At 42.0% G+C, this 120,710-nt stretch overlaps 1 protein-coding gene across 2 annotated transcripts; it reads left to right on the top strand.

Moving 5' to 3' along the window:
- The first annotated feature begins 9,697 nt into the window (after positions 1-9,697).
- Positions 9,698-87,396, top strand: LOC130858663 (aldehyde oxidase 1). 2 transcript variants are annotated; one of them, XM_057745505.1, is made up of 35 exons: positions 9,699-9,851; positions 16,392-16,449; positions 18,482-18,578; positions 20,591-20,699; positions 22,187-22,313; positions 31,379-31,440; positions 32,459-32,548; positions 33,198-33,278; positions 33,876-34,020; positions 34,731-34,823; positions 35,732-35,883; positions 36,059-36,152; positions 37,488-37,597; positions 39,010-39,194; positions 40,161-40,323; positions 42,025-42,117; positions 46,397-46,566; positions 46,918-47,044; positions 49,295-49,417; positions 52,793-52,889; positions 58,408-58,532; positions 60,219-60,352; positions 61,416-61,503; positions 65,471-65,557; positions 66,392-66,583; positions 68,663-68,890; positions 73,919-74,014; positions 75,969-76,097; positions 76,814-76,888; positions 78,700-78,752; positions 79,967-80,081; positions 83,079-83,144; positions 84,895-85,083; positions 85,731-85,898; positions 86,823-87,396. In XM_057745505.1, the coding sequence occupies exons 1-35, from the start codon at positions 9,807-9,809 to the stop codon at positions 86,871-86,873; spliced, it is 4,017 nt and encodes a 1,338-aa protein (XP_057601488.1). In that variant the 5' UTR covers positions 9,699-9,806; the 3' UTR covers positions 86,874-87,396. The 2 variants fall into 2 exon arrangements, with proteins under 2 accessions (XP_057601489.1, XP_057601488.1); XM_057745506.1 differs by lacking the exon at positions 73,919-74,014 and having other exon boundaries at positions 9,698-9,851.
- The last annotated feature ends 33,314 nt before the right edge of the window (positions 87,397-120,710 follow it).

Genomic DNA, 120,710 nt, shown 5'->3' with positions numbered 1-120,710 from the left:
GACTATAGAAGGAGATGGAAAGTCAGAAAGAGGGACTTGCTCCTTCCTGTTTGCCCACTTTTCCTATCAGCATCACCTCAGCAATGGTGCGTCACGCGGTGGGGGTGGGGGGGGACAACACGTGGTCCCAGTCACCAGTTGGTTTACGACTCCTAGAACCCACACTACTTAGGCTGTACCCCCTCACAGGCCTCAGGCCTATCTTGTCAGAGAGCCTCCTACAGGCTCCTGAGATAGCAGCACCATCCTTGCCACATGCCATCATTTGAGATCTGAGTTCCAAATCCTGGAAGCCCTTTTCCTAGCTCCTGAGGTATTCACAGCAGCTGAGCAGTGCCCTCCCCTCAGAGGTCTCCTCTAAGTTTCCAGCTTCTAATAATCCCAGCCTCTGCTTTTACCCTGGGAGGTTCCTGTTCATTGCCAGAGGGAATGCAAAATGATATAGCCTTTATAGAAAATATTTTGACAATATCTAGCAAAATTACATATGCATATAAAATCACTTGACCCAGCAATCCCAGTTTTAGGAAACTACCAAAATTTCCCTTAAAAAAATACAAAAATTTCATTACAGTATGGTTTGTAATAGCAGAAAAAAAAAAAAAAAAAAGGAACAACATAAGTAACAATAGGGAGCAGCTAACTTGACAGCCAAGTGAAGATGAAAACTATCAAGTTGGTGACAAACGCAGAGATAACCAACCTTAGAAAAAGAATTTTAGGCGTGTATCTTTATTAGGGTATACTCTAAGAATAAAAGAATTGTAAAGAAATCGTAATTACTCACTAGTCTTATTGCTGCCACAATATTGATGTGATTGTTTTAAAATAGATCTAAGGACAAGATAAAGCAATTACGTTAAGGTTTTAGAATCAAGATTTTTGGCATAAGCAAAGAGATATAATTATAAAGCCCAAGAAGGTTAAAAAAAAATTGAACCTGAATTAAATCAAGGCTTTAGATCTATAAGTGGGGTATAGGAAATCAGTAGGATGGAAGAATAAAGAACACCAGGGAGAAGCAACCAGCCATATTCAAAATGTGGTTCGTCCTATAGGACAACTGACCTAGGTTTCTTCTTCAACATTTTAATAGTATTAAAAAGGAGGAGTGGAGGGAGAAAGATGGCGGTGAAGTAGAGGGATGTGGAATGCATCCCTCTCCACAGATGCATTGGGAATGCACCAAAAGACACAATAATTCCCACAGAGAACCAACTGAACACCAGCAGATGACCTGGGGCACCAGAAAGGACTGCAAGGATCCTGACATAACCGGTAGGGAAGCATTTACAACAGCTCAAAGAGGGTGAAGCAGCTGAGCTGTGGCAGACGGGAGAGAGTGAGAAACACACGGAGGGTCCGCACCACGGCTCAGCGTTCCCGGACTGAGACATTGATTCACAGCTGAACAGGGGGTCTGAGAGCGGGAGTGTGGGAATCGGAGGACTGGTTCAGGGTGAGAAACTGTTGGCTGTAGGGAGATGGGCCGAGAGGACAGAAGGGAAGAGGTCAGCAGCAAAGGGTGCCTGTCCCAGAGAGCCACGGGGCCATGGTGGCAGCTGGATGCTCCTGGCTCACGGGCGGTGGGGAGGAGCGGTGGGCATAGCTTCTCTCTCTCTCGTTGCCTGCAACAGGCAGAGGAAGAACCCCTGTGGGCCAAGCTAAGGCACTCAGGGACAACAAACGCCTCCGGGTGGGGCTGGCTTAGAGAGCCAGCAGCCGAGAGCAAAAAGCCTGAAGAGAGGCCCAACTGAGATATTCTGTTTACACCTGAGCTACCAGAGTCCCTCTGCAACAGGCACCTCCACCCCAACTGAACCTCCGTGACCCAAACAGTGCACCACTGCTCACTCACTCCCAGGGGAAGGAGCCACTATTGTACCCTCTCCCCACCCCCACACACCAGCACTTACAGAAGAACAATAAAGGAACCTCTGCTGGTCGCAGAATAATACAAAAACCCAAGGCAGGTAGAAGGACACTTACAGCTAAGACCCCAAGTAAAGAGAAATATTAGTATTAATTCTAATTAATTGTTGAACTGGTCCATTCTGGGGTCATGTTTACTTTTGTTTTTTTGTTTTGTTTTTTATTAATTACGATCTTAGTCCTAAGGGATCCTCAAATTTTATAACATTTTTTATTCTATTTTTTATTCTATTTTTATTTTTAGTCTTTTTATATATTTCTATTTCTAGCTGTCTTTTGTAGTGGTGACTATATATCTTTCCTACCTTCTTTTCATCTCTATCTTTTATACATTTCTATTTCTTTCTTTTTATTTGCATATTTCCAGTCACACTATGCTCTTCTGTTGCCCTGTCTTCTACCCTTTTACACTTTATTTTATCTTAATATACTTACAAGCAACATTATCGATCTGCTCAGTCTCCTTGCTTTATTCTCCAGATGACACACTGCCTTGGTATTTATTATTAGGTTTTTGTCTTTATCTTAGTTCTTAGTATAATTGTCTAATTTCATTCTGAGACTCTCCAGTCTGTCTGGTGGTACTCTAGCTCTTTATTATATTTGATCCTAGCTTTCAATATCTCCCTGGATTTGTGTTTGTGTGTGTGTGGTGTTATTTGTTTGTTTGTATGTTTTTGCTTTTCTTTCTGTTTTGTTCTGTTCTGGTTTTGAATTTCTGTTGGTTTCCTCTTTGAATGTTGTGGGAAGACATTCTGGAACCTTTTTGAAACATTGAAAATGTTGAAGTATGTGGGCCGAGCGATGGGATTCAGAATGTCCTGCTTGAGCAGTGGAGGAGCTGAGGGTGTGGGGCATGGAGACTAATATCACCCTGTTTGGTCCTGAGGGATGGCTGGTTAGCCAGAGACAGGTAAGATTCCTCAAGGGAGGAACAACCTAAGACAGGCACAGTCGCAGAGGGGCCAACACGGGTGGGGCACAGACCCTTAATCCTTTTGAGAGAGGTCTCCTGCCCCCAGGGCTGCTTTGCTCTCCACGCCCAGCTCAAATCAGGACCCAGGAGGCAAACAAAGATCATTGCCCCCAGTCATGTGAGGCCTTTGATTGTTTATGGGATTAACCTGGGAGTGTTAGACCCTTAGGCTATGCCGAGAACTCAATAAAAGCAACGTGGGATCAATCAGCAGGGCTCTTGATCCTAGAGGTCTTGAGTCCCCCGGTCCCATCTTTCTCTTCAGTCTGTGTCTGTGTCTTCTTCAAGCTTGCAGCACCCGTCACTCACCTCGAGTCGCCGAGCTGGTCTTGGCAGAATGTCTGATAGCATACTAGGATTCTTCTGTCAGATCTTTCTAGTGCCTTATGTTCTATCGGATTCAGTATTTGTGTGTCTTATACATGTATGTGTTTCCTTGACTTAGTATTTGTTTGACTCAACAGTCTGCCATTAGTCTGGGGCTTGGACAGCATTCTTTAAACCCCTCTATTGCAGGGACAAGCAACCTTTGAAGTTTGGACTACCATGGGAAAACAAAGAAACCTCATGCAGGCAAAGAAGAAGGAAAAAAACCCACAAGACCAAATAAATGAAGAGGAAATAGGAAAATTGCCTGAAAAAGAATTCAGAGTAATGATAGTAAGGATGGTCCAAAATCTCGATAACAAAATACAGAAAATACAAGAAACAGTTAATAAGGACTCAGAAGAACTAAAGAACAAACAAACAGCAATGGACAACAAAATAACCAAAATTAAAATACTCTAGATGCTATAAACAGCAGAATGACTGAGGCAGAAGAATGAATAAGTGAGTTGGAAGATAGAATGGGGGAAATAACTGCCACAGAGCAGGAAAAAGAAAAAAGAATAAAAAGAATAGAAGACAGTCTCAGAGACCTTGGTGATAACATTAAGCACACCAACATTCGAATCATAGGCATCCCAGAGGAAGAAGAAAAAAGAAAGGGTCTGAGAAAATATTTGAAGAGGTTCTAGTGGAAAACTTCCCCAACATGGGAAAGGAAATAATTAACCAATCCAAGAAGCACAGAGAGTGCCATACAGAATAAACCCAAGGAGAAATACACAAAGGCACATATTAATCAAACTAATGACAAACACAAAGAAAAAATATTAAAAGCAGCAAGAGAAAAGCAACAAACAACATATAAGGGAAAACCCATAAGGATAACAGCTGACCTTTCTACAGAAACTCTGCAGGCCAGAAGGGAATGGCAGGATATACTGAAAGTCCTGAAAGAGAAAAACCTACAGCCAAGAATACTCTACCCAGTAAGAATCTCATTCAGATTTGAGGGAGAAATCAAAGCTTTCCAGACAAGCAAAAGTTAAGAGAATTCAGCACCACCAAACCAGCCTTACAACAATTGCTAAAGGAACTTTTTAAAGTAGGAAACACTAGAGAAGGAAAAGACCTACAAAAACAAACCCAAAACAATTGAGAAAAATGGTAATTGGAACACACATGTCAATAATCACCGTAAATGTAAATGCATTAAATGCTCCAACCAAAAGACACAGACTGGCTGAATGGATAGAAAAACAAGACCCTTCTATATGCTGCCTACAAGAAACCCACTTCAGACCAAGGGACACATACAGACTGAAAGTAAAGGAATGGAAAAAGATATTCCATGCAAATGGAAGTCAAAAGAAAGCTGGAGTAGCAATACTCATATCAGACACATTAGACTTTAAAGTAAAGACTATTACAAGAGACAAGGAAGGACACTCCATAATGATCAAGGGATCCATCCAAGAAGAACATATCACAATGGTAAATATCTATGGCCCCAACATAGGAGCACCTCAATACATAAGGCAAATGCTAACAGCCATAAAAGGGGAAATCAAAGGTAACACAATAATAGTGGGCGACGAACACCCCCCTTAAATCAATGGACAGATCATCCAAACAGAAAATAAATAAGGACCCACAAGCTTTAAATGACACATTAGACCATCTCCACTTAATTGATATTTATAGGACATTCCATCCAAAAATGACAGGATACACTTTCTTCTCAAGTGCACACAGAACATTTTGCAGGATAGATCACATCTTGGGTCACAAATCAAGCCTTGGTAAATTCAAGAAAATTGAAATCATATCAAGCATCTTCTCTGATCTCAACACCATGAGACTAGATATCAATTACAGGAAAAACACTGCAAAAAATACAAACATATGGAGGCTAAACAATACGCTATTAAACAACCAAGAAATCATTAAAGAACTCAAAGAGGAAATCAAAAAATATCTAGAAACAAATGACAATGAAAACACAACAACCCAAAATCTATGGGAGGCAGTAAAAGCAGTTCTAAGAGGAATACAGTCCTACCTTAAGAAACAAGAAAAATATCAAATAAACAACCTAACCTTACACCTAAAACAATTAGAGAAAGAACAAAACAACCCCAAAGTGAGCAGAAGGAAAGAAATCATAAAGATCAGATCAGAAATAAATGAAAAAAAAAAAAAAAAAGGAAGGAAACAATAGCAAAAATTGGTGAAACTAAGAGCTGGTTCTTTGAGAAGATAAACAAAATTGATAAACCATTAGCCAGACTCATCAGGAAAAAAAGGGAGAAGATGCAAATCAAGAGAATTAGAAATGAAAAAGGAGAAGTAACAACGGACACCTCAGAAATACAAAAGATCATGAGAGACTAGTACAAGCAACTAGATGCCAATAAATTGGATAACCTAGAAGAAACAGATAAATTCTGAGAAAAATACAATCTTCCAAGGCTGAACCAGGAAGAAATAGAAACTATGAACAGACCAATCACAAGTACGGAAATTGAGACAGTGATTAAAAATCTCCCAACAAACAAAAGCCCAGGGCCAGATGGATTCACAGGCAAATTCTATCAAACATTTCGAGAAGAGCTAACACCCGTCCTTCTCAAACTCTTCCAAAATATAGCAGAAGGAGGAACACTCCCAAACTCATTCTACGAGGCCACCATCACCCTGATACCAAAACCAGGCAAAGATGTCACAAAAAAAGAAAATTACAGACCAATATCAATGATGAATATAGATGCAAAAATCCTCAACAAAATACTAGCTAACAGAATCCAACAGCACATTAAAAAAATCAAACACCATGATCAAGTGGGGTTTATCCCTGGGATGCAAGGATTCTTCAATATATGCAAATCAATCAAGGTGATACATCATATCAACAAATTGAAGCATAAAAACCATATGATCATCTCAACAGATGCAGAAAAAGCTTTTGACAAAATTCAACATCCATTTATGATAAAAAACACTCCAGAAAATGGCCGTAGAAGGAAATTACCTCAACATAATAAAAGCCATATATGAGAAACCAAAAGCCAACATCATTCTAAATGGGGAAAAACTGAAAGCATTCCCTCTAAGAACAGGAACAAGACAAGGGTGTCCACTCTCACCATTATTATTCCACATAGTTTTGGAAGTTTTAGCCACAGCAAGCAGAGAAGAAAATGAAATAAAAGGAATCAAAATTGGACAAGAAGAAGTAAAATTGTCACTCTTTGCAGATGACATGATATTATACATAGAAAACCCTAAAGATGCTACCAGAAAACTGCTAGCACTAATCAATGAGTTTAGTAAATTAGCAGGATACAAAATTAATGCCCAGAAATCTCTTGCATTCCTATACACTAACAACAAAAAGCAGAAAGAGAAATTAGGGAAACTCTCCTATTTACCATTGCAACCAAAAGAATAAAATACCTAGGAATAAACCTGCCTAAGGAGTCAAAAGACCTGTATGCAGAAAACTATAGGACACTGATGAAAGAAATCAAAGACAACACAAACAGATGGAGAGACATAACCGTGTTCTTGGATTGGAAGAATCAACATTGTGAAAATGACTGTACTACCCAAAGCAATTTACATATTCAACACAATCCCTATCAAATTACCAATGGCATTTTTCACAGAACTAGAACAAGAAATCTTACGATTTGTATGGAAATGCAAATGACCCCAAATAGTCAAAGCAATCTCAAGAAGGAAAGACAGAGTTGGTGGAATTAGGCTTCCTGACTTCAAACTATACTACAAGGCCACAGTGATCAAGACAGTATGGTACTGGCACAAAAACAGAAAGGAAGATCAATGGAACAGAATAGAGAACTCAGAGGTAAACCCAAACACATATGGGCACCTTATCTTTGACAAAGGAGGCACGCATATACAATGGAAAAAAGACAGCCTCTTCAATAAGTGGTGCTGGGAACATTGGAAAAGAATGAAATTAGAACACTTCCTAACGCCATACACAAAAATAAACTCAAAATGGATGAAAGACCTAAATGGAAGGCCAGACATTATAAAACTCATAGAGGAAAACATAGGCAGAACACTCTAGGACATCCATCAAAGCAAGATCCTTTTTGACCTACCTCCTAGAATAATGGAAATAAAATCAAGAATAAACAAATGGGACCTAATGAAACTGAAAAGCTTTTGCACAGCGAAAGAAACCATAAATAAGACAAGAAGGCAACCCTCAGAATGGGAGAAAATAGTTGCCAACGAAGCAACGGACAAAGGCTTAATCTCCAAAATATACAAGCAGCTCATGCAGCTTAATACCAAAAAGCAAATAACCCAATCCACAAATGGGCAGAAGACCTAAATAGACATTTCTCCAAAGAAGACACACAGATGGCCAACAAACACATGAAAAGATGCTCAACATCACTAATCATCAGAGAAATGCAAGTCATAGCCACAATGAGGTATCACCTCACACCAGTCAGAATGGCCATCATCAAAAAATAGAGAAACAACAAATATTGGAGAGGGTGTGGAGGAAAGGGAACTCTCCTGCACTGCTGGTGGGAACGTAGGGTGGTACAGCCACTATGGAAAACAGCTTGGAGTCTCCTTAAAAAACTAAAAATGGAACTACCATATGATCCAGTAATCCCACTACTGGGCATATACCCAGAGAAAACCATAATCAAAAAAGAAACATGTACCATAATGTTCATTGCAGCACTATTTACAATAACCAGGACATGGAAGCAACCTAAATGCCCTTCAACAAATGAATGGATAAAGATGCGGCATATATACACAACGGAATATTACTGAGGTATAAAAAGGAATGAAATAGAACTATATGTAATGAGGTGGATAGACCGAGAGTCTGTCATACAGAGTGAAGTAAGCCAGAAAGAGAAAAACAAATATTGTATGCCAACTCATATACACGGAATCTAAAAAAAAAGGTACTGATGAATCCAGTGACAAGGCAAGGATAAGGATGCAGATGCAGAGAATGGACTGGAGGACACGAGGTTGGCGGGGGCGGGGGGTGAAGGCGAAGCTGGAACGAGGTGAGAGAGTAGCATAGACATATATATACTACCAACTGTAAAATAGATAGCCAGTGGGAAGTTGCTGTATAACAAAGGGAGATCAACTCGATGATGGATGATGCCCTAGAGGCCGCGACGGGGAGGGTGGGGGGAATCGAGGGAGGGAGTGAATATGGGGATATATGTATAAATACAGCTGATTGACTTTGGTGTACCTCAAAAACTGGTACAAGAGTGTAAAGCAATTATATTCCAATAAAAAAAAAGGAGTGGATGAGGAGACTATTCTAGATTAAAAAAAACTGAAGATACAACAAGGATGTACATCAAGGATAAATCAAATGTAAAAAGACATGTTTTTAAGACACTGGGAAATTTGAAGATATTAAAATACTCACTGTTACATTTGATAATGGTATTTTGCTTTATAAGAAAAAAATTCTAATGTATATTGAAGTATTTAGGGGCAAAATAACGTGTTTGACATTGGCTTTAAAATACTTCAGAAAAAATATGGGAGTGTGGCAAAATGTTGAACATTTTTAAAGCTCACTGAATCATGTTAATGGGGATACTAGTTGTACTCTTTTACGTACAAATTTTAGAAAATTTCACAATAAAATGTATATGTTTACATAAATGAGATGGCAAAATGTTCTAGGTATGTTAAGAGAAGCCTGGAAAACAGTTTGAGTCCAGCTGAGTTTTTACAAGGTGTTATAGTGCAGATTTCAAAAATGTAAAAATGGACCCAGAAAGTTAACAATGGTAAATTCTAAGTTGTGGACACAGGTGATTATTTTCATGCTTTGCACTATTTTCCAAGTTGTATTTTTAAAAAGTTTTTCGAGATGTTTTACATCACTACTGACATCGGATAAACTTTATTTACTGGATAATTTGTGAATAATGATAAAACTTAAAAACTAGTTTATATCAAGGTAGCTCGATATAAAAAACTGGAATAATTATTTCTAAAACTGTGAGATAGAGTTGTAAAACCAGCCGTGGTCCTTAAGCTCCTTTCCTGCAAAGCTGGAATGAATGTGATTATTTATCAACTGTTAAGAGTACAGGACAGCGGCAGGCGTGGTGGGAGCAGAGGTACAAAAAAAAAAAAAAAAAAAAAACACCTACTGTTCCCGGACTTCAAATCTAGCTGGAAAGCCATTAAAATATGTGCTAATATAAGACGACCAAAAAGATGTCACAGGAGCAGCAGTAACCTGCTAAGAGGCGGGGGAGTGTGGCACAGACGCCCAGCGCCGAAAGGAGGGGCTCAGCCAATGGTCTCAGCCCGAGGGAGCGCGGCGGTGACGTCCTGATGTCCGAGGGAGAGTTTTCCGGGCCGGGCGCTCGCGGAACTTTGCTTCTGAACTGGGACTTTATCCCTCGGGGGCGGTTGGACTTCAGGCTCCTGCAGCCCGGTCTGCGTCGCTGGTCCCAGGTGCCGGCGACTCCTCCTCGAGACCCTCGGACCCCGAGCCCGCCTGGTGGGACTGCGGGCCGCCACCATGGACGGGGCGGCCGAGCTGCTCTTCTACGTGAACGGCCGCAAGGTGAGCGCGCCCCGGGGCTGCCCGGCCGGCCCCCGCCCCGGGCCTCCCCTGTGCTGGAAGCGCCGCGCACGCGCCCGGCCCGGGGCTGCTCGCGGGTCTACCTGCGCGCCCCACCTGCACCGTCGAGGCCGGAAAAGGATGCCTGGATCTTTGGGTCCCGCCTTCCCCTCTCCTTCCAGGACGCACGGGCTGATTACTAACCCCACCCCACCCCATAAAGAGGATGAGAAGTGACTCTTCTTATTCAGCAGAGTCAGCACTCCCAAATCTTCCCTCCGTCAAACCCACCCGCAAACGGGAACGTCTTTCATTAGGCCTCAGCTCTTGGGTGCGTTTGGTTGGGCAGAGAGCCGTTTGCAGTCTGGACAGCACCATAGAGATGAATTCATTGAGACCTCGCACCCCCATCATTTCCAAACCACAGTTAGTTCCTGGCAGTGCTGAGCCGACGCCCGGCTCTGGGGACTCAAAGGTCCTTAACTGGGTTCACTGCTGGCGCGGCGGCTGGCCTCTCAGGAGCCGGGCTCTCTCTGCACATCCTCTGGATAGTTCCAGCTATTGTCCGATGTTTGGAGGCAGCAAACCACCCCCCGCTCCCGCGGGGAATCCTTTAAAACACCCGTACGGATGTGGCCAGAGACTGCTCACTCTTCATGTTGTCCCAGAATTTTGGTGCCACTTTGCGAGGGGGAAACTGAGGCAGGAAATTTAAAAGGCTTAGGAGCAAACAACGGAGCAAGGGCTATGATAGCAGCCTTTACATGTGCTGGTGCCTTCAGAGCCCTCTGTGATCCCTGCTTCTGAGTCAGGGATAGCCTGACTTTCCCTGACTGGCACAGGGACTCACCAAGAATCTAGGGAAGGTCAAGCATCAGGGTCTGTCACTTGCGAGGCCTTTTCTGAAGCCCTGAGCCTACTTTCAAATTTGGTTTTTGTATTCTTTCTTTCTTTCTCTTTCCTTCTTTCTTTCTTTCTTTTTCTTTTTCTTTCTTTCTTTCTTTCTTTCTTTCTTTCTTTCTTTCTTTCTTTCTTTCTTTCTTTCTTTCTTTCTTTCTTTTTCTTTCTTTCCTTCCTTCCTTCCTTCCTTCCTTCCTTCCTTCCTTCCTTCCTTCCTTCCTTCCTTCCTTCCTTCCTTTCTTTCTTTTTCTTTCTTTCTTTCTTTTTCTTATAAATTTATTTATTTATTGGCTGCATTCGGTTTTCTTGCAGGCTTTTTCTAGTTGCCACAAGTGGCAGCTACTCTTTGATGCAGTGCATGGGCATTTCATTGCAGTGGCTTCTCTTGTTGCAAGTACGGGCTCTAGGCACATGGGCTTCAGTAGTTATGGCACTCGGGCTCAGTATTTGTGGCGCAGGGGCTTAGTTGCTCCGAGGCATGTGGATCTTCCCGGACTAAGGATTGAACTCGTGTTCCCTGCATTGGCAGGCGGATTCTTAACGACTGCACCACCAGGGAAGTCCCTGTATTATTTTTCTTAAAGAGGATTCCCTCCCCCAAACTGTGCAAGTTCTAGGCCCTATAAAACCTTCCTTTGTTCCTGCTGCCTTGGTTCCACACTGGATAAGATGAGCTTGTTTTTCCTGAACTGTGTTGGGGGTTGTTAGGACTCCCTTGCAGGACTGCTATGAGAGTGAACCATGATAAGGGTGGGGGTAGAGAATGGGAGGGTGGGTCTGAAGTGATGGCATGATGTCATTTTTTTCTTCTTTTACATAACTGAATAGTACATTAGACACAACTCTTACTTTTTTATTTGGACAAACAAGCATTCAGTTCCAGCTCTAACTCTTATGGAGACAACCTAACCTAGCCTCAGTTCCTCTGTTAAAAGGAGGTAATACTACTTACTTGACAAAGAGTGATAGTGAGTTTTTAATCCATTTATTTAAGGGCCTGCTATATACCAGTGTTCCAGCGCCCTCAGGGGACACAACAGAGCACAGAAATGACCACGTCCTTGCCTACACAGAGTTTACATTGTGCTGGGGAGACAGACAACAAGCATATGAGTAAATGGAAATATATCATGTCAGGCAGTGATAAATGCCAGGATAAAAATAAAGCCGGGCGAGGGGATGGAGAGTGGGCAGGAGCTGATGCTTCAGGCAGGATGGATGTTTAAGACTTTCTGAGAGGCTGACATTTGCGTGATGACCAGTGTGAAGTGAGGAGCAGCTAGCTGTCTGAGGGAAGAGCATTCCAGACCAAGGGAATGGAGGCGCAAACAATCTCAGACACGAGGATTTCCGTGTGCTCGGAGAATAGCAAGGAGGCAGATGGGGCTGGAGATGTGGCCAGGGGCCAGATGACAAGGGCTTTGGAAGAGATGGTAAGGGTTTTAGTTAAAGGAGGAAACAGGTGTTTGAGTCTAGCTTCTTCTCCCCTCTCCCTTCTCGCCTGCTCCCAAATAAACTAGTGGCATTTTTAACATAATGACTAATAATAGTTTGTGCTCTATTGGTTTTTAAAAATAGATAAGCTGGTTCTTATCTTTGGGCTTATTTTATCTATGGGCCAAACGTCCTGTGACCATTCGGAAAGAGCATGCTAGAAATATTGATGTATTTTTTGCAGTTACCCTGTTACAAGAAGTTACATCATCCTTTCCCTTTCCTGCCCCTCCCTTCCAAATTCTGTTAGGTTTGTGCTTCAATCCCAGCAAGCAAGCCTGATTGCCACATGAACAGAATTAGAATAAAACCTCTGGTTCAGAAGGTGAGGGGCTGTTGAGAATAGTGAGAGAAAAAAGCCAGGAAGAGGGGTCTTGAAGTCGAACATAACCCTGGGATTAAAATCTTGCCCTTGAAAGGAAGCTTTGAAGCCATTTAGGAGCGATGTGATTGGCCTATGGTCTGTACTTTTTGCAGAATCCCTCCAAGTCACCAAAAGGTGTCACTGGGCAGGGGCTAAGGCCATGCGCATTGGTCATAAATCTAGTTGCACAGAGATTTCTGAAATCTTACTTGCTTCACTAGAGCAGGTGACCCAGTTGACGTGGAGTTTGAGGGAGGAAGGGCCCATGAATAAATTATACCCTAGATGCTGCTCTCAACACATCTCAGGAACTGAAGCAAGTCATTCTACGAGGCAGTAAGACATAGAGATGAGATCAAAGGTGTGGGCTTTGGAACTAGTTAGGTGTGGATTCGAGTCCAATGCTGTCTGTTCTGCCACTCAGCAGCTCTGGGGCCTCGAGCAAGTGTCCTCACTGATTGTCCCCTCAAGCACTCTTTCCTGGTTCCAAGGCTGCTGGGGTATTGTTCTTCTCTCCTCACCATGTCCCACAATACACACCTCTTTCTCCTATCTTCTTCCTCTCAGCTTTCCTTATTTTCTATTCTTTTGCCTCTTTCTCTCTCCTCCTGATCTCCTTTCTCTTTCTTCTTTCTGACTCTGTCATGCATCTGGCAAGGCCACCTAATCACAAGCCCTGCACAAAGGAAAGCGATTTCTCAACCTTGTGCAATGTTAACTTGACATCTCCCAAAGGGCCAGTGGAGATACAGAGAGGCACATGCTACCCTTGTAACACGCAAGGCTTTGCTGAGATGGGAACATGCAATGACCCTGACCCAAGAGCTGACGTCATCTTTCCCAACCAGAGTCAGTGAGAATAACTCTGTTCCTCATTCCCTCCCGGCCACCACCCCCCACCCCGACCCGCCCAGCCCCCCCAGCCACCATCTGAGTCCTGACTTCCCTATTTCGCTCCAAGACCTGCCAGGACAGGGTGCCTGCCAGATCCCTGCCCACTTCCCTCCTCCAAATGCACCATCCACCAAAACAAGCAAAGTAAACATATTTTAAGCCAGTGGCACTTTGAGCCAGACTCTGATCTCTTGAGACATCTCTGAGAACAAATACCCAAACAAGCAAGGCCTGCTCTTCCATTAATTCTTTATGAAAATACAAACATCTCTCAAGCCTAAAATGCTCTTTATTACCCAGATCCTGTCTCTCCATTAACATTGGGCTTCTGTGGGATCACCATCATATGTATGGATTAGAATGTTTCAGCTGCAAATGGCACAAACTCAAAACTAAGTAGTTCAAAAAAGAGATAATTCATTTTTACTTTTACATAAAAAATACTGTATCAGGGGATAGGCATTACAGGGCTGATCTAGAAGCTTCATGGTGTCATCTGAGATCCAGGTTTCTTCTCTCTTTTCCCTGTGTTGCCATTGATGTGTTGCCTTATGGTCTAGAATGGCTGCTGGCATTCTAGCCATTTCATCTTTATTACAGGCAGCAGGAAGGACGAAAGGGAGAAAGCATGCTGAGATAGACAATCAATAGTTTCTGCCACCATTATTGGCTCTTCTCTGTTTTTCCTTCTTTTCTCCTGTTCATAAGCACCAGCCTGTGAGAAATCATCCCTCCTTCCTTAGTGTTCTCATAGCAGATTGTACATATCAAGTTATTCATTTTAATTCATTGACATTTATTATGTCCTTATCATATATCCCCAGCACCTAGTTCAGTGTTTGACATAAAGAATAATGGAAGGTGGTTTCTCTCAGGATCAAGAGAGGCTTATACATACACAACTAATTATGCTGCAGAGCAACGCGTTCTGTGAAAGATGTGTGGACGTTGACCATGGGAGCACAGAGGAGGATGGTTGTTGCTTGGAGCAGAGAGTGGGAAGCAGATATTAGGTGGCAGCACATCCCATAGGAGAGAACATTTGAGTAGGGCTTTGAGTGGCATACAAACTTCTGCCCAGTAGAGAAGAGAGGAAGGACTTTCAGGACAGAGGGGATCCTATAAGCAAGTGTAGTTAAGGGTGAAAGTCCCTGCACTGCTGGGACCAGCCAGTTCTCCCACGTGACCAGAGTTCAAGATAATGGGTTGAGTGGCAGATGATGGAAAGTTTATTAAAGAGGCTTTGTAGCTATGACAAGGAGTTTGAATTTCTTCTTGTGTTCCAGGAGCTCTTGAGTAGAAATTCACCTAAGACCCACTCAGTGTACTCTTTAAAGATGCACATTTTCTGGTTCGCTCTCTTGCAAATCCTGATTCGATAGGGCTTTCATTTTAACAAGCGCCCCAGTGATTCAGCAGTCCCAACACAGCAGTTTGGAAGCCATGAGCCAGTGTTGGATTTAGGCAGATACAGGAGATGATGACACTTGGAGTTTAGAGAGGTCACTTCGGTGGTAGTATAGAGGGTGGCATGGTGGGTGCCAAGAATGGGGTCAGGTGACCTGGTAGGCAGCTGTTATCATCGTTCAGGCCAGAGGTAATAAGGGTGGATTTCAGGGAGTGACAGTAGAATTGAAGGGTGTTTAGAGAATTGTTTTGGAAGTGTAAATGGCAGGACTTGGTGACACTGATTGTGGTGGATCGAAGGAAAGAAAATGTTGAAAATATCATAGGTTTTTAAACTTAGGTGACTTAGGAGATAGTCTATTAAACAAGTTAAGGAAAAGAAGGGAAGAAATAAGTATGGGAAATAAAATAAAGAGTTCCATTTGAGGGCCAGTTAAGTTGGGGATACCTGGGATGCTCCACAGTTTTCTTGTATTGTGCTATGTGTACACACACACACACACACACACACACAATCTTTTCTCTCATATTATATTGCAGACTTCTCTAGGGCAAAGATCTGACCTTGGTAATTGGCACATGCCTCACTTTGCCTGGTCTATGGCCACTTAGAATTGAGGGTGAGGAGGCATCTATAGAATAAGCATAAGTCCCCTCCTCACCCACTTCCCATAAGGGAAAATTAGTATAACATGGTGAAAGACGAACTCTAGTTCTGAAGATGTGAAGCGAATCATGCTTCTATTTGTGAATCTAAAAGAAATCCAAATTCGTAATCAAAAAAGAGAAAACATAATCACTTTGGAAAACATAACCAATCGCGACATTTCAATCATGCCGCCCCTTGGGTGCTGCTGTTCTAACCGCCATGCTGCTAGGCTGCCCCCACACACTTGCTTCTTAAGTATGTCTTTGCTTGCACATCTTTGTATCACTTGGCATACACATTTTATCTTCTCCTTTGTCTCTTAGATTTGGGAGCCATGGTTGGTTGTGATCTCTTTCTGGAAACTGTAATTCTTTGAACATGATAAGCAAACATTAAAACAAACAAACAAACACACACACAAAACCCACACTGTATCTATTTCTCAGAGGCTATTCTAGTCCAGAAGATCTCCCCTACCTCCCCACCCCCATATTCAGTTTTACTGTTATCTTTTCCCCCTGCTTGCTTCAGGCTTTCTAGGAGAAGTTGGACTGGAGCCACCAGGGTTTTGTTAGTGGAAACTACCACTGCCTTAGAGAACAGTGATAATTCAGGACCAAGGACAGTGGCAAAATAGTGATGGGGCTCAAGATTTAGACTTCACACTTTAGAGAGGTGATTTGTATATCACAGCTGTTCCATAAACATTAAATCAAGCTTAAAATATGAGTAGAAGAGTTAATTACTGTGCATTTTCATGAAATTACCATGAGCCCACCATGTATTCTAGCTCTCTCAACTTTGTGTGTTAAACTCTTACTTTCTTTTGGTACAGGTGATAGAAAAAAATGTCAATCCTGAAACAATGCTGTTACCATATCTGAGGAAGAAGCGTATCCTTTGCTTTGAGTGTGTATGTGTGTGTATGTATATGTGTGTATAGCCCTAATATCCTCGTCAAGTGATATTTCAAATATCTTCTTAGAGCTACACTGAATCATATTCCCTACTATGGTTTTATGTTCATCTTTGAGAAAGTCCTACATGTGAGTTTTGTAGGCAGTGCACAATTGTGCTTATCAGAGAACCAAGTTCTTTATAATCTCTGTTTTGGCATTAAATATATTGAATAAAATGGAGAAGCCAGCAATGGGAATTAAAGCAATGGATGCTAAAATGGCTTAATTAAGTATCCTTTAGAATTGAGTCACAATATTGATATTCTATCTTCAAGGACTAATCATGTCCATTATCAAAAGGGAGTACAGAAATCCCCTGAAATGAAAGAACAATAGAGAAATTAAACCTGAAAATATTACCTTGGGAAAACTTTCTAAATAAAAGTCATCTAAGGAATAAATTCTTATCCTGCTGTGCATGAACTCCGGTGGGCTTCCAGAGGTCTGTGGACCCCACCACATTATATGCAAACTTGTGTGACTATGGGAATTTGTACATTTTTCCCCTCGAGAGAATGAAATTCCCCAAAGAGCACACAGCTCAAAAAAATATCAATAACTATCTTCTGGAAGTCATTCAACATTTTTGGACATAAAAGTAATGAATACTAATTTCCTGGTTATCCATGGTACAATGTAATATTTAAGATTTGGTTCACTTGTGAGTGACAGAAAATCCCAATAGCAGTAAACAAGATAGAAGTTTACTTCTTTCTCATTGCATTATTTCAGGTTCTCTGGGAAGCAGACACCAAAAAATGAGATTAAATATGCAAGGGTTTTATTAGGAAAAATGCCTGAGTGAAATAGGGAGGCAGCCAGAGAAGACTTAGAACTGTAAGGAAGAGAAGGAGAGAAGGCTGAATGGAAGGGTCTCAGGCCACTGTGCAGTCTAAGGCATCTTCATCAAAGCCATCGAGGATGGTTGACAAGGACTCCCATACATCTCCATAGCACTGAGCCATTGGTGGGAAGCAGCCCATGGGAGGCATGGCCTTGATGAAAAATGGGGTGATATCAAAGTGCATCAGCTGGGTCTCTTGGTCAGTTACCCTCTATGCTGAAGGAAGTCTCGGAGGCATATTCTCAAGGCTGTCATGCTCACATAAAGGAATGCCAAAGATAGGCAGACCTGCACTAGCAAAGCATTGTCACGACATTATCCAGGACCAAGCTCTTTCTGTCTTGCGGCTTCACCCTCCTCAGCATGAAGCTTTCTCCTCATGGTCAAAGATGACTAACTGAGGTCCAGCCATCATATCTGAATTCCAGCAAATAGGAAGAAGTAAAGGATGAAAGAGGGGCACCCCTCTCCCTTTGAGGACATTTCCCTCCTGGTAGTCACACAGTATTTATATTTACATCCCATTGACCAATGTTGGTAATGACCCCACCAAGCATCGGAGGAGGCTGGGAAAATGTTTTTTTTTTAATTTTTTATTTTGGGCAACGATGTGTGTAGCTCAAAAATTAGGATTTCTAATACCAAGAAAGAATGAGAGAAAAGATATTGGTAAACAACTAGCAGTTTCTGCCTCTGAGAGGCAGATAAATATGGCAAACATGGATAATATGACACAACTATTCTAAGAATTATTTACAATTTGACGTTTTACTTTACATGTCATCAAAGACACACATAAGGATAAGAACAGATACGCAACGTACTCATACCTTCAAATCCTCAAGGCCTTGTATGTATAGACTCTTCCTTTTTAAAGTTTGGCCCTATTTTTGGCAACCTGAGGTCCAGTTGACTATAACACACAAATGGAAATCCAGAATTTACAAGATTATAAATGATAGCAGATAAGACATACATCATTTGATAAATAAGTACATTAATTTAAGGGTCTTAACTCCTAACTTTACATTTAAGAGTCTTTGATGGTGTTGTCTCTTAAGGTCAGAGCTATTTTACTAAGAGAATTATGGAAAACATTATCTTTAACTATGCTTTTTCCAGTCCGACTCACAGGAACTAAATATGGCTGTGGAGGCGGAGGCTGTGGTGCCTGCACAGTGATGATATCACGATATAACCCCATTACCAAGAAGATAAGGTATCTTGCTGCGAAGTCCAGATATGGTTGAATTTTTGTAATTTTGAATTTTGTTCTACTCCTTCTTTTGGTAAATATTCATTGAGCACCTGCTGTGTAACAGGAACTATGGTAGACATTGGGGATACAATGATGGACATCAAATCATTCAGGTTCCAGCAAAAATGTTCCATTGGCAGCCCTTCATGATCACCTCCTCCATAGTAATGCCCCATCTCACCTCTGCAACTCCCCTCTCCCTTAGCCTATATTAATGTACTCATAGCACTTCTCACCACATGTGTGTGTACATATTGTCTATGTACACATGTACTGTCTGTCTTCTCTCAACTAGAATATACACTCGACAGGGCTAGGATTTTATCTATCTTGTTCACCAATGAATCCTAGTGCCTGGAACTCTGCCTGGCACATAGTAGGCACTCAATAAATATTTACATTCATTTGTAAATAAATAATATCCTTCCAGTCTTTCTTTTGTGTGTGTATTTATGAAAGCATACTGCATATACAGTTTAGAAACCTCTATTTTTTTTTTTTTGCTGAACTTTTCGTGAATGTCTTTTCAAAATAATAAATATAATTTAATGGCTGTATATGTTCCATTGTTTGGGTGTACCAAAAGCAATCCTCAAGTAGTGATCACTTAGATTATTTTCTGGTTTTCATTATTATAAGCAAAGCCTCAGTGAGCATTCATATATATATTTATGTTTATTTATTCATATATAGGTTTATGTTTATGTTTGTGACTATTTCTTTATGGTAGATCCATAGAGGTGGAATTGCAGGGTAAAAGAGTGAGTGCATCTTTAAGTTTTTTTTTTTTTTTATAAATTTATTTATTTATTTTATTTATTTATTGGCTGTGCTGGGTCTTCATTGCTGCACACAGGCCCTCTCTAGTTGCTGAGAGTGGGGGCCACTTTTTTTTTTTTTTTCTTAATTTGAGAATATGAACCATAATTTTTTTTTTTAATTATTATTATTTTTGGAAGCAGGGGCCACTCTTCATTGTGGTGCACAGGCTCCTCATTGTAGTGGCCTCTCCTGCTGTGGAGCATGGGCCCTAGGCATGTGGGCTTCAACAGTTGCGGCACATGGGCTCAGCAGTTGTGGCTCATGGGCTCTAGAGCACAGGCTCAATAGTTGTGGCGCATGGGCTTAGTTGCTCCGTGGCATGTGGAATCTTCCCAGGGCAGGGCTCGAACCCGTGTCCCCTGCATTGGCAGGCAGACTCTTCACCACTGCGCCACCCAGGAAGTCCAATCTTTAAGTTTTTATACATTCCAGCAAAATGTCTCTCAGAAGAGCTCTATCAATTAAGATTCTAATCAGAAGTGTATGAATTCCATTTCCCCAACCTTTGCCAATAATGCATATAACAATTTTTTTAATTTGTCACTTTCTTTGATTAAAAATGGTTTCTATTCTCAAAAAAATGGTTTCTCATTGCTTAATTTGAATCTCTTTTGATTGTTTTTGAGGTTGAACATTCATTTCATGTATTTTTTCACCATCTATAATTTTATTTGGTAAATGAGAATATTTTAGGAATCATTTTGAGTTATACATATCCTAGCAGTAGGTTTGTGGGATTGAGTTCTGTATTCCACACCCTAATTCTTCTTCTGAGGCACAATATCAAATTAACTTTATTGCCCAACTAACCCTTTGCCCAGCATCTGCTTGGAAGATGAAATATGCTCTAGGTGATTGTCACATGTGACTGGAGAGGAGAATGTCAGCCCCTCATTCAAGAGGAAAAAACAAAGTTAGTGGAAACTGTTCTGGAGTTAGAATTAGGAGGGCTGGTTTGAATCCTGTCTGACGCTCCAGCTGTGATTGTGAGCAACTCACTCTGACCCTGAGTTTTCTTCTGTAAAATAGCCATGAGCTAAGGACAAAATGTATATGCAAAGCCTGGGACATTATACAAAACCTGCCATGTTGGAGGTGCTCCTTTCCCATTGGATACAATGTAGTTTGTGCTTCTTTTTTTCATGATGAAGACATTATCCAGCCAATGCCTGTATGATTCCCATCTGTTCTCTGTATGGTGCTGCCGTCACCACAGTAGAAGGCATAGGAAACACAAAGATCAGGCTTCATCCTGTTCAGGTGAGGGTGTGCCTCTTCTTCACAGGGTTCCTGTGCTTCAAAAACCGTTAGTGATGTGATGAGTTCCTGAAATTAACACAGTAGAGCAGTGGGCCCTGCTGCTTGGTCACAGCCCACAGATGACACCATGCTGGGGGCCCAGAGTGAAACCTGGGACATGTGACTAACTTCTTAGAAAAGTACTTTGAAAGATGAGAGAACTTTCTCTTAAAAAAAAAAAAAACCTGACCTCAATAGCTTTGTTTTCTATATTCTAATTAGATGGGACCTGTCCATTTTACATCTTCCAAACTTATAAAGAAACAAGAGCCATGTGCATTGGGGGATATAATCTTAATTTTCTTTTTCTATAAAGAGGAAAATAACATGATTTTAAAGCTGAATGAAAATCTCAGCTACCGAAAAGATGTGTTGAATTTAGGGCTTGTTTGGAAGATATATAATAGGAGTTGTCAATGAATTTTGAGGCTTTTCTCCTAAGGAGGCACCTTGTTAGAACTTTGCCTCAAGTGAAAGGGCACCTCAGACGCCTGACTCTTTTAATTATTTATACATTGCCCAGAAAAATGCTGTTGCTACTTGTTTTTATCTAAGTTAATGAGTACCACTTAAGAGGAGAGGGTGGAAAAGGAAAAAGATAGGGACAACGTAGAAAATGGCCAAACTTCAAATTCTCTGGGCTTGAAGGAATCTTGGATTCTGTTTATTTTCTATGAAACCTCTTTACCTAGAGGGAGCAGATTCTGCCTGGATATGCTTGTGAGACTCGGCTGTTTGGAGGCATGAAACACCCTTTCATTTAGTACCTGCTGCTCAGCTCCTGGATGCAATGTAATCAGATGATGGCTTCCAACATGCGGCTGCATCTTTGAAATTAGACTCCAAAGAGAACAGGCTGGGGCTTGGGGGGGAGATTTGGAAGAGAAACCAAGGCAATGTTTCCTTCTCGATGGTTTTTTGGCTTAATGATGGCACTCTGTAAATGAATTCCTGTGTGCTAACACGTTAGGGCAATAGTGGGCAGATAAAGGCACTCAGGAAATGCTTGAAGTTTTTTTTCCCTCAACTTGAATATAATTCAGCTCATTTCTTTGAAGGACTTCCTTTATCTCAGTTATTCCCATTCTGGAATTCAAATTGAAACACCTGGGAATCTTTAAAAAAAAATATGTCTGTGCCCCACTTCCAGAGATTCTCAGTCAAATGGTCTGGGGTATTGCCTAGACCTTGGAAATTTTAAAGCTCCCCTGGTGATTCTGAAGGCTGAGGACCTTCAGTGAAGCTCAAAAGCTGGTGAGGACCCATCATCATGGCCACCCCAGCCCAAGAAAGGGAGACACCAAGGCTGAGAAGGACTTTCCAGGGCCTCTTCTCCAACTTTAATGTGTATATGAACTACGCAGGGATCTTGTTAGAATGCAGGTTCTGATTCAGTAGGTCTGGGGTTGGGCCCAAGATTCTGCATTTTAACCTTTCTGTGCTTCCAGGAGAGGATTGCCAAGTGTCACGGCACACAGTGTGGCTTCTGCACCCCTGGGATGGTGATGTCCATCTACACGCTGCTCAGGAACCACCCGGAGCCCACCCTGAGTCAGTTAACTGATGCTCTTGGTGGTAAGTTATATGTGTGTGTGCTTTAGTTTGTAAATGATGATGATGATGGTGGCTAATATTGGACATTTACCAGGTGCCACACACTGCATTAAATGCTGTGTAAACATTACCTCATTTACTTTTTATAATAACTTTATACGGTAGGCAGTATTATTATCCGCATTTCATAGATGGAGAAACTGAGGTTTGGAGAGAGTAATTTACTAAAAAGTATACCACCAATAAGTAGAGGAGTTAGTTTGTTCAAATCAGGATTCAAACAAGATCCACACATTGCACTGGCTGATATATTTCTCAAGTCTCTCTTAATCTATAAGTCTCCCCCCTTTTTTATTGTTTGCTTATTTTAATAATAATTACAAAGTCAGTTTATTCATTTACCCTTGGAAAGAGTCTGGGGTGAGTGCTCTTAGGACCATATTAAGTATCAGAGGGCTCCTGATGAATACAACATGAAATCAAAGAGACTGACATCTTCTGGTGATACTTATTTCAAAAACTGCCTTTATCTGGAGCTGTTTATCAAGTTCAGGAGCTTGGTGTGTGTTGGGGGGCGGGGCGCAGCGGTGGGGGGGGTGGTATGGGGTCTTCATTAAGAAGACTCTGAATAAGAGCTTCCCAAATGCTATTTATGAAATAGCATTTGAAATTCTCCATGGTTCTACTTGTCTCCTGTCTCCCAGGGACCTTATTTCTCTGCTGCATTACATGGGCCTAAAGCTCACATGTTCAGTTCCTCTGCTAAAGCGTTCCGGGGAAGACAGGACTAAACAGAAGTAGAAAGGGGAGATGTATAAGATACAAATTGTCTTCTGCCTTATTTCCCTTGTCTTATTATGTATTTGATCTCATAGCTGTTTATGATGTGAACAAGTGACAAAGGGATCTCAAATTTTAGGGTGCTTAAGACTGACATGGGAGTTTGTAAAGAATGAAGATTCCTGGGACCCAACCCCAGAGGGCTTGCTTCAGTAGTTTTGCTTGGTTTTTTTTGTTGTTTTTTTTTTGAGATTGAACTATATTTTTATTCTTTTTTTTCTTTAAGCTCTTTGTTGGAATATAATTGCTTTACACTCTTGGAAAAGCTTTTGAGGTACACCAAAGTGAATCAGCTGTGTTTATACATATATCCCCATATCCCCTCCCTCCAGTGACTCCCTGCTGCTCTCCCTGTCCTGGCCCTCTAAGACATCAACCATCACCGAGTTGATCTCCCTTTGTTTTACACCTACTTCCCACTAGCTCTCTATTTTACAGTTGGTAGTGTACATATGTCTATGCTACTCTCTCACTTCATCCCAGCTTCCCCTTCACCCCCCACCCCAGCCCTGTGTCCTCAAGTCCATTCTCTACATCTGCATCTCCACTCTTCCCCTGTCACTGGGTTCATCACTACCATTTCTTCAGATTCCACATATATGAGTTAGCATGTGGTATTTGTTTTTCTTTTTATGGCTTCCTTCACTCTGCATGACAGTTTCTAGGTCTATCCACATCATTACATATTGTTCAATTTCATTCCTTTTTATGGCTGAGTAATATTCCATTGTATATATGTGCCACATCTTTTTTTATCTTTTTTTAATTTTCATTTTTTAAATTTATTTATTATTTTTTGGGGGTACACCAAGTTCAATCATCTGTTTTTATACACATATCCCCAAATTCCCTCCCTCCCTCGACTCCCCCTCCCCCTCCCCATCCCAGTCCTCTAAGGCATCACCCATCCTCGAGTTGAACTCCCTTTGTTATACAGCAACTTCCCACTGGCTATCTATTTTACAGTTGGCGGTATATATATGTCTATGCTACTCTCTCACTTCATCTCAGCTTCCCCTTCACCCCCTGCCCCCCCAAACCTCGAGTTCTCCAGTCCATTCTCTGCATCGGCGTCCTTGTTCTTGTCTTGTCACTGAGTTCATCAGTACCATTTTTAGATTCCGTATATATGAGTTAGCATACAATATTTGTCTTTCTCGTTCTGACTGACTTCACTCTGTATGACAGACTCTAGGTCTATCCACCTCATTACATATAGCTCCATCTCATTCCTTTTTACAGCTGAGTAATATTCCATTGTATATATGTGCCACATCTTCTTTATCCATTCATCTGTTGATGGGCATTTAGGTTGCTTCCATGTCCTGGCTATTGTAAATAGTGCTGCAATAAACATTACGGTACATGTTTCTTTTGGGATTATGGTTTTCTCAGGGTATATGCCCAGTAGTGGGATTACTGGATCATATGGTAGTTCCATTTTTAGTTTTTTAAGGAGACTCCAAGCTGTTTTCCATAGTGGCTATACCAGCCTACATTCCCACCAACAGTGCAGGAGAGTTCCCTTTACTCCACACCCTCTCCAACATTTATTGTTTCTAGATTTTTTGATGATGGCCATTCTGACTGGTGTGAAGTGATACCTCATTGTGACTTTGACTTGCATTTCTCTGATGATTAGTGATGTTGAGCATCTTTTCATGTGTTTGTTGGCCATCTGTATGTCTTCTTTGGAGAAATGTCTTCTGCCCATTTGTGGATTGGGTTCTTTGCTTTTTTGGTATGAAGCTGCATGAGCTGCTTGTATATTTTGGAGATTAATCCTTTGTCCGTTGCTTCATTGACAACTATTTTCTCCCATTTTGAGGGTTGTCTTCTTGTCTTGTTTATGGTTTCTTTTGCTGTGCAAAAGCTTTTCAGTTTCATTAAGTCCCATTTGTTTTTTCTTGATTTTATTTCCATTATTCTAGGAGGTAGGTCAAAAAAGATCTTGCTTTGATGGATGTCCTAGAGTGTTCTGCATATATTTTCCTCTAGGAGTTTTATAGTGTCTGGCCTTACATGTAGGTCTGTAATCCATTTGGAGTTTATTTTTGTGTATGGTGTTAGGAAGTGTTCTAATTTCATTCTTTTCCAATGTTCCCAGCACCACTTATTGAAGAGGCTGTCTTTTTTCCATTGTATATTCATGCCTCCTTTGTCAAAGATAAGGTACCCATATGTGCTTGGGCTTACCTCTGAGTTCTCTATTCTGTTCCTTTGATCTTCCTTTCGGTTTCTGTGCCAGTACCATACTGTCTTGATCACTGTGGCCTTGTAGTATAGTTTGAAGTCAGGAAGCCTAATTCCACCAACTCTGTCTTTCCTTCTTGAGATTGCTTTGGCTATTTGGGGTCATTTGCATTTCCATACAAATCATAAGATTTCTTGTTCTAGTTCTGTGAAAAATGCCATTGGTAATTTGATAGGGATTGTGTTGAATATGTAAATTGCTTTGGGTAGTACAGTCATTTTCACAATGTTGATTCTTCCAACCCAAGAACACAGTATGTCCCTCCATCTGTTTGTGTCATCTTTGATGTCTTTTATCAGTGTCTTATAGTTTTCTGCATGCAGGTCTTTTGACTCCTTAGGTAGGTTTATTCCTAGGTATTTTATTCTTTTGGTTGCAATGGTAAATAGGAGAGTTTCCCTAATTTCTCTTTCTGCTTTTTCGTTGTTAGTGTATAGAAATGCAAGAGATTTCTGTGCATTAATTTTGTATCCTGCTACTTTACTAAACTCATTGATTAGTGCTAGCAGTTTTCTGGTAGAGTCTTTTGGGTTTTCTATATATAATATCATGTCATCTGCAAAGAGTGACAATTTTACTTCTTCTTGTCCAATTTTGATTCCTTTTATTTCATTTTCTTCTCTGCTTGCTGTGGCTAAAACTTCCAAAACTATGTGGAATAATAATGGTGAGAGTGGACACCCTTGTCTTGTTCCTGTTCTTAGAGGGAATGCTTCAGTTTTTCCCCATTTAGAACGATGTTGTCTTTTGGTTTCTCATATATGGCTTTTATTATGTTGAGGTAATTTCCTTCTACGGCCATTTTCTGGAGTGTTTTTTATCATAAATGGATGTTGAATTTTGTCAAAAGCTTTTTCTGCATCTGTTGAGATGATCATATGGTTTTTATGCTTCAATTTGTTGATATGATGTATCACGTTGATTGATTTGTGTATGTTGAAGAATCTTTGCATCTCAGGGATAAACCCCACTTGATCATGGTGTATGATTTTTTTCATGTGCTATTGGATTCTGTTAGCTAGTATTTTGTTGAGGATTTTTGCATCTATATTCATCATTGATATTGGTCTGTAATTTTCTTTTTTTGTGACATTTTTGCCTGGTTTTGGTATCGCGGTGATGGTGGCCTCGTAGAATGAGTTTGGGAGTGTTCCTCCTTCTGCTGTATTTTGGAAGAGTTTGAGAAGGACGGGTGTTAGCTCTTCTCGAAATGTTTGATAGAATTTGCCTGTGAATCCATCTGGCCTTGGGCTTTTGTTTGTTGGGAGATTTTTAATCACTGCCTCAATTTCTGTACTTGTGATTCGTCTGTTCATAGTTTCTATTTCTTCCTGGTTCAGCCTTGGAAGATTGTATTTTTCTCAGAATTTATCCATTTCTTTCAGGTTATCCAATTTATTGGCATCTAGTTGCTTGTACTAGTCTCTCATGATCTTTTGTATTTCTGAGGTGTCTGTTGTTACTTCTCCTTTTTCATTTCTAATTCTCTTGATTTGCATCTTCTCCCTTTTTTTCCTGATGAGTCTGGCTAATGGTTTATCAATTTTGTTTATCTTCTCAAAGAACCAGCTTTTAGTTTCACTAATTTTTGCTATTGTTTCCTTCCTTTTTTTTTTCATTTACTTCTGATCTGATCTTTATGATTTCTTTCCTTCTGCTCACTTTGGGTTTGTTTTGTTCTTTTAGGTGTAAGGTTAGGTTGTTTATTCGATATTTTTCTTATTTCTTAAAGTAGGACTGTATTGATATAAACTTCCCTCTTAGGACTGCTTTTGCTGCATCCCATAATTTTGGGTTGTTGTGTTTTCATTGTCATTTGTTTCTAGATATTTTTTGATTTCCTCTTTGAGTTCTTTAGTGATTTCTTGGTTGCGTAATAACATATTGTTTAGCTTCCATGTGTTTGTATTTTTTGCAGTTTTTTTTCTGTAATTGATATCTAGTCTCATGGCGTTGAGATCAGAGAAGATGCTTGATATGATTTCAATTTTCTTGAATTTACCGAGGCTTGATTTGTGACCCAAGATGTGATCTATCCTGCAAAATGTTCTGTGTGCACTTGTGAAGAAAGTGTATCCTGTCATTTTTGGATGGAATGTCCTATAAATATCAATTAAGTGGAGATGGTCTAATGTGTCATTTAAAGCTTGTGGGTCCTTATTTATTTTCTGTTTGGATGATCTGTCCATTGATGTAAGTGGGGTGTTCAAGTCTCCTACTATTATTGTGTTACTGTCGATTTCCCCTTTTATGGCTGTTAGCATTTGCCTTATGTATTGAGGTGCTCCTATGTTGGGTGCATAGATATTTCCAATTGTTATATGTTCTTTTGGATGGATCCCTTGATCATTATGGAGTGTCCTTCCTTGTCTCTTGTAATAGTCTTTACTTTAAAGTCTAATGTGTCTGATATGAGTATTGCTACTCGAGCTTCCTTTTGACTTCCATTTGCATGGAATATCTTTTTCCATCCCTTTACTTTCAGTCTATATGTGTCCCTTGGTCTGAAGTGGATTTCTTGTAGGCAGCATATAGAAGGGTCTTGTTTCTGCATCCATTCAGCCAGTCTGTGTCTTTTGGTTGGAGCATTTAATCCATTTACATTTATGGTGATTATTGACATGTGTGTTTCTATTACCATTTTCTTAATTGTTTTGGGTTTGTTTTTGTAGGTCTTTTCCTTCTCTTGTGTTTCCTACTTAAAAAAGTTCCTTGTTTTAAGGCTGGTTGGGTGGTGTTGAGATCTCTTAACTTTTGCTTGTCTATAAAGCTTTTGATTTCTCCATCGGATCTAAATGAGATTCTTGCTGGGTAGAGTATTGCTTTTTTTTTTTTTTAACTTTAAAAAAAAATTTATTTATGTGTTTATTTTATTTATTTATTGGCTGTGTTGGGTCTTCGTTGCTGCACACGGGCTTTCTCTAGTTGCTGAGAGTGGGGGCTACTCTTCATTGTGGTGCACACATTGTAGTGGCCTCTCTTGTTGTGGAGCACGGGCCCTAGGCAGGTGGGCTTCAATAGTTGTGGCACATGGACTCAGTAGTTGTGGCTCATGGACTATAGAGCACAGGCTCAACAGTTGTGGCACATGGGCCTAGTTGCTCCATGGCACGTGGAATCCTTCCAGGGCAGTTCTCGAACCCATGTCCCCTGCATTGGCAGATGGATTCTTTACCACTGCACCACATAGGAAGTCCTGGGTAGAGTATTCTTGGCTGTAGGTTTTTCTCTTTCAGGACTTTCAGTATATCCTGCCATTCCCTTCTGGTCTGCAGAGTTTCTGCAGCAAGATCAGCTGTTATCCTTATGGGTTTTCCCTTATATGTTATTTGTTGCTTTTCTCTTGCTGCTTTTAATATTTTTATTTTGTGTTTAGTTTTCATTAGTTTGATTAATATGTGCCTTTGTGTATTTCTCCTTGGGTTTTTTCTGTATGGGACTCTCTGTGCTTCTTGGACTTGATTAATTATTTCCTTTTCCATGTCAGGGAAGTTTTCCACTATAACCTCTTCAAATATTTTCTCAGACCCTTTCTTTTTTTCTTCTTCTTCTGGAATGCCTGTGATTCAAATGTTGGTGCACTTAATGTTGTCACCAAGGTCTCTGAGACTGTCTTCTATTCTTTTTATTCTTTTTTCTCTTTTGTGCTCTGTGGCAGTTATTTCCCCCATTCTATCTTCCAACTCACTTATTCGTTCTTCTGCCTCAGTTATTCTGCTGTTTATAGCATCTAGAGTATTTTTAATTTCGGTTATTTTGTTGTCCATTACTGTTTGTTTGTTCTTTAGTTCTTCTGAGTCCTTATTAACTGTTTCTTGTATTTTCTGTATTTTGTTATCGAGATTTTGGACCATCCTTACTATCATTACTCTGAATTCTTTTTCAGGCAATTTTCCTATTTCCTCTTCATTTATTTGGTCTTGTGGGTTTTTTTCCTTCTCCTTTGCCAGCATGGTGTTTCTTTGTTTTCTCATTTTGCCTCATTTATAGGAATTGCTGTCTCCTTTCCCTATGCTGCTTAGTAGTAATTCCTCTTGTTTCTGCCCTCTGCCCCCTGTGGTGGGGTTTGTCCAGTGTCGAGTAGGCTTCCTGGTGGGGGGGGTCTGGTGTCTGCTTTCCAGTGTGTGGCTCTGTGTCTTTTCTCTCTGATGAGCAGGGCCACATCAGGTGGTGTGTTTTAGGGTATCTGTGAGGTTAATATGGCATTAGATAGTCTGTGTGCTGATGGGTGGGTTTGTGTTCCTGTCTTGTTTGTAGTTTGGTGTGAGGTGTCCAGCACTGGCAGTTGCAGACCGCCGGACAAAGCCGAGTCTTAGACTCTGATACAGGGCTCTGTGAGAGTTCTCTGCAGTTAACCTTTCCTGTGTCTGAGGACTCCCTAGTACTCTAGTATCCTGGATTCAGGGCTCCCCTCCCCAGAGCCTCCTACTTGACTTCTGATGGAGAAGTCCAGACTTCAGTGGTTGCTTGTCCCAGCAATAAAGAGGTTTAAAGAAGACTCTCCAAGCCCCACACTAATAGCAGAGTGTTGAGTCAAACAAACCAGGATCTTTGCAGTCCCTTCTGGTGTCCGATGTCATCTGCTGGTGTTCAGCTGGTTCTCTGTGGGAATTATTGTGTCTTTTGGTGTATTTGTGACGCATCTGTGGAGAGGGATACATTCCAGATCCTTCTACTTTGCTGCCATCTTTTTTCTCCAAACTTACTTCCTTGAGGTAGCAATGCTTGTCGGTTGATGTAGTTGGTGGCAGAGTTGTCACAATGTCCGGGGGACTTCAAAGCTGCACTACTTCTTGAAAGAAAAATCCATGCTGGGACAGTCCAGAAAATGCACCTTTCACCAGCACTGTGAGGATTAAATTTGTGACAGAAGCCCCAGTATCCCTGAGGAGCTCCGCGGCTGTTCCTCTCTACAGACCAGCGGCTTTGTTTTTTAAATAGATGCCAGATTTGGGGGTCAGAGGAGAACGTGGGATATGGACCACTGTAGAGAAACATTGGCCTAATGATTTATTGTAAATAAATTGTGTGCCCAATTGCTTCCAAAGTTTAAAAATTACCTTTGCTGCGATAAAATACCTTTGATCTTTCTAACAACTGAAGCTTAGCTCTTTTTTCTTAAATATCAAAATTTAGCTTTATTTACATTGTCTTTTACTGCATGTGGAAAATAGAATTTTTTTATTGATGTATAGTTGATTTACAATATTATGTTAGTTTCAGGTGTATAGCATAGTAATTCAGTATTTTTGCAGATTATATCCCATTATAGGTTATTACAAGATAATGGATAAAATTCTCTGTGTTATATAATAAATCCTTGTTGCTTATCTATTTTATGTATAATAGTTTGTATTTGTTAATCCCATACTTCTAATGTGCCCCTCCCGTTTTCTTCTCCCCTGTGGTAGCCACAAGTTTGTTTTCTGTCTGTGAGTCTGTCTCTGTTTTGTGTATTTGTATTATTTTAAAAATTCCACGTATAAGTGATATCATGCAGTATTTGTCTTTCTCTGTCCAACATTTCACTAAGCATAATATTCTCTAGATCCATTCACATTGCTGCAAATGGCAGTATTTTATTCTTTTTATGACTGAGTAATGTTCCATTTTATGTATATATACCACGTCTTCTTAACCCAATTGTCTGCATTTGGGTTGTGAAGCTTAGCTCTTAAATGTGCCTATAGACCAAGAGTTTTTGGCTTGAAATCATTGTGTTCTTTGAGCACCAATCACAAGCAGAGGATATAAAAGCTGTTTACAGAGAGAAAGTACAAATAGCTGAGTTGTTAGACTCCACCTCAAGACTATCAACCAAATATCCCAAGGTGATGACAAAAAAAAAAAATCCGACTTTGTGGGTTTGGCAGACTGAAATGTCAAACAGGGCTTCCTTCTTGGATGAGGGTCCTTATTTCCATCATGCATTTGGCAGACTGTACCTCTCTCTAGGTTCCTTGATTAACAGAGCTGGGTTTTTCCCCTTCAGGTAACTTGTGCCGTTGCACTGGATACAGGCCCATAATCGATGCATGCAAGACTTTCTGTAAAGTGAGTAGAAAGGAATACATTATTGAGTATATCTTTTTCCAAATGAAACAAAATGGTAGGAGATGGCAGGTGTGATTAGGAGAATAGCCCATTGTTACTAATGCAGGGCTACTTCTTATCTCAAGTTTTGTAATTGCCGTTTGTTACTTGATCTTGGGCAAGGTGCCTGCCCTGGTTCGTTGAGCCGGCTCTGGTAGCTGCACAATGAGGACCTGAGCACTTTGACATTGGCTGTGGGTCATTGTTACAAGGGGTCTTTTCTGATCTGTTTTTTTGGGCTGGGTACCCCGCCCTGGTGCTCCTGTAGCCCTCTGAGCACGTGCCTGTCAGCTCATTGGTCACATGTAGTGTAATTGCCCATTTGCTCTTCCGTCTCTTCACCAGAAGGTGGTCTGTTTGACACAGAGGCTATGCACTACCAGGGCTGGTCACTGTGCATCAGTTGAATAGGCACTCAATCAACATTTGTTGAATGAATAGATGAACAAACAGCCTTGAAATGAGGCACATAATATGGCCCTTTGGAATTTAAATGATGAAATTGGCGCATCATATGTAAAAGAGCGATAATAATAGTACTTAGTATTTATTGTTAATTAAATATTTTTAATATTAACAATCAACCATTGTTAACATTTACTGTCATGTGCCAGTGTTTGGGTATACGACATTTACAATATGGTGACTGTAGTAATAATACTGTGTCGCGTACTTGAAATTTGCAAAGAGAGTAGACCTTAAGTATTCTTACCACGTGCGCGCACGCGCACACACACACAGACACACACACACACACACACACACACACACGCACGCAAATGGTAACTGTGTGAGGTGATGCATGTGTTAATTAACTTGGTTGTGGTAATCATTTAACAAAGTATACATATATCAAATAGTCACATTGTATACTTTAAATGTATACAATTTTATTTGTTAACTATACCTCAATAAAGCTGAAAAAATACTTAGTAGAATCAGCAATAAATTCTTGGTTATTTGTTTTTTCACCCACTAGACTTCTGGCTGCTGTCAAAATAAAGAAAATGGGGTTTGCTGTTTGGATCAAGGGATAAATGGATTACCAGAGGTTGAGGAAGGAAATGAGGTCAGTGAAATGTAAATTTTTTGTAAGATTTTCTCAGGATGTGAGTAGAGACCAGCTTACTCTTAAGAAGAACAAATGGATGCAAGTTGACTAATTTGAGGTGTGTCAGCATGTCCCCTCCCCCATTCTCACTCCATCTCTATCAAAAAAAAAAAAAAAACTTTCCTAGCAACTTCATCCCTCACTCCAGGCTTTACTCTCGGTCACATACAACTATCTATAGGAGGGAAAACACATCAATCTCTTAGTGTCTCTTAGTTTAAAAAAAAAAAGGCTTCTTCAAGTCTTTTTTTCTAGTGGAGATGTTAGGGAAATTGAAGGGCAGGGAGTGATATGAGAGGTGGCACTTCGGGGGAACGTTCTGGTTCTCAGTTTTGTCTCGCACTGCTGCCTCCCCCTGCTCCCCCCAGACTCCGAGGAGCATGTGCAGGGGCTGAGGGCTCTGGGGACCCACCGGCATCTGCACTGAGTTGCTGGCAACCTCGTCTGTGTTAGAGCCCTTGACTTAGAGCCCAGGTACCGTGGCTGACCAGCAGGCTTTTTTGTCTGTCTGTTCTGTGTCTATCTTCACGTGACTTCATTCCACAAAGGGTTTAAAGTAGGGAGAATTGCCCGATGACAATAACTTCTGGTATTTTCTCTTTTTAAGACAAGTCTAAAACTCTTCTCAGAAGAGGAGTTTCTGCCATTGGATCCAACTCAGGAATTGATATTTCCTCCTGAGCTAATAGTAAGTAAGGTAAAATTGAGCTCATCCTAGAGGAATTCATGGTGAAATGTCAGGAAGGATATTTGCTTTTGGAATCTCTTGAACGAAAGCTGATTGGCAAATAAGTAATATCCATCCGCCATTCTCAGTCCAAGGTCTAAAGAGTATGGGACTGAGGCAGAGATGGAGGAATGAGGGTGGGGTCACCACCAGGGGACAGTTGAATGTAAGAAGCAGCAGACAGTGTCTAGAAAAATGTCCTGAAATGACATCACAGCATTTACAGATTTAGATATGTTTTCTACTTCCGGTTTTGCTGAGTTTTATTCTTCCGTTAACTGTTTTGATGAAATTAAGCAGGTATTTTTAAACACTGAAATGGATTCTTTTGAGATATAAAATCACCAAAGTGAGGTATATTGGAATAGTCTCCAGAAGGAGTAAAATATTGTTCCCTTTTTATCCTGTACTCTGAGTCCCACTAAAGCTCTATTTTTAGGTTATTTTTATTTTTTAAAAAGATCTCTAGTTCCTGTCTCTGTTCCTGTAAAGACAGAACAGAAACAGGTGGGAATGTTATCACGAGGTGATCTTGAATCTTTACTGCTTTTTCAATAGACAATGGCTGAGAAACAACCACAAAGGACCAGGAGTTTTGCTGGTGATAGAATGACATGGATTTCCCCAGTGACCCTGAAGGAACTTCTAGAAGCCAAAGTCAAGTATCCCCAGGCCCCTGTTGTCATGGGGAACACCTCTGTGGGTATGTAGAACCCCAGGGACTTCTTATGAGGAAAAGGAGGGAAAGGACTTTGGGGAGAAAAAACCTAATATATGCATGTTCTCAGGAAAAACAATCTGAAATAACATTTTAAATCATTTATACTTGACTTCCCTTGAGCATTGCTCAATAGACTTTTGCAACTTCCATTACGTAAGTGAATTCCTGTCGCTCTAACTGGAGCAGTACACAGAGTTGTACCCAAGAGGCCTGCCCTGTAACAAATCAGCAGCAACAGCTCCAGTGACAGCTCCCGTATTTCCATGTGGAGACTGATCTGTGGCTTGTGTTTGAAGTTGTTTTGTTTCCTCTCTTAGTGGTGTCTCAATGGACATAATAGGTTTTCTTAAACTGTAGTAATAGGATCTTTTTATGTCCATTGGAAACTCAGTTTGACTACCTACTTCTTTGGGAAGTCTCCTGGTGTCTTCCCAAGGAGAATTTTGAGTATGCCACAGGTGGTCTTGGATGTGTCGGCCAAGTTTTAAGGCTCACAAGTCCAAAACGTTCCCCAGGTTTAGTGAAAATCTGCCCATCTGTCCTCTGTGTGTGTGATTTGGCAATGAACAGACCAATAGAAAGATACGTAATTTTTACATATTTAAAGACATCAGTTTTAATCACAATTTCAAAATTTAAAAGGCATCCCCCCTTCATCCTAGTCTGCTTATTTTTTTTTTCTAATCTTTCAGGGCCTGACATGAAATTTAAAGGCATCTTTCACCCAGTTATAATTTCTCCTGATACAATTGAAAAGCTGAGTGTTGTAAACTGTACAGATAATGGTGAGTTCTTTTTTTTAAAATTAATCTATTTATTGGCTGCGTTGGGTCTTCGTTGCTGCACATGGACTTTCTCTAGTTGCGGCGAGCAGGGGTTACTCCTCATTGCAGTGGCTTCTCTTGCTGCGGAGCACAGGCCCTAGGTGCTCAGGCTTCAGTAGTTGTGGCACACAGTCTCAATAGTTGTGGCACATGGGCTTAGTTGCTCCACGGCATGTAGGCTCTTCCTGGAGCAGGGATCGAACAGATTTTCACTGAAGAACCTTTATGTCTGCTATATCAGGGAAATGCATCCACTATGCAATGAAGGGTACTGTGCTAAGTGCTGGACAGAAGATAAAGATGAGAGTCTTTGCTCTCCAGAAGCACAATAGTAACCAAAGCAAGTTTGTGTATTAAGCAGCTTACAAACTGGCTTTTCCATTTCAATAAAGGAAATTGATTTAATGACAGTGATGAGAAGCAATGAAATGCAGGTTTGGAGTGTGGCTCTGGCATCCAGTTCCTGACTATGTCATATATTAGCTGAAAGAACTTAATCAAGTTACATAACTGACTCTCAGTTTGTAAGGGGCTATTAATATTTCAAAACTTCGTTAGAATTCAATAAGATTCTGTGAAGCATTCAGCACAGTGCTTGACACAGTGAGTGTTCAGAAAATTTAACCCCCATCACCTCCATCACTGTCACCCCCACCTCTGCCACCAACACCATCACTTCCTTAACATCATCATCGCAACCACTGTTAACACCTCCGTTACCAGTATTCTCACCACCACCCCCAGCACCACCATGACCACCGGCAGCATGTATCCAGTATAAAGATCCCATATCTGCAGTCTGAAATCTAATGGACATTTCCAGCTCAGCAGTGATCACATTGCATTATTTAAAGATGATTTCATTTCAGGGCTGACCTTAGGTGCCGCCCTCAGCCTGGCTCAGGTGAAGGACATCCTGGCTGATGTGATCCTGAAGCTCCCAGAGGAGAAGACACAGACGTACCATGCTCTCTTGAAGCATTTGGAAACTCTGGCTGGATCCCAGATCAGGAACATGGCTGTATGTATTTGACAACAGTAAAATCTAGTGTGTGTCCCTGACAAATCATGACATTTTCGTTCTTTTGGAACAGACAGAAAGAATAGTTTTCCAAAGCCTTGCTTGATTCTTATTTTACCACTTGTGTCTTTATAATTACACAACTAGAATGAAAATAATCCATTATTTTAAAAAGTCTTTAGGGGGCCACATAGTGAGCAGGCATCCAGATTCAGATCTGAACCCCCTCCTGGCTGTGGGCAACTGTACCCTCAACTTGCTATCAAAAGGTAAGTGACAACTCCTTCATAGGGATTATTAAATCCTATTCTTCCTACCCCCTTTCTTCTCTAGGGATGCAGGAAGTCCAGTTTTGAAACTTGTTATTCTTTATAATATTAATAATTCCTTCTGCCTTTCTGGATGCTTGGAAAGTTGGTCAGTCTGGTCCTAATTACACACAAACCCAATGTTTTCATCTCTTTCTTTTTGAGGACTTGTGCTATTTTCCCATACTGGTAGCTTGACATCGACCAGTGTTGGTTAGTGTCCCAGTGTGATCTGAATAGTGGAGAGAACTCTAGGCTGTTGACAATGATTGGGCCCCTTTGTCAAAGACTTTCTCCAGGTGGTACCGGAGTGTATGACACCCACATCATGCTATGTGCTCATACTTGAGCTGTCATTGATGGAAGCCTGCAGACCTTTTGCTATTGAACAGTGGTTGGGCTTCATTCTATATTTATTTACTTGAGTTTTGCTTTTGAAACTAAGTCCAGGACTTTTCACTTATTTCTTTTGTTTCAACTTGGTTGACAATTATTAGGAACTTTTCATTGGTCCTCTATAAATGTTTTTTTTTTTTCATTTGAAAATATGTACTAACTTTCTGTTACCTGCATTGTTAAATGCCTACTTTTCATATCATCTAAACCACAAAATTATCTTAAGGAATAAGACGTACATCCAGTTATCAATTTAAGTAACATCCTTTAAAAAATCATCTATTGAGAAATAGGTTTTGTGATGTAACTATGAACATCAAATGCTTCTTAGCTTTTATCCCAAAGTCCTATTTCATTATAGCTTAAAACCGTTCCTCCCCCTGATATATTGATTAAAGAGTAGAAATTCTTTAGGTGCTGAGAAAAGATATAAACAAATAAGACTCCATCTCACTAGTATAAAAATTCGTTAAAGGCAATTTATTTATTCACTACTGTGCTGAGTAGGGTTCTTGGTTATAAACAATAAATATTTGTTGAATGACTTGATTAGAATATCAAAAGGGATATTAATATACTCTCCCTTCTTACAAAAAAAGTGAATCTTGCTGTTCAGGAAGTGACTGCTAAGACTCTGTTCTACTTGACCTCTGGACTACTCTGCTAGATATTTTTATTTATTATCAAGCAAAAAAGGCAAAAAAAAAAAAGAAAAAAGGTGGGCCCTAGATAGGAAGAAGCATTGCAAGATGGCATTACATGGTGAAAGATTTTTTAAACATAGGAAAAGCACTTCTTTTCCTGATCACTTTCCTGTGGTATTTGGTAGAATTATTTCCCAAGTTTTGGGAATTTGTTTAATATAACAGATTCCAGGGAAAGTGTCATTTCTTTCAACAGAAGGAAAACGACAGATTCCTTTGAATGAGCAGTTTCTCAGAAAGTGCCCCAGTGCCGATCTTAAGCCTGAAGAAATCTTGATCTCAGTGAACATTCCCTATTCGAGGAAGGTGAGAATGTCCTTTCAATTTCTTGGTTTTACCTGCGAGGCTACAGCTTGTTAATTCCAACATACAGTGGGTTAAGAAAAGGTGTTGAAAGAGAAAGACAAATATTGTATGCTAACTCACATATACGGAATCTAAAAATGGTACTGATGAACTCAGTGACAAGAATAAGGACGCAGATGCAGCGAATGGACTGGAGAACTTGAGGTTTGGGAGGGGGCGGGGGTGAAGGGGAAGATGAGATGAAGCGAGAGAGTAGCACAGACATATATATACTACCAACTGTAAAACACATAGCCAGTGGGAAGTTGTTGTATAACAAAGGGAGTTCAACTCGAGGATGGAAGATGCCTTAGAGGACTGGGAGGGGGAGGATGGGGGGGACTCGAGGGAGAGTGGGGGGGGAGTCGAGGGAGGGAGGGAATACAGGGATATGTGTATAAAAACAGATGATTGAACTTGGTGTACCCCCAAAAAAAATAAATAAATAAATAAAATTAAAAAAAAAAGAAAAGGTGTTGAGTGTTTGCAGGAGGATATGAGGATTTGTGAATATTTTTCACTTGCAAATACCGCCCCCTTATCATTCCTAGAATCAGAATATGAATCAGAACCTTTGACTCTGCATTTCTCTCTCCTCTCTCTCCCTCTCCAGCTCTCCCCACCCAAACTAAACTCTAAAGTTACTTTCTTACAGATTTTTAAAAATTCTTTGTTCTGTGAGGCTTTTTCCAAATAAGACTTAAAGCCATACTTCTACTTGTATCTTGAGGTTTTGAAGAGGCTATAAATTTGCAATAGAATTTAGTGGTAAGAAGAAGGGCTTTGGAGTCAGACTCCAGAGTTTCAGACCTGCTTTGACCCTGGGCTAATTACTGAATCACTCTAAGCCTTAGATTCCTCATCTGTAAAGGAGAGTAATCAAGCCTACCTGGGAGGGTGTGTGAATTTGCTAGGGCTGCCATAATAAAGAACAACAGCCTGGGTGGCTTAGCCGCACTCTCACTTCCGGAGGCTAGATGTGTGATATCAAGGTGTTGGCAGGGTTGGTTTTCTCTGAGGCTTCTCTCCTTGGCTTGTAGATAATGATCTCACCGGGTCTCCACACGGGTTTCCCTCTGTTCGTGTCTGTGGCCAAATTTCCTCTTCTTGTGAGGACACCACCATGTTGGATTATCGCCCACCCGCTTAGCTCATTGTAACTTAATCACCTCTTTAAAGACCCTCTCTCCTAATACAGTCACTTCCTGAGGAACTGGGAATTAGGACTTCAACAGATCGATTTTGAGGGGACAGAATTTGGCCCATAACAGAGAGCATAACGAGGATCAAATGAGGCAACGTAAGCAAACTTGCCTCGTGCACAGCTGTCCCTCAGTGTGTTTCTACAGGTGCCACTTCACTTTTGCTTTCAGTGGGAGTTAGTGTCAGCCTTCCGACAAGCCCAGCGGCAACAGAATGCGCTCGCGATAGTCAATTCTGGAATGAGAGTGTTTTTTGGAGGAGGAGATGGCGTCATTAGAGAGTTATCCATCGCGTATGGAGGCGTTGGTCCGACCACCATCTGTGCAAAGAATTCCTGCCAGAAACTCATCGGAAGGTATGGAATCGTGCCCTTAGACTCCAAGTAACGGAGCAGCTCTTTTTGTGGTGACATGCAGTTACAAGAAGAAACATGCTTACTACCTTTCTGTTTAATGATGTGGAATTCCAGTCAGCTTTCATGATTATTTCCATGTGTCTTAGTGAGTTCTGAAGTGGGCGCCATATAGTGTGTGTGTGTGTGTGTGTGTGTGTGTGTGTGTGTGTGAACCCATCTCCCAATAGTATGTAGACACAGTAAGCAAAATGAGTAAATCTGCATTCTTTATCGTGAGAGAATCATGTACCATTTTGAAAGACGGACTATGGGAGTTTGTTTTATAACAAGTTGCTAAGTGCACGTGCATACCTGACTTTTTATTTCTATAGATAATGCTAGTAGCCAGTATTCCTTGAGGATCTATAGGTATCGGTTAACATTTCAGAAGTAATAGACTAACAGTTAAAAGTACGATCTTGATTGAACCACACTGCCTGGGTCCAAATCTCAGTTCAACTCCTATAAATTATGTGACCTCAGTCAGCTTACTTAATCTTACAGTAGCTCAGTCTCCTTATCAGTTGGCATAATCGTACCTCATACTTCATAGGACAGTTGAGAGGATTAAATGAATGGATACATATAAGGTACATAAAATAGAACCTGGCATGCGGTAAACGTTCTAGTGGTATAGGGTGCAGTTACTGCTGGGCTGAGGACTTAACATGAGTTGTCATTTCTTTCTCACAACCATTCCAGGAGGTGAGTTCTACTATTATTGCCCTTTTACAGAAGATGAGCTGGTGGGCCCGGGCCAGACACCTTGAGAGTGGTGGACTGTGATTTGAACTTGGGTTGCCTGACTCTGGAGTTTGTACTCTTTTCTTGCTGCATTAAACTGTCTCTATTTGTCTTACATGCTAGCTGAGCCTGTGAGGTAGAGAGTGCTATTGGGCTAGGAGTCTTCTCCTTTGACGCCCACAGGCCCTGGAGTGAAGAGATGCTGGACGCAGCTTGCAGGCTGATTCTGGACGAAGTCTCCCTCCCAGGCTCAGCCCCAGGTGGGAAGGTGGAGTTCAAGAGGACTCTTATCATCAGCTTCCTCTTCAAGTTCTACCTGGAAGTGTCACAGGTTTTAAAGAGGATGGTAGGTGGAACCAACCATGCGTGAACTTTCCCAGTCCTGGGGACTCTGGGGATTTGCAGAGTGGTGGGAACAACTCCCTCTCCTAATGGCTATTGAGTAGAATAGAAAAGACAACCCAAGTCGGAAACTCACAGGCTTGCCGGGCATATGGAAGGCCAACTGTTGATGGGGTGTGTGTTTGGGGAAGAATTGCAAGTGGAGCACAGAGTTGTGCGGGATTTGGTTTAACACCACTCAGTTATTTTGTTTCTGACCTGTTGTGTGTCTGGATGGTGCTCAGAAAACTTGTTAATGATTTGAATGTATTTTCCTTTAGGAAAGTGTTTCTTCTACCTGTTGAGGTTTATCTTTCTTCTCTGGGTTCAGCTTTGTTTCTCTCACTTGCAAGGTGGCGATGGCAGCCACTCCAAAAGGTTATTGAGAAATGGGTCATCATAGGAAAAGGCTTCATATTGTCCCTAATGCTTCAGAGAACCGTAGTGAAGACTACCTACCGGTAGTTATAATCACAGTAGTATCCACCTGGGCATTCTTTCACCTGACCTCCCTTATGACAAACAATTCGAGTTACAAGACTATTGGCTAGGGAGGACACAGCTAAAAAAAAGTTTTGGAACACATTTTCTAGACCCAAAGGGAACTTGAACCATACTGGTTGCATTAATCCCAAGCTACAACCAATGGACCAAACTAGACTAGAAGCCAAAAACATTCCTCATGTGGTGTAGGAATTAGTATGATCACTTTAAATTAGAGGCACAGAGTTCTCTCATCATTGCTTCTGAAGGTATCTTCTTATTATACATGAGGACTAAGAGCCAGAACCATTGTATCAAAGTTGTTAGACTAGAAGCTTGAAATCATATATAAGTGACATATTGTCACCAGGTAATCAAAAGAGAAAAAATAATAAAGCCAACTGTAGATTCCTCCAATTAATAGGAAACTAATACAATTTATTGGATGAATCAAGTGATATAAATTACAGCTTACATCTTGTAGTCTTTTGCCTTCTATTCAATTTCCTTTCTTAATATTCCTCTACTATTAAAATTAATAGCCTTTGTTGGTTTTAATTTTCTGTTAAAAATTTTAAATTGTAAAAAATAACCATTAGGTGCACTGTTTAAAGTGTTGCATAAGGACCAAATGACCCACTTTTCCTCACCTCTAGGAAGTGTTCCTCCTGGGGCCCCAGAATGCTTCTTGCTGAGAGTTTGTGGCCGGGATGCAGCCCCTCCACATTTTCTCTTCTTCCTGATTGGCCAGGTGGTACACAGCAGAGTTTGATGCTCATTTGCAGTGGTGTACCTTGGCTCTGACTTTTTCCTGGTTTAAGTACTCTCTTCCTTTCCAATTATTTACCTAGCTTCTACCTTCCTGTTTTATTGGTTTGTAAGTCCTTAAATCACTTAGGAAGGCATGTGAAAGAATCATAAGAAACATAAAGATATTGGGAGTCAGTGATCTACTATATTCATGTGGCTCCTCATAATATGTGGTCAAATGTAGGGACCTTCCAGTGTGTGTCCTGGAGGTCAGGGAGAAAGAACCCTGCTGGTACTTCCAGGATTTTGAGCTGGGCAAGTGCTTAATAAACGTTAGACTTCACAGTAAAGCTGCTTGCTAAGAACTGTGCTGGCCCCCCTCCCAAGACCATTCTGGCATATTTTAAATATCTACAACGGTTCTGCTTTTCAGGACCCTGTTCGCTATCCTAGCCTTACAGACAAGTACAAGAGTGCTTTAGATGATCTTCATTCCAGACAGCACTGGAGTACATTAAATTATCAGGTTAGTGGCTTTTTTCTTTTTTTTTTTTAATTCAAAGGTCCTGGGCTAAAGCTTCTTCAGTTATCTCTCAGTGATGGTCAAGATTTATTAGCCTGAGCTCCCCTTCTGGTGAACCCACAGCCTTCTTTAGTGTTAATTAAAATTTCAAAATCAATGCAGTATTGTGATTAAAAATAAAGCTCAATGGTAATGTTTTAAAATATCCGTTTTGAACTTGAAGCCTGTGTGTTTTGCTCTGTGGTCTTGTACCACCAGCATGAACAAGCTGCCCAGTTTGCCACATGCTCTTGCCCTTGTCATCGTGGAAGTGTGAACACAACCAAAGTCAGAGCTGCTGATTTATTTTGTTTGAATATGGAGATACTTTGCTTCCCTAGTAGTGTTTTCTCTGAGAGTTAGAGTTTTAGAGTTGAATCAAACATAAGTCCGAAGAGCTAATTTCAAGATCTCCTAATGAAAGCTGACTATTAGAATTCCTCATAACTTTCAAACAGAATTTTCAGCTACAACATCGTAGGAGTGTTGCCTCAAGTCATTGTATCGGTAAACGGGATAAGATTCAGTGTGATTTTCCTTGAAATTATTAGCCAGAAACTTTTACCTTGAGCGTTTTATTAAGTCAAGAACATGAAAAGGTTTTTTAAAGATTCTTTTAAAGTAGGTTCAGTTCATTGGATCTATTGTTGAATTTAGTTATAAAAGCTTACAGTATGTCATAACGAACAGTGAAGCTGGTGTATACCTCTTCAATTTTTAGGTTCAATATATTCAAAATTTCAAATATGCCAAACGCCATTGAAAGTGTTGAACGTGATCACTTTGAAAGTCAAAAATAGCTTCCGTGTTCCCCGGTGTAAAATACGACCACTGCAACATTTGGCTTACAAATACCCTAACATTGCCTTGGCCATGGAATAAACTTCAACAACCACAGCAACAACAACAAATTAATGAACTTTCAAATCATCCAAAGAAAAGTGATAATCTTCACATAGTTTGTTATTATAGATTGCAAGACCAAGTTTTAGAAGTAGTATATCTCTCACATATGTGTTTTGTTTTTGTCTTTGCTCTGGGTTTTCTCACACACACACACACACACACACACACACAAATACCCACATTGCTAGAGGAACTTCAGCAGTTATGACCAACATTTTTTTCCCCCAAATCAGTTAATTTGCTTAAAAGCCTTTTGAGCAGAGATCACCAGTTAGAGGAGACCGCATTCTTTTCTCCGTGGTATCTTAGCCACATAACAAGCACAAGCAAGGAATCAAATACAACTTCTTTCATTAGTAGATTCATCACAACTGACTTAAAAAAAAAAGTGTTATAGCTTCAACTAAATTAATCAATTTTATATTTATATATATGAAAGATATATTTTGGGATTTATCTTCAATCTTTTGGCAGGCAGGCCTCACAGCAAGGTTTCAAAAGGCTTTTTTTCCAAAGCTATGACGTGTTTCAGTATTTATAGTAAAAAGTATTATGTCATAGAAAACTCCCAGAGCCTTTGTAGAGACGAGTGAACGTGTTTCCTTAGTGTCTAATCTTGGGAATTACCTGGAATTTTGCTCGTCAGGGTGGAAAAAAATTTCTTCGAATTAAAAAAAAAAAAAGAAGTGGTGATTTTTCATTCAAATGTCGTTCAAATGGAGAACCCAGCACAGCATCATAGGGCAGCATTTTGGGGGTGTTTCACAGAGGGAGTCAGTCCCTACCGTCTGGGGCGTGATGGACCAGACCTGATATATTTTTTCCGTTTGATCGTCGCCTCAGCTCCTCAGAGGAGAGGGAGGAGAGAGCTGCTGAGAGCACTCGGCCGCGCGGACGGAGGAGTGAGCAATGACAGGCGTCTGGTGTGTGGGCGGCTGATTCAGATCCCTGTTCATATCGCCTGAGCCCCGACATGTAACATGTTCTCTCGTTTTCCCCTTCCCCTACGTTTGTGACCTAACGTCCACCTTTATGTGATGGTGCCCAGGCCACGTTCTAAATTATTTTTCTTCATAATCTTCTGCTTTCTAGTTTATAAAGTCAGGATGGGCACAAAAACCGCAAAACAAAAACCAAAGACTTAGCCAATATTCCTTTTTGTGTGCATGGTCTTGTACTAACTACAAAAGTGAAGTTTATGGTTAAGTGAAGCAACTATGGGCTTTAAAACAATAAATGTTTATCAGGAAGTATATATTTTACTGTAAAACAGTACATTTTATATGAAATAGGAATACGTTCAGAGCATCCTACACATATGTCTTATGCCAAATTAATTTTAGAAATGACTCTCTACATATAATTGTCAGTGAAAATTTGGCTGATATTTTACTTCTTGTCATTTATATTATGAAAACAATGTTTGTTTTTTTTTTTATTTCTCTACTAACCAATAAAAATGCTGCACATGTTCTCAGATTACATGTGCCACTCTCCTTTTCCCTCTGATCCCTCTCAAGCGGAAGGTTTATTTTTTGAGTCTCCCTCAAGTAGGTTGGCAGAGTGATGACCATTCTTCTTGGGTCCTGTGAGCAGCAGAGGGGCTTGGGGAAGTGTCTTTTCACAGATACCTTTATGTAAAATTCCCATCGTAACCGTGCTGGCTTTCCTCCGCTCATGGTATTTGTTAAATCGAATCTAAATGTTCAGAAAGGCTAAGTAAGCGAAACATCTGCATGAAAAGAAAATATTCCAGTTGATCAGTGGGACCCCAGACAGCTAGGGTCTTTCCCTTCCATTCTGTGGAGCAAGAGCCTTAGGGCACTTTCATTGAACCAAGGGAAGCTTTGACTGGAAAATCTGCAGCTATGATTGGCAGGAGCTACCACTCTAGGTGGAATCAAACATCTCATTTCTTGTCAATATGTAATGAGTAGGCTTTCTCAAACTGCACATGCTGGGAATCAAATACAAAAGCATTTACTCTTGTAAAATTTCTCAGATGCCTTACATGATACTGAGCTGGAAACAGGTACCCTTCTATGGCTTCTTTTCCTCCCGGTCTCGACCAGCATGTGCTCTGTGGGTGACTTGTTCTCTCTTCCTCCTGCCATGTGATGAGGCTGAGCACTGCGAGCCTCATCGCAAGGGAGGAGTCCCTGCCTCACCCAGGCTTCGGGGGGATCCTGTGAACAGCAGTGCGGGGCAGCAGGTGGGGTGGGACAGGGAGGCCTCCGTAGCATTTTCCAGGCCCCGCCTTGGCTGATCCTGCTCATGCCAGAGTTTTCCAGAGAAAGCCTCTGGGCATCTGGCCTCAGCCCTGCTGCTGGGCGCAGTGCTGACCCAGCGAGTTGTGCCCGGGCGGCTCAGCACGGCTTTGCAGGCAGCTCTCCCGCAGAGCTCCGGGCGCAGAGGCGGCTTCTCCTTTGAGAGTAGCCTTTAGGGAGTAGCCGCTTGGCTGGCAACTTTCCTGGAATTTCCACCTCCCACAGTCCCAGCCCCAGCCCCCTTGGCAGCCTTGGCCTTGCTCTTGGTCTCTGAGCATTGTCTATACTATGTCTCTCAACCCTTCTTTCTTCATACCTCCAGTTCTCCTCCTCCCAACCAAGAAATCTAACAACTCTCTCATGTTAAAAATACTGGAGATGTTAAGTTTCTTAATTTCCACTTTAAGGTATCTATAAAATATTTTTAAAATATTTAAGGTATTTATGAAACCCGTGGCAAGACATTTTACTCCATGGGTCTCTAAAAAAAAGTAACATTAGTGAATTATTACTCAAAATGCAGCTTCTTTTGTCTTCATTCTTTATTAGGAGTGTCTAAGTTATGAGTCTTACCAATTATTTCATAGATTTCCTCACTCAAAATAGAAAATAAAGGAAGTTCTTGTGGTTGAATGCATGCACTCATTTTCTGTAAACGTAGTCACCAGGCTCTTCTGCAAAATAGTACATGTGTCAGGCTTAGCTACAACAGTTAAATAATTTTGATAATAAAAATTAAAGAAGTAAATGAGCATTTGCAAGAAGACATCATGTTATATTGTCAAGAAGAAAGATTTATATACATTTACTTATACAAACAGAATTTGCATTAGAGATGCTGTGGTCTATATTCAAAATAGTGGGGGAAAAAAATAAGGACAGCATCATGGCTATACATCCCAGTTTGCCTATTGAATTATTGAAATAGGCTCACTCTCCTGGTGTTATTAATAGTGACATTTTTATTTTCAAAAGTGTTCTGGTTCGGATATAAATTATATAGCGCCCCGCTTATGGGAGATGTACGTGATATGATTATAAAAATGATATGTTGATTAATGACTAAACAGAATGCAGACCCAAAGCAGCTTTCTCAAGACCCAGTTGGCCATCCCATCATGCATCTGTCTGGTATTAAGCATGCCACAGGAGAAGCCATCTACTGTGATGACATGCCTGCAGTGGACCGGGAGCTGTTCTTGACTTTTGTAACCAGTTCAAGAGCTCATGCTAAGATTGTGTAAGTGATAAAGTCTTTACCCAGTAGACAGTAATGATTGTCTTTTTGGCTAAGTCATATTAGTGAAAAGTAATGGCTTGAAGAGGTTAAGCTATTTGTTGGCAATATCCAATGTATTAGATTTGAAGTGAAATGGGATCGAAATGTAAGATTTACCACAGTTTGTCCCTCTATATAGTAACTTCATGGTCCCAGGAAAGTTTTTCCCAGTTGTCTGGCACAGAACTATATTGGAGGATTTTGGATACGTCTTCTCTCTCTCACATCTTATTCTCTGATTAAGTACGTTCTTTGTGGTCTACAGGCTGTGGAGCTGCTCTGAGTAGCCCTGTTTTGTGCGTTCTCATCTAGGTCTGTTGATCTGTCAGAAGCTCTCAGTCTGCCGGGTGTGGTGGACATCCTGACTGAGGAACATCTTCAAGGCGTCAACTCCTTCTGCCTCTTAACCAAACCTGAGAAACTTCTGTCCACAGACGAGGTACTGCATTTTTGCTCTCTGTTTTAAAAGTAACTTCCTCAGTTAATGGTACTTCATATTTTCTTAAAGATAGCATGGAATTTGGCACATCATAAAGGATTCCAATATTCTTTGAATGCTTATTATAAATCACCATATTCTAACAGTGAATTAGTTCCAAAATACTCATTGTCCACGTAAATAAAGAAATTGACTAGTTAGTTATATAGAAGATAAGTGCTTTCTAGTAGTAAGATTATGTGCTGCTTTCATACTTACGAAAGAATACATGAGAAGAGAATAATGACTTTTACTTGCTAGTACTTTCCCTGAGAATCCCTTGGCATTGCCCCAGTCTCAGTCCAAAGTCCAAATTCAAGGGGTATGTCCACCATGGAGCCTTTCCTTATCCTTTAACCCAAGAGTTTTCTCTCTCTCTCTCTGAACTCACTCTGACTCATTCATTCATATACCGTTTACTCATCAGGCATCTTTCAAGTGAGCACCTACTGCCACAGGTGAACAGGACCATGAGGTCCTTGCCCTCCCAGAACTTAAAGTCCGGAAGAGAAGGCAAAGTGGACCTTTATTGCACTTCCTACCTTATATTGAGCTTATGTGTTTATTTCTGTGTCTTGTCTATTTCTCCTCCTTAGTAAAATGCCTTGAGTGAGGGCCCATGTCTGATTCATCAGTATATTCCACACGCTGCTTCCTTTAAAGCAGGGTAAATGAGCAGAGGAACAGTGGTAGCATTGTTGCCATTTGAAAGTTTCAGATGATTAAAACATTGACTACTGTATCTCAGGTTATCAGAAAATGCAGCAAGGGCAGTGTCCAGAAAGTTTTCTGTATAACTCCAGATTCTCAGTTCAGTGTTGACTCTAAAGAGCTTTATCATTTGAAAGAGTCCCTGCCTCTGGGCTCTCACTAGCAGACTTAGTTGATAAAAATGAAAGTTTGGTGACTGAGAGTCTGAAGTCAAGGTTGAACCTCCCCCAAGGCAGGGCTGTGTGGTCCTGGCAGAGAATGATGAGACCGATGGCCTTTGTGTAAATGTTAATTAAACAAGCAGAGCCATCCTGGGCTGGCTGCAGCATAGCACCTGCCCTCTGGGGTGTGTGCACGTCCATTCTGAGCATCTCAGGGGTGCGTCTGTGTATCAGGTCGGGGGCAAACCCCGCGTCTGTGGAGAGCGGAGAACAGAGCTGTTGCGAATGATTGTTAGTTTCATTCCTTTCTTAACATTTGTCCTTAGCTATACCTTTCAAAAATTGTTTCATTGCAGAAATTTTAAACACACACAACAGTAGAGAAGAGCAGTACAATGAGTCCCCATAGACCCATCACCCAACTTCAACTATTGTTAGCGCTTGCCATTCTTGTTTCATTTGTCTCCCCATTGCCCCCGCCCACCCACACCCAACAAACTTTTGTGTGTGTGTGCTGGATTTAACTTTTTTTTAACTACCAATTTTATCTGGTGATAAAACTACCATATCCTCATTGTAGAAAAGACCTAATAATCTAATATCATTCTTAAAAATGAGTGTTTACATTTTGATTGGGATCACGGTAAAAGGTGGGAAAGAGAAGCAAAAGGTTGCTCGATTTCTTCCAGTCCTGACTATTTTGTCTTTCTGAAGACTTAGTTTTGTCTTTCCCCATCCGCTTTCTGCCCCGTCCATGGGTGAACTCCTTAGGCCGCCTACCTACCCCACCTGCAGGTGAAAAGATGAACACTCCAGGCTCGCTCTTGGCTCCTATAGTCACTTCTCTCCATGAAAAGACGTGCTCACCAGCAGTGTTGTGTTATCACTCTCTCCCGTCTTCCTCTCTGGGTGAGATGTGCTGTGACCTTCTGGTCCTCCTTCTTCATGAAGGCAGAAGCCACTTCTCGCAATGGCCCTGCTCGTGGTGTGGCAACCCCAGGTCAAACCACAGGACTGACTCTTCTAGGCCAGCTGGCCCTCGAACAGCCCCATAGCCTGAGTCTGCTGTAACATCACACCTGTCCCTCTTCAGCCACCACTGCCAATGATGCAGCACAAAGACCTGCACTCTCCCAGTGCCTGCGGTCAGCAGGCCGACTCTGACAAATGTGCTTCCCTACCGAAGCCTTTGTTAACCACGGCACTGCAGTTAAGTCACACGTGAAGGGGTCATTTACTGTGTGTCTAGCTCTGTGCTAGCATGGGGGACGAAAATGAACGAAAGCAGAGGCCCTGGTGCCTGCCCTCCTTGGGAACAGAGGTCTTTGCTGTGTTGCAGGTATCTTGCGTGGGTCAGCTTGTCTGTGCCGTGATTGCCGATTCAGAGGTTCAGGCAAAGCGAGCTGCTCAGCGAGTGAAGATTGTCTACCGAGATTTGGAGCCACTGATCCTTACCATTGAGGTAATGAGTTCAAAGGTGGGGCCAGAATAGCAGACTTCAGTGGCGCATCAGTTAAAAGTTAAAATGCTTTTTGGCTGCAGAAACAGGAAAGAAAATCCAACTCAAAGTGGCTTCCAAAACACAGGGGCTTTGTTGGCCTCAAACCCTATCAGCATTGGCAAGAAAGCCAATCTTCTGCCTCTCCTCCCTGCTGCCCATGGTACAGGCTTTATCTCCTGTGGTCATAGGATGACAGCCAGGAGCTTCCAGTTCACGTCTAATAAGCAACAGAGAAGGCCATTGTCCCAGCATCCCACGAGCCCTGGCATCCAGCCTCATCAGGCACTTAGGTCACATGTCCCTCTCTGGATTCATGACTGGCCAGAGGAATGCAGGAGCTGTTGGTTACTGCTGGGGGTGGGGGGAGGTCAGATTTCTTTGAGGTTCATGAGCTGTATGGGGAGCGATGGAGACCTAAACAGAAATCTGAGCACTCTTTGGAAAGGGACAGGTGAAAAGAATGCTAGAAGGGAAATCAACAATGTCCGAGAGAGGGGACATATCCTAGGACTCCGTATCCACCTTCACCCAGACTCTTTCAGTTACACAGTGAAAACCAACAAGGTGCTCTGTGCAGTATATATTGGAGACACTAGTTTTGGATCCTTTAATGCATGGCTTAAGTAAATGTGAGAGATAGATCTTACGATGCCTACAGCTATTTTGGCAACGTAAACAAACTGGGGAATTGCATTGCCTATCCTTTTTCTTTAAAAAGGATTTTGAAATTTATAAAGGTTTTAAGACTCATCTCCATGAAATGAGTTTTCTTCTGCATATATTTCATTGGTTCTTATAATTCACTAAGTAATAAAAGCATGAAAGTTGGGAAAGCAGCATGAATATATTAGATTCAGCACGTACAGACCCAGTGTAATCTGGGAAGACGACATTGTCTCCACAACATGGTGAATAAATTGTTCTCTCGGTGACTAGCATGTTCTGAGGCAGAAAATAAGGAAATGAGTTGGCCAAGATTAGTGTCTGCAGGACACCTTGGCCTTGGGTATGTTTCCTATCAGGCTGCTTTATGCCGAGGAACACAGAGTTTGTTTCTGGACAACGTCCTCAGTGTTTTGAAATTAAAATAAAATCGTGTCAAGGAGGCAAAAATATAAAAGTTTAGTTGGAGTCAAAGAGTGATTATGCTTTCCAAATTTTCCTGGCCAGTTTCAAATTCAAACATTCTGTTCCCTTCTTAAACCCTTTCCGTTCATAGGTTGCCTGCTATACTTGCTGACTTTATACATTCCTTCCTCAACATTCTGCTTTAGAGTTAGGCTTACGTCTTAGTAAGAAATTATTTCCAAAATACTTTATCAAAAATCTTGTTTGTAATTCTTTGCCCAATACCAGTAGCTAAATATCTTTCCTTCCCACCCCTGCCCCCCTTACTGCTTTCCAGCCAAATAAAATTCCAAATAAGCAAATAGATACCACTCTCCACCCCTTTCCTGCACCCCTCCCCCTGCCCCACCCCACTTGGCCCAGCACATCTCTAATTGTCTGCCAGAGAATCCCAGTGTCAAATACCAAACTTTTCATCATGGGGAAGAGCTACCTCATGTTCATATCAGAGGTTAAGCTCTCCAAAGTCAATCAACTAGATCAAGTAGATTTAATCAAAGTATACAGCAAGAAAATGTGCCCTGCTCCCTACACATTGCAGTTCTTTTATCACTTTCCTGACCAAGAAATATTCAGGAAACTGGCTCCAAGTTACTCAAAGAGCAAGCAGCAAGGGACGTGGAAAAAGACCAAACTTTAAAAAAAAATTGGTTTTATAAAACTTAGTTTCTGTTTTGAATCTGGAATATGTGAGTCTTAGATTAATAAGAAAATCATACGAGTTGATTCCAGTAGGAAGTGTGTTATCAATCAAAATGGGATAAAAACAAACAATCTAGTGTTTCACCTGGCTTGTGCTTTTTTGAATTTCTAATAGTTTGAATGGGGAAATGCTATCCCACTCTTGGCTCAAGGGGCCAGGCTAGTGCCCGTGCTGAGAAGACCAGGCTCCTGACCAGAACCTCTCATCAGTCGTCATGACCAACAATGGGACCTAGCTAACCCTAGAGGTCTCTGTGCGTACCTGGTTTGAAGCAGGTTTTCGACATTAACTCACTAAACGCTCACAACAGTCCTATGAGCTAAAAGCTGTTATTATCGCCATTCTGATGCAGAAGCTGAAAGAGTTACCCAAGGTCACACAGCTAGTCAGCAATAGAAGCGATCAACAAACACTCTATCAAACACCCCTGGCCTCATGGTAGTAGAAACAAACCAACCCACTTTTTGAATGGAGAAGATAGCAGGATCACAGCAGACCATCCTGTAAGGTATACTGATAGGTCTAGACACGGATGGGTGGCCAGAGGGAACCAGAGTTAGGAGAATCCCCAGCTGCCAGCAGGCTGGAATTGCCTGGATGGACAATAATCCACTGTAGAAATGCTGGTAGGAGCTGACATGTCACATTTGCCAAGGACCCGGGGATTACAGCAAGATGAATTCCTAAGGATACGTAAGGAAACCAACCTAGGTTATCACAGCTACATCCCTGATTATGTGTACCTACTACTGTGCCCCTTCACTGGACACCCAGGGGAAGCCGTTAGGAATCAGAATATAAGTGGATTTGTGGTACCCACTCTGGACTTGTAATGGAATCTTACTTCCAGGGCTGGAGGTCCCAGGTGCACATGCTGCACTCATACCCCCAAAGGAGGAGCTTGGGGCTGGCAGGCAAGGCCGCCATGTCCTTATCACTAGAGTCTTCAGCTAGCATGGACAGGGCACTTACTATATGCTGCGTAAGCTCGTTCATCCCATTTCATTTCATTCTCTCCACAACCCTATTGGAGCTATGTGCACACCTCTACCTTCATTTTACAGATGAGGCTCAAAGAGGTGAAGTGACAGACCCATAGTCAAACAGCTAGTAAAGGAAGAAAATGGACATAACTATGACTGGGTCCAGAGCCCAAGGTCTAAACCCCTGTGCCTTCTTACATTGGCTGCCTAACATGGGCTGTGGGTGAAGAAAATAATCTGCCTGGAAATATTAGTTCCATTCTGGGACCACCCAGGTCCCTGGTGTTTTCTAAGCATATTCTTTTTTTTTTTTGACTCAATGAGGACATTTGCATTTGCTCCATGGGGAGTCTCTCTGCAGCCTGGTTCTCTGCTCAGCTCATGGCATCGTGGTGAAGGTGCACACTTTTCCAGAGCAAAAGAAGCGCTGCCCAGACTCAGACGATGCAGCACCACGTGTGGCTACTGCCGTTGGTCTGGGTCCCTTGGCCAGGGGGCATCACTTTTCTGTTCTCTTTCTAGGAAGCTGTGCAGCACAAGTCCTTCTTTGAGCAAGAAAGGAAACTAGAGTATGGAAATGTTGATGAAGCATTTAAAATGGTGGATCAAATTCTTGAAGGTAAAACTACGTGAAAAAAAGTGACGAGAGGGGAAGCAACCCTGGACCTGCCCTGCCATGGTTCCAGTCGTTATACAGATGATGTCTCTTTTCCTGAAGTTCGGGAAACTGAGGCTCAGAGTGGTTAAGGAGCAGGACCCTGGTCATACAACAGCCACTAAGCCACGAAGCATTGTGGATTGATAGCTTTTTTAAGGATTTCCAAAGCCCAAGTTTCTTTCTTTTCATCCTTTCTGACTTCTCCCTCCCCCTTCCAGCTCTGCTTCTCCTTCCCTCCCTCCCTCCCTCCCTGTCTCCTTCCTCCACTTCCTTGCAGACTTCCTTTTGTTACATATATACGTAATGAAAATTAAATTTCCCTCTTGGAAAACAGTTGATTTGAACTTTCCAATAAAAATTTTTAACTTTTTATTTTGAAATAGTTTTAAATTTCATAAAAGTTGCAAAAACATTAAAGAAACCCCTAATTTCCCTTTACCCAAATCCTCCAATAAACATTTCGCGACACTTGCTTTATCATTCTGTGTGTGTGTGTGTGTGTGTGTGTGTGTGTGTCTGTCTGTCGCTCTCTACCTGTCTGTCTCTCTCTGAGAGAGATACATATATCTATATCTATATCTGTATCTGTATCTGTATCTATATCTAGAGAGATACACACACACACACACACATACGCACACACACATTTGTTTCTGAGCCATTTGAGAGTAAGTTACTGACTTGATGCCTCTTTCCTCCTAAATAGTACAGAGTCCATTTTCTAACAAGGATATCATCTTACATAAACATACAGTTTTTAAAATCAGAACATTAATAGTGACACAATACTATCATTTAATCTACACACCTTATTTGAATTTTGCCATTTGTCTTGGTGATGTCCTTTATAGCAGGGAAAAAAGAGAAAGATTTACTGTGAGTCTTAGATAACCTGCACTTTTTCCCTCTATACCCTGCTGTCATACGTGCTGTGAAATTTATCCCTAACGCCTGTCATGCAAGATCTGATTAACCCAGATGTGTTGCTGGGTGGGTGTGGGCTGTCTGTACCATATCTCAGGACAGAGAATAAGTCACTTGCATTGCCTGTCTTCAAGTGAATTTCCAGGGTATTAACCGCTAGTGCATGCTAGAAACTACCATCTCCTTAATTTTTCTCTCCAACCCTGATCTCAAGCTCAGGAAGCATCCTAAGACATACCATCCCAGAGCTGTGCTGAAAGCCCATCACGTCGCTTCACTTCATAGCTATATAAAACCTGAAGCTGGTCGGAGCTGAGTGGATAATGTCACCTGGAAGCTGTAGAAAAGACACCTTGTGCTGTCATCCTGCCAGTACTCCTTGGTACCCTGTCTTACTAGCTGTGTGACTTTGCAGGGCACTTCTCTGGGCTCAGTGTCCTTGTTTCAAAACTGCATGGATAAGATAATACTGACCTCAGTGACCCATTATGAAGATGATAAGAGATAATACGTGTGTGCTTGGCACACAGCTTGGCGCATAGTAAGAGAGCCATAACTGTGAGCAATAATTATTATCAGGTTTGGATGTTTTTGTTGTTCTGTAGAAAAGGTTGTCCATTACTGAGGGAACACGCTGGCAGGTGTTCACTTCTCAAACCCAGTGTTTCCCAGTTTTTCACACTAGAAGATGCTTCTGAGACCTGCCTGGCGATTCCTTGCCCTTTTCTTGGAATTCTGGAGTTGAAAGACCCAGGGTAGCCCAGGAATCTGTTTTTGACAAAATTTAATCGTGCTCCAGGTGACTCTTAGGATTAGAAAAATCTAGCAAACACTCAAAGGGTGAGTTTGTTTTGTGGGAGTAAAGAAGGAAGGAGCATTTTTGCACAGAGAGTCCATGGCGAGAGCATCTTGGAAATGTCAGTATTTAGGGAAGTTCTTCCACGTGTGCCATAAAATGTCCTTGCTCTGTTCTTTCCACAACACGTTTTTATGTGAGAATTCAATTGTTGTATCTTTCCTCGACATCTTATTTAATTATTTGATTTAGGTAAGTTGTTCAGTCTATCTCTTACTTGAATTTTAACTTCCCACACCCTATCGATAAGTATAAAAGTGAACAGGAAGTTACAAAAGGAACATGTTTACCACTTTTAAGTTTTCATTCTCTTGACTCACTAGTTTGAGGGGTTTTATTCTTGCTCTGCAATTGTCATTTGAATGAAGAATTTTTGACCACTTGTTTCAATGAGAGATAGCTGGAGGTACTAATCGTAACAGCACTTAACTGCCCCTTAAGACGATAGATGCTCTAAGAAAAAGAATATGTAAGAGATTAAATATGTCAAGCATCACATCAAGTCGGAGACTGCGTTCTTGAAGGGAATGATATTATTGTTGACTTTTACCAACGGTGCGGATGTATCTCAGCCCATGTAACGCTGGTGTCATAGCCTTAGAGCAGCATTAAAGACACGGTTTACAGATGAGCCCACTGAGGCTAGAGAGACAGACAGCTGACCGGGAATCAAATCTATCGGAGTTTCCCACCTCTGAAGTTAGTGTTCTCTCCTCTACATTATGCCACGTCTCCTTCGTCTCTTTAAAATTCTGTGATCTGGATTGGGCTTTACACTGACAACCCCCGTGGCCGGATGTGCAGATCTCAAAGCCCTGAAACGGTGATTGTCTTCCCCAGACCCTGTCCTGTTGGGCATGGTACAGAGAGACTCCCTCATATCTTAATGGCTTTTCGTCTTTAAGGAACTCATTAAAATGTAAATACGCCCAAAGGAATCACTCCTAAACCCGTACTGGGATAACATTTTATCTCAGGGATTAGTTGAACAAATTGGTTGCCAGCCTAGAGAGTTGAGAGCAACACCGGGGTGGGGGGGGGGGGGGCTCCGTCGGGTGGGTCCAGGGCTGTGGGGGTGGGCAGCGCAGCATAACAGGGTCCTAAAACATTGCCCACCTTACAGGTGTACGCAGAAACAGCTCTGTCTAATGCTTTTTAGCTCTGTATTTTCTTCAATGAAGTAGATATTTAACCAAATTAATTCTGAGTGGATAGGTGAAATCACTAATATTACGATCCTTGGATTTGAGCCTCCTTACAAATGGGTTTTTCAGTGTACATTTTTCATAAGAGCTTAGATTGAAATTGAGACCTGGGTTCTTGACATTTTAATTTTTATATTTTATAAAAAAAGGTAGAATCTGTTTATTCTTCTGTACTCTTTTTTTACTCAGATTTTGGATGTGATAGGAAGTCCAGATTCTAATGCAAAAGATTTCCTTGGGAATCTCCCTCACATAATTTACAAATCACTGTTATTGGGTACATTTTTAATTTTTAAAAGTTCTGCCTTTCACCTAACGTGATGACTGATGTAGTTATATTGTGCTATTGTTTTTTTCTTACTTCTGTTTTTATTTTTTACCCGGTCTTCTAATGGGTTACTTGAACAGTTTTTGAAATTCCATTTTGATTTATGAATAGTGGTTTGAGTGTATCTCTTTGTGAATTTTTTTAGTGGTAGTTCTAGAAGTTAAATTCAAATTACAGTATATCTGGTAGCAACACATTATCAACTTGAGTAAAGTATAGAAACCTTGCCTCCCTTTAGATCCCTTTGCCTTATTTAAATACAATTGTCTTTAAAAATTTCTTCTACATGCATTGAAAATCACATGAAGCAATGTTATAATTTTGCTTCAAATACAATTTAGAAAACTCAAGAGGAGAAGGAAAGTCTATTGTGTTTGCCTGTAGTTATATACTTTCCATTGCTCTTTCACCTTCCTGATGTTCCAAGATTCCTTAAAAAAAAAAAAAAGAAAAAAAGATATTTTCACTTGATATAGAATTCTGAGTTGAGAGGTCTTTTAGCATTTGAAGAAAGATGTTATACCAGTTCTTCTGGCCTCCATGGTTTCTGATGAGTAATCTGCTGTCCTTTGAACTAGTTTTCCCCAATAGGTGAGGTAGTGTTTTTCTCTCTCTGCTTTCAAGATGTTTTGTTTTTAGTTTTCAGAAGTTTGACTGTGATGTGTCTTGGCATGAATTTCTTTGATTTGTCTTCTTTGGGATTTACTCAGGTTCTTAAATCTGTAAGTTGGTGTCTTCTACCAAGATAGGGAAATTTTCAGCTATTATGTCTTCAAATACTTGATTTTAATGACACAAACGTTCAGACTTTAATTTTAATCACAAATGTTTCTGAGGCTTTGCTCATTTACTTTTCAGTCTGTTTTCTCTCTGTTGCTCAGGTTGAGAAATTTCTATTCCGCATTTTTGTTCCCTGATGATTTCCACTGTTCTCTCTATTCTGTTGTTGGGCTCATCCACTGAGCCTCTTATATCTTGAGTGTTGTATTTCTTAGTTCTATAATTTCCGTTTTGTTCTTTTATATCTTCTATTTCTTTGCTGAGATTTTCTATAGTTTTCATTTGTTCAAAGTGTTTATGTAAATTAAAGCATTTTTATGATGGCAGCTTTAAAATCCTTGATAGATAATTCCTACATCTGTGTCATAACGTTGGCATCTGTTGATTATCTTTTCTCGTTCAAGTTGAGTTCTTGGTATAATGAGTGATTTCTGATTGTATCTGGTTCACTTTGGATATTACGTTGTAAGACTTTGGATCTTTTTTAAATCATCTATTTTACCAGAACTTCTCTGACCCTATTTTGGAGGGGTAAAGGGGGTGATATCTTATTATTGCTGGGGGGAGAATGGAAGTCCAGGTTCTCTGTAGAGTCCCCACTGACACCACCCCAGCAGAGGGTTTGGGGTACCTCATTTGTTTGGGGTACAGCTTGATAAGTGTGGAAGTCTAAGCTCCCCACTCAACTGTTGCAGACAGAGATAGGTCTGCAGTTCTTTCTGTAGTGTTTGGCTAGAGTAGAGTAGTTATTGCATAAAAGTTTTCTTTCTTGCTAGGCTTCCCCTTTCCTAGTCCTTTGGCTAGAGAAAATAGGCTTTTCTTGGGGGATTTTTTTTCTCTTTGCCGGTTGGTGTTTCTGGATTTCTGGCTTCCCTGGCACCGAGTCTGGGATGTATGAAGCAAACAACAACAACAAAGCCCACTGAACTCATCATTGTGTCTTTCCTTGGGTCCCAAAGTCCCTAGCTAGTCTGCTTTCTCCTCTACCTTTCAGACTCTTCCTATGTTTCTCTTATTACTTACAACGTCCAGGATTGTTAGCTGTACTTAGAAGAAAGAACAGGGAGAAGTGCATCTACTCCATCTTGTCTTGGAACTGGAATTCTCCTTCCTGTAGTATTTGGACTCTGAAAAGTCACACACCTTTCCCTAGGACTCTGTGACCTATCGTGTTGGCAGGCATGAAAAATTCCCCTGCAGAACTCAACTTCAAATATGCAAGTATAATAAAAGCTAAATATTGTTGTTTGTGACTCTTCACCATGCAGCCTGTTGCCCCAGCAGAAACACAGTCAGTGGAACTTCTCCGTAGTGAGATAATACCTGGGGGGTGCTACCTGTCATATCTGACAGCCTCCTTGATTCTGGAATATTTTCCTCTAACAGGTGAGATACACATGGGAGGTCAAGAACATTTTTATATGGAAACCCAAAGCATGCTCGTTGTTCCCAAAGGAGAGGATCAAGAAATTGATGTCTACGTGTCCACACAGTTTCCCAAATACATACAGGTAACATGGGGGCCATTATGGAGGGGATATGACTAAGTGGTTTCCATGAACAATTTAGAACATTTTAGAAACTGAAGAAGTTTGGAGTACTAATAACCATATCCATTTGGGTATTAATAGCCGTACAATTTTAAAACTTTTAGGATAGTATTGTGAAAGTTATGGCCTTCTGTTTGTGGATCTATAACTTTAAAACCAGTTATGGGATCGGCAGGTCTCTTTTGCTATACTCTTAGCACTGTTATCAAAGAAATGCTGACTATAGTCAATACTGCTATATTATATATGTGAAAGTTGGTAAGAAATAGATCCTAAGATTTCTTGTCACAAGAGAAATTTTTTTCTCTTAATTGTATCTATATGAGATGGCAGATGTTAACTAAACCTATCGTGGTAATCAACATATGTAAATCAAGCCATCATGCTGTACACCTTAAACTTATACAGTGATGTATGTCAATTATTGCTCAATAAAACTGAAAAAAAACCAAAATTTGACAAAGGAAGGCCTGCCCTCCAAAACCTATGGTCACTTAACTCACATGAAGCAATTAGGCGATAGGATTGGGCAGAATGCAACCAGGTGCTAAATCAGCTAAGTCAGAATTTACATAGGTGGAAAAATTAAGAGAATGGAGGTTTGCGAAGCCCGAGAATCACCCAGGGAGTCCCATGAAGATGAAGTCTTAAGTTTGGATTTACAGTGACCGTGAGGTTTGCCTAGATGGTGAGAAGAGAAGCCATTTCCAGGAAGTTCCACACCAGGATCAAATGCCACTCGTGCATTCCTTCATTCACTTGTCCCTTCTGCAGACACTTTTGCCTGTGTCCTGTATGCCAGAAGGCATGCATGTAAAGAAGGAGGAAGAGCATGACGACTGCCCGAGTGGGAATGGAAGGTGCACCTGGGGTGGCGCGTTTAAGCGTTAGGGTGAAAGTAAGGAGAACAAAGCAGTGCGGTCTTGCTTCAGTGGGTCACAAGGAGCGAGTGTCATTAGCAGAGCAAGTGGGCATGTAGGCATGTGAAGAAAGAGTCCTCCTAGAAGGCGGAACACTAAGAAGGGTCGGGCGAATTCCAGTCCAGTCCCGTCCTGCTTCTCACTCCCTGTGTGACGCTGGGCCCATCCCTTCATTCCTCTTGGGCTCCCCACCTATAAAAGTCAGTTGTCAAGACTTAATGACTCAAACATTAGGATGGCAAGGAAGAGGAAGACCTACGTCCAGGGAAGACCCACTAGCCAACTGAATCCAAATGGGAGGTGAGGAGTGCTCATTCTCCAGTGGAGACAGTGGTGTGCGGGGAAAAGACCCAGTCTGGGAGAGGTTTGGAAGGCCATGGAATCTTACTGCTTCAGGAAACATGTCCCTAGGGGTTAGTCTGAAAAGGATACCTTGGGTGTTGTTCATGGGGAAATTTTGTTTTCAATTTTATTATCACAAAAATATCTCATTGATTTTGGAAGGATTACTTAATATTAATGATAGTTTTGGTGCTGTCATTACAGCTAAATACTACTGAGATCAGCAAGGATGCATGCTGAAGTTACTGGAAGTCTTCCCATTATTTAGTTATAATCACACAGTTTGTGTATCATGTACAACATTAAGGAATCAAAACGTGTAAGGACTATTCCCACTCCCTTGTTGCAGATGGGTCAGATTAATGAGAATTGTTATCATTCGCAGGACATAGTTGCTTCTACCTTGAAACTCCCAGCTAACAAGGTCATGTGTCACGTAAAGCGTGTTGGCGGGGCTTTCGGGGGGAAGGTGATAAAAACCGGCATCTTGGCAGCCATCACCGCATTTGCTGCAAACAAGTAAGTGGAGAAAATCTGTTAAATAGACTAAAAATAAAATGAGGTCACATTGAATATTCTCAATATGCAGTTAAGGAGGAAGCATCTGGGTCAAGGTTATTTAAAATCACATATAATACACAAATAAGCTGCCAGCTTCTTACGACCTCTTTATCTTATATTGTCAAACTACATACTATGAAAACAGAAATGAGCATCAATTACTGAAAAGAATAAAAACCACAGTGAAAAACATAATACCTGGAGAGTAGACAGAAGCAGATCCTGAAAGGGTGGGGTTACTTGTCCTTAGCACCTGTATGTATATATAGGTCAGTTCAACTTTTTGAGATAGATAATTACATCTATCTATATACCTATACCTATGTATATCTCAAAAGGCTTGTATACATATAGATAGACATAAACATAAATGTATCTCAAAAGAGGTGTGTGTATGTGTGTGTGTGTGTATATATATATATATATATTTTTTTTTTTTTCCCCTTAACTTAAATGGAAAATTTGCTTCTGCTATGCTTACTTTTATTTGTAGTACAATTTTCCTTTAAGGGTGTCAGAGTATAACCGTAGGAAATTGTCTTTGGAGCAGGCACCCCTAGAGGCTTAATTTCTTTGCTAAGTGAGATACGTCAGTTCCTCTATCCCATGACACAAAAAGACCTTCATTCCAGACCTGTCCTATCAGGGAGTCCTTGGCAGTCACACACCACCTGAGTTCCTCCATTTGTACCCATCTGTCATGTGGCCTTGGCGCTGTTCGCCTGTCACAGAGGTTGTTATCACAGTGGGAAATAAGCCCAGAGCAGTACGCTGGAGCCGTGGCACCCGAGAGCCCCCTCCCGTAAGCAGTGAGCGCGAGGCGCTGTGCCCTGACCCGAAGGGAGGGCAGGTCCTGGTGTCTGCCTGAGAGCAGCACAGCCTGGGCTCAGCGAGTCGCTCTGTTGTTCTACCGTGTGTGTGGCTCTTACTCAGGTTCTCACTAGGAGTTACATAACCCCCAGATGATACCTATTAGGTAAAAGAGTGTACTGCTCCTGATTTTTTTTTTTTTCTGCTTAAGGCACGGTCGTGCCGTGCGCTGCATTCTGGAACGAGGAGAAGACATGTTAATAACCGGAGGGCGCCACCCTTACCGTGGAAAGTATAAAGTGAGTAGAAGGCTGGGGTGCATTGACGTGGTAAACATAACGTTGCGGAAACGCAGAGGGCAGCATTTGGCGACTCTCTAATGGGGAACAGCAATGAGTACATCAACAAATTATGGGTCTGACTCTCTCTTCCTTGTGCTGATTACTGGCTGGTTCAATGAAGCTTTTCTGCTTTGCTCAACTTTTTGTGAGAAAGTACCCGCTGGGATTGACTGCTACAGAGTACGTACCTGCGAAAACGTGAATATATACATACGTCCGTGAAAGTAGATCTGATAACCACACGATTCCCACATTTCTATATGTGGGAGGTGAAAACAGAATAACTTCTGTAACGATAATGTTATGTGAAATTGCAATTGCTTGCCAACAGCTTCCTCATTTTCCAGTATGTCAAGGGTATTTTGGTAAAACCCTGTACCAGAAATTCCTAATTCCTAGAAACATTTCCATGGCAGAAAATAAGTATTCTTTTTCTGTATAAGAAATCAGTTTACTTGTCAGAGTGGGCTAATGGCTCTAACAGCTAAAAGCTCTCAGGGACTTAGACCCTTTTTGTGTTAATTCTTGCTCAAGTAACAGCCCAGTGTAATCAGTGGAGGGTGGGGATGGAGGGAGAAGAAGCAGGAAACGTGCTGCACGGAATCACTCATGGACGCAAGTGTTTTCCCTCCAGTGACACCATCATCCTCCCCTCAGACCGCACTGTCAAATGCAGAAGCCACTAGGCACATACGGCTATTTAAATTTCAATCTACCAAGTGAGATATAAGTTAAGATTCGGTTCCACAGTTGCATTAACTATATTTCAAGTGCTCAGTGACCACCTGTGGCTAGTGGCTGCCATATTGGACATGCAAATGGAGAACATCACCCTCATCACAGGAAGTTCCATTGGACAGCGCTGCCCTGAAAACTTTGTCTTCCACTGGAGTTTCTGCAGAGGGCAGCAGACAAGGGCAGGGAAGAGAGGGAGCAGAGTGCCGTGAGGGAGGCGTTTTGAGCACCAGGCCTGGGAGAAGTGGTCCTTGCTTTTATCAACACATTATTGGCCAGAACTTTGCCACCTAACTGCAAGGGAGCATGGGAAATGTAGTCCTCCTGTGTGCCCAGGATGAAAGACAACAGGAATTGTGGAACACATCTCCACAACTGCTGTACCTGCATGCATGTTGTTAGAAGATAACGAATTTTCTGTCTCGACTTACATTCACCGTAAGCTGTATTTTGAATTGGGTTTAGTTCCACGTAGATTTATTAGAGCAAATTTTGTCCTGAAGGAGACTACATTTTAGCTGTTGAGGGGGAAATAAGACTTGCATATATGAAGTCATTAAGAAAAAATAATCTCAGGTTAGAAGAGTAGCCGCACATAGCAAAGCTATGGGGAGAGATGAATATAAGTTGGAGTGTACAGGAAACTTCTTAAGAGAAGGTGAAACACAAATGACCTTGGAGAACGGATTGGCAGAAAGAGAGGTGGGATACACGTGGCACGTTTGAGAGGGGCAGGAGTAAGGGGAGAAAGGGAATTAGAACACAGGGTGCTTACTGGAAAGTAACAGAAAATAAGATGGGTTGGGGTAGGTGGTGCCAGACTTAGAGTGGCCTGAGAATCCCAGGATGGGGGATTAAACTTGATCTTATAAGAAAGAGTGAGATTGAGTAGATCCTTGACTAGTCAAGTGTCATAACCAAACATGTGCGCTTTGGCGGGGGGAATATGATGACACTGGGGAGGACGACCTGGGGAGGAGGGAGGGTGGAGGCAGGCAGACCACCAGGGAGCAGCTGATGCGTTCAGACATGAAGCAGCTGGGGTCTAGCTACGATAGTAAGATGTAGAAAAAGAGATGCGTCCAAGGGCTATTATGGTATAAAATAAAAGAGAATTTGGTGACAAACTTAGCAAAATATAACGGAGAATAAAAACCATAAACGTAACTCGGAGGTTTCTAGTAGAAAGAGTCAAGTTGGAAGGAGGAAACAGTCTGGAGGGACAGTGATGAGTTTGTGTGTTTGGAGAAGTGTCAGTGGGACATTTGAAAGCGGAAATGTTCTTCATTGATGTGGGACTCTTTTGAAAAGACTGGATTGCAGTGACAGAAACTATCCGTGTACTCGTAATTAAAACCTTGAGAAAATAATGTGTTCTGATGGAGGGTAGTGTGAGCAGATGATATTAATAATATTTATAATAGTATTATTAGTCATTTATATTTAGGACACTTGCTGGGTTTCAGTCACTTACCTATGATTCTCCTGCATTACCTTACTTATTGCCATGTCACAGGTAGTCAGAGAGGTTATATAACTTGCCTAAGATTACAGAGTGGGTTAAGTGACAGAACCAGAACTCAAACTTAAACTGCTGACTTCATAGTTCATGCCCTTGACTTCGCTTTGAATTCGGTTCCATTTCACAAAAATCATTAAAATGAACTTTAACAAGTTCAGAAATATGGAATACGTCCTGAAAGCAAGGAAGGCATTTATTTAAAAGACCTCCAGCAGCACCAAATGCTGCTGAGAGTTGTGACGAAACCGGGCCCTGTGAGAAAAATGTGCAGAGTGCATTACATGCAGGTCACCAGATTTGGAGGTTAGAAGATCTCTGGCTTCAAGGGAGAGAGTTTTGGTGGAAATATGAGGATGGGAGTCAGAATTCAGGATTTTTATAGGGAGAATAAGCGGTCAAGAAATACGCAGTTGATTTGCTTTAGAGGGAGAGAAAAAGATTGAACAGTAGTGACAGATTAAACAGGAGGGGGTTTTTGTATGTTTGTTTTGTGCTTGTTTTGTTTTATATCTTTATCTACCCTTCCTCTTATTATTATTATTATTGTTAGTTATGGCAAAATACACATAAAATTTACTATCTCAGCCATTTTTAAGTGTACAGTTCAGTGGCATTAAGTACGTTCACATTGTTGTGCAAACATCACCATCCATCTCTGGAATTCTTTTCACCTTGCAAAACTGAAACTCTGTACCCATTAAGCAATAACTCCCCATTCCTTCCTCTTCCAACAGCCCCTGGAAACCACGGTTCTGCTCTCTGTCTCTGTACATTTGACTGCTTTGGGTGCCTCATATAAATAGAATCATGCAGGGCTTCTTTCACTTAATGTCCACAAAGTTCATCCATGTTGTAGCATGTGTCAGAATTTTTCCTTCCTTTTTTTGGCTAAATAATATTCCATTGTATATATATATTCCATATTTTGTTTCTCCACTTATTTATTGATAGACATTTGAGTCGCTTCTACCCCTTGTGAACAATACTGCTGTGAACATAGGTATACATATATGTCTTTGAGATCCTGCCTTCAGTTCCTTTGGGTAAGGACCCAGCTGCACCATTTTACCTTCCCACCAACAGTGCACAAGGGTTCCAATTTCTCCACATCCTCGCCAACACTTATTGTTTTGTTTCTGGGTTTGGGGTTTTTTTTTTTAATATAGTAGCTGTTCTGATGGATGTGAGGTGGTACTTTGTGATATTGATTTGCATTTCCCTAATTATTAGTGATGCCAAGCATCTTCTCATATGCTTGTTGCACATTTTGTCTATCTTCTTTGGAGAAATGTCTACTCAAGTCCTTTGTCTACTTTTTAATCAGGTCGTTTGGGGCTTTTTGTTGTTGAGTTGTAGGAGTTCTTTATACCTCCCAGATGTTAACCCCTTATCAGATCTATGGTTTGCAAATATTTTCTCCCATTCTCTGGATTGCCTTTTCACTCTGTTGATTGTATCCCTTGATACAGGGAAGTTTTAAACTTTAAAATAGTCCTGTTTATTTTTTCTTTTGTTGCTTATGCTTTGGTATCTTATCCAAGCAATTACTGTCAAATCCAACATCATAAAAATTTTCATCTATATGTAGAGAGTTCACAAGTGACAAAGTAAACTCTAGAGAGACTTGTGTCTCAGCACCAGTGTCAGAGGCCCATGCTCTCTCCCCAGGCTGGGTTCATGAACGATGGCCGGATCCTGGCCCTGGACATGCAGCATTATAGCAACGGAGGCGCCTCCCTGGATGAGTCATTATTTGTAAGTGTTTTAATGAGCAAATTCACATTCTGGAAAGTGTTACATAAAATGATTTAATTCAGAAAAATGTTCAATAGTTAAATCATATTTAATTACAAAAGCATAAAGATTCTCAATGCAGGGAACAAGTAGACACATGTTACTTACAGGTGCCCCTGGTGTGAGCCCAGAGATACTGGCTAAGTCTGCATCTGTGTTTTATCTCTGTGTTTCCCATACTTAGAGCTTTTTTCCCAAATGCAAGTGATAGACTTTTACCTTGACCCTATGGGTATTTTTAAATGGATAATTCTTTGCTGTGGGGGCTGCCCTGTGCACTAGAAGATGTCCAGCAGCATCATTGACCCCCATCCAGGATGTGTCAGTGATACAGCTACCCTCCAGACTTAACAACCAAAAATATCTCCAGACATTGGCAAATGTCCCAGGGAGGAAGAGGGGAAAATTGCCCCTGGTTGAGAACCAATGCATTAGACCAAATACCAATATTTTTTTCCTGTTTTTCAGGATATTTTACTCACTACATTCTGTGGACGGAGAGGGCCTATGAATGCTTCAAAGGCTTTTGGAAATTTTTGAAACCGGGGGAAAAATGCATTAGCTCTCATATGAAAATTTAAAAATAATGATTACAAAAGAAAAATTATTTAAATCATTAAAAGTCATTTTACAGTAAAAATGCATTTAATTTGAGACATGGGTCAATGTTAACATGTTTGATGTGATGTAGAGGTCGTCAGTCATTTCTGGCCTCATTTTGGTCTGACCTCTCAGGATGGTAAAACAGGTACAGACGGACAAGGGTCTCATCACATCAACTGTGGATTTCCCCAGGTGATAGAGATGGGACTTCTGAAAATGGAAAATGCCTACAAGTTTCCCAACCTGCGCTGCCGGGCGTGGGCGTGCAGAACCAACCTTCCATCCAACACGGCTTTGCGAGGATTCGGCTTTCCTCAGACAGGGCTAATCACCGAATCCTGTATCACAGAAGTTGCAGCCAAATGTGGGTTGTCCCCTGAGAAGGTAAAACTAAATTAGTCTCACAGACAAAAGATGGTGAATTTTAGAGGTGGGAGGGCCATCGGGGGTCTTCATGTCGAGGAACTTGCAGTTCATGGGGGCTACGTGATTTGCTGGAGGTAACCCAGCTAACTAGTGAACACAGAGCAGGACTCCAGAGTTCAGGGGTCCTTGTCTTACTTGGGCTCCTGTTCAGAAATCCTGGGACAGAGGGTACTGAGGAGTGAGCACTGGATTCACTGTTAGTGAGCCGTCTCCATTGGTTGGGAGTATAACTGCTACCAACAAGTTCTGTTAAATCCTTCTTTCCTCTGCTTCCTTGGCATTTCAGGCAGCTGTCAGCTGAGTCATTTCAGTTACTACAGTGGTCTCCTGGCAGCTCTTTAAGTCTTGGTCCAACGTCATTCGTTAACAAGCTCCGTTCCCTTCCCAGGATCCTGGAGTGGAGTCAGGGTGGGAAGGTGGTGTGCTCTCTGCCCCGCTTTCCCTACAGTGCCTTCTGCTGTGGTGTTGGGGAGGCAGGAAGAGGAGGACCAGGGAAAACAGACAGCATCTCGCCAGCTGACTTCTCCCAGCAACCTCGCTGTCCTCTTCTTGGTTAGATGAAGCCACTTTTCAAGTATGTCTCTGGGCTCCGTTTCTGTCAGCTCTCTCAGAAATTGACAGTCCCCTGTGAGTGTTACATCTCCAACTGACCCTCAGCTGGCACCTTATACAGTGTCCCCTGAAGCCCATGCCTGTTTGCCCCATGATGTGGCTGCCCATGGAAAGCCCCAGTCCCTTCGTCTACCTCCTCCCCACCTCCAGCCATAGTCAGGAACCATCATCTTTATTTTTTTTTTTATAAATTTATTCATTTCTTTCTTGGCTGTGTTGGGTCTTTGTTGCTGCACACAGGCTTTGTCTAGTTGTGGCAAGTGGGGGCTACTCTTCATTGCAGTGCGCAGGCTCCTCATTGTGCTGGCTTCTCTTGTTTCTGAGCATGGTCTCTAGGCGTGCGGGCTTCAGTAGTTGTGGCACGTGGGCTCAGTAGTTGTGCTTGGGCTTCGTTGCTCCACAGCATGTGGGATCTTCCTGGACCAGGGATCGAACCCATCTCGCGTGCATTGGCAGGCGGATTCTTAACCACTGCACCACCAGGGACGTCCCAGGAGCCATCATCTTTGTCTCATGAACTTGTAGGGGGGCTTTGCCCCTCCCTTCCTGGCCATCTCACCATGGCCTCTTTCCAGATGTTCTGTCACATTGGTAGCACTACAAGGAGGATCAGCTAAAGATCTCCCTTCATCCACAGGGAAGATGGAGGAGAGAGTAGCCACCTTTAAAAACACCACCTTCCCCAAAATGGTGCAGTTCACTAATGTCCAGTCATCCTTTTATAATGATCTGGGGATTTCTGGAGGGGGAGATGGGAAGAAGATACGTCTGAAATGGCCCCTGTGAGCTTGGGGAGATGGCTGGCCTCAACTCCTGCGCGTTTTCTCAGCTGAGAATGTGAGGTACATGACCTTTTGTTCTCAGCTGGGCGCCTTAATTACCAATTTCTGGAAATGCAGGAAGAATTCTACTCAGTGCTTCAGACATCCTGGGATAGAATCTCTTAATTGGCTTTTCATCCTAGTTATCGGCTATATTTAAACAAACTTTCATATTTTCCTATTTGGAAGTGAGTGGTCTTCTCTTGCCACAGCATCTGAAAAATCTAAATCGTGCAGATCATGTAGCCCGGAAATTAAATTCAGCTTTACCTTCCAACAGATACTCACAAGTACAACTGGAATGAAGAGTCTACAGTGTACGTGGATTGTGTTGGGTTATTTAAGGAATATAAGGAAAAGAGTCCTTCCTCTGAACTTGCACAAGAGCAGCATCGAAGGCATTTAAGTGCTAGCATATTTGATCGAGGCTCTGAGTAGAGGAAGAGGACAGCGTTATGTGTTGGGAAAGTCTTCAACAAGGAGTAAACTGAATCCAGTTTGGGTTTTCTATGACGGGCAGAATTTGATTAGGAGGACAGTGGGTGGAAGAGACTATGTCTGCCGAGTGCCCCCCCCAACCCTTTTAATCTCCTTCTCTTTTGAGGTCCGAACGATAAATATGTACAAGGAAATTGATCAAACACCCTATAAACAAGACATTAATGCCAAGAACCTGATCCAGTGTTGGAAAGAATGCATGGCCATGTCTTCTTACGCCCTAAGGAAGGCAGCTGTGGAAAAATTCAACTCAGAGAATTACTGGAAGAAGAAGGGGCTGGCAATGGTCCCCCTGAAGTTTCCTGTCGGCCTTGGATCAGTGGCTGCTGGTCAGGTCAGTTCTCCAAACAGACAAATCAAAAGGAGTTGAGGAAATTTTCCACTAAGGTGGATTAGCCATGTGGTTGCAATATCTAATTGTTAAACTTCCCCAAAGTTGTGCTTAGTCCAACTGGTTTTTCTCCAGGGGAGACGAGAGCTTCTTTGCCTACTTCCCCAGGGCTGGTGACATGCATTCTTGCTGCGAAATTGGGAGACCGAGCGACTGTTCCTGGCCCTGGAACTAAACAGCTGAGTTAGCTGACTCTGGGCCCAGATCACTGAAGTGTAAAATAAGGGTGGGTACCAAGGACCCCCAAGACTCCTCTTCAGCTACTCTGATTCTGTGAGATAGAAACAGGAAGTGAATAGAAAAAAGAAGCTGCAAGGCACTCAGTGCTGCTCCCCTTTTTGGTGGGTTGGATTTTATCCAGAAAAATAAACCATTTAAATAACTTTTAAAACTCAAGTGTAGATGTTTTTTTCACTTTATAGCCGTTAAAGCTATCACGGGGAGGACTGAAAATGTGTTGTTGTGTACTTTCTTTAATTGATGAAGTGAATTCCCTCACGCCGTTGCTGAGCCTCACTTGCAGGTTCCACCTCTTCGTTCTCGAGTGGAACTTACCCCGGACAGCTGGTGGTCTCTATTCTAGCTCACTGTATAGCAGGGATGTGGGAACCCTGTTCCCTGTGTCCTTACATATCCGTATGTGTATATATACATCCACGTGGGTGAGGTGGCAGAGCCCTCAAAACTGTAGTCGCCCCCTTTGGCAGAGTTCACAGCTTTGGCTGAACCATGAAGAGGGTACGGCAGGTGTGTGTGTCGAGTGCCGGCAGAATAGGCATAAATGGGGGCGAGGCTGTGAGGAGCACTAGTGTGTAAGCCCTGTGTTGAAGAGGCCAGGAAAAGCAGGCAGGAAGGTCCTTCCCCCGTTCCCACACCCATCATTCACCCATCTCTTCTGACTCAGCTGCGATGTAACCATCAGAACGTTTTCATGCAGCTTTGATTGCTGGTGGGTTAGCGCAGAGGAGCGTATAGCTACACGAGTGGTGATCTGGTTGCAGCCTTCCCGTGCCTCTCCTGTTTACGATGGCAAAACAGCACAGATGTCGTTTAGTCATCTGCACACAATTTACTCAGATGAGAGAGTCAAGAGACTGTGGCAACAGCAAGGTTATTGAAAAGGAGGTGGGGGGAACTATCCCTAGAAAAGGGTTAGTGAGCAGTGAATCTTTGTATACGGTTTTGGGGCAAACTGATTAGTCGGCAGCCAGCAAAGAGGTCAGTCTGGGCCATCTGTCCTTGAGTGCACCGTCCAGGATCATGTGGAAAACAATCTCCCTTGTATATAAATTTGGAAATTTGGGGATGTTGGGCTGTAGGTAGACACAGCAGGCTATCTCTATTCAGTGGTTGCCATTAGTTAATATCTAGCAGGTTAGATCTGTCCCATTTCCCTCATTAGAAATTTCTGAAAAAGTAGATAAAAAATAATGATAATTACTGAGCACCTACTATGTTGTAAGTTCTTTTAGATTTTATCTCATTCAGCCCTCAGGGCAACCTATAAGATTTGTAGCCTTATTTTAATGATGAGAAATTGAGGCTCAACGAGCTTAAATAACTTGCCCAGAGTCCCACAGCTGGTAAGAGATGGAACCTGGTCTAGAACTCAGGTCTCAGAGGCCCCAGAAGCTGTGCTTTTTCAGCGACATCAGGCTGCCTCCCCATTAGCACCCTCTGGTAGAAACTGAGGTGGGATTCACCTCAGCTGGGAAGAAACTAGACAACAGCCAGCAGCACAGTTTCATTCTCAAAGGCTCCTGAGAAGCTCTCCCCATTACCACCATCCGCTCCCATCCTTCCCTGGAAACTAGCTTCTGTGCTTAAAACATTTGCTCAGGGCTGAACCGTGGAGGTGAGTTGAAGAGTTTGAGATTAGTCAGGCTGCTTTCTGGGAGCCATGTGCTGAAAGCCTCTGTTCTGAAGCAAACCAAATAGAGGAGGGACCTAGAGCCCCTTCTGTGTATACAGCCCTAGGCTGGGTGATTTGCAATTTCCCACTTGACTTAACCCCGTCTGTCGGCTGGTGTGATTCTATTTCATAGAAGAGGGAGCTGAAGCCCACAGAGGTCTGCTCTCTTGCCCAAGGACATCCAGCTAGTGAGAGGCAGGACAAGGACTTGACGTCAGGACTGTGCTCCCAACAGCTGAGGGTGTCAAACGTGCCGCACCTGCCTTATATTTAATTCCTCGACGGGAGCACTGAAGCGCACAGAGTGTCTAATAACCCTCTGTATTCCCAGTGCCTTCGTACAGCAGCTGGCACAGAGGAGGAACTCAAGTGTTTGAATGGCTGGGACATTTTGGGAATCTGTGGGGTCAAAACAAATGTCTCACCAACACCAGCAGCCATTGCTTGAGGACTTAAATTTCACAGTCTAAGTTCCCAATTCATACTGGAGAGCCATCTGTTCCCACGTGCCAGTTGTGCTGATTTCCTAGATTCAGCTTTGCAGAATTATCTTTTGTGAGGCTAACAATGAGCCATCCGGTGGTGCCACTTAACTGAACCAAATTTGGCATTTTAAGTGGCCCAAGGAGACTGTAGCAGCACGTGGGACAAATTACTCAGCAGTCTCGGATAGAAATGCTGCCCTAGACACACAGGGAGAGCGTTGCTGCCAACAGGGTCACACATGGAGGAAACGAACAATCCACTGTAATTGTAGCTCAGTCACCTGTGCCAGCCGCAAACCTCACCCACGTGCAACTTCTGAATTGCTTGCAGAGTCAAGGAGGCCAAATATAGTGTCTATAAGCTTAAGGAACAGATTGAATGGCTATGCTGTTGCCAATTCATTTATCAAACTTTTTTTAAATAAATTTATTTCTTTATTTATTGGCTGCATTGGGTCTTCGCTTGTTGTGGAACATGAGCTCTAGTGGCGTGGGCTTCAGTAGTTGCAGCACATGGGTGCAGTAGTTGCAGCTTGAGGGCTCTAGAGCACAACAGGCTCAGTAGTTGCAGCGCATGAGCTTAGTTGCTCCATGGCACGTGGGATCTCCCCGGTGCAGGGATCGAACCCATGTCCCTTGCAGGTGGATTCTTAACCACTGCACCACCAGGGAAGTCACTTATCAAACTTTTATTGAGTACTTACTACACACGAGGTACTACGTTGCTTTGCACGCAGTGCCTTAGGACATGGGCTTTCCTTTCAGGGGGCTTACGTTCCAGCAGAGACCAAAGAAGTGCCATAAAACGGAGCCAGGAGCAGCTGCTGCTGCTGGCATCCCCTGCCGTCTGGCACACAACACCCGGGCAGCCCACCCTGGGAGCTTTGTAGAAGATGTGACTCCTTATCTTTATTGTGTAGAGAATAAATCGGCCAGGAGCACAAGACAGTGTTTCCAGGACTGATGTGTCAACAGACAGGAAAACACACTCTGTTGTATCTCCCCAGGGCCCTTGGGTATGGCTATTATGGCGCCGATGCCTTTCCTAAGGTTCTAAGATTCTCCTTTGGACTGTGAGTGTATGTGCCTTTGTCCTTAAAGAAAGTGCTCGCGTGGCCCCATACTCTCAATACCTCCCTCGTTTACACCTGCTGACCAGGTAAATAGAGCCCATTTTCACTGTCAAAGTGCCTGATTGGGAATGAGAGAGGCTTCTGCTTCTTGTTCACTGAAGTAGTGTGAACCTTTGGGTGCCAGTAAAGAGGCAGTTCTCCCAATGTGGCCCATGGCCCGCAGGTGGCTATAAAAGTCCTTCTGGTGGGCAAAGAATCGATCTAGGGATGCAGTCCTTTCCTTGGGAGTATCTAGTGATTAATATGCAATTCCGTTGACTTTTATTTCTGACCAGGATTGTTTATAAGTAATCGGAGGAATGCAAGGCTTACTAAAATTTTAGCTTCATTAAATGGAAATTAGCTTGTTACCAGAATTTTCTGAAGACCTGCCTTTACAAATCTGAGATTATTATACCACTCTGCATAGAAGCTTAGCTATTAAGAAACCTATCCGATAGCTTTTAGTGACCCCTGGCTGGCCTAGACTACATCTAAGAGGTTGGCACTTCCCAGTTGAGCAGCTGCAAAGGTGTGCCTTGCAAGCCTCCTGAACCACTGTGGAACCACTAGAAGCATTTTCTCTAGGACCATATGCTGCTACTATTACTCTTACACTGGAAACTCAAAGTGAAAAAGCTCCTCACGTTTTCTGCAGTCTCCTGGGGTAACTCAGTCTCCTGGGCCATCTCCGTACCCCCTAGTTTAGCACAAGCTGACTTGGCAAGAAGGCACATTCTGATTGATTGTAACACATGCTTAACTTAGAGCCGGGGTGTTTCTGATTATAGCAGCCTTTTCTTCTGTGAGCCATTTGGTTCCTTCTGGATCCCTGTGGGGAGCTGTGCAGTTAGGTAAGATTACTTCCAAGTTATCTTCCAACCCTAAGGTCCTATGATCCTGGGCCAAGATGACTGAGTGTGGGCTTAGCTCATTTTGCAGCAAAAAAGGAATGTCTATCTGCCCCCACTTATTTGGATTTTTATTTTCGCTTCTCTATAACATACCTACAACTATGGGGATAAGTATTGACGTAAACAAGTCTTTTCCCTCTCCCCCAGAGTGTCTATATTTAACTTTGCATTTAAAACGGACACCCTCTCCCCCAAAACCCACATCCAGGTTGTTGTTCCACCCTGGGTCAGGGGGATCCTCGAAGGTACCAGTGTGCTCAACTGTCCTACTGAGGAAATAGTAGCGTAAGCAGCACAGTCCTGCCCCGGACTCACAGCCGTCCAGAGACAGGCTGGCCTCCTGTGGGGCGATCGAGAGGCAGCACCTGCCCCCGCCTTGCCCTGGCTCTGCTCCGTGTTCTCAGGGCCATGGGGAAAGCGCCTGTGTGTATTTTGGCAGAGGTGGAAAGGAGGGGATTCTTTCCAGGGGAAAGGTTTTCTACTTGACAAGATGTATGATAATATCAATCAGAAAGATTGTGGCGACTGTTTTCATCTTTTTTGCTTAGGCGGCTGCCCTGGTTCACATTTATCTAGATGGGTCTGTGCTGGTGACTCACGGTGGAATTGAAATGGGGCAGGGGGTCCACACTAAAATGATTCAGGTAAGAATGCAAATAATTGGGTGAAGTTGGATGTGTGCTTGTACGGGGGTGAGTCAAAAATTATCCACCCTCTGGCTGTCGTTTTAATATAACTGGAGTGCGGATAATTTTTGACTCACCCTCGTAGACGTGTATGAGAGAGAAACTAGGAGTGTCCATTTTCTGTTCCAAAATAAAAAGGATAGGAGACGTTAGCTTTGACTGCTTCAACTGCTAAGCTATTCACAGAAACTGGGTAAACAAACCAGTTTTGTAACCGACCCTCCTAAAAGAATGTGGCAGAATAGCCCCTGGTGGTCATGTTGCCAAAGACAATATGTACGGTCATTTGCTGCTTTCCTTTGGATATGTCAACAAGTGGTTATCTTTTCTGAACCTTTGCTAGGCAACAAGAAGATGTATAAATTCTGACGTATTGCATTATTTCTTGACCTTTTCATAGTAAGAACTCTGAATACTTGATAGTATAAAACACGTTTGGTGCTTCTAACCAAACTGCCAGTTTTCTTTTGGCTCTATTATTTTAGAATAATTTTTAGCTACTGTTTCTATTTTGCTACTCATTATAACATTACAGATTATAAAACATTTGAAAGGCAAGCATTATTTTAGAAAACCCTGCACAATTCCACCACTTAGCAATAATCGCTGTTTTGGGGTCTTTCTATTTTGACATTTTTCTTTTTCAAAAAATCACTAGCATTCTGTTTATATAATTTTATATCCTGGTTTTTTCACCTATCCTGATATAGAGTGACTATTTCCTCCTGCCATTAAGAATTCTTTGCAATCATGATTTTTAATGCCGCGTGTATATGTATGATTTATTTGGCTACCCCCAATTGTTGAACACTTCAATGAACATTTTTGTCCATAAACCTGTGATCAAACCAATGATTATTTTTTAAAAAATAAATTCCCAGGAATGGAATTACTGGGTCACAGAATATATGTTAAATCGCTTGACACATATTACCAAATTGTTTTCCAGAAAGTAAGCATCGCATTATGCTACTAACCAAAATCGTATATTATGGATTGTTTAAAAATCTTAGATAATCTGATAGAGAAAAGTATCTCATTATTGCTTTAATTTGCACTTTTCTGATTATAGAGATGCTGAGTATATGTTTTATTTCATGTTATCACTCGCTTGAGACTTGTCTGGTCATACCTGTCCCCCTTTCTGGGGTGAGACTTCAGCGTTTTCCTTATTGGGCCGCCAGAAACCTTTCTGCCCTAAGCCTGTGTACTTTGTGTAGGCAGTCTTCTGAAAGCCAGTGATGGGGAAGGCTCTGTATGCCTTACGCCCTTGTCGTAGTTGTGGGAACTCTACTAAGCCACACTATACTGCTAGCAGGAAAGAGAAGTGGGACCAGCTGAGAACAGTAGTATGATTTTGCCCCATCATTAAACACGAAGGAAGAACATAGCAGCCAGCTAAGTCCTTGTGTTGGCCAGCAGTGCTGGCACTGTCTGCTTCTGGGATCTCGGGTTGCTGCCTGCAGCTGCTTTAATGAGGCCACCGTCCTTTCTCAGAAATGCTGTCTTCCTGGAGCACCTCCAGAAATGTGGATAAGGCATCTCCCCTCTAATGAAGTCAAAATTTGCTAGAATTTAGCAGAGTGCGGAGGTAGGAGGGGCCTCAAAGGCGTTGATCTCATGATGAGGAAGACATGAAGCATTTCCTCCTTGCCTTGGCTTGGTCCTCGCCTCCTCTTCCTGGGGCTATTGCACAAAAGGAAGTCAGAGAACGAGAAAGTGTGCTCAGGGCTGGGGAGGCCAGACTAGCTACAGGGTTTTAGACAAGAGGAGCTTCTTGTGGCGGAGGAATTCATGGTTCTGCCGCTTGTTGCTGGGCGTGGGGGACTCCACACTCATGCTACCATGTGGTAAGCGCACGGGTCTATGAGTAACCAAAGAAAACTGAAAGAAGATCTCTTCCAAAATCCAGGTGGCCAGTCGTGAATTAAGGATGCCACTGTCCAACATCCACCTGCGGGGAACAAGCACGGAAACCATCCCTAACACAAATATCTCTGGAGGTTCTGTGGTAGCCGATCTCAACGGATTGGCAGTGAAGGTAAAAATCGTTGCAGTGGCACCCAAATCGTGAACCCCGTCAAGGCTGGAGCTCAGGAGATGTTGAGAATCAATCCGGCTCATCTCCTTCCCACACCCTCTCTGGGAAAACCGCGCCCTCCCCCAGGTGGGAGCTCAGTCAGTGTCCAGCACCGGCAGCTCTCCTGAGCAGGAGACGCCACCTCCTTTCTCTCCCACTCCTGACAGTTCACTGGTCCCCGAGTCCTATCAGTTCTACTCAGAAATGTCTCTTTCCAATTCCAGGTTGCAATACCGTGGCTGCTTTGGTTCAGACTCACACCTCCTGCCAGGGGCGTTGCAAGGCTCTGTCTTGTCCACCCCAGTTTCCTTGCCTTCCACTCTGGCTTCCCACAGCCAGAGAATCCCTGGAAAATTCCTGCAAAATAAATCTGACCATGCTGTGCTTAAAAATGGTGGCCAGTGGGGTGGTTTGCCAACAGTTTTTCTATTAAGTCCTAAGCTCTTAACGGAGCTTACAAGGCCCCCATCCTAGGTGGTCTGTCTTTAAGACCAGCTCATGCTTCACCCCCACCTCCATGAGACCCTTCACATCATCTCTTACAGGGTTGGTCTCTTCCTTCTTCATGTTCCATGGGCCTCTTAAATAAGCCTATGTAATGGCACATAGCGTGTGGTTTTGAAATTGATGTTTGTGTGAAATTATGACTATAATTTTAACTAAAAAATGTTCCCTAGGATGCTTGTCAAACTCTTCTAAAACGCCTTGAACCCATCATCAGCAAGAATCCTGGAGGCACTTGGAAGGATTGGGTGAGAATCACTGTTACTTTGTGTTTTATGTTGGAAAAAAAAGGAGAGAGGAGAGTGAGAGAGAGAGATGTGAATCAAATATCAGTAGAAAGGGCACATTGAAAGGCATTACAGTTACTTCGTGATCAATAGAAACCTTTGGCTCTCGGCATGTGGGAATCTTTTTTTTTTTTTTAATTTTATTTATTTATTTATTTGGAGGGGGGATGTACACCAAGTTCAATCATCTGTTTTTATACACATATCCCTGTATTCCCTCCCTCCCTTGAGTCCCCCCCACCCTCCCCGTCCCAGTCCTCTAAGGCATCTTCCATCCTCAAGTTGAACTCCCTTTGTTATACAACAACTTCCCACTGGCTATCTATTTTACAGTTGGTAGTATATATATGTCTGTGCTACTCTCTCGCTTCGTCTCAGCTTCTCCTTCACCCCCTGCCCCCCGCAAACCTCGAGTTCTCCAGTCCATTCTCTGCATCTGGGTCCTTGTTCTTGTCTTGTCACTGAGTTCATCAGTACCATTTTTAGGGCATGTGGGAATCTTATCACAGCATGATGGAGGAACATCTGGGACAATTCTTTATTAGAGAAAAGATGGTTCTTGTGTCCAGAACTCCTGTTTTAAGCAAGAATTAGTTAATGTTTCTTCCTAAGGAATCTAGGTATTTTCTAGGTAATAGCTGTCAATCTGTTTGTTCTCCTTTTTTGGGTTCCACTGTTCCTAAAATTGGAAGATAACATTAGAGTTGCTCTATAAAAGTAAAAATCATATAAGCTCTCATTTAGAAACAGGAAACCAAGCCATTTAGGTATATATGCAGCCAATAGTAGGCACTAAATGGAATGGAAATATTCAACTGCTTCCTTGATCTACTTACAATCTAGTTGGATGAGAAGACACACATTCTTAAGTCAACTAGGAAACTTTTCAGAGTAATGGGTTCTAAAGTACCAGATGGTGCAAAATGGATATCATTCGATGCTGACAGTTCTAGGATGTCAAGTCACATTAAAAGCACTGTTCTGAAGAAAATAACATTGGGGAGTCTTACTTAGAAATGGTTCCTGCTATTCCATAGAGTTAGGACCCATTCTATAATTCATATTTATGGGAGCTCCCAGTCCTTTCTGGGCATATTTATTTCTGCCCTCTGCCCAGTGCTGCCTGGGAGAGTCTGGTTGGAGAAAGATGGAGAGAGATGCAGTACGAGAGAGTCAGTCCTCCACCATCATGAAATGCTGCATTCAGCCCACTATCTTCTGTAATGGTTGCACTTCTCACATTTTTCTTTCTCAGACGTGGGGACTTGGACCTAAACGGCATCATTTTGTATCTCAGTCAGCTGTGTACACTGCAGAGTCAGAGGAACTTTTGGTGTAAATGGTACAATTTAGCAAGATTATAGACTATGTTAAGTCTGTTATAGATACATGATATTAAAATTGAATATCTGACCCCCCCCATTGTTTCCTGAAACGTCCCATGTTAATAGGCTAAGTCTTTCCAGGTGACTGGGTGAAATTCTTCGTAAGCAGAACATGTGTTGCCCACAGTATTTGAATCTATAAGTGTAACATACCATGGGAGTCATTTACTATGATGACATGCACTGAACAAATGCTATTCCTACAAGCAGTGAACCACAAATGCCGATAGAGATGGAAAACGCTGAAAGGAGATAAATTAAACTTGGTCCTTCCCAGTTATTACTACTGATCGCTTTATTTAACACAGAGTAAAATTAAAATTGAAGTCTCGAGTGATTCTTACTTTAAACATCATTATTGCATCACGTTGTATTCTTCTTTCTCAGGCACAGGCTGCTTTTGATGAAAGCATTAGTCTTTCAGCTACTGGATACTTCAGGTAAATATTCCTTTCAATCACATGCTATGGAAAATAGCAGCAGTATCTTGAGGGAGAGTTTCATTTCTATTTGCCATTTTGGCAAAAAATGATTATGTACCTTCTGTTAACCCACTGTTATAAAGAACATTTAGCTGCTACTTAATCCAAATGTCCAGAAAACCTGGGGAAAAATAGACACAGATAAAATACAGATGATTCAATGATTCAAATCATACTGGAAGTACTAGAGGCTTCCCTGGGGGTTAGTGCGTGGAACCCACGGCAGTGGTTGAACTTTTGTTGAAAACTCCCTGTGTCCCTTAAGTTAAGAAATGAAGCGAGAGGGATGCAAATTAAACCCATAATAAGATAAATACCATTCCTCACATTCTAGATTGGCAAAATATAAGAATTTGGCAATAACTCTGTGTTGGCAAGATGTGGAACAACTAGAACTCAGACACTTTGGAAGAAAATTTATCGGATTATTTTAATGGAGAATGAAAGCCATCAGAGAGCAGGGTGACATAGAGTCATATCTGATTTTGTCTCTTTGCCAGTTGTCGTGGGAGTCCCAGGGCACTGACTGGCTATCAGGAATAAGCCCCTCCAGGCTGGGGGCAGCAGAGGAGAGAAGAGTAGAAGGTATTGGCAAGCTGCTGGCCTGTGCTTCTCTTCTACCATGACATTCATTTAGTGTTCTCAAAGAAGAGTTGGGGACAGAGCAGGCCATAGAGCCTGATGGAGAGACCAGAGTCGCGGCAAAGAACGAGAGCCACGGGGGCTGATCCCTTGCAAAGAAGCCTGAATCCTGGCGCCAGCCAGACAGAGATGAACCGGCACCTTTGCTGTAGTGTTTGGTGTAAAATCCAGGTGGAACCCCCATATCTGGGGACGATAAGATTACATGACCCAATATTAGCCAAAGGCAATAGGATGAATACCCACACGGTCAGCGGTTAACTTCCAAGCACAAGGAGTCAGTAGTAGGCAGCGGTTTATTATGTTTTTATCACACAAAGCAAGTCTAATAAGAAAGAAGTAAATATTTATTTACTTGGCAGATTTGTTGCATGTATTACATGCCACACGTTGTTGTACAAGGACACGCCTTTGCTTTGCTGTGCATACAAATTGAGCACAGCTCCTCATGAGTCTGTTTAACCACCGTGGTCTGCAGTTAGGGGACTTGATCACTTAACAATGCTCCTCAAGAATTCTGTTTCCTCCAGGGGTTACGAGTCGAACATGAACTGGGAGACAGGCGAAGGCCATCCTTTCGAATACTTTGTTTATGGAGCTGCCTGTTCCGAGGTTGAGATAGACTGCCTGACAGGCGCTCATAAGGTCAGTACCAATCGGGAAGGTTTTCGAGCTGACTCTAGATACCTCTATTTTCCACATATTCCATCTATCTGAGCACCAAAGAGGCACCATGTAATTGGCCTAAGGATAATTTTTCTGTATTACTAAAGAAAGTAGAAGCTCAGCAATCGCCTTGATACAGTACTTGCTTCCATGGAAAACAACTTGCAGCCTCTCTACTTTATGTCCCCTGCCCTTTTAAATGGAATCAGGAGAATAATCACTTCAAGGAAGAAACACAGCCTACAGGGGGCTTCCACGTAGACTATTGGCATGACCAGCCTTCCTGACCTCTTGTGTGACATGCCATCACATGGCATTCTTGAAGGGTTCCACAAGCATCCACAGTCCGCGAACAGGCACCAAGGGCCAGCCCAGGGGAGCTAGTGGCCAGCTTTTGATATCTTGTCCAGCTAGGTGCTGCTTTTTAGATAGTTTAAGAGCGTCCTTGTGCTTTTAAGGAATGCTATGAGGAGACGCTCACACAGATTCTCTCTCTCTCTCACACACACACACACACACACACACATGCTCCTGCTTCAAGGACTCAGTTTCTCCTCTTTGTAGCTGGGTCTTTGAGAGTACATGAAGCCACTCACCACTGTCATAACAATAATTGATCATCAGTGGATTAAATGGGACTGTGATACCCTCACAAATGTCATGTGATAGTCTGCCCCAAACTTACCCAGAGGCAAGCTCTAGAGCTTGATATTTCCAGACATCCTTGTGGCTCCATCTTGGGTTGCGATCAGATGTGTTTTTATCTAATATGTCTCCAGCATGTATGTTTTTAAACTGTAGTCCACCTAATCTTTGAAATTATATACACCTTTATTGAACCTATGCCTTTATTGAATCTGCCCATTCAAGTATCAAGCTTGTCTGAATTCTGACTCAAACCAGATCGCTTTTGGGGAACCTTGGACTGGGGCAAGACAGTGATCACTCCAAGCATGGTTTTCATGCTACAGTAGCTGTCCTGTGTTAGGGAGTTCAGTAGAAACTTCTTTCATGCTAACTGATTTCTACATCCCCTTCCCTCGAAGAAAAAGTTGGTGAAAGCGTAATCATTTGGTTTTCCTTGTGTCTTGAGTATGCCTTGGTCTTATTAAGATCTAAGAATAAGGTAATAATTAGCCTTGGTATGAAATGTTACTGTGTATTCTTATAATTTATTGAACAATCTTAAGAGATGCATGAAACAGCTTTATCAGATGTCTTCATAAAAGCTAGATCTGAGGCTCAGGTTAGGTATCACCCCAAGGCAAAAGGGCGTAATGTGACATCCCACTAAGGGACCTCCCTGTGGCCTGTTTTTCAGAAATTCTCTTCATGTTGCTAAAACTGCTCTTACTCCTCCAAAATTTCCCTCACGTTGAACCTACATCTATGTATTAGTCATCTATTGTGTGTAACAAATTACCCCCAAGTCCTGCAGCTGAAAATAATAGACATTTATTAGCTGACACCCATTTCTGAGGGTCAGGAATCTGGGAGTGGCTTTTTGGGGTGATTCTGGCTCAGGATTCCACGTGAGCTTGCTACTAAGCTGTCAGGCAGGGTTACAGTCATCTCGAGGCTCAATGGCAGCTGGAGAATCTGATTCTAAGGTCCATCACATGATTGTGGGCAGGAAGCTTCAGTTTCTTTCTGGCTGTTGGCCAGAAGTCTGCATTCCTCACAACATGGAGCTCTCTGTGGGATGTTTCAGAGTCCTCTGGACATGAAAGCTGGCTCCCCACAGAGGGACTGGTCCAAAGGAAAAGGAGAGAGAGAGAGTATGAGTAATTAGGAGAGAACCCGGAACAGAAGCCACCATCTTTTCTCACTTAATCTGGGAGTGATGAACTATCACTTCTACCATATCCTGTTGGTCACACAAACCATTCCCGGTAGCATGTGGGTGGGGACTATGTGAGGATGTGAATACGAGGATGTGGGGGTCACTGAGGGCCACCTTGGAGGCTGGCTGCCACAGCCTAAAGCCACTCTCTCCAGCCCCATCAAAAGACAATGACAAACAGCTGTAAGTCCACAGCCTTGAAGGCATAACTTCCACTAACACTGCAGAATTGAGAGCACCCCCACTCACCTCCAGTTGAAACCACTGGTCCCCTAAGAGGCCAGCCTTGCTAACTGGTGTGGCAGAGAACTTTACATTTTACTGTGTCTTTAATTAAGAGAAGTGAGTGCCTGAAGTTTTATTATGGTAAAACATTCTGGATCACTTTCTAATTTACTTAAAAAAAATGTTAGATGAAATTCCCAGATCAAATAAGGAAACTCTTAGGTTTCCTTTGCCCATTAATAATTATAAGTAGAATCTGTCATGACAGAGACCATATGTCACATAAAAGAAGGTATAGGCCTGCAGGGGAGGAAAAGTGTCACCACCAGGCTGGCTGGGCCTGGTGTCCTCCTCCGTATTTGCAGGTTATCAGAGAACTTTTGGTCACCAAATTGTAATGTTAGATTTAATCTCTCCTCTGCTCTAAAAATGAAAAACCTAAAACAGCAGATAACAAACTTGTTTGCTGATGTACCCTGAGTTCTTGATTCAGTAACTATCTCCCGGCCAGTTGGACTCTGAATGTGGGGTTGTGTGGTAGCCACAAAGTTTTGCAACAAGGATCAGGAGGGCCATAACATTTCCTGTTTTCTGTGGCATATGTTCTATTTGCTGTGGTGGATGAAACCGAGTATGTTACATCCCCCAGCTGGGATCAAAGTCAAGTAAATATTTTTCTCTCTTACTGTTTCCAAGAGAAAAAAAATCACTGCCTTAAGCTGGTTGAGTATTTATATAACTTTGAAAGTTATACATAATCAACTTTGTTGCTTCTTTCTCCTGAAATATATTGTGGCCCAAAGAAAGGTTCTTTTCCAGTGCCATCCTGACAGGAGCTGCTTCTCAACTTTGTCTCCCCAAGTTGTATTCGTTAAACTAAACGTTTTTACATTTTTTTTAATTACTAGAACATCAGAACAGACATTGTCATGGATGTTGGCTGCAGTATAAATCCAGCCCTTGACATAGGCCAGGTACGTGGAACTGACTTGCCTGACTCCCTATTTGTAAAAGTCAGAACTGATGGGGGATCTGCCAGGAAAACATCCCGCTGGCGTAGTCATCATCTTCTTATTCTACCCCTTTATTCAGAATCTTTCTGTTCAGGACAGCCACGGAGCTCAAATCTCTTACTGTTTAAAAAAGGGAAAGGAACAAAGGTGTTTTAGGTAGTTTCTGAAGAAACGTACAGTCTGTGACTGGGGAGCTTGAATGAGCCCGACTAAGCCTAGAGGTGAAATGTGAGCCCCACGCCTGTGGGCTGGAAGTAGCATGCAGGGCTTAGTGCTGAGTCTTGGGCAGATGAGGGGCCCTGGCTTCAGGGAGTTTAAACGCTGGGCTGAGATAACAAATGTCAAATAGTTATGGCAGCAGCTATTGATGGGTAGCCTGTTTTGCCCACAGACATTTTAACATTTAAATTTGAAATAATTAACAAGATTGAAAAATCACACGTTGTTTTACATGAATTTTCAAATGGCTAGCATCTCTTGGAAACACAGATAATTTGCCAACACTGGAGCTACATCTCCACAAGGAAAAGTCAACTGGCTACCTCTTTAGAGAGTCACACGCTCTCTGGAAGCTTCACTCACCTTCTTTACCTGCCTCAGCACCAGTGGGCCATTCAGCTCCCTACTTCCAATGGAGAACATAGTCTGAGGGCCTCTCCTATTAGGGCATTGACTGGAGAATGGGAAGAATGTATGGGTTGGAGAAGTCAAAGCAGGCTTCTAGGAGGAAGTGGTATGGACCAGGTGGTCAAAGAGTGAGAAGGAAGAGGTGTTCTGGTGGAAGGAGCATGGAGGAAATCAACCTAGAGAAAGAGCTGAGATTCCGCACACCTTGGGTTCGTGGCTGGCAGTGGGGAGAGCCTGGTGGCAGCGCTCACCTGTGTCACAGGGGCAGGATGTGAGGCTGGAGGTTGGGAGCGGAAGGGAGCTGGGATGGTGGAAGCTTCCAAAGACAGGCGCCTCACTTAGCAGGTGGAGGGGACTTGGCCTGGGGATTGGTCTGGAGTGTTAGGAAGATTCCTCTAACATCGTGGTAGAAGAGAACATCTCTGCTAATAGACAGAAGTGAGGGTAGAGACTGGGGTGGAGAAAATATGGCCGCAGGAAGGAAGGAAAGGAAGATGAGACCTGGAAATCAGAAGTCTGTGTGGAAAGGTAATTTTGTCCACGTGCTGACATCTAAGAACTGGAGCATTTTAAAGCTGTAAAGGAAGCTCAGAGAGCACACGGTTCAAACCCTTCATGTTACAAGCGAGGAAACTGAGTCCAGAGATATGAGGCCAGCTGGCTCATGAGCAAGGAGTGGGATGAGCTGCCAGCGTTCCAGAGCCCCGAGAGCCTTTCCTGTGGTGCTGGCGTCGGTGGGCAAACCAGTCAGAGAGGGTGTCATCTGCCTTGTAGGCAGAAAAAGTCAGGGCATTTGGACTATGGGCTCTCTGAGGCTTCTTCTAGAGCTGCAGTTTTCACATAAGGCTGAGATTCGAACTCAAGTCCTTTGAGTGAACCTAGCACTCACTAAGATGTTCAGACATGCTTCAAGGTGAACTTGTAAGTAAACTTTCGGAGATGTGCTCCAAGACATGCTGAAAACCCTCTTAAACTGCATTTTTAAAATTCAGATAAACAGCATGAAAGTGAAATGCTACTGTTGACTGTCTTTTCTCATATATGGATTTCTTTTTTCTTTTTTTTTTTTTTTCTTTTGCCTCAGATTGAAGGTGCATTTATTCAAGGCATGGGACTTTATACAATAGAGGAACTGAATTATTCTCCTCAGGGTGTCCTATACACTCGGGGCCCAAACCAATATAAAATCCCTGCCATCTGTGACATCCCCATGGAGCTGCACATTTCTTTGTTGCCTCCATCTCAAAACTCAAATACCCTGTATTCGTCTAAGGTAAGCTGTGCTCCGTGAATAAGTGCATGATTACATAATATCTGTGCCGGCAGGAGGCGCTACATTCATCTCATGGTTGTTTGGGGGTTTTGCCGGGATAATAGGGGGGAAAGGCCCTATTAACCTTTTTATTTTCTTTTTGGCTGCGCCGTGGGGCTTGTAGGATCTTAGTTCCCGGACCAGGGATTGAACCCATGCCCCCTGCAGTGGTAGCGTGGAGGCCTAACCACTGGACCACCAGGGAATTCCCAAAACATTTTAATTTCAAAATAATTTAACATTATACAATTTTTAAAAATACTCCAAATCATGGAGACTAACACAAACTACTGTTACCATCAGGTTGCATCTGATTTTTCGTCTTCACGCCAGTAATCATCCTCATGCCTATATCTTCTTTCTCCATTTGGGGTCATTTCCTTAGGCTGGAATCCTAAGAATGGGAATATTGGGTTAAAAAAGTGAATTAGCTTTTTAAAGGGAAAAGTCACATATGTAATATTTAATATTTTATATATGCATACATGCACACATAGATGCGCATATACATAATATATATATACATAGAGATGTGTATATATATAATATATATATGCACAGAGAGAGAAAGAAAGAGTCATAATCTAGTTGACTTGTTTCCCTTCCAGGGTCTGGGAGAGTCTGGGATATTCCTGGGGTGTTCAGTGTTTTTCGCCATCCACGACGCGGTAAGTGCAGCGCGACAGGAGAGAGGCCTGTTTGGACCGTTGAAGCTCAGTAGTCCACTGACCCCGGAGAAGATTAGAATGGCCTGTGAAGATAAGTTCACAAAAATGGTATGTTCTGCTCATACAAGTCCCTATCCTATTTTTTCCCCTATCCTAGTGGGTAAGTTTCATTAACCCACCATGGGGTGGTTTTCCACGGAAGAAAAGGTGACAGGAATCCTGAAGGCACTTGAGCAGGAGAGCAGCCTGCCCACAGTGGGGTCCAGTTCTACACCACTTAAGAAGAAAGGTTCATTCTTCATTTCCTCATTCATCAATTGTACATTCCTTCTTAGTTTTGTTGCCTTCCCAGGACACATTAGTCAGGAATAGAAGTTCAGGCCTGTGCCCTGAACCCAGGAAACCCAGGCCAAGAGTATGGGCCACCCCAACAATCTAACTCCCTCTACCCAAACCATTGGGAGTGTGTGCAATTCCTGATTTGAACCACAGGGTATGAAGGGCCCTTTCCCAAACCCCAGTAGCAGGAATCCCTCCTGCAAACCACACCCCACCTGCACCCCTCCGGCTGAGCAAACGTCTCAGCTCTCCTTGGGCAATTTCCGTGATGGACTTTTCATTGTGGGAGGAGGTCATGCCATTCACAGTGACCCCTCTGATTGTAAACAAGTTACTCCTTATATTGAGAGGAGAGCCTCCTCCTACACCTCCTCTCGCGATGGCTCTTCATGGTACCCCTTATAGCTTTTCCTAAAGCCCACGAATCACCTCTTCACTCTGGAGAAGCCAGAGGCTGGTTTCGCCTTTCCTTTGTCCCTCTTCAAGCATGAGATGACTCGCATAGCTGCCTCGCCCCACCCTTCCCTTGGTCTTCTCCTGGATTCCTCCGCGTTTCTCGTGCTGTCATGGCCAGATGTCTCATGGTCCTGGTCACCTCTGGGTGGTTTTTATCCTATTTTATAGTATGCTCTGTTTCACATGTCACAAACATGTTCCAGGTTGCAAACTTGAAAATTTGTCCTTTTATTCCAGATTCCAAGAGATGAACCTGGGTCCTATGTTCCTTGGAGTGTACCCGTATGAATCAAATACAAACTTCTGGCAAAGATCGGGTGACTCTTCCAACAAAGCAATCTATCCAGTCTCAATGCTCTAGGATGATGGGTCTGAAAGACAGATTTTCGCAGTTCAGAAATCATTTCACAGAATATTGCTTTTATAGGATGCTGATTTTAAATGTTCCATTTAGAAGTTGATAGATATGCTTAAACAATGTAGAAATCATATTTTAAATGGCATAAATGCTAACTGGTTTCCTCTAGAGTGGCATTCTCTATTATTCTGTCCCTTAAATCCATCCAGCCGAATGGAATGGAAGATGATGGTTTGTATGTGATTCATAGTTGGCTTGTACCCACCAACAGAAATTATACTGTCTAGTGAAAGGCAATTTTCTAAATAATTTTATTAGTGTGAACTGTAAAGTTGTCATTTTCTCATTTGTCCCCATCTGCTATCACCTTCTTTTTCTTGTCAGAATGGATCCAGGCACTGTATCTAAAGAGTCTGTGTGACCAAAGAAAAAAAACAGATAAATTGAACTTCATCAAAACCAAAAACTTTTGTGCTTCAAAAGACTCTTTGAGAAATCGAAAAGACAAATCACAGAATGGGAAAAAGTATAGAAAATACTTGCTAATCATATGTCTGATAAAGATCTAATGTGCAGAATATATATTAAAACTCTTGCAACTCAACAATAAAAAGATAAATAAACCCAATTTTTATTTATTTATTTATTATTTTGGGGGGGGGGTACACCAAGTTCAATCATCTGTTTTTATACACATATCCCCATATTCCCTCCCTCCCTCAACTCCCCCCCCCCACGCTCCCTCAAGTCCCCCCCACCCTCCCCATCCCAGTCCTCTAAGGCATCTTCCATCCTTGAGTTGGACTCCCTTTGTAAATAACCCAATTTTTAAATGGCCAAATAAATTAAATGTATTTCTCCAAATACATCTAAATGGCCAATGAGCACATGAAAAGTTGCTCAAACTCATCTTTAGTCATGAAGAAATGCAAATCAAAACCACAGTGAGATATCATTTCACGCCCACTAGAATGGCTACAATCAAAACGATGGACCATAGTCCATGTTGGCAAGGATGTGGAGGGACTGGGCCCCTTATCCATCGCTGGGGAGAATGAAGAGGGTGCACGTCCTCTGGAAAACAGTTTGGCAGTTCCTCAAAAAGTTAAACATGTAGTTATCGTATGACCACTCCTACATGCATACCCGAGAGAATTGAAAACATACGTTCACACAAAAACTTGTACACAAATGTTCATAGCATTATTCCTAATAGCCACAACTGGAGACACCCCAGCTCTATAAGCTGGTAACAAAATGTGGTATATCCATATAAGGAAATATTGTTGAGTCATATGAAAGAGTGAAATACGGATACGTGCTGCAACGTGGATGAACCTTGACAACATTAACCAAGTGAAAGTAGCCCCAGACACAAAAGGCCACATATTGTGTGATTCCATCTATACAAAATGTCCAGAACAGGCAAGTTCATAGAGACAGAAAGTGGATTAGTGGTTGCCGGGCCCGGAGGGGAAAGGAGAACAGGGACACTGACCGCTAATGGGTCCGAGGGTTCTTTTCGGGGTGATGACAATGTTTGGGGATTAGATAGTGGTGATGACTTTACAGCCTGTGAACACACTAAAAAAAGCGCTGAATTACACACTTTAAAAGAGTAAATTTTATGGTATGTGAATCACATCTCAGAAAAAAGAAACATGCATGGAGAGAAATAGAAAACATGGAAAAGATTGAGAAGTTGTAAGAACCATAAGAAATTTATCCCAATGACCTTGAGTGACAAGAAACTTCAACGGGGACTAAACAGCAAGACATTATCACTGAAAAACTCCATTTCCACGAATGGCAGAGAGAAGCACTGCGCTGATGTATAAAAGACTAGAGACCAGTGTGTGATATATTTTCCCCGTCACACTCTCAACTCTTGACTTTTGTCCCAAGGCCAGGTAAGATGGCAAAGCTTCTTCGATGGCCTCCGACTAAAGACTAAGGTCATTCTTATTATGGTTACATATGGTTACATTAAATCCCTTTAAAGAGCAGATTTTCTCATTCCCCTCAAATGATTATGGAGCACCTACTATGTGCCAGGCACTGTTCTAGTAACTTAGGGCATAGCAGTAAACCAAGTCAACAAAGATCCTTGCCCTTGGAAGATTATAATCTAGTCAAGGGAGACAGACAGAAAATAGTAAATATAATAATTTCGGAGTGTGGTCGATGGAGACTAGTGCTGAGGGAACGATGAAAGTAGAGCAGCTTAAGGCGATGGAGAGTGAGAAGGCCTGGAGTGGGTTGCAGTTGGATAGGTCCAGGGATGAGGACGGTGAGGGTCTGAGCCAAGCTGGTACCCGGAAGAAGTGCATGTCAGAGCATCTGAGGGCAAGGTCCTCTGGGGGAGTGTGCCTGCCTGTCCGTGTGGAACAGCAGTGGCTCCTGCGAGCCTGGAACGGGTCTGGGGAGGGGCACACATCCAGAGCCTTAAGACCACTGTGAGGACGTGGGGATTTAATCTGAGTGAAACGCAGAGCAGAGAAGTAAGCTGAGCTGTACCCATTTTAAAGGCTCACCCTGGATGCTAAGGTGACCCAGCTTGTAGGAGGGCACTTTCTCAGGATTCTCACCACTTCTCAGTCTTCCCCAAGTTTTCCGTTTCTTCTGTTTTCTCTGCTTCTCTTTTTGTCCCTTTGCCAACCCCTCCTCCAGCCCACGTCTATAGACACTGGGATTCCCCCGGGAGCCTCATCTCTCCTCTCGCACGCCCTCTCCCTGACAGCACCTTCACTCCTGTGGCTTCTCTGCCTGCAACCTGGGCGTCTCTCGCTCAAGGTCCAGCTCTGAACACCCAACTTGCCTTTCACTGCCACTTAGGTGTCTCAAAGTCACCTCCAACTTCATTGGTCCCAAACAGATTGTCAATGCAGTCATCCACGAGATGCTGAGCCAGAGGTGGGGGGTGATCTGAGATGCTTCGTCCTCTTGGTGCAGGAGTCCTGTCAACCCCACCTCAGAGAAATGTCTCACATCTGCCTCTCACTCTCTTTATTCCCATGGCAACTATGTGGTTCCAAGCCATCGTTATTTCTAACCTGACAGTTGCAGTAATCTACTCATATTTGCTCTGCATTCATTTTGCTTCCCTTCCAAACCATTCTCCACGTTAAGGCCAAATGTATATGTAGAAGTATGGTACACACACACACACACACACACACACACACGCACATAATATGTTCATGTTACATTCTTGCCATGGCTTCCTGTTCATCCCAGCAGAATACTGTTCCAAATCCCTAAGGTGCCGTGTGTGACCTCGGTGATCTGGCCCCTGCCTGTCTCTCCAGCATTGTCTTATGACCCCGTCTTTTACCGTGAGCGTTTCCTGTTCTATTTTGCACTTTGGAGCCTGTGCCTGTGTCCTCTGCCTGGAAGGCACTACCACTTCCACCTGTCCTTTTGTCTGTCCGCTACTATGTAGTGCTTCTCTCATTTCAAAATGCACACAAATAACTTAAGGGTCTTGTTAAAATGCAATCAAGCAAGCCCAGAAGCAATAAGGTAAGCTGCAACTGGTACATCCAGCATCAAACACAAGCAGGAATGGAAGGAACAAGCAAGCTGCAGGTAACACAGAGTCCATTACCCACTCCCGCTGCATCGGCAGGTCTCCCACAGATCATACCTCTGGCTACACGGTGGAGTGAGAGATCCCTTATGACAAGCGGATGGAGAAGAAAAAGTCTGAGTGTGGTTCCCAAGTGGTTGGGCTCAGGATGTACGTACAAGCCAGATATGGGCAGTGTCTTCACGATAGCCCCACTCAGCGGTGGTGAGGGCAGATTCTCCCGATGGGCAGAGCGTCGGCCGGTACACCTGGTCATCCACTTTGGGTGGAAAGCTGAGTGACCCAAGGTTAACATATACATGGACTCGTGTAGTGGCAACAGACTCGTACCTGATTGGTTGTACTACTGCACATATTTTGGAAGGCGATTTAGTTGGACCCAGCAGTGTACACAGCTTTCAACCCAGGAATTCCAGTTCTAGCAGAAAATGCCCACCATGAAAGAGGCAAAGTAGACAAAATAGCATTTGACATTAGCCGCCTGTGTCCCTGGTCACTCCACTGCTGACACCATGGGTGTGAGAAGGGCCGGGAGGGCAGGGACGGGCCCTGTGCCTCCACGGGGCTGTTGCTGAACGTCCAGTTGGCCCCCAACACAGACCAAAGCTAGTCCCCAGCTTGGCACCATCCTTCCAGGAGACCAATTCGCCGCTTGGTGGCAAGCTGACCACATTGAACCCTTCTACCCTGGAAGGAGCTGTGATTTATTTTAGCAGAAAGAGATGCACATCCCGGGTGAAAGTTTGCTGTGCCTGCCTGCAGGGCCACAGCCATCGCCGCTACCTAAGGGCTTACTTAATATTAAATCTGCTCTCATAAGATCCCGCGTAACATCACCTCAGACCAATTTACAACAAATACGGTCACCTGCTTTGCGGCAGAGTGGGATGAGCATGTGACATGGGATCCACTGGTCATATCACATCTGTACCACTCAGAAGCCCCTGGTCTGATAGGGCAATAGAATAGCCTAGAGAAGGTCCAGCTGACACGCCAGCTGGGGGGTTTGTGAGGATGGAACTCAATCCTCCCAGATGCAGGATACTCACAATTAAAGGGCTATATATGATGTCTCCAGTGGACAATAAACAAACCAGCATAAAATACCTGGACATTTATAGCAGATTATGGTTAATATCCCGTGTATATAATAAAATTCTTCAAATTAGTAAGAAAGTAAAAAATCTAATAGGAGAAAATAGAGGACAGAAGAATAAGTAAAAATATTCACTAAATCTATATCGCAATGGAAAATCTCACAATAACAGAAGAAACGCCAATTATGAACTGAAATTTCCCCCAGATATTTAAGAAATGCCAAGGATGGATGATACTCACTGCTGGTGAAGGGTATGGGGAAACCGACACCCTCTCATACATGATTCACTGTATTACTGCACATTTGGGAAGCCAATTTAGTTGGACCTAGTAGCATACACACCCTCCAACCCAGGAATTCCAGTTCTCAGAATTTGTGCAACAGAAATACTTGCTCAAATATGCAAAGAAAAAGCCTATTTGTAATACCAAAAAATGGAAAACAACATAAACTAATAGAGGACAGTTTAATAAATTACGGCAATAATAAAAAAATAGTTAACATTTATTGAGAACTTACTATGTACCAGGTGCAGTTCTAAGTACTTTACACGTATTAGCTGATTGAATCCTCACAGCAATTGCCAGAGAGATACTACTATTTTGTCCATTTCACAGGTGAGGCAATTGAGGCACAAAGCACCTAAGTAACTTGAAAAAAAGCAAATTTTGAAATAATATGAATAGTTTGATTTCACTTTCTAGATTCATGTACGTACACATATTTCATATACGCATGGGAAAATTCTGTATGGATACAGAGGAATCTGGTAATAGTCAACTTGGAAAAGTGAAAATTGGTAAGAAGAGTTTTCACTTCTACTTTATACAATTTTGTGGTTTTGATTTTTTTTAAAAAATGTGCATTAGTTTTATAATTTAAAAATAAGTATATTAACACTTAAAAACACACCTGAATGCATTATGTCTATATGATTTAGTTCCATTTCACTGATTAAAGAAGGTTCTTGTAGCTGGCTGTAAGAAGAAATTTCATTCCAGTGGGTTACCCTCAGGGCAGGGAGAAGTGTGCATTGTGTAAGAACTAGATTGAGACTGACATTCCAAATTGGCTTAAGAGAAGAGGAAAGTGAGGGCAGCAGAGGGAGGTGGGGAAATAAGGCAGCTGAAAGCACAGACAGGATTTGATTGGAGGAACACACTCATAGAGCACAGCAGAATCACCCCTTGGGGCTGCCCTCTGGCTGGCTGGTCATCCTCTCTCGGGAGCATCTTGGCCCCTCGCTCAGGTGGATACAGCAGCAGGTGCTTTCCATGCAACTCCGCAGCATTCAGCCAATTATTCCAGCAAAAAGTATCATTCTAAGGAGACAAATAAACTTGTTTTCTTTGTGAACGTAAGGAAGGCAAGTTTATCACACTGTAGTCTCTAAATTTGTGTAGAGAAAGAAACGGCAGAAAGAAGATATTAGATTCAGGTGACCAGCGTGTGAACTGGTGATTGACTCAATGACCATGACAAACTTCTGTCAATCTGTAGGTCTCTGGGAGGATGGGGTGGAATCTATTTGTAAAAAATATATTAGGACTACTAGATGAAAAGCACTTGATTATATTGATGTCTTCAGACTACGTTTGGTAATTGCACGCATATTCATCTAAGTGTTAGGCATTGATTTCACTTTATGACCATCTTCCGCATCTCTCTCTTCCTCCCCACTTCCTTCCTCCCCTCTGTCTCCTTAAGCCTCCCCACTGCTTCAGATCATCTGCAGCTAATTATAAAACTTTTGTCCAGCAAGACTAGAAGAGAAGTCATCCTGGAAACCTAGGAATAAATTTCACAGTTAGTTTACATTTTAATCTGTTACTCCTTTAAGTTGTCTTAAATCACTTAGGACAATGGGCAAAATAATTTTCTGGTCCCACTTTTGTTTTGAGTTCTTGTGATTTAGCCAGGACACAATCCATGAATGGAGTGTGCGCTTTGCTTTTCAGTTTCTTTAATGCTGGGCCTGGAGGGCAACCCAGCATTGTTGTTCTCAGCCCCACTGGCAGAGAGGAAGAGGCAGATGAGGTTGAAACTGAGCATGATGGTCCCATGTGCGCCCACTCCACGTAGGGCTGGGTACAGAAATGGAGGCTCAGGGCAGTGATGTAATGTGCCCAGACCACTCAGCTAACAGGCATCAGAGGGACCTTGTTTCTCACCTTTCTGCTCCCAGAGTTTATGTTCCTTCCCCTGCACCATGTTCCCTCTCCTAAGGTGGTAGCAAGCCTTCTAGAATCCCTTCACCAACGGGAAGTGTGAGTTGTGCAAATGTTTTCCCGTGGGTGCTGAAATAATGCTGTTTGTCTATTGCTGCCAAGGTCTTGTTTTCTTAACTTTTCAAATATGAGTGAAGAACAAACAAAACTACTTATGTTTTGTAGGTAGTATTGAGAGTTAAAACTCTTTTACTCAACTCTGTGAACTCAAGAATTTTAAAAGTTTATAGTATTCAATATTTCATAATCTTTTATTATTTTCCTGAAACCAGTGTTGTGTTAGAATGCAAATCCTTGTTGGTTATCCTCTGAAACAAAGGCAAACATTTGTCTTGCCAAAATAAAGCCAAATATAATACAGTGTTATGTAATTTTATAATTGCAAAGAGTCATGTTTGATCAACTCAGGCAAACGAGATCAACAAACATTCTGGGACTTCCTAGGTGGCACAGTGGTTAAGAATCCGCCTGCCAATGCAGGGGACACAGGATCGAGCCCTGCTCTGGGGAGATTCCACATGCCATGGAGCAACTAAACCCGTGTGCCACAGCTATTGAGCCTGTGCTCTAGAGCCTGTGAGCCACAACTATTGAGCCCATGTGCCGCAAGTATTGAAGCCCATGCTCCTGGAGCTGTGCTCCACAGCAAGAGAAGCCACTACAATGAGGAGCCTGCACACCACAATGAAGAGTAGCCCCTGCTCTCAGCAACTAGAGAAAGCCCATGTGCAGCAACGAAGACTCAACACAGCCAATAAATAAATAAAATCATTTAAAAAACAAAAAAAACCCACAAAAAAACAAACATTCTAAATGATTCTTATTATTCAGAAATAATGGGCCAAAGGGAAACTGACTCAATCTATAGAATCATTTCCTCCGCAGGGGTCATTGAGAGTAATTCAGACCCTGAAGTAAATTTATTATGCTGCCTGAGAAAAAACTGTATCATTTGGTTTGTTTGGGAAATCAAAGCAAATAAACTCTGGAAAGTTTACAATCTCTCTTGCATTTATAGAACTGTTTCTTCCTATCATGCTTCATCACAAACATTTTGATTGTAGGTAGGATTAAAGTAAGTGACTTGTCTTGCAAATGGAATGGTATAAGACAATGGTTCCTGCATTTAAGCAAGGATAATGATCCCCTGGAGATATTGTTTCAAATGTAGAATTTTTTGAGCCCCATGCCCAGACACCTGATTCACTCTGAGAAACTTAAGCTCATGGGGTCCTTCATCCTCTTGGTCAGTATCACATGCAGCTGCCAGAGGGTCCCCCCTTGGTCTCCAGGGCCCGCAGCCTGGCCAGCTGTGAGCACGTGATCACTGCCTGCACAGGCCCTGCGTGGAACTGAGGGTTGACCGGTGAGAGCTCTGGAGAGCTGGGTTCAGCCTTGAATTCACCAGAGTTGAGCCCTGTGCCTGACAGTTCCACCTCCTGGAGGCTGTTCTGACAGATCCCTAACTTCAATCATAGTGTAAAGAAGGCGCCCCCTGTAGGCTGGTCCTGGGGCAGGTTTGGAGAGCAGAAAATTCCTGCAACCAGGCAAGAAATGAAAGACCATCCAGAGAAGGACCCTGGGAGACATTAGTTGGGTTTTTTTTTTTCTGTTTTTATTGGGGTATAGTTGTTTTAAAATGTTGTGTTAGTTTCTACTATACAGCAAAGTGGAGTTCCCTGTGCTATACAGCAGGTTCTCAGTATTTATCTATTTTATATATATCAGTGTATGTATGTTAATCCCAGTCTCCCAATTCATCCCACCCCCCCTTTCCACCCTTGGTCTCCATACATTTGTTCTCTATATCTGTGTTTCTATTTCTGCCTTGCAAACTGGTTCATCTGTACCATTTTTCTAGATTCCACAAATATGCGCTAATATACAATATTTGTTTTTCTCTTTCTGACTTACTTTGTATGACAGTCTCTAGGTCCATCCACGTGTCTACAAATGACCCAATTTTGTTACTTTTTATGGCTGAGTAATATTCCATTGTATATAAGACATCAGGTTTTGTTTGTTTTAATACCTCCCCCCACCCCACGCAAAAAAAAAGTGTGAAAAGTGCTTAGAAACTCAACGGGCAGAGGTACCTTGTTTGTGTACATTCTTTCCACTTTGACATCTTCACATTCTTAAGATGGGATAAAGCTGTCATGACAGCATGGGGGTGTGTCCTACATCCACCCAGAAAACCAGCTCTAATTCACTACATCGCTTCTGTTCATTCCATCATCGATTTATGAATGAATTGAAAGTTCGGGCATTTTGTGGGAGATGGCTATAGATTTCTTTTTCTTTTTTTAGGCCAAGAACCCAAAGTTGTATTATATTCTCTTCCAATCATCCTGTTTCCTTGTTTAAAAGAAGTGGTATTGGGGAGGCTCCAATTATCCATTTTTGATGAGTTGTATGCCTTTTAGATACTTCCTGCTTTCCTGACTTTGTGTGAATTTAAAAAAAGAAAAGAGAGACCCAGGAGAGGTCTAAAAGTCTGCTCTTGCCCTTCCTAAAAACCCTCCTGTAAATAGATGACCATGTTCAGAGTCAAATTGAAGTTCTCTACTCCTCTTGAGAGGTACAATGAATTTCATGTGCATTCAACAGCCAGAACATTTAGAGGAAATGTCCAATTATCCTCATTATTTATTGAACCAGTATCTATCAAGCTTCCCCTGTCTTAGGCACTGGGAACCAAAGTTACCTGCCCTCATGGAGGTTACACTCTGCTGAAGTTACTGAATGATTTGCCTTCAAGGTGGTCTCTTTTAACTTCTTCCTCATATCCTCTGGGTCTTTATAAGATCACAGGTAACCTAGAGACTGTCCGCATAACAGTGGACAAACTGAAAAGGGCATAGAAATAAATAGAGGTGATTTCAACTCCAAAAAAATATTTTTCAACAAGATAGTTTGGAGGGGAAAATGGCTTTTTTAATTCCAAGTAATAGAATATTTATTTTTAGGTCACCATACTCAAGTTCCAAATCATTCGTGTAATGGCCCAGCTTTAATACATACTCAACTAATTATATTTGTATCAAAGTAATTACAATTACAACCATCTAAATACATTTTCCTTTTTCTGTTTTGAAAATTGCTGCTGTCACTGTGCCAATTTTTCTCAGCTTCACTGTGCAAACTCTGAAGTCAGTTCTCCATCGTTGCCTGCCTGGTGCCCATCTGCTCTCTCCATGGGGCTGCTGCCACCACCTTAGAAGTCATAGGAAGCACCAAAACCAGGATTGATCTAGTTCGGGTAAGAGTATATGTTAATGAGTTCAGGAAAAATATGGATCTAGGTGGCTCCTTCAGTTGTTTGGGCCACGGCTTATGGTTTTAGAGGACAAAGATGGCAGGTTAAGTTCTCTGTCCCTTTCATAGGAAGAAATGGTAAACTTTCTTAACTTCTTTTTTCCTTCTGTAGCTTTCTTTATTATTATTTGAAGCTTATTATGTTTCCATAAAAATGTACGGGGCAGTGGTGCAGAGAGAGTGATGCTCTTTCTGAGTCACTTCAGACCATCAAATTGCCTTAGGGAAGAATCCTTCCTCCAGGAAGGCTTTACGTCCTATGCACAAAGACACGGAAATGCACATTTATCTTGTTTCTTATAATGAAATGAAAAAGACAAGGCTGCCTAGTCTGTGTTTGTTCTGTGTAAACAGCCAAATTGCTAACTCTAGCCAGAAAAAAAAAATACTTTTGTGACTTAGATATTCGAATTTGGCATGCTATGTGATAGTCTTTAGTCAAGGCTATGTATTTTGCATAAGTAATAAATCCTTTGGGGGCAAGGACTATGTCTCATGCTAAAAATATCTTCCCACACCGTAAGACATTGGTGTGTCAGAAAGGTTGTTTGCAAACCACTGAGCCAGAGACTGGGGGAAGGACCATCACCAGCCTTTCATCCTTCTGCCCCTACGAAGCCCCTCACAGCATCAGAGGCACACAGCTGGACACGTTAGTCTCAAGGCTGAGTTTGTACGAGATTTTTTAAACTCCGGCACTGAGCTGCATCGGTAAAAAATGTCCAAAAATGAACAAAACGCCAGGTAATCCTCCAATATCAGAACAGGAAATGAGAAGCAGAAAAGCTGAAGCTCTCTCTGTGGACAGAAGACTTTACAACAAATCCCTCCAATTCAATTTTTCCCCAAGTGGTAGCAGAATGAGAGGGAGAACAAAATAAAAGCAGATAATCTCAGTGTCTGTGGTCTTGGTTGAATCCAAACTTGTGCCCTTGAAGTCATGCCCTGGGTTAACTCTGAGGGCTTCCACCCCAAAGACCTCAATGGACTGTCTCCCCAGAGAGCGTCCCTCGGCATCTTACATGTGAATAATCACAGCACTTCCAGCCTATACCTGCCGGGCCTGTGCAGACCTTCAGTTGTACCAGTCAGAGCCTCTGCCTCGTTTCTGAGAGCCTCCTACTCCTCAGCTTTCAGGCTGGATCCTTTGTGTTCTCTGCTTTTAGGAAAGGATTGCTAGAGGCCACAGTACCCAGTGCGAGTTCCGCACCCCAGGCCTGGTGATGAGCTTTTCCTCTCTCCTAAGGAAGCGCCTGGAGCCCTGCCGCAGAGCAGTTAATGGGAAGCTTGGGTGGTGAGTCCCAAACCTCTTACCTTGTAGAAGGAGTACTGTCCTTGACAAAACAAGCAGGATGCGCAAGCATTTTCCTCTGAGGAATTAGGCCAAAGGACCTGGCAAAGATTGACTTGTTGAGCTCTATGACCCATGCCTCTCAAGCTGCGTTGGCTAGTATTAGCCATCCCTATTTAGCAGGAGGAGAAACTGAGGCAGCCAGCCAAGAAGTAAACTGAATTTTCCACATGACTGTTACATTCTTGGCACCATATCAATTGTTTCTACTCATTTTAGTGTAATGCATGTTTGGGTAGCACATGCTTATGGAAACAGTCTTTGCGTGGGTGATTTTGATGCAGTTGCAATGTTATTGGAATGGTCTTTGGAAATATTAGGACTTTAAAAATCTTTTAATTATGTACTTAGAGCCAGCCAAAAGAAGCAACGACCTTTTGGTTTGTTTTCATGTTGTGTTGTGGCTGTTGCTGCTACAGTTGTTATTTAAGTATTATTCATGCTTATGAAATCATAGACTCTAAGGAATTAGAAAAAACTCACTTATGACTCATAAACTTGTACTCAATTGAAAAAAGCCTTAAGACTTCTAAAGTGGTGTTTCCACTTTTGTCATTTTAGAAACTTTTAAATTCTTATTAAAATGCACATATGCTTGTCACGTTATTGTTTAACTTTTCTTCTATTCTTTGCAAATCAGATAAACATTGCCTTCTGCCTGTATGCACATCATCGATTAAAATATTGAACAGAATAAGCCAAGCGGAGAACTATGAGAAAATTACTCAACACTGTTGACATTGGATGGTTGTCGCGTACAAACCCCTCTGGGGCATCGTGCATTTACATTTCTCCATCCCCTCCACGGACGGAGCACAGCCTCTGTCACATGCCCCGTGAAACCCCAACACACCGTGTCTGTGGCACTGACCAGCTTCTCAGTCTAGAAATCTTCTCTCAAAAGGGAAGGAGGCTAGTTTTCTTGCGTATTTGCTCTCCTCTTAGGGACCACTGCTTGAGGCCCTCTCATCAATAATCCATTCCAGAATAGATGCAAAAATTTGCTGAAGAGCAAAGTCAACCTCATCGATATGCATTGTTTCAGGAACCAGGATCAATGGTTGCCTGTCTCCGGGGCTCCAGCTCTGCTCTGGTTTCCTGTGATGTCTCCAAGAACTACTGACCATGGTTTCACAATCTCATCAACAAATTCAAGGTCATGGGACAAAATTCACCTTGATCTATCTGACCACTTGAACAAATCTAAAGAAGTAAAGTTCTCTCTTAAAATCTCCACCTGTGGTGGGCACCACATCTTTTTAAGTGTGCTTATCTGATGCTTTTGGTTTACCAAGTATTCCTCTGGTGAGAAATATGGAAGCAAAACTAGGAATAAAAGAATTGTGCCTTCTCTCTGACATCTGTTAACATTACTCTATCTTCATGAGCAGTATATTTGTTCTTTGATGCATCTTAAGGTTGGTAGTATTTTCCACAAAAGTTCTCTCTGTCAGTACTTAGCCAGCTTGGCACTGCTCTGATTCACACTTCTGCCTTTGTCGTCAGTTTGCCCCATTACTTCCATAATTTATTCCTGTCCCTTCTTTGTCTTTGCTGAGCAGAGAGCAATCTGGTTACAGCGCCTCCCCCTCCTCCCACTCCTTATTTATTCTTCATTTACAATTACATCCTCCAAATTTCATTTCCGAGAGCCTCCTGGGCATGTTATGCTATATTTCCTTTTTACAGTTTCTGGTAAACGGGGGAAGATCCATCACTGCTCCGTACTTTCTGAAATGGGCTGATGAAAAGCCTACAGCCCTGAATAACAATGCCCCGCACTCTTATCTTTCTCTTGTTATGAACCCAAAGATGCTTTCCCTAAACGTTCTGCCACTTTCCTCTCACAGGCTTTGTGGTTAGTTCGATAGCCATTCCTCTCATTTATTCCTCTCACTTTTTGAGCCACGCAGGAATTTTTTAGGCTTTCTTTAAAAGAGGTAGAGTCTCTCAAACCTGGGTAATTGAGGATCTCTTCCCGGCTATATTCTCCCTCTGCCTCAGTTTTGTGATTTGCTTGAGGGAGGCCCCATCCATACCTTTCCTTGGACCAAGCGGCTCATGTTGTCCAAACCCCACTGAGAGCAAGCTTTTGGTTCAGCTGGTAGGATGGGGTTGGAGGGAGGAAGACATCCCATGCTGGGGCTATAGAAGATGCTGAAACTATGTGTTCAGATAAAGGAAGCTGTGTCCAATAAGCCAGAAGTAGAAGCCTCAGTCCCAAAACTGAGGGGCTAGAGGGCAGATATCAAAACGCCAAGGAAAACCAAGGATCAGAGGGTCAGGTATAAAAACAGTAAGTTAGGAAAGAAGCAGTGAATTAGGACAGTTACCTTCAGCAAGGACCGTGGCCCTTAGTGTGATGCATGAGAGTTGTAGGCATATTTATGTTTGTTTCTATTTGCACTCTCACCCAAATGGTCTCTACTCCCTTCCTTCCTGTGAGGTTCCTGGATTTCCACTCAAGTTTATATCTTATGATCATATGGTCCTGCCTCCTTTGTTAGTCTTCCTGTTTTTAACATTACCAGATACCACCTGTGAGTCTCATCCCTCTAGGCTTTGGTGGTATCTATTAGACAACAGTAGCATTGTTGCACCAAAATTGCAAGTCTTCTTTCTTTATCACCCATAGTTTGTGCTTTGATATCTAGATGCCACCATAAGAGCTAACTTTTATTGAGAAGTTTCTGTGTGCCAGGCACTATTCTATGGTAGGTACTACATGCCAATTGTGCAGATGATGAAACTGAGGTACAGAGTGGTTGAGTTACTGCCTAAGATCACATCACTAGCAAGTGGAAGAGCCAGGACTGGAACCCAGGTGATCTGCTGTAGAATCCGTCTTCTTAACCACCTCATCTAAATCCGTTTATTTTCCTGAGACCATTTTCCTTGTTATTTTTTCTGGAGAATTACCAAGACCTCCTTTATAATTATTACTTTTCCCCTGCCCACTATAACTAGTTTCCTCTTTAGTTTCAAATTTTTAGGTATCATCTATATAAGTTTTTAGTCTTCTAATTTACTTAATCCTTTCTCAAATTTATCCATGCTCCTTTCTACAAGCTTCAGCACCTACTATGTTATGAGCAGTGTGCCTATGGTTCTTATACCCAGTGAGAATCAGCCCAGACCAGAGATTCTGCTTCAGGGCCAATTAATGGCTGGAGGGGGTCCGTGAATATGCAAAATGTGTGTGTATTCACATGTGATTCTGAAGACATATTCACAGACTAGAACTATCATCAGATTCTCAAAGACTCTATGACCCCTTCCCATAAAGGTAAGAATCACTAGTCTAAAGAGACACAGAAATAATTACAATACAGAGACATCCTGATCAGCTCTAAGAGCCATCCCCCCTAACATGCTTTCCCAAACTTTGCAAGAGATGCTCCCTCTGTGTCTGCAGCAGTCTTTCCAATGTTAAAAGATATCTTAATACCGCCTAATGACTTCAAAGAACTGTAAAGGGTCTGAGATTTTACCCTACTTATTGAATACAAGCTAACAAGTTAGCCTGACACAGTTTGATGGATGCTAGCCGAAGACACAGACTCCTGGATCAGAGACAAAGGACTTTATTCTTCACAGCAATAGCAGACTTAGATTATCAGAATTTGTTCCCACTTCTTGAGCCCCAATTCCCAAGGCAATGTGAGGAGGGCCAGTTGATACCTGGATGTGCAATGGGTTGCATTACAGGAGAGGAGTCCTGAGATCAGGGAACTCAAATCTTTTATAATGGGTGGTAAGCCTCCCAGAAGGTGACGTTGTCCTTATTATTCTGGACAGTAAGCATTTCTTTTAATTTCTCCACAGGGAAACACTGTCTGTATCTTCCAAAACTGTTCACTATACCAACATCCTTGAAAAGAGAGTCTGGAACGGAAGAGCAGGCAGAGCCTCTGCGCGTGAGATGGGCACATCTCCAGCACGTGGTTGTACCCTTGAAGAAGCTTCCTCAGCCCTTCATCCTTTCTCTTCACTGATTTCCTGCTCTGCCCCCTTCCGCAGAGTGCAGTCCAGAAATGCATCTTAAATGTCTTCTGATGATGCTAGTTCAATCTAGAACAACTGCTGGGATTTTTTGTATATGATCCTTTGTTGGAGGGGACAGGAGTGCCAGTTATGAATGAGAGAGTAATGCCAAGGGCAGAGGAGTGACATTTGGGTCTAAACATTGTGTATTTCCTTCGACCTAGGTAGTTATGCTGCTGTACTGGCTACAGACCCATTGTGGAGAGTGGGGAAAGTTTCAGTCCTGTGAGTATGAAACAACTGAGAGCTGCCGAGCCAGCACTTCTGGGTTAAACAGTGAAGCATCGCACCCATTACGTGGAATTGGTTTTCAAGGAAAGCACGATATTGTGCCTTAGAGACTCAGAAGTTTACCATTTTGCCCTTCTCAGTGAGAGTAGACATTTTTCTCAGAAATACAGACAGGTAGCACCTTAACGGCTTTTCTGAAGGTGAAGGTTATAAACTAGCATATTCTAAGTGAAAACGGATTAGGCCATCTTCTTCACATCTAGCCTTGTGATAGGAAGAAACAGAGAAGAATCTATTTCTCACACTGTCACTTCAGCAGCACATTTTGTGGAGTCATAGCCAAAGGGAAACATTTTTCTGAAATAAATGCCTATGTTCTCTCTGAATGTGATTCCATCTTTGATTAGTACTAATGGTCTATGGGGAAGAGAGGAGAAGCCATTTCCATCTTTCATGCTGCGTGGAATCAATAGCCACTAAGTATGTGTAACATCCATAGAGCTTCTGTTTCAGACCCTTCTCTGCCCTCTCCTTCCATATCCTTCCCCCTTAAAAATCTGTGAAAAGTAGCTAAAAAAGACCATACAGAATTATTAATTTTAAAAACATAATCTTTTTCCTACAAACAGATAAACTGCAGAAGTTATATATCCAGAGATGCTTGGATTCCTAAATTGTTAAAAAGAATGTGCAAAAGCGAGAAAGAGTTATGATGATGCTAAAAGAGGACATGCAAGAAAATGTATCCAAAGGAAAGGTTAAAGAATGGATCAAAGTCTTGCGCTGGTGTCCTCACAGACTAGGCACTCAGCACACGTGTCCAAGCTCCTTCCATCCCCCAAAGGGCTGCCCTTGACCATCACACAGGCCTGGGGGTGAGCTCCTGGTTGTACCTCTGCTCTCTCTGGGAGGAGGGACCAGAGCAGGGGCTCACATGGGCCCTGGACATGGGTTTGGAGCCTTGGCAGCAGGGAATTCTGAGGTTGTGCATGCCCGCGGCTTGTGGCTGGAAGGCAGGGTACTGGCTGTGAGTGGAATGTCCTTTTGATCCCAAGGACACCTGCCCCTTGGGGATGGGTGTGGCAAGAAGGAGCCAGAGTTGGGAGCCAGAGCAGAGTCCCAAAGGAGTCTGACACTAAGGACAATGTCAAGAATGGACTCCCTAAGCCACATTTGAGACTTCAGACATCAGCCGAATATAAAGAAGAATGGACGCCAGCATGGTAGTTCATATGCACAAAAAATAACATTCATGGAATAAAGTGCTGAATCTAACCATTCCTCACTCTTCAGCTGTAATTGCCCTTACATCACCTCCCTGCAAAGTGTCAGCTAATCACTTTTAGCCCCTGTTAGAATTGGTAAACTTCTCAGTCGTAAACTTCCCTGAAACTGTAATAGCCAACAGACAGAACTGGATTCAGTGGTTCCCCGAGCCAACTCTGGTTTAGAAGCCATTCCTAATTTCATCTGAGACCTGCTTTCCTGTAATGTCCACATATAGGATATTATTGGGCAAATCTGCACCGCATTTACGAGTCAGCCCTTCCCACGGGCGCAGCCAGCTCTCATCCCCACTTTCCTTCTATAATCACCCTCCTTGTCCCCCATTTTTTTTTCTTTTCTCCCCCATCCACTTCTGTACTCACCCTCCTTGTCCCCTTTCTAGCTGAGTAATTTTCATACATTTTTCTAATGTATCTTCCTTCCTGAGACTCCAGGTAACATCTCCATAAATGAGTCCTGAATCCTTTCCTACTCTGCTCTCTCTGGACCCTTGCCTCACATACCTAATCCTGAGTTCATTGTAACCTCCACTCTTAACTCTGCTAAACCAGTCTCTCTCCTGCCTTCCATACTTATGGTACGCGGTACCACCTTTTTTTGCTTTTTCTCACCCAGAACCAAGGCTTGATGATTTTAACACACACTAGCCCTCAAGCTCATCTATCGCTTTTCCTCTGCACTCATGCTGCCCTAATCCAGACCATCTTTATTTACACTGAGATCATTACAACAATTTCCACGCCTGGTTGCCTTCCATCCAACACCTCCCCATACAACCCAACTCACAGCAGGGTCCCCACATGTCCCAGAATTCCTTAGGAAGCTTTTAAAAAATGTGATGGCCTAGGATTTCCACCAGATTGGAACTTCATGCGGTGTCACCTGGGAACAGCTCTGAGTTTTTATAAAACTCCTCAGGTGACAAATGCAACCAGTCTGCAGGTCTGGAATCAGGAACCGTGGCACACTGTAGTCAAAGGAACCTTCCAGAAATATCAGCTCAGAGGTGCTGAGTGGCTCCCACTGGCCCTGAATGCTGTCTCAAAACTGAAGTTCGCCTTTGAAGACTTGCCACAGTCTGTGTGCTCTGACCTGGCTCTCATGCCACCTCCTTCCAGTCGCTCCCCTGTGGTCGAGGCCATCGACCTGATTTCTTCCTAAGACCTCGTGGACAGCCTCCCATGTGCACCTGTGCTGTCTCCACGCCCTCCTCACCCCTCTTCCAGGAAGCCTCTGCAACCACTTGCTCCCCGACCTCCCGAGCAGCTTGCCGTCTGGACCGCTCTTCTGATGTGTGCCTTCTGCTGGTCCTAATTGTAGTTCATCTCACTCCAGCCGGGCCCCGTGTTTGGCACAGGACAACTGTTTGACAGCTGCTCCTCCTGCCCCACCCCCACCTTCTCCCACCAGAGTAAAACTGAGGAGCTGGTCTGCCTCGTGTCCCTAGAGCCCAGTCCAGGGCCTTTCAAACAAGAGACACTCTTGGCTGTTCATGACCGTGTTGCTTATCAAGCTTTGACCTTGTTTTGTTTTGTCTTGTTTTGTTTTTATCGAAAGACTAAAACATTAATTTTTTTTCCCTAAAGTTTGTAGCAAATTGTACAAAAAAGAAGAATTTCAGCCCTTGGACCCAATCCAGGAACTTATATTTCCACCTGAACTAATGGTATGTTCTTTCCTCCTGATTTATTTCTCTTTTTGTGTCAACTGTAAGGAAATAAACAGTCCACCAGCTCATCCCCAGGTGATACTTTTCAGCATCTTTAACTCAGATATCTTAACCTGAATGTCAAAAGGAAAATGTAAAACATCTTCAAAGCAAAACACTCTCTTCCTCACAAGTTGTTCCTTCAGTTTTTCTTCCACTAAAAATAAAGCCAAGGTGGAAAAGGATTTAATATCTATCACGGCAAATTTTACTTACTTGAAATATTGGTTTAATATCAATTTGCCCCCATGGGTAGCTTTGCACTACTGTCACCTTCAGGAACTTGTGGAAGGCATTTCCCCCCATGCCCTGCCCCTGGGTGAACCCACCTTGTCCCTGACCTTTCATCTATTAGAACTCATCTCCTTCTGTGTCCAAAGCAGGACAGTCAGAGTCTGTCTTGGCAAACAAGCACCTTTATTAAAATCCAAAGAAAACCTAGGGTACAGGGCTTCCCTGGAGGCCCAGTGATTAAGAATCTGCCTGCCAATGCAAGGGACATGGGTTCGAGCCCTGGTCCAGGAAGATCTCACATGCTGCGGTAGCAACTAAGCCCGTACACCACAACTACTGAGCCTGAGCTCTAGAGCCTACGAGCCACAACTATTGAGCCTGTGTGCCACAACTACTGAAGCCCATGTGTCTAGAGCCTCTGCTTTGCAACAGGAGAAGCCACCACAATGAGAAGCCTGCGCACCACAACAAAGAGTAGTCCCCCCGTCTCTGCAACTAGAGAAAGCCTGTGCGCAGCAACAAAGACCCAACACAGCCAATAAATAAATAAATTTATATATATATATAAAAAACTAGGACACAAACTGCAAGGAGGTGAGGGCAATTGCCAGCTCCCTATATCACTTACCTGACAGCTTGGCAGAGGGTTAAAGCATTTAACTGCCTCCTTTTCTTTTCTTTTTAAAAACTTGTTCTTCTGGGCATCTCTTGGACTCATTTATAATTGCACAAACTTCTACAGGGAGCCTCCCAAATGTCGACACTAAGCTAGGCCCTTGGGACACAGAAATGATACACCACCTGTCCCCCAGGAGCTCACAGTCAGATGGAGGAGTCAGGCAGATGCGCCATAACAATTAACAATAGAGGTGAAGAGGGTTGTATAGCAGACCTAGGAACTGGCGTCTGGGAGTGGAGCAGAGAGCAAGAGGTGGGAGAGTGGACATCCAGAGAGACTGTGCCAAACAGCCGAGCTTGAGCTGAAACTTGAATTATAAATAGAACTTATCAAGAAGTAGGAAGGGAAAATGAATGGGACATGGCGAGGGAATTCTAGGTAAAGTAAAAATCACATGCGTTGGCTTGTGGCTTTGCGGAACTCAGAGCTGTCAGAAAAAACAAACCCAAATGGTGAGGGCAGGGCATGTTGGAGGGTTGACTGTAACCCCTGCCCCTACCCCAAAGTGTGGGATTGGAAAGGGCGGAGAAGGGCAGATCCTGATGGGCCTTTAGTGCATATCTAAAGAATATACATGTTTCATGCAGGTAATGGAGAGCCATGAAAGGATTTCAATAAAGTACATGGGCATCACCTATGTGCTCACTAGGTTGTGAGCACAAGACGTCTGTGAAGAAAGTGTGGCATTCCCTGCTGGGAGGCAGTGCAAGTTTGTGCAACAATTACAAAATTACCATTTTGAAAGATTACTCTGGCCGTTGTATGGAGCGGAGATTGGAAGGGGTCACAAATGAATGCAGGGTAACAGGTGGCTATCCCACAGCCCAGGAGAGGGACAATGGTATCTAGGATTAGGGTGCTGGTGGTGGAGATGGAGGGGGGGAGGCAAAATCAGTAGGGTTTGGTGGAGGATTTGGTGAAGAGTTTGAGTTTTGTCTTCTTTATTAGTGGAAGAAGCTTGAACATTGATGGGAAGGATACAAATAAAAGGGAGAAGTTGAAACCTTCAGAGATGGAAGGGGTGGGTCTACAGTGTTGACTGAGGAACGCCTTCTCTATTTCTTTCAGAAACCTTTCACTGAAACACGCTTCTCAAGTCTGGGGAGGGATGCTCTTGTGCTCCCTAGAGCTCTGCTCTTCTCCTCTAGGCTGTTTTCTGCCGGATTGGCATCACCTATGTGCTCGCTAGGCTGTGAGCTCGAGCCACTGTGAGGAGAGGGTGGCAGTCACCGCTGTGCCACAATTGCCCTGCAGGGCGTCTCCGTTTTTTGGTCTCTGGACTGCTTATGCCCTTAAACAATGATTAAGGGCCCTAACGAGCCTCTGTTCATGTGGGGTATATCTATTAACATTTGAAGTATTTGAAATTAAAACTGGGAAGTTTTGTTTTTGTTTTTTTTTTTGACACGCCACGTGGCTTGCGGGATCTTTGTCCCTGACCAGGGATTGAACCTGGGCCCTGACAGTGAAAGTTCAGAGTCCCAACCACTGGACTGCCAGGGAATTCCCCAAACTGGGAAATACTTTACACATATTTTTATTTGAAAACAACATGGGTGAACCGTGCATGTTAGCATGTATAACATATGATTCATGAAGAATAACTCTATTTTTCCAAAGAGAAATCATTGAGAAGAATAGCATTGTTTCACAATTTTTGCAAAGCTCTTTAATACTGGCTTAAAAGAAGACAGCTGGATTTGCATATCTGCTTCTACAGTCAGCCACACATGATGCAATCTTTGGAAAGTTCCAGTGTAACTCGTGTGAGAATGAGAAGGAAGAGGGTAAATATTATTATAAAATAGTTTTGACCTTGGAACCCCTGAAAGGAATCCATGGACTATCCTCTGAGAACTGCTGGCCCAACCTGATGAGACAAACATATGGATTGTTTCATTAACTGGAGCTTTTAATCAATTTCCAGAAACTTCCAACTCTCTGTCATTCTTTCCAACAAAACACATAAGGCAAGATTTACAGAATTCTTATGAAAAAGAAATTCTCAATCTGCCTTTATTGTTCAATTTCCATCACTTTAGTCAGTTATGCAATTTCCACCATAATTTTTGTTCAGTGTTGAAATTATTCAGTGTGAAATGATTTATGGAAACACAGAAACTCCACCCAAAGATCTGTCCTTCTGATGGCTCCCACAAAGAGCAAAACAGTTTTGCATAAAATATTTTTATAAAGGTATCATCAAATTTAATTTCAAACAAACTCAATTCCCTTGAGAAATGGTTTCTTTATTTTTTATTAACCAGTAGAAGTTGTTTAAACCACGCTTTTTTTCCAGATGCATGGAAACATTTCAGCTTTAGAGGATTCCAGGCAGGGAGCCCGGTGCCCTTGGGTTCATGGTCCTGTTCACAGTAACCATCTGTGTCACCTTGACCAGGTCACCTCCCTTCTTTGAGCCTCATTGTTATTTCCTTCTATAAAACTAGAGCCGTGGGTCTCAGATTTACTCATGTGAAGGAGAGGGCAGAAGTCAAGGGCTTTTCCTTGAATACCATATTCTTTGCTGAACATCATAAAATAGTAGCAAATTTAGTTAGGCTGAGTGGAATAGGAACAATTTTAGACTTAGAAAATATGACTGTATTATATGGTCCCTGTACCAGGTCAAAATGGGGAGCACAGAAGTCCATTAAAAAGAAGAGAAAGGAAAAGAAAAGGCCACGCAATTAAGCATGGTCTACTATTTGCAAATCACCCTCATAAATATTTACTTGTTCATTCCATCTTGTTGTCAGCTATCAGTTGGAGTGCCACTGGTTTTAGAGAAATGAAATGGTAGGAAAACTTTAACACAATGCTGCTCATTAACTACTTCTGCTAATTGAGAAAAGTCCAGTTTTCAACTGTAGCTGTAAAACCCCTCAGTCTTGCTTGGGAAGCAATGATGGTTGGTGAAAAGTAGGTCCCCATTGGCTTTAAAAAGTCTGACATTTTGTGCTTTTACCATATTTCAACAAACAGCTAGCCTTACCTCACAGAAATATGGCCTCTGAGAGCCAAAAGAGCTTCTAGTCAAACCCCAATTTGCAAACAAAGCCAGGCCTAGAGAGGGCCTGAAATTTTCTTCAATTCACTTGGCTCCATGGTGGTCAGCTGGGGCTTAGAACCTGGGTCTCCTGTTTCCTAGCAGACTCAGTGTTTTTGCACTTTGCAAGCTTTCCTGATAATAAACAGCACACACTCCCAGTGCACAACAGTTAACTCTCTGTTGATATTCTGTCATCATTTGTAACTTAGCCAACAATTATTTCTTCAGTTGAGAATTTGACATTAGAAATCTCATCCCTGGCACATAAGTTTCTTGTTTGTTTATCAGATTTAATTAAAATCCACTTAGTTTTTTTTTTAACTAGAAGAGATGGAAAAATAAATATGCAAAGCAGTGAATTTAATTGTGAATTGATTAGGCTACTGTTCTATGAGTATCTGTCTTTGTTTTGTTATCCATGGTGGGTTCCACTCAATCTTGTTCGGTTTGTAAACTCTAATGAAGTCTGTGTGTTTGTCATTGACACCAGCATTAAGTCTGCATTCATCTGTTGCTGAGATTGGCAAAAGAGCCCAAAAAGAAATGTCTGGCTTTCCATAGGGAGAGGACTCCCTGAATCACCCTAGGAACGATAAATGACCTTCTGGGACTGAAAATGAAGGACCCCAAATCTCCCCTTGTGCGGGACATGTAATGGTGACAGCAATGACACCACAATTCCTACTTTGATTGAAAATCAAAATTAATAAAATAAGATGTGTCATAACATCTACTCACAAATCAAAATACATACCTGGTGATTCAAACTCATTCTTTTGCCCAGTTAATAGCCAGCTTGTTATATAATTAAAATCTCTGGCTCCTAAAGAGCAATTTCGCCTTAGTCCAACTCTAGAATGTGGTTGAAAACAAGCCTCATTTGTCACAGTTTTATTTCAGTTTGCTTATTAGGCCTGTGATAATTGCTTCTGGGTCACAATGTTATTTGCAACACAAAATCTAGCTGGCTTCTTTCCCATTAATGATAATTCTCCTGCCTGTGAGGGCTTGATACAAAGTTTAAAGAAATGTTCTATCCAGTTATTCTCTCTCTTGCAAGGATTTTGGAATTATTTATAGTGGCTAACACAAAAGATGTGTTCTCATTTATTATAACAAGGTCCTTATGTTACAGATATTTCTGCTGAAGAAAGCTAAGGCTACTTGCCACTAACCAAATCACAGGATCATGAGGCTGGAAGAAATCATATTTTGTAGTGTAATGCTCAACCGCATCTGATCTTTCAAAAATTCAGAAAAGCCAGGTAAAGATTGTACATCGTCTCTTGAGACTTAATTTTCTGCACAGAGCTGTGGCTCAACAGATGTTTGTTGATTCACCCAGAAACTCATCCAGCTGCCCTAACCACCTCCATCATTCAAGGACTGCTTAGTCGATTTCTTCCCTCCAGCAGCCGCTGAGAACAGCGACCACATTCTCTGTTACACAGCGTTTTCATAGGCCAAAGCAGTCACCAGGCACTCCTTCAGTTTTCCCTTCCCCAAGCAGCCTGTCCCAAAGCTATCCAGCAAGGAGAGGCATATATATACCTATTTTTTTTACTATTTAGAACTCAATTCTTTTTTTTTTAATTTATTTTTAATTAATTAATTTATTTATTTTGGGGGGTACACCGGGTTCAATCATCTGTTTTTATACACATATCCCTGTATTCCCTCCCTTCCTTGACTCCCCCCCCTCGAGTCCCCCCCACCCTCCCCGCCCCAGTCCTCTAAGGCATCTTCCATCCTCGAGTTGGACTCCCTTTGTTATACAACAACTTCTCACTGACTCTTTTACAGTTGGTAGTATATATATGTCTGTGCTACTCTCTCGCTTCGTCTCAGTTTCCCCTTCACCCCCCGCCCCCTCCCATATCTCGAGTTCTCCAGTCCATTCTCTGTATCTACATCCTTGTTCTTGTCACTGAGTTCATCAGTACCATTTTTAGATTCCGTATATGTGAGTGAGCATACAATATTTGTCCTTCTCTTTCTGACTTACTTCACTCTGTATGACAGATTGTAGTTCTATCCACCTCATTGCATATAGCTCCATCTCATCCCTTTTTATAGCTAAGTAATATTCCATTGTATATATATGCCACATCTTCTGTATCCATTCATTTGTTGATGGGCATTTCGGTTGCTTCCATGTCCTGGCTATTGTAAATAGTGCTGCAATAAACATTATGGTACAAGTTTCTTTTGGGATTATGGTTTTCTTTGGGTATATGCCCAGGAGTGGGATTACTGGATCATATGGTAGTTCTATTTGTAGTTTTTTAAGGAACCTCCAAATTGTGTTCCATAGTGGCTGTACCAACTTACAGTCCCACCAACAGTGCTCTTTTTTTTTTTTTTTTTTTTTTTTAGGACTTAATTCACTAGACCGATATTACTCTGTGAAAAGAACAGGTAAAATAAAATCATTTAAAACCCTCATTTGTTACCTTATGCTAATGCATATATATGGAATCTAAACAAAGATGGTACTGATGAACCCAGTGGAGGGCAAGAATAAAGACGCAGACGTAGAGAACGGACTTGAGGACACCGGGGTTGGGGGGGAGGGGAGAGGAAGCTGGGACAAGTGAGGGAGTAGCACTGACATATACACCCTACCAAATGTAAAATAGATGGCTAGTGGGAAGCTGCTGCATAATACAGGGAGATCAACTCAATGACTGGTGATAGACCTAGAAGGGTGGGATAGGGAGGGTGAGAGGGAGGCTCAAGAAGGAGAGGATATGGGGATATATGTATAAATACAGCTGATTCACTTTGTTGTACAGCAGAAACTGGCACAACAGTGTAAAGCAAATATACTCCAATAAAGATCTGGAAAAAAAAATGTCAATTATACTCCAATATATAAAATTAAAAAATAAAAAAAAATGAAAACATAAAAATACTCATTTATCTACTAATTATATAGTTATTAAACACTGGGCTATATGCTGGTGAATGAAGCCTAATGAAAAAGACATGATTTCTTCCCTAGGAACTCATTGTATTGTGGGAAAGATAGATGTAGAAAAAAAATAATTACAGAGCGATGTAATAAGTGTCATACTATTTGGCCATGCCTCTCGACTTGCAGGATCTTAGATTGAACCTGGGCCCTCGGCAGTGAAAGTCCTAACCACTGGATTGCAGGGAATTCCCAATATTTTCTTTCTCATCAGTGGAATCTTCCTCTACAATCTAAGGGATGCTTTCAAAATTGTACTGCTTTTGGATTAGCTCAGTTATAACCATTTTTTAATTTTAATGAAGGAGAATCTGGGGATTTTTAAGTGAGGAAAAGACAAAGATAAATACCCACTTAAAACACGGCATACAGATGAAACAGAGACAAACTCACAGACATAGAGAACAGACTTGTGGTTGCCAAGGTGGGGGGTGATTGGGGGAAGGATGGAGTGGGGGTTGGGGTTAGCAGATATAAGCTATTATATATAGAATGGATAAACTATAAGGTCCTACTGTGTAGCACAAAGAACTATATTCAGTATCCTATGATAAACCATAATGGAAAAGAATATAAAAAAGAATGTATATATATATGTATGTATAACTGAATCATTTTGCTGTACAGCAGAAATTAACACAACACTGTAAATCAACTATACATCAATTTAAAAGAAACAGCAAAAATAAACAAACCCCACACAGCATACACTTATTTTAAAGCTAGATATAAAGTTGCAAGTGCTAATTTAAAATACATATCTTGTGTTCTTTATGCTCTTCTTAACATTTTTTTCTCAATTTTCTATTAACAAATCTGTCTGACTTTACTAATAAGAAAACAGTGTGTTTTTAAATGTTGCTTTCTATCTTGTAGAAATGAGAATTAGAATGCAGAATTACTCATCAGATATGTACGATAAGCGAAATTCTACCTAATATACATTTTCTGTCATTATTGTAGTGCTCTGGAAAACTGAAAATTGTAGTTTACACACACAAAACCCCATCTGTTAGTGCTGATTTCACCTGTGGTTTCAGAACTGCTGAGTCAACTTCCTGGTTCTGGCTCTTTATCTAAGAGATTAATTCATTCTCTCAATCTTTATTTACCCTAACGTTGGCTCATGTTGTAGTAAACATTCTTTGAAGTCTAAATAAATATCTGTTTTATAATTTCAAAGGGCAGCGACCTCAATATGCATGCATTCAGTGTCAAATCACAGCTGTGTTAGAACAAGTCAAATAGGTTCATATTCTGAGTTCAGAGTGCCGTTTAACAGAAAGATGGACAAGTGGACAGCTGTCTTCTTTCTAGATGAATCCTTAGACTCCTGAGCTGGGAGACCTGTTCTAAGTTAGCCTATTTGATGTGTAAAAACAGAACTTTATTAAAGAAATTCTGCCCCGAAATGAATTCATCAGTCACAACAATTTACATATTTAATCAAATGGTCTTAGCTCCAAGAAGTACTTAAAGAACACCTTATTTAAAATGTGAGTTGCAGCATTTATTTCAGGTTCTTTTTAAAGAACCTTACTTTCTGTCCAACTTCCCCAAATTAAAGCATGAGCTCCCTCTGCTGAGTGAATTTTTGTATGAAACAGAATCTAAAACATTTGTGCAGTGCCTATAATGCCAGTAAATTCTTAGAAACATAAGCGATTATGAAGTGAAAAAAATTTTTCCTTTTAAAAACCATGATTATAACATGGGGTGGAATGGAAAGTTAGAGGAGAGTAATTTACAAGGTAGAGATTCATTAGCTGAGATGTTTTCCCCTAAGCCTGACTCCTGCATGGCAACGCTTTGTAACCATCACTGATGGAATCACCAGGAAGTATTTACAAGCCCCTGTTCTCACACCTACCCTACTATCTGACTTCGGTTCTTCATAGCACTTAATCATATCTGAAATTACCATCCTTATTTATTCATTGATGTGGTGATGGCTGTCTTCCCCTGCCAAAATTTTGGCTTCCTGTTAGAGAAGAACTTGTCTGCTCTCAGCCACTAGAACAGTGCCAGGCACACAGTAAGTGCACAAGAGTATTTGTTTACTGGGTGGAAGAAGTGAGGGAAGCAGGAAGTCAGGTTAGCATTTGCTGAAAGTGTCACCTAGGAATGTGATCTAGTTAGAGAACGATTCAGTGTCCGTCATATGAAACTGCATACAAAGTAGTAGGAAATGAGAGAAAGAGAGAATTACTAAAGGCATAGTGAACGGATGTGGAATTCAGGCTCAACCTTGAAGATGGGGAGGGTTTGGAGGAGAAAAGATGGTGGTTTAGTAGAGGGACGTGGAAAGCATCCCTCTCCACAGATGCATTGGGAATGCACCAAAAGACGCAATAATTCCCACAGAGAACGAACTGAACACCAGCAGACGACTTCGGACACCAGAAAGGAGCACAAGGATCCCAACATAATCAGTAGGGAGGCATCTACAATGGCTCAAAGAGGGTGAAGCGGCGGAGCTGTGGCAGACAGGAGGGAGTGAGAAACACACGGAGGGTCCGCACCGCAGCTCAGCCTTCCGGAACCGAGATGTCGATCCACAGCTGAACAGAGGGTCCGGGAGCAGGAGCGTGGGAACCGGAGAGCTGGTTCAGGGTGAGAAACATTGTTGCCCGTAAGGTGACGGACCAAGAGGACAGGAGGAAAGAGGTCCACGGTGAGGAGTGCCTGCCCCTGAGAGCTGCCCAGCCATGATGGTGGCTGGATGCTGCAGGCTCACGGGCGGGGAGGAGCCACGGGCATAGCCTCTCTCTCTCTTTCCGCGCCTCTGCAACAGGCAGTGGAGAGACCCCCTGTGGGCCACCTAAGGCACTCAGGGATAACAAGTACCCTCAGGCACTCAGGCGGGGCTGGATTAAAACCCCTTGGAAGGCTAGCAGCAGGGAGGCTGCCGAGAAGAAAAAAAAAAAAAGAAAACCCAAGAGAGGCCCAACTCTGAGACTTTCTGTTTACACTGGAGCCACCGGCATCCCTCTGCAACAGGCACCTCCAAGCCCGACTGAAACAACAGTGCACCACTGCTCACTCACTCCCAGGAGAAGGAGCCACTATTGTACCCTCTCCCTCCCCACACACCGATGCTTACAGACGAACAATAAAGGAAGCTCTGCTGGTCACAGAATAATGCAAAAAAACCCAAGGTGAGTAGAAGGACACTTACAGCTGAGACTCTAAGGAAACAGAAATATTAGTATCAATTCTATTGAACTGGTCCATTCTGGGATCAGTTCTGGATTTTTTTTTCTTTCTCTTTTTTTTTTCCTTTATTAATTACGATCTTAGTCCTAAGAGATCTACAAGTTTTATAACATATTTTTTAAATTCTTTTTTTTATTCTATTTTTATTTTTTTGCCTTTTTATATACTTCTATTTCTAGCTAAGTTTTTGGTAGTATGGACCAATATATCTCTCCTAATTTCCTTTCATCTCTATCTTTTATACATTTCTATTCCTTTTTTTATTTGCATATTTCCAGTCACACTATGCTCTTCTGTTGCCCTGTCTTCCATCCTTTTTTAGTTTATTTTATCTTAACATACTTATAAGCAACACTATCAATCTGCTCAGACTCCTTGCTCTATTCTCCAGATGACACACTGCCTTGCTATTTAATATTAGGTTTTTGTCTTTATCTTAATTCTTAGTACAATTGCCTAATTTCAATCTGAGAATCTCCATTCTGTCTGGTGGTTCTCTAGCTCTTTTCTATATTTGATCCTAGCTTACAATATCTCCCTGGATTAGTGTTTGTATGTGTAAGGTGTTATTTATTTGTTTCTTTTTGCTTTTGCTTCTGTTTTGTTCTGTTTTGGTTTTCAATTTCTGTTGGGTTTCTCTTTGAATATCTGATAGCATACTGGGGTTCTTCTGTCAGGTCTTTCCAGAGCCTTATGTCCTAATGGATTCAGTAATTGCGTGTCTTATACATGTATGTGTTTCCTAGACTTAGTATTTGTTTAACCCAACACTCGGACATTAGTCTGGGGCTTGGACAGTCTTCTGTAAACCCCTCTATCACCGGGACAAGCAACCACAGAAGTTTGGACTACCATGAGGAAACAAAGAAACACCATGCAGGCAAAAGAGCAGGAAAAAGCCCACAAGACCAAATAAATGAAGAGGAAATAGGAAAAATGCCTCAAAAAGAATTCAGAGTAATGATAGTAAAAATGATACAAAATCTCGATAACAAAATAAAGTACAAGAAACAGTTCATAAGAACTCAGAAAAACAAACAGCAATGAATAACAAAATAACTGAAATTAAAAATACTCTAGATGGTATAACCAGCAGAATGACTGAGGCAGAAGAACGAATAAGTGAGTTGGAAGATAGAATGGGGGAAATAACTGCCACAGAGCAGGAAAAAGAAAAAAGAATAAAAAGAATAGAAGACAGTCTCAGAGACCTCAGTGATAACATTAAGCATATCAACATTCCAATTATAGGCATCCCAGAAGAAGAAGAAAACAAGAAAGGGTCTGAGAAAATATTTGAAGAGGTTCTAGTGGAAAACTTCCCCAACATGGGAAAGGAAATAATTAACCAAGTCCAAGAAGCACAGAGAGTCCCATACAGAATAAACCCAAGGAGAAATACACAAAGGCACATATTAATCAAACTAACAACAATTAAACACAAAGAAAAATATTAAAAGCAGCAAGAGAAAAGCAAAAAATAACATATAAAGGAAAACCCATAAGGATAACAGCTGACCTCTCTACAGAAACTCTGCAGGTCAGCAGGGAATGGCAGGATATACTGAAAGTCCTGAAAGAGAAAAACCTACAGCCAAGAATACTCTACCCAGCAAGAATCTCATTCAGATTCGATGGAGAAATCAAAAGCTTTACAGACAAGCAAAAGTTAAGAGAATTCAGCACCACCAAACCAGCCTTACAACAAGTGCTAAAGGAACTTCCCTAAGTAGGAAACACAAGAAAAGGAAAACACCTACAAATACAAACCCAAAACAATTAAGAAAATGGTAATTGGAACACACATGTCAATAATCACCTTAAATGTAAATGGATGAAATGCTCCAACCAAAAGACACAGACTGGCTGAATGGATACAAAAACAAGACCCTTCTATATGCTGCCTACAAGAAAGCCACTTCAGACCAAGGGATACATATAGACTGAAAGGAAAGGGATGGAAAAAGATATTCCATGCAAATGGAAGTCAAAAGAAGGCTGGAGTAGCAATACTCATATCAGACACATTAGACTTGAAAGTAAAGACTATTACAAGAGACAAGGAAGAACACTCCATAATGATCAAGGGATCCATCCAAGAAGAACATATCACAATGGTAAATATCTATGCCCCCAATATAGGAGCACCTCAATACATAAGTCAAAACTAACAGCCGTAAAGGGAAAATCAACAGTAACACAATAATAGTAGGAGACTTGAACACCCCACTTACATCAATGGACAGATCATCCAAACAGAAAATAAATAAGGACACAGAAGCTTTAAATGACACATTAGACCATCTCCACTTAATTGATATTTATAGGACATTCCATCCAAAAATGACAATACACTTTCTTCTCAAGTGCACATGGAATATTTTCCAGCATAGATCACATCTTGGGTCACAAATCAAACCTCAGCAAATTCAAGAAAATTGAAATCATATCAAGCATCTTCTCAGACCACAATGCCATGAGACTAGATATCAATTACAGAAAAAAAAAACTGCAAAAAACACAAACACATGGAGGCTAAACAATTCACTATTAAACAACCAAGAAATCATTAAAAAAATCAAAGAGGAAATCAAAAAATATCTAGAAACAAACAACAATGAAAACACAACAACCCAAAACCTATGGGACGCAGCAAAAGCAGTTCTAAAAGGGAAGTTTATAGCAATACAGTCCTACCTTAAGAAACAAGAAAAATATCGAATAAACAACCTAACCTTACACCTAAAACAATTAGAAAAAGAAAAACAAAACAACCCCAAAGTGAGCAGAAGGAAAGAAATCATAAAAATCAGATCAGAAATAAATGAAAAAGGAAGGAAGGAAGCAGTGGCAAAAATTAATAAAACTAAAAGCTGGTTCTTTGAGAAGATTAACAAAGTTGATAAAGCATTAGCCAGACTCATCAAGAAAAAAAGAGAGAAGATGCAAATCAACAGAATTGGACATGAAAAAGGAGAAGTAACAATGGACACCACATAAATACAAAAGATCATGAGAGACTAGTACAAGCAACTATATATGCCAATAAATTGGATAACCTGGAAGAAATGGATAAATTCTTAGAAAAATACAATCTTCCAAGGCTGAACCAGGAAGAAATAGAAACTATGAACAGACCAATCACAAGTACGGAAATTGAGGCAGTGATTAAAAATCTCCCAACAAACAAAAGCCCAGGGCCAGATGGATTCACAGGCAAATTCTATCAAACATTTTGAGAAGAGCTAACACCTATCCTTCTCAAACTCTTCCAAAACATTGCAGAAGGAGGAACACGTCCAAACTCATTCTACGAGGCCACCATCACCCTGATACCAAAACCAGGCAAAGATGTCACAAAAAAAGAAAATTACAGATGAATACAATATCACTGATGAATATAGATGCAAAAATCCTCAACAAAATACTAGCTAACAGAATCCAACAGCATGTTAAAAAAATCACACACCATGATCAAGTGGGGTTTATCCCTGGGATGCAAGGATTCTTCAATATATGCAAATCAATCAATGTGATACATCATATCAACAAATTGAAGGATAAAAACCATATGATCATCTCAATAGATGCAGAAAAAGCTTTTGACAAAGTTCAACATCCATTTATGATAAAAGCTCTCCAGAAAATGGGCATAGAAGGAAATTACCTCAACATAATAAAAGCCATATATAAGAAACCAAAAGCCAACATTGTTCTAAATGGGGAAAAACTGAAAGAATTCCCTCTAAGAACAGGAACAAGACAAGGGTGTCCACTCTCACCATTGTTATGCAACATAGTTTTGGAAGTTTTAGCCACAGCCATCAGAGAAGAAAAAGAAAAAAAAGGAGTCCAAATTGGAAAAGAAGACGTAAAACTGTCACTCTTTGCAGATGACATGATATTATACATAGAAAACCGGAAAGACTCTACCAGAAAACTGCTAGCACTAATTGATGAATTTAGTAAAGTAGCAGGATACAAAATTAATGCACAGAAATCTCTTGCATTCCTATACACTAACAACGAAAGAGCAGAAAGAGAAATTAAGGAAACTCTCCCATTTACCATTGCAACCAAAAGAATAAAATACCTAGGAATAAACCTGCCTAAGGAGGCAAAAGATCTGTATGCAGAAAACTTTAAGACACTGATGAAAGAAATCAAAGACGACACACCAGATGGAGGGACATACCATATTCCTGGATTGGAAGAATCAACATTGTGAAAATGACTGTACTACCCAAAGCAATTTACATATTCAACACAATCCCTATCAAATTACCAATGGCATTTTTCACAGAACTAGAACAAGAAATCTTACGATTTGTATGGAAACGGAAAAGACCCCGAATAGCCAAAGCAATCTTGAGAAGGAAAAACGGAGTTGGTGGAATCAGGCTTCCTGACTTCAAACTATACTATAAGGCCATAGTGATCAAGGCAGTATGGTACTGGCACAAAAATAGAAAGGAAGATCAATGAAACAGAATAGAGAACTCAGAAGTAAGCCCAAACACATATGGGCACCTTATCTTTGACAAAGGAGGCAAGAATATACAATGGAAAAAAGACAGCCTCTTCAATAAGTGGTGCTGGGAAAATTGGACAGTAACATGTAAAAGAATAAAATTAGAACACTTCCTAACACCATACACAAAAATAAACTCCAAATGGATTAAAGACCTCCATGTAAGGCCAGACACTATCAAACTCCTAGAGGAAAACATAGGCAGAACACTCTATGACATCCATCA

Source organism: Hippopotamus amphibius, chromosome 8 (genome assembly GCF_030028045.1).
Source record: "Hippopotamus amphibius kiboko isolate mHipAmp2 chromosome 8, mHipAmp2.hap2, whole genome shotgun sequence".
Lineage (NCBI taxonomy): Eukaryota > Metazoa > Chordata > Mammalia > Artiodactyla > Hippopotamidae > Hippopotamus > Hippopotamus amphibius.
This window is presented reverse-complemented; position numbering and strand designations above follow the sequence as displayed.

What these genes read in the sequence shown, in the direction of transcription:
- LOC130858663 (XM_057745505.1), top strand. Translation starts at nt 9,807, where the DNA reads ATGGACGGGGCGGCCGAGCTGCTCTTCTACGTGAACGGCCGCAAG. An exon ending in AGTTTCCCAAATACATACAG is followed by an intron (nt 58,533 to 60,218) that starts GTAACATGGGGG and finishes TATCATTCGCAG; the next exon opens with GACATAGTTGCTTCTACCTT. An exon ending in TCAGCTACTGGATACTTCAG is followed by an intron (nt 78,753 to 79,966) that starts GTAAATATTCCT and finishes TGTTTCCTCCAG; the next exon opens with GGGTTACGAGTCGAACATGA.